The sequence below is a fragment of the Oculina patagonica genome, chromosome 4 (genome assembly GCF_052425735.1).
Source record: "Oculina patagonica isolate OP01 chromosome 4, crgOcupat, whole genome shotgun sequence".
Classification (NCBI taxonomy): Eukaryota; Metazoa; Cnidaria; class Anthozoa; order Scleractinia; family Oculinidae; genus Oculina; species Oculina patagonica.
In genome coordinates, this window is record NC_135761.1 from 14,391,278 (window position 1) to 14,514,654 (window position 123,377).

At 39.2% G+C, this 123,377-nt stretch overlaps 5 protein-coding genes and 2 long non-coding RNA genes across 9 annotated transcripts; 3 read left to right on the plus strand and 4 right to left on the minus strand.

Moving 5' to 3' along the window:
- The first annotated feature begins 877 nt into the window (after positions 1 to 877).
- LOC144649631 (transmembrane prolyl 4-hydroxylase-like) lies at positions 878 to 18,312 on the plus strand. The gene is made up of 11 exons (XM_078509163.1): positions 878 to 1,158; positions 2,035 to 2,116; positions 2,867 to 3,001; positions 3,208 to 3,281; positions 3,702 to 3,763; positions 3,854 to 3,888; positions 4,012 to 4,177; positions 4,498 to 4,555; positions 5,080 to 5,213; positions 6,091 to 6,181; positions 17,695 to 18,312. The coding sequence occupies exons 1-11, from the start codon at positions 970 to 972 to the stop codon at positions 17,974 to 17,976; spliced, it is 1,308 nt and encodes a 435-aa protein (XP_078365289.1). The 5' UTR covers positions 878 to 969; the 3' UTR covers positions 17,977 to 18,312.
- Positions 7,495 to 15,813, plus strand: LOC144649675 (uncharacterized). The gene is made up of 3 exons (XR_013569922.1): positions 7,495 to 7,703; positions 12,758 to 12,829; positions 15,225 to 15,813. It is a non-coding gene; the product is annotated as an uncharacterized LOC144649675 (long non-coding RNA).
- An 84-nt stretch (positions 18,313 to 18,396) lies between the features above and the next one.
- LOC144649669 (uncharacterized) lies at positions 18,397 to 44,507 on the minus strand. 2 transcript variants are annotated; one of them, XR_013569920.1, is made up of 2 exons: positions 44,323 to 44,507; positions 18,397 to 19,036 (listed from the first exon to the last, which is right to left on the minus strand). It is a non-coding gene; the product is annotated as an uncharacterized LOC144649669 (long non-coding RNA). The 2 variants fall into 2 exon arrangements; XR_013569921.1 differs by lacking the exon at positions 18,397 to 19,036 and adding an exon at positions 19,189 to 19,239.
- A 7,774-nt stretch (positions 44,508 to 52,281) lies between these two features.
- On the plus strand, positions 52,282 to 78,094 carry LOC144649618 (putative ATP-dependent RNA helicase DDX27). The gene is made up of 23 exons (XM_078509144.1): positions 52,282 to 52,395; positions 52,467 to 52,613; positions 52,815 to 52,874; positions 56,706 to 56,826; positions 59,145 to 59,209; positions 59,345 to 59,440; positions 59,961 to 60,066; positions 61,009 to 61,121; positions 65,105 to 65,165; positions 66,200 to 66,350; positions 67,168 to 67,267; positions 67,759 to 67,900; positions 69,120 to 69,256; positions 70,035 to 70,133; positions 70,696 to 70,778; positions 71,749 to 71,843; positions 72,357 to 72,442; positions 73,131 to 73,251; positions 73,347 to 73,429; positions 74,054 to 74,171; positions 74,311 to 74,422; positions 74,972 to 75,034; positions 77,849 to 78,094. The coding sequence occupies exons 1-23, from the start codon at positions 52,303 to 52,305 to the stop codon at positions 77,862 to 77,864; spliced, it is 2,268 nt and encodes a 755-aa protein (XP_078365270.1). The 5' UTR covers positions 52,282 to 52,302; the 3' UTR covers positions 77,865 to 78,094.
- LOC144649645 (calretinin-like) lies at positions 78,085 to 86,092 on the minus strand. The gene is made up of 11 exons (XM_078509194.1): positions 85,939 to 86,092; positions 85,062 to 85,129; positions 83,883 to 83,972; positions 83,491 to 83,574; positions 83,182 to 83,238; positions 82,973 to 83,050; positions 81,913 to 81,968; positions 81,415 to 81,454; positions 81,271 to 81,327; positions 80,643 to 80,714; positions 78,085 to 79,008 (listed from the first exon to the last, which is right to left on the minus strand). Exons 1-11 carry the CDS (start codon positions 86,045 to 86,047, stop codon positions 78,739 to 78,741), a joined length of 981 nt encoding a protein of 326 aa, XP_078365320.1. The 5' UTR covers positions 86,048 to 86,092; the 3' UTR covers positions 78,085 to 78,738.
- Positions 86,093 to 96,079: 9,987 nt separating this feature from the next.
- On the minus strand, positions 96,080 to 105,073 carry LOC144649655 (calretinin-like). The gene is made up of 11 exons (XM_078509208.1): positions 104,868 to 105,073; positions 104,069 to 104,136; positions 101,842 to 101,934; positions 101,362 to 101,445; positions 101,028 to 101,084; positions 100,284 to 100,361; positions 99,203 to 99,258; positions 98,597 to 98,636; positions 98,450 to 98,506; positions 97,780 to 97,851; positions 96,080 to 96,420 (listed from the first exon to the last, which is right to left on the minus strand). Exons 1-11 carry the CDS (start codon positions 104,974 to 104,976, stop codon positions 96,262 to 96,264), a joined length of 873 nt encoding a protein of 290 aa, XP_078365334.1. The 5' UTR covers positions 104,977 to 105,073; the 3' UTR covers positions 96,080 to 96,261.
- Positions 105,074 to 106,746: 1,673 nt separating this feature from the next.
- On the minus strand, positions 106,747 to 118,333 carry LOC144649657 (calretinin-like). 2 transcript variants are annotated; one of them, XM_078509214.1, is made up of 12 exons: positions 118,318 to 118,333; positions 117,835 to 117,954; positions 113,807 to 113,880; positions 112,758 to 112,850; positions 111,711 to 111,794; positions 111,121 to 111,177; positions 110,472 to 110,549; positions 110,004 to 110,059; positions 109,009 to 109,048; positions 108,852 to 108,902; positions 108,086 to 108,157; positions 106,747 to 106,972 (listed from the first exon to the last, which is right to left on the minus strand). In XM_078509214.1, the coding sequence occupies exons 2-12, from the start codon at positions 117,938 to 117,940 to the stop codon at positions 106,850 to 106,852; spliced, it is 834 nt and encodes a 277-aa protein (XP_078365340.1). In that variant the 5' UTR covers positions 117,941 to 117,954; positions 118,318 to 118,333; the 3' UTR covers positions 106,747 to 106,849. The 2 variants fall into 2 exon arrangements, with proteins under 2 accessions (XP_078365340.1, XP_078365339.1); XM_078509213.1 differs by lacking the exon at positions 118,318 to 118,333 and adding an exon at positions 118,085 to 118,241.
- Positions 118,334 to 123,377: the final 5,044 nt, after the last annotated feature.

Sequence of the window (123,377 nt, forward strand, 5' to 3'; positions counted from 1 at the left end):
TCGTCGGCACTGTAGAGTGTAGAAACTTTCCGTGAATGAGAGGGGTAGACTATCGAACATAATCCCGCAGTATTCTGTCTCCCCAATCCCATACACTACTGGGTAGAGAGAGTCACTATGTAAGACGAGGGGTAGACGCTGTTACGGTTCTTCGCACTAATCCCAACTAACCGAACGCCTAGAACAGGCTAATCGCATCAGTGGTAGTGTGTTTCTCAAGCGCACAAGAACACAACGATGTCCCGACCTAAGCTCAGATTCTGACTTCGGAGTTCAGTTGCACTAACCGGCATAAGGCAACAGTTACTATGGACAATTTAAATAGCGTGACCTAGAAAAGTTGAACGAAAGTTCTGAAACGTTTCTGCATCCGGAAAGCTATAGCAAAATCTCAAACCTTATGATTACACAGCTAACTTTCATTCACATATTTTTAATATGAACAGAGGTTCCCTTCACACAAAGTTTCAGACCTATACAACTAAAAATGGCTTTGTGGGCCTGAAAAGTTTCCAGACCTTTCGAGAAACGGGCCCTTTGTTAATTGTTAAAACTTGGATATAAAAATTGTGGCTGACACTGATTAAAAAATTTTAAGGTAAAACGTTTTGCACTTCAGTGACCTTCGTCAGTTAATTAATCAGGTTATTGTTGTTGCCATGGAAACCAATTTCAAACGCACGTGGTTGTAGCTAACAACCTGCTCTAATAAACAAAGACTTACTTTTTTACCACGAGACAGATATCAAACAGGGATTGGACGGTTCGAAGTCTGTTTTGTTCAAAAATAGAAGAAACCACCAAACATTTTACTTGGACCCCATGCATTATTGATACGCTTTTTGTAAACTTTTCATTTGAGTCAGATATTAAAATTAAAAGTGAAACTTCTCAACTTCCACTCTACACTGTGAGAAGTAGCAAAGCCGGTTAACTTCTTCTATAAAGAAACAAACTTCAAGAAGAAACATGCGAGCGACTTTACCTGTTATAATTTTGATTTTTACAACTTTTCAACGCGGATTAACAAACGAAGACAGCGCCAATCAAGATGGAGATTTAGGAAGCTCGTGTAACTCGGGTCATTGTTCCGTTGAAGACGAAGGGCCGTGCCAGGATGATGGGCAACAGAAGTTATACCGCTGGGACCCCGTAAAGGTTTGTCACTTAAGTTAAAATAACTTAGTAAAGTTGGTGTTTATTTTATTTCATCGACGGTCCTTTTCTTGACACGGACTTCGAAAACGAAACTTACCTGCCTAGCTTTTTCGAAATCTTCTCCTTGCTGGTCTATATACGCTAAAGATATAGAATTTTATAAAAGATACGATCAGTAATATACACCGATTTGCCTAGATTGGTTGTTTTCGTAATTCTCTATATTCCTATCAGAGGCAACTGTTAGACCCTGTCAACTTTTCATGCACGACTGAAATAACAATAACAATGTTACAGTTGACGGGCAAGAACTTGCTGGCCGCCTGCGGACAAATCTGCATCTAGTCTCTTCAATCCTTTAAAAAGATCTCTCCCATCTCCTCGTGGGAAGCAAGAGTATATGATCGCAGGTTATTCCCTTATTGTTCGTTCCGCTTAGAAATGTGGACGGACACTCGGGCCAGGGGGGCTTAATTTGGTCACTGAGTATTCAAAAAGACTACTCCAGTTTCTCGACTCTTCCTTTTTTCATTGTTTGCTCTTTGATTTGTTCCTCTTTGCGCTGGGTAAAGATACGTTCATTTTTGGTTTTCCAAAAGTCCTAGTCAGAATAATCTGCGATCGTTCGCGATCTCCGAGAGACGTGCACAAGATCACGTCTGACCGCGAAGCACTGGTAAAGATTTCGTGATTCTAAAAATAGGTCAAGGCGGGTTAACCGGAATTCCTTCTTTTAGTTGATCTTGTCTTGTACATCTTGTTGTGAATCAGCTTTAAGTTAGTAACTTTGACTGTAAAAACCTCCTAGAATTTGATATACTTGACGGTTAAAATCGCGTAATCCCACTGTAACATGCATTCTGTTCATGTTGTTAGGTTGGGTACAAACGCAAGCTGAGACTTGAAGGAGAAAAGGTGTACACAATGATCACTAGGGCTATACAGCCAGCGTTATTTGGTAAATAAATATAATTTAATTTAATATATCATCCACTTGACCAATAGGACAGAATGTTTTTTACAAGTTATACGATTCCATGGTTATGTTAGGCTCGCAGTTTGTTCTCAACTTTTGCAGGTCTCGTTTGCATGTTTTAAAGTTGTTTAACGCCAGTCCCAGTTTTACGCATTTTATTAGTTACCATAGTTTGCGATTAAACAACTTATCAGAGCTAATTTACTGTATAATAACCTTTATACCATCTGTTACATTTGTATGGAGTTATGACATGGGGTCATCGAAAAGTCATTTAAACTTTCTCTGGCCTTTCAAGCATATATTCTTGCTTGGTCGCGAGTTAACGTATTATACACTGTGTTATCAACTTGATACTATCTGTTACATTTGCATTTCCTTTTAATGACAGTAGGGTCAGATCCAGGTTTTTTTTTTAAAGCGGGCTGCCTGTTTACAAATATTTTGTTTACTGATTTATTTAAGCTCCAGTTTTTTATTGGGCAGGGGGTGGATGTTAGCAAATATCTCAAATATACTTTCGCTACAAACATCAACCACTTTTTACAAAGTGTTTATTTTCATTTTTCTGGTGGATTAAGGGGGGTGGCTCGCCACCCAGTCCACCCCTCACAGTATCCCTGTGACAGAATCCTCCAAACAAGGGAGTGTGAAATCCAAACAAGAGAAGCTGCTCCTTTTCTGATATTTACATGTCAAAGTAATGGAGATGATTTGTCTATTTAAATCCAGAAATCCCGGACTTCTTGTCATCTGAAGAAGCTGATCACATTGTTGATGTAGCTTATGGTGTTGGTTTCTCTAAAAGTGATATTCATTTGGACCCAGTGGCTAAAAACCATGCACAGACATTAAGATCAACCGAAGGTAAGCAACGTTCTTTAATCAGTAGAACTATTTTACCATGTTTCTGTTTGATTTACAATGTTTGTTTCCTCATTTGTACAGTATCATTAGATGAAGAGCTGCTGCGGCAATGCCACTGCAAATTCCCACATATTTTTTCGCTATTTGCGTTCACTGAACAACTTTATAAAAACATAAGAAAACACGTTTTCTTTATTCTTTAAAAGGTCACTCTAACAGCTCAGCGGGTTATTTTCTGAACTGGGATTTCGACCGAGATTACCAAATTACAAAAGACGAGGTGAGTCTGGTACCCATTTACCATACGTCATTCTGTCTGCTCCTTGTAGCCAATCAGTGGACGAAAAGTTGAAGAACCAACACAACTCCAAAGTAAAACAGTTAATCATAAAACGCGCAGGAAATTGAGGTCTTGGCCTAGATTGGTCGAGGAAGGAAACATTTTCATTTATTTTCGATCTGATTTGCTTGCATGCTACACGAATTTCTTGTACCAATCAGAACGTTTGGCAAAGTTTACACATGGATCGAGTCATGCACTACATTTGACCAAATACGATAAAACTCACATACCGGAGTAAACCGCAATCAAAACACGAGGCAGTTGAAAACAAAAACACGGAAAGTTGTCGTGATTGGTTCGACGGCGAGTTCTTTAACCAATGACGTAAACATAGGTCCATTTTCTTGGTTTTTACAGGTCATAACGTTTGCCCAAAAGTTTAAATATCTTTACCTGTCAATGGAGGAAGTAGACGAGATGTAAGTCTCCATTACTTCGCTTGTTATTTATTTTATTAAAATTTAGTTTTGATATCTTACTAGTAACATTAATGGTTCCTTTTTTTGCAGGATAAAAAATTTGGAACTTAAAGAATTTGACGATGGTAGGCTCTTGCACATAGCATTTTTTTCTGTAAGGTGGCTGCGTTTTGCCTGTTATGGATGTCGACATTTTATTGTTTTGTTCAAACGCACTTCCTTGTTCATGTAACTTGTGTTCACAACAGGTATTGTAGAGTACCCAGAGTGGAGATCATTCAAGACGCACGCTATTGACATGTACATGAACGACATGAAAGAGAAGCACCCTCACCATAGAGACCGCTTTAGTGACCAGGTCTGGCTCTTCCAAAACGCCGACGCGGACGATATTTTAAAAAGACTCAGAGAAAGGTACGGTTTAGCATTCTTTGACATTTACTGCAGTGGGTTCCTGGTTGCTGTTTGCGCTTGGCAACGCATCTTGTATCCCGATTACGTACCATTTAGATGTCTTTCTTTGTTTGTTCCATTCATCTCCCCTCAAGAGTCGAGATCTCCTCGGAAAAATGAAATCAGTATATGAAAGGCTACACACTGTGACCGAGATTATTACTTAGCGCTTGTGTCATAACTCGACCAAGAATACAAGGATCCATATATTACAGTACGGATCGGTTAAACTGATCACACTGACAACGGTGTTTGCTAACTTCTGTTTGTGTTTTGTTCAGAGTTTACAAGCTTACTCGACTTCAAAAAGGAATAGTTTATGGAGGCGAGCCACTGCAGGTATATTAGATAGCAGCTGAAATGTGTTACTTTTCTGCAAAACAGGGGTTGACGCAATCAGTCAGTCCGTTCTAAGCCTTCAATCTCCCATACTCAGCAAATTCGTTCCCCATAAAGCCCTAAAAGAAAAAGAGATATGTTTCACTCCTGACGCTACCTTTCCTTGCAGTTTTTTATTTTCCTTATTTCCTGTGAATTGTTTAAGCCACATTTAATCAGTTAGCGAACACAAGCTACTCGGTCAAAAAAATTCCGTGCTTTCACAACAGGAGTAGAATCACTTCTTTTCACACATTCTCACTCATTGACAAAACTGTTCCTAGCAGTAGGCAGGAAGTTTGTCACATTTGAACCTAGTTGTTTCGCTTAGCTCCCACGAGTCCTCTGTAGCCCAACGGTAGAGCATCCACACATACATCGATACGTCTGATAAATTCTTGCAAATCAATTTTTTTTTGGCAAGTTTATCACACTTACGAGCTTAAACATACATGTTGTCTTTTAAAACATCTTGTTTTTATTAGGTTGTGAAATATGGTGCCCATGGCCATTATCACGCCCACTACGACAGTTCTAGAAAGTCTGATTACCCGGATGGAACCAAATGCTGTCACTATGATCTCTCGAGTGCACGTTTGGCTAAATGCAGAATCTGCAGGTATGTAACTACCCTTTGAAGCGACTAGGACTGGAGTACTGCTACCCTCCCCCTGGAAGGGAAGCTTTATTACATGAAATTTTCGCGACACTTTAATTTCGCGATTCCAAAAAAATCGCGAATTTAAAGTGACGCGAACAATAAGTGTCGCGAACATAACATGACGCGAAAATTAAGTGACTCACATCGTGTCAATAATTAAGAAAAAATAAGTTTTAGTGCCACTGAAGGAAGGAATTATCAATCTAAATGGGTGTTGTCGTCAATTGACTCAAGAACAATAACCCATGCACGTACAAGCATAACCTACTTGTAGACATTTAAAACTGCTCTGTTGTAGCTATTGCCGAGAGTTAGTCCCACCCTTGCTTTTTTGTTAATTTCGACGTTATTTTTTCATTAATGAAGTCGTTTTTAAAGCAAATGTAAATTGTGTCTTACTCAAAAACGCGAAATTAAAGTGATTCAAAATACAGCATTTTCGCAAAATTTACGTGTCGCGAAAATTTCATGTAATAGCTCAGCATTCCGTCACGTTGCCACGTTTAAAGCCATTACCCTTTACACTCCAGGGAGGGGAGATGTACTATGGTCGTCTTGCACCAAGACACAACACAGAAACCAAGCCAGTGATCAAAAATAGATACTCCCGATTCGATATTCAACCCACTTACCGTTAGATCACTGCGCTGGGCCTAGAAAGTTGCAGCCTTTTGTACTTTTTTTGTCAGGTTTTTCCATTTACCTTCTTGAAAATTGGTACTGTAACTGTCAAAACTTCTTCCCTACCAATATTTATGCTTAAAGTACTGCTTGTTGCAAGTTTCTAAACATGACTTTCAGAGGAATGTTTTTTACGTGTATTTATTATCCGTAGGTACATCACCATTCTTTACTACCTGAACGATGTAGAGGAAGGAGGAGAAACTGCTTTTCCTGTGGCAGATATGAAAGATTTTAATGAAACAGTGAGTGCGGTCCTTATTTTGAATACGCTTCAAAGATGCATCGAGTGATTGCCGAGTACATACTCTAAGGCCCTTTACACGACCCGATCACATGCTACAAAACACTGCGTGAAATGAATAATTTCGTGGAATTTACGGGGCCGTGATATTTCACTACACCAGAGGTGTCATGGAGTGGAACGCGACGTGTCAGGAAACGTGGCGTGTCGGAGAGTGTCATGTTCCTGACACCCGCGACAAGGCGTGTCAGGACAAATCATGGCCTGGGTACGATTCGTATGTCGTGTCAAGGAATGTCAGGGCTCTCACACTTAACAGCACGTTAATAATTTTTTGTCGATTTTGACTGATGATGTGGACAGTTTTATAATTCTTTCCGCCGCAACTAAACCTCACACGGAAACTGGAATCCGGCTGTTGAAGCTTGTGCGCATTCATAGATTTAATGTCAACAAGGCGTGCAGGACATATGATCGATTCCTTTAGTTATACAGGGTGCCAAAATAATGATCATGAAAGGACCACTTGTACAAACAGCAGCGAAGTGAAGCCGGATAAAACGATAAACTAAATGCAAGGTCCGATCAGCCTTGCATTTAGTTTATCTTAAGTTGTACGACTCTCGAGCTCATACTTCAGTTCATTATCCCTCAGCGAGTAGTGAGTCTTACAGTTCTTTTCCATTTTCACTCAGCTTTTCTCATTACGTCAATGAGATCAATTTTACGAATCTTTACCCTCTTTTGCTTAACGCTTAAGATTCTTTACGCATCTTAACGATTCTTAACTTATCGCGTAAAGGTATTCTTTTACGCGCCATTAGATATTGCGTAAAGGTATTCTTTACGTATCTGTACGATTCTTTAGGTATCAGAAACTCGTCTTTACGATTGTTTACGGATCGCGGAAGGATCGAGAAGGATGTTGATTATGCCGCAAGTTCATTTTAAAATTCATAACGGCGGTTTATTCAACTTTCAGTCGATAATCAACCAAATGTTTTACTGAATCTGAGAAATGTATATATTGTTTCTCAAGTTTGTTTGTTTGTTTTTTTAACTTGAAAAAGTATTATTTTATGGTTTTCTTAAACTGGAGGCCTCATCTGGGACTCATAATTTGACTCAAACTTTTCTTCGTTTTGCAAATTGCATACCAGTCTCTGCCATGTGAATACGCAAGCCATTTGTTTTTATTAAACGGATTTGTGTAAATTTGTTCGAAACGTTTTCTTTTGCTTTCATCGGAGATATGAGCTTGTAAGTCTTGCAATGCGGTTGGATTTCAGTTAGATGCTTCATGTATGGGTGGAATTTGATGAAACATCGACGAAGAAAACTCGACTGATCGATTTCATGCATCCATCGAGGTTGTCAACTGCTTCGTGCTACAAGGATTCCGATAACGACTGATCTACATCCTAACTCACCAGGCGATGGTTAGTTTTTGTTCGTGAACTTATTACAAACTCAAAGACTTAGACAACCAACTTTGGATTGCTGAGAAGTTTCTACACGTACAGGTAAACTAAAGTCTTGTTTTCTTTGTCACTATATGCATCTATTAATTAAGCTTATAATCCTACATTGACATGTAAGCTTAAGCTTCATGTCGTTTGTCTGAATTTGCTGGTTGGAAAGCAAACGAAATCCCTTTTTATTGGATATTTACAGCTACCTCTTCATACTTGTATTGAAGCTAGCAAATTTCATAGATTAAGAAATGAATAAGAACTCAAGGTGGTGAAACTAAAACTTCTTCTGTATTAAAAGCCAGCATGCATTCATACACGGTATGTGACATTTGCAGAATGCAGTCTGTAGACTTGCAGAGTTTTGTCCCGGTTAGCCTACAGAGCACGAATAGCACTTCAGTTAGCCTGTTTACGGTTAAATGTACAGCATGTAGCTTTCAATAATGGTAATGGTAACAAAATATGTTTTCTTACCCTTGTAAAAATTTTACCGCGATCGCGCGGCGATTCACGCCGCGAATCGCGGCGCGTTTTTGGCCGCCGCGATTGGCGCGATTGCGCCGCGATTGAGCTTGGATCGCGCCGCGATCGGCTTGGATCGCGCCGCGATTCGTGCCGCGATTCGCGCCGCGTTTTTGGCCGCCGCGATTGGCGCGATCGCGCCGCGATTGAGCTTGGATCGCGCCGCGATCGGCTTGGATCGCGCCGCGTTTTTGGCCGCCGCGATTCTCGCATCGCGGCGCGATGGGTCGGGAATCGCGCCGCGATTTGGCTTGAATCGCACCGCGATCGCGCCTAAATCTATAAATTTAAAAACAATTATCTTGGCGTTTTGCATACCGACAAAACAAACACACAGACTGTATCGAAACAACATCATTTATTTACAGAAGCTTACAGAAAAAGACGGCCAGTTTCGCTGCCGAGCACAATTAAATTTCGCAAAGCCGGAGAGCGTGATTGAGTCTTTAGTTTACAAGCAAATAAGTGAACAGTTCTTCTGTAAAATGTGAACAACACATACATAACGGCAACTAACCTTTTACTCGTGCTCAAGCGAAAGAAGATGCAATGATGTGATCTACCAAACGAGCGAACTATCTCTTGCATCTGCGAAGTAGCCGAACCGTCGAAGATGCGCTTTCTTTTCCCCGAAGCTTTTTTCAATAATACAACATTTAAGTCCCAAGCATCAACAGGTACAACTTTGCATTGAATGGTCCTTACCGTCAAAATGTTTTCCTCTTTCCACTGTTCGAGTTTTGCATTTTTTTTATATTCACAGTTTAGCTGTAGTTCAGTCAACAAAGTCCATGACGAAGCGACGAAGCGCTAGCTGTTGAGTTATAAACAAGCAGTCGCTCGAATTAACAAAACAAATTCTAGCAGTTTTCACAGAGACGCTTTTCCCTCAAGTTAGGTCGCTTCTAAACTCTTGTTATTAACAGAAGCAGCTAAAAAAGAACACATTTTTCCAGTTCTGATTGTGAAGAGAAAACATACCAACTTTCTCGAAATAAAATTTCTTTTCTGCTTGGGATGGCGTAGCGATTGCGTGTACTATGCACTACGTGACCTAACTCAGCCAATCATAACGCTCAGTTCACGACACCTTGCGGCAAAAGGCGGGAAAGGACTTCGATGTGTGTGGTCTACGATCGTGGTCTACGGGAAGGTAAATATAAAGCTCTAAAAAAAGCTCATTCTGACAGCCTCTTCGGAGCCACAATTAAATTAAATGCCATATAGAGGATTTTTCAATGCAAAAACGCAATTGCAGCGAATTCCTGATTGTATTTGCATTTGAAGAAAATGGCCTACAGAAATTTGTCATTGGATTGCTCAAAGGTATTAAGGCTCCTCAAAGATAAGAAAAGAAAGAAACAAAGTGTTTGAAAAGATTAAAAAACGGACTGTTAAGAAATAAAAATTCTTATCTTTTAATTTATCTTTACTCATTATCACGCGCCGCTTTGTCGCGCCAGTTCCTCTAGACTAAAACTAAATAAAACTTTTCTCGTGGGAATCACGTCCTCACGGCTCACCGTCACGTAATAAAATGTTTTTCGACATTTTAAATCAAACTAGTTTTATAACTACTTTGATTAGTACTTAAAGTTTATTTCATCAATACAAGTCATGATTTGCGTTACGACCACAGCATGGGATTTGTGAGAGTTTCAAAGCATATTGACTTTCTCCCGGTGATCGAGAAGTGAGTTCTCGCCGGGAACACTTCCCGAGATTTATTCCAGCCCCCCAAATCGCGGTGCGGTGGTAATCAATCGCGCCGCGATCGCACTCATCACGCCGCGATCGCGACTATCGCGGCAATCGCGGCGCGATCGCGACATTTGCGGCGCGATTGCAACTATCGCGGCGCGTTCGCGTTCATTTACAATCGCGTCACGCACGATCGCGTCGCGATGACAACAAATCACGGCGCGATCGCGTCAGTCGCGGCGCGGTGCGATCGCGCCGCGATCGCGGTAAAATTTTTACAAGGGTAGTCTGCAGTCTGCATTCTGCAAAAGTTGGACACTGTTCATACAGTCCTAAAAATGCCGTGGTTTTAAGTGGCCTTCACACGACAAACTAAAGTTGGCAAAACTCATGTTTGCAAACTCAAGTTGGTGTGTGTGAACGACACAACAACAGTTGGCAAACTGTTGGTGAGAATAGAGACAAATTCTATTTTGTTGCCAACAGTTGGCCAACTTGTTTGCCGTTGTTGTGTCATTCACACACACTAGCTTGAGTTTGCCAACACGAGTTGGCCAGTAGTTTATCGTGTGAAGGCCGGTTAACATTTACATAATTACAACTTGTGATGAAAACCTGGCATATCCAATCAAACCTAAATTCAATCAAACCCAATCAAACCCCAATCGTTTGATTGGGTTTGGTAATCGAACAAAATCGAACATCTATATACATGTATTTCGCTGTGAGTTTGATTATCGAGCCAATCAAACCTTAAACACAATTAAAGTCAATTCGATTTTGTTCGTAATCCATCTCTTGATATCATAATGAAATCAAACAGGACTAATCATAATGAACCTTTGTTGCATGGAATACAAATGTAAAATTAGGAAAAACGTCCAAATATCGAAATGAATTTCAATGTTCAGTTTTACAACAAGAAAACAAAAAGACGTTTAAATGCTGCAATGTACTTTTAATACACCTTATTCATAAATGGCGGAATGTGCGGAAGAGTTTGGGTTGAGTACATGATTTCAAGCGAGGCGAGTGAGGCTTCGGTTTCGAACCAAAACAAAGAAAAGTATGGCGAATTGAAGTACATGTAGTATTTGATAATTCTTGAAATATCTCGTCGGTTAGAAAGCGATTCTTGGCTGTTGATGTCTACCATTGGAATCCCTGGTTTGTCACAACTGCATATAAAGTCGTATGGATGCGAAGTCAACACAAATCATGGAAAAAGTTTCGTCGGAAAACCACATAGATCTTCTTCCACTGCCTTCTTGTGTACAGTTGTTATCCGTATTTAATATAGTTTCGTTTTAATGGAAGACTTTGTAAGCTGACAAAAAGGCAGAGGCTCTGTTATAGAGACTATAGCGATTTTGCACGTCTCTGGATATGGACAGTAAAAGAAAAATTTTCAACATTGTGCGACTAGCGACTACACAAACAGGTTAAAAATATTTTAGTTCATTCTATTGTCTTACAAACTTTCACCCACTAACATCGGCAGTTGAACCCGAGCATTCAAATGTATACACAATTTGAGAATCACAAATGGATCAGTATATATGGACAAAAAAATCAGCAAGACGATTTGGCATCAAAGAAGTGTTTAAATTCTGAATTCAGCAAATGTATCAGAATATTTAAAATTGCAAGAATCTTACCGCTGTAAAATTCATTTCAAAAGTTTAAAATTTGAAAGCTCGCTCTTTATACATTATTTCCACTTGTCTTGGCTTTACTTATTCTAAAATTCAAGGATTTGTTATGAGTAACGTCTATAAGGAATGGTCAAACGTTGTGATTATATTGAATTAATGCGTTTGGAGGCAAAATACTGAAGAAACCTTGTGTCTTTATATAATCGTGATTTTTGCTTACCATATCGAGAGACTTGTTAATTTTTTTTAACAAGCTCCATGTAGTCTTTTCTTTATCATGTTTCTTTCCTCTGCCTTCTTGCAAGCTTCTCGGATCTTCCATAAAAAGGAAACTTGAAAGTAGTCTGGATTACAATTGTACGCGAGTAGGCAGTGAAGAGACTGAGAGGATCAATGCGGTTTTCTGACGAAATTTTTCCATGATTTGTGTTGAATTCGAAACCATACGTCCATATCTGCAGTTGACAAACCAAAGATTCCAATGGCAGTCATCAAAACCTAAGAATCGCTTTCTTACCGACGAGATATTTCAAGAATAATCAAATACTACCTCAATTCGCCATACTTTCTTTGTTTTGGTTCGAAGCCGAAGCCTCACTCGCCTCACTTTCATGTACTCGACCCAAACTCTTCCGCGTGTTCCGCCATTTATGAATAAGGTGTATGATGTATTGTACAGTGGAACCCCGATATAACCATAATTATGCCAAGGGGGCAGTAAAATTATATCGTTATATCGAGGAATCGTTATATCGGGGTTCCGTCCCATACATTTTACTATTGCCGGGACATAACATATTCATCGTTATATCGGGAATATTGTTATATCGAAGATCGTTATATCGGGGTTCCACTGTATCATGGCACCTGTCTAGTTACACATGTATGGCTATATTGCATTTTGAGCAAAATGTGCTGTTGCAGCCCATGTACAGTGTGATGGCATGTTACTTCCTTGTGCATATCTACTGTCTTGAACCCCCTGCAATTCTAGATTTCGGTACAACCAAAATTCACACATATTTTAATAACTGGCAATCATTAACTGTCTCAGTGAATTTGACTATTACAATGTAGATATACAGTAAGTACTAAATATTGTCCTCCTTAGTAAGATAATTACACGCAATTGTTTTTATTCTGCACTACTGTAAAAACCAAAAAAACATGAAGAATAGATCTTGGGATGACAGTTTAAAACAAATATATATTTCTTTTTTTCAGTGGAATCAACTTAAATCTTCAGATTTCATTAAAAGAGCAGCCAAGTGGAGTTAACAAGAACAGAATATCAAGGTACTTGTGGGTGAAAATGTTGCTGAAGTAAAAGAAAAAACACTTTCTGGTGTTTGATACAATGTACATGTACAGTATATTTACATATTCATTTACTTTAACAACTTGAGCAATCAGTAGTCCAGTTCTGTCCCTCTCCCTGTCATGGAACATTGGGAGGGAGGGTCCAGATTTTAAGCAAGAAAATCTTCTCTTGCTGGTCAAATTTGGTCTGGTTGACAAAAAAAGCAATGTCTGTAAAAAAATTTAGTAAAAAAAGTCTGACATACATGTACATGTATTTAAAGCTGAGAATATTGAGCAATTATAACCGGTATGGTTGGGAAATGTTACAACAATCCAAACCACAGTTCATATTTATATGAGCTTTTCTGTTGAAACAAACCGACATAATTTTGATACCTAAAAATCTTTGGGAGACATGTTTACGCGAGTGTCTCTTCGATCCTCTGTCAATACCTGGAATTTTTCATTCAGATTGAAAACCAAAGGGACTCTCCAACAATAATTTGTATCTCAAAAGTACTAGTGAATCATCAGATAGTTTGTGTTATTGATCAACAAAATCATACAAAGTTGAGTTACATGTACCAGAGAATGACTAAAATTCAGGTTTTGCTGATGGGGGAATATAAAACATATTCGAGTTGACAAATTCTTACCACTAAGCTGTTAGAGTTTCTTTTCAAGCCTGCTGGAGCTTGGATGTCTTCCTTCAGTTATACTTATGAGCTTATGAGGATCATGATTCGTGGCCAATTTGTGAAGAGGAAGGTTTTTTTCGACTTGTAATGCCCCACGCACTAATGAAAAATCTTTATTTTTTAGCCCCTGAGGGCCCTTTGACTTGCTTTCATGCAACTTCCCCTTTCTTCTAGAATTGAAGTATTGACAGACATCTCAAAAAACATGTGCATTAGGGATTAGTGATGTGAAGACAATTGTCCCTGGACCCTCTTCCTACTTTGCATGACAGAAAGAGGGGGCAAGAACTGGACTACATGTAAAAAAACCCAGAGGCATAAATACTGTACTGTTTAGAATTCAAAATTACATGTACACTACTACAATACTTCTGCTCAGGTTGTAATATTTATGATAAAAAAAGGTAAAGTCTGTGTCCGAGCCAAGTGGCCCATACAGCAGGAGCTTATTCTGGTTTCCGTAGCATTAAGCGACTAGGAGTACTGATAATCCCCTCTGGATGGGATGCTAGTCCATCGCAAGGTTACCCCCCAGCAGTAAATTCGCCGGTACTCTGGGTGGAGAGAGGCACTGTGAGATTAAAATGTCTTGTCCAAGAACACAACGCAGCACCCCGGCCAGGGCTCGAAACCAGGCCATTCGACTCCGAGTTGAGCGCGCTAAACTGTAGGCCACCACACCTCTCACAATATTAAAATAATATTCATTATAATGTCACTCAATACCACCTACTGTTCAGTCTTTTTGAACCATTTGCTGTGGGGCCAGGGCCTGGTTGTTTAAAAGGTGAAAAACGCTATCCACCAGACTGCCATTGGTTGTTCAATGGCACAAGTACACCTGTAGGATAACACTATTCACTGGATACTTCATTATCCAGTGGATAGCATACAGTCAGTGATTTGTTTTGTCAGCACTTATCCTTGGGAAAGTCATTTAACCGGCTAATACATGTAGCATTATCCACCTTTTGAACAACTGGGCTCTGATCAAGGAAGTGTTAACAATACAAACTACAATATCCACTTCATTGTAATTAATTAACAATAATCCTGCGAAATCGTGCAGAATATTGCCGAGGCCGAGTCAACTAAAATCAGACGATATTCTGCAAGATTGAGCAGGATAATTGTTTTATTATTCAACAAATTGTCAACGAAGCACATTCTGCAGAAAGAAAAGCTGAAATTACACAGCGCTTTCCAAGAATTTGGACAAATCTTCGCAACCTACACGTACATGTATATCGCAGGATATCTATTATGTTCGGATGACAGATAACATTAACATTTGGACCACATATGGGCAGCGTGCGCATTTGTTGAATAATTGATAGCATTATAGCATTATCCAACCTTTCAACAACTGGGACAAGTGCTACATACATGTACATTGTACACTGTATAAAGGTTGGGGTCATACCGTCAAACTGAAAGGCAGAAATAGGAGAGAGTCCATATTTTTTATTTATTTATTTTTTTGATGATCATTTTTCTAAAAATGACTTGGGGCTTTCAATAAGATTAAAAGTGAAATACAGTATAGTAGCAATATACATGAATTGTAAAAAAAAAAACATCAAGCTGAAAACACTTCATCTATATTGGGAGATGCAGTAGGACAGTACCGGTACTTATTTTAGTGATTCCTCATTACAGTTTTCTAATTGTTTTTCTTTTATATGCAATAGGTGCTACATGATGATAAAAGTCTCAAGAAAATTCCAACAGTATCAGGGATCTGCAGCAATAGCAAGGACATTATTTTGTTCAAAATTTTTTCTGTAACCAAGGCCAGAAACTGCCTCATGAGCAATTTCTTTTATAAAATGACACCGAGATATGAATGGCTAATTATATTTAAAAAAGATTGAGTTGATTTTCGTTGCATTATAATGCAGCACAATTTCTATTGGTTTTAAGCTTCTTTTATGGCTTACTACATGGTACAGTATGCCTTATACAGTGTAGGTACAGGCACATGGCATTAAGCAAATACATGTTACATTGTAATGATTATTTTTTGCACTGTGAATGTAAACTGCATGTACCGGCCGGCACATTTAAGTGTTTTGACTTTAGGTTTACCGGTAATTTGTTTTTGAAATAATTCACATCGCTACTGCTGTATACATGTACTGACCTATGATATAATAGGTACACGTATAGGTAGTTGATGCAATACAAGACAAGCATAACAGAAGTAGTCATCAAACTTTTATAACTACAGTACCCACAGTTTAAGGTTTTTATTTGTAAATAAAGTATTATTTGTTCAGATATCATGCCTACTGTCTTGGTTTACATTATAGTTTTCTTTTTGGGGGATATTAGTTTTATCTTGTGTTTGGGAAGGGAGTTGATACAATGGTTTCCAAAAAGACTGCAATGTCTTGCCTTTTCAAGTTCTATTAAAATTCGCGGGCAGAAAATTCCTTTGTACACGACGTACCGTGGAATTTCCGTCAACTAAAATTTTTGGTACCTAACATACCGTGGAATCTCGGATACCGAAATCCGAGTGACACTTGACGTACCGTGGAAAATCCGGTACCGGATTCTCGAGTGACACGTCTCGTACCGTGAAGTTGTGCTCGAAAACGAACATTTAAATGAAGAGCAAATAGTAATTTCCCATAAGAAGTGAACTAAGTATTCAACTTGATCTACTGTACTCGTATATGGGACGCCATTATTCTCGGCGAATCTGGAAGAATAAGCGAATTTCCGGGCCTTGACACGCCGCGTTTCAGTGACGTGTCTGGACATCGGATTTTCCTTGCCACGGAAAAAGTCCGATTCGGGGAAAATACGACTCCTGACACGCGGTGGACACGTCGCGTGTCATGAACCACGACACCTCCGAGTACGCCCGTATTCCTGAAGAATACGGGTCCGAATCGTGTGATTTCCGGACCACGACACGCGCCTTTTCACACAGTGAAATCAGCCATGCTGGACCACAAAATACTAAATGCGACAGTCCCAGGGGGGTACTCCGGCTTGTAAATGACGGGGATGATCGAATGGAGGCAAAACTCAGGACCCTCCGACATTACCCCAAAAAAATCCCTTGACCAAAAATAACTCCCCCAAAAAATCCTTTGTCAAATTACCCCTAAATTGCAAGGAGGGGCAATAACGTAACACAGAGAACGCTCGTTTTGTTTATTCAACATACCATAAATACGCTAAGGCCGCGCCAAGGCACTTTAGTTCGTTTTTAATACCCAAGAAAATCCCCTATCTAGTCAAGTCACACAAAAAATACTTGCCAAATTTTCCAACCCAAAAAGATCCCGGAATCGAAAATTTCAAACCCAAAAAAATCCTTCGATCATCCCCGTCATTGACAAGCCGGAATACCCCCCCCCCCCCCTGGGGCGACAGTCAGAACAAATCGACTCGCACCAGTCAAGCTTCATCTTCCTTTGTTTTGATGTTCCACTGCGTATCCTGCGGCCCAGCATGGCTGATGTTGTACCACGTAACCAGATCGTGCAAAGGTACATAAACTCTCATCTGCTGTTATTGACTCTCGTGTTCTTTTGTCAAGTTTGGATCAGTTCAAATTGTCCTGAAGGTCGACCAGCCGACGGGTGTTATCAACTTGAATGACAGGCAGATAGCGTCACTTGATTACAGCGTTTTTTTCTTGGGTTTTGGAGCGTGTACTCGTCAATGATTGTGATCCCAATGCTCGCCGACTTCTCGTTTTCTTTATATCTGTCCTTAAAACCTAGGATCAAAATGCTATTAAAAAGTCCTATTTTTGATGACCCATAACCCAAATTGGCAAATTCGTAATCCGATTGGCTGGACCGCAAACTGCTTTCGTTTTTTTTTTCTCAAGATCGAAACCGCCCTTATTTTCTGGACCGTAAACCACCATACGAATACGACACTCAAAAAAAGCTTCAATCGCCAGAGTATAACAAACCCTCCTTCCCTAGTATTGAAAGATCAGCCGCTGGTTTGTGCTAAAACAATTAGTCAACAAGCTCTCAATATCTGTCAACTTTGATAGTTGACTCATGGTTTAACACATCACCAACTGGCATACGGTAGAGGCTTAGAGCTCGCAATCCAGCTGTTAAATAACACACATTTTAGGAATCTCATCTTAGAGTTACTAAACTGACGTTTTTTTATTTGCCACAGAAATTTAGAGACCGTAAAGATGGTGACCGCTTTAATCTGAAGGAATACTGTAAGACTGCTAATATTGTGGTGCCAGCCAAGAAAGGGAAAGCCATTATGTGGTATAACTATGAGCTCGACGGAAATACAGGCTGGATGAGCCACAGGGACGATAGATCATTACATGGGGGATGCGTCGTGAAGAAAGGCATGAAGTACATAGCAAACAACTGGCTTCCAGCTCCAGAGAATGATTCCGCTCATCTTAGAAGCGAATATTTTGTAGACCCAGACGAGGAATAATAATATTTTTTAAATAAACTGTTTTAAAAAAGAACGTGAAGCATTTATTAAAAAAATATTGACCTGATTTTAAAGTTGTCTTATATTAAATTTTCAGTTTTGTTTCGCCCTTTTGAAAAGTTGAATCGTTTTGCGCTTAATGGAATTGATTTTCAAATATGCTGCAAGAAAGTGACGCATTTGTTGCTAAACAGTAACTCATATTTGTAAAAAAATAACCTTTACATTTATAAAGTTAACTTATTTATTCCTCTTTGAGTGACACAGGGAAGCGGACGCGTAATTCTCAGCAAATATTATATAGCGCCAATAAAAGCCATTTATTTCCTAAACAAACCTTGTCTCTTTTTAGTAATAACAAAGACACAGTCATCAACAACAACTTAATTTATTACCATTCGACGCCGATATTTATAAGAATAAAAAAACTTTCAGTTTGTTTTGTTGTTTTATTTGTTTCAATGAAATAACCGAGATTCTATTTTGCTGTTTTGGAACAGTTGTACCAGGACGCGTTTAGTATCGAGGAAGGAACAGCACTCAACGAGCCATCACAGAAGGAGGTTACTCGTCAGTTTTTTCGAGGGTTTCCTCACGCCATATCTTCAAAACTGCAGTTGGATTACCCCCACTGAGTCGTATACAATTACAAATTTTGCCAAACAAGCTCGTCGTATCGAGGAGGTCCTGGCTCGTACCCAGACCCCTATACCATTTTGTTGATTCTGGTTAGAAAACTGCTATTTTCCAGGGGTGAGGGGGGGGGGGGGGGGGAGAGTGTGACAGTCGTGAGTGACACGACAATTACGTCACTCCCATGAGGGAGAGACTGAGTTCGAGTTGAGAACTGGACGCCTCGTGGAGAGTTTCGCGTTTCGAACTCTCTGTTAGTTATCTTAGGTTTTCTGCCCTTTGTAACGTCTACAGCATGTCCACACGCAGTTGGACATGTTTGCCGACAACATCTCCCTCCTCGCCTCTTCCGATTGTGCTTATGCTAGGCCTTGAACTTGATGAAGGATTCACTTTCAATTTACACGGACTCTGTATACACCACAACCTGGAGGATTAATTGTATTATTACAACTAGCACGAGAAACCGTTGACGTAGACTACGAATAGATCGTTTGAAACAAGGGTACCTTTTGGGTGACACACGTTATTGTTTAAGTAAAAATGCGACCAAAATTGCTCTGGTTTACTCCTTTTTTTTTTGCTGTCGTTTCCAGGGCGTTGCCGCTGAAGACCCAATCCAGAGCTTATCTGATTAAGTTCAGTAAATTGAACATTGAGAGGTAGTAAAAAATATATATATTGCCTTAATAGACATGGTACGAAATTATCAAAAGATGGGCCGACACCCAGCCAACTGGTACAGAGACTGAACGTCAAGTGTGTAGAGGCACGAAGTCCACCAAGAGGTCGTACTACACCAGCTGTCTAACAGCTATGAGGACAGTATTTTATGTTGAAAGTAACATTCCATTACACCGTTTTGTTTCAAAACATTGACAGCTTTTTTTGAGATAACAGAATTTTCTAGGATATTTTATCTTTACCTTTTCTGATACATTATTTGCATTATTATTGATAAATATTTTCATTATTTATTATTTACTGTATAATTTATTTAACATTTTCTACATTAATTTGTATTGTATTATACAATACCGCAAGTAATACAAGCCTGCAGTAGACTGCCGTTTACCCGCTTTTATTGAAAACCCTGTATAATAGCAACTGTCACAAAGGTTAATATAGACATGGTAGTACTTCTTTAAGTACTTAAGTACGGTGGCTTGTTAGGGCCATCAAAACTAACAAAGTCTATTGAAACAAAGTGGATTTTGTTAAGCTTAGTTTGTACAAGCATATTTTGAAATGCTTAAGTTCTTATATAATACAAAAATTTCCAGTTTATTACTAAGCGTATCTTTTAGTTCAAACTTATAATTTTGCATTCTTCTAATAGGTTTTAACTTTTTGTCTTTTAAATACGTAGTAGTAGTACAGTTTTGTATTTATGGTATTTTTTGTTGGCCAGTTTTACATTTACTTTTTTAAACTTGTGGATTTTATTGTTATTTATGTTATACTTGAAATGTTTAAAATACTGTAGTTCTTCCCAGCCTCTCAGCAGAGACCCTGGGAAAACCGTTTTACCAGAGGTAGCCCCCTAGTTTTGCTGGATGGCAATCAACCCTGCCAGCCCATACTGAACTGAGCAATAAAATACTGGCTATTGAACTATGGCTTGAATGGGGATCAGTAGAGCTTACTGAGATCCAACAAAATGTCCTTGTCTGGAATTGCTGCTTACAAAAGCATGACTGATCAACTGCCATCTGATAATATTTACATTATATGGCATACCTTAATCTCATAAGATGGATGAGAGAGCCATATCTGTTGCATCAGATGAGAATCTAAGGCACCTTAGCCTAGTTGCCCAAGGAGATATTCTTGCCCTAAAGGCATTCGTTTCTGATCAACTTAGCAAGAGACCTAGTCAAGAAGACTCAAGAGAGCAAAGGAAGAAAATGTTAATTGAAAAACTAGTGTTGGAAACAAAAAAAGTTGGTGGCAGAAATTTAACCACCACCAAGAAAAAAAGGCAAAAGTCTTAGAAGCAGCATCTTTGAAGGTCAAAACCAGAAAGGTCAAGCTTGCTCGGCAACATTTTAGCGAGGAAGCAAAACGCTTTGTCATGGTACGAGAAAGCACAGCAGGAGGCCAACGAGAGAATGCAATATCAACAACAGCTACTCAAGAAATTATGACAATCCTCTGTTTCTTCCAAAAGAAACAGAGGCGATGGCTTCACACTGGGAAATTATATCAACACCAATAAGTTGTCCAAGCCACGACTGTATTTATTATCTTAATGCAAAACAAACCTAACTGGCAGTGGAAAAGACAATCTGCAGGTCCCTCAGTCAGCTTTTACTCCAAACTACTTTGCTTCCACTCCAATACTAGAGGGTCATGATCAGCATCATGTGTAATTATGAGCTCTCGGATAATAGTGATAATGAAGTTTCATTTAAAGGCTTTGGCTCATTGAATGCTTGTCCTTTGCTCCTCGAAGACACTTTGATGAATCCAATTATTACAGAGCTTGATGACAATCAACACACAAGGTAAATGACCAAAATTTCTTTTTGTGCGTGGTCTCTTGAGGAAATGTTAATCTCACTGGTCTTCTGTTTGACTCTTATGTCTAGGAATTATAGATTATAGAAATTATACTTGATCCCGAATATGTAAACAGCTAGCTAATCAAAGAGTAGGCCTAGTTTAGCTTATTCTCTGTGCAAAAAGCTCTTTCAACCACTGTAATTGCACATTTTGACATTTTGTGTACGTTTAGCAGACGAAAACGTAAATTTAACACTAACTACAGCATACAATCATCTTACCCTGTCCGTGTTCGCCATCTTGAAAGCAGCAGCACATGTTTGATGCGCAGAGCCTGGTGCACAGTTATAAGTGTTGATCGACAGTTCTAAGTGTCGATCGACAGTTGCAAGTGTCGATGGCCAGTTAATAACTGTCCATCGACAGTTACTAACTGTTGAGAAAAAAAATAAAGAGGTAGTTTTGATCGCCCTAACAAGCCACTGTACTTAAGCGACTTCTTTAAGTACTTATTTTTTAGTACTTCTTTACGTCTTTACGTTTGTCGGGTCGTGTAGGAATTTGCAAGGGCTGAAGAGTTACTTGGACAGTCATCAGCTAAAATAACTATAAAAACGGATTATTTTTATAAGGAGAAGTTGATTGGCCACGAAGCTCCAGAGCTACAGAGCATAGAGGTCATCCCGCAGAGTAAGAAAAGCGGATAAGAAAACCCAACGCGCCACACCACACCTACAGCAAAATGGAAGACCAACTGATTCTTAAAGCCCGTTATCTATTTCAAATGGAAGTTTTCTTAAAAGAGTACATGTATGTAGAGAATCGTATAACTTTCCATTTGTGCACCCAAACGTTATCTGCAATCCCCCTCCAAACTCTCACAAAATAACTTATAAAGAAGAGATTTTGACAGCAATTGACTTGCTGCTCGATTTTGAAGTACAACCTTTGAAAACAAGTCATCAGAAATGAAATCCTCCATTGGGATATGCACCTTCTTTGATCATACAATTGTAGGGTTAAAAGATTCAACATTTCTAACAGTTGACCAAGTAAAGGATTTGTGTTAAGTGTAACGAAGCTCTTGTAAAATATCTTAAATCTGTCAATTTGGTCAGTGAAGCACAAGTAAGAATTTCGAACAGGATTACTTTGGGGAACACCTTCTTTTCATAGTTACTTTGTCACATTCAGTAGCTTTCCATACATAAACTAATTTCTTTGGCCACCCTGGGTTCAGACGAAATTTACCGATACAGCCACCATCAATAAATAAGGACATGACTGAAAACCCTAATTTAAATATGTTGAGATAAAATGTAATAAATAACAAGCAATAAAAATTCATTGTGTAATTTTATGAGATCCTGTTACATAATTGTGACTAATTTGCTCTAACTGTCAAATTGTTTTACTTAGTACATTTAGGGTATATTGGGCACAGGAAGTTTGGAGTGCTGGCCTTTCCAGAGGTCATTAGGAGGGCAGAGGAGCAGGCTAGGGGTGTCCCAAAATCCCTAGCCTTTAATCTTCTTAACTCTCCAGAAGTCATTAGAAAGACAGAGCAGGCTACGGATGTACCAAAATCTCTAGCCTTTAATCTTCCTAACTCTCCAGAGGTCATAAGCAGGGCAGAGGAGCAGGCTAGGGTTGTCCCAAAATCCCTAGCCTTTAATCTTCCTAACTCTTCAGAGGTCATAAGCAGGGCAGAGGAGCAGGGTAGGGGTGTCCCAAAACCCCTAGCCTTTAATCTTCTTAACTCTCCAGACGTCATTAGAAAGGCAGATGAGCAGGCTGGGGGTGTGCCAAAATCCCTAGCCTTTAATCTTCTTAACTCTCCAGAAGTCATTAGAAAGGCAGAGGAGCAGGCTAGGGGTGTCCCAAAATCCCTAGCCTTTAATCTTCTTAACTCTCCAGAGGTCATTAGAAAGGCAGAGGAGCAGGCTAGGGTTGTCCCAAAATCCCTAGCCTTTAATCTTCTTAACTCTCCAGAAGTCATTAGAAAGGCAGAGGAGCAGGCTGGGGGTGTCCTAAAATCCCTAGCCTTGAATCTTCTTAACTCTCCAGAGGTCATTAGAAAGGCAGAGGAGCAGGCTGGGGGTGTCCCAAAATCCCGAGCCCTTAAATCGTCTCAACTCTCAAGAGGTCATTAGAAAGGCAGAGGAGCAGGCTAGGGTTGTCCCAAAATCCCTAGCCCTTAAATCGTCTCAACTCTCAAGAGGTCATTAGAAAGGCAGAAGAGCAAGCTGGGGGTGTCCCAAAATCCCTAGCCTTTAATCTTCTTAACTCTCCAGAGGTCATAAGCAGGGCAGAGGAGCAGGCTAGGGGTGTCCCAAAATCCCTAGCCTTTAATCTTCTTAACTCTCCAGAAGTCATTAGAAAGGCAGAGGAGCAGGCTAGGGTTGTCCCAAAATCCCTAGCCTTTAATCTTCTTAACTCTCCAGAAGTCATTAGAAAGGCAGAGGAGCAGGCTGGGGGTGTCCCAAAATCCCTAGCCTTTAATCTTCTTAACTCTCCAGAAGTCATTAGAAAGGCAGAGGAGCAGGCTGGGGGTGTCCCAAAATCCCTAGCCTTTAATCTTCTTAACTCTTCAGAGGTCATTAGAAAGACAGAGGAGCAGGCTGGGGGTGTCCCAAAATCCCTAGCCTTTAATCTTCTTAACTCTTCAGAGGTCATTAGAAAGACAGAGGAGCAGGCTGGGGGTGTCCCAAAATCCCTAGCCTTTAATCTTCTCAACTCTCCAGAAGTCATTAGAAAGACAGAGGAGCAGGCTGGAGGTGTCCCAAAATCCCTAGCCTTTAATCGTCTTAACTCTTCAGAGGTCATTAGAAAGACAGAGGAGCAGGCTGGGGGTGTCCCAAAATCCCTAGCCTTTAATCTTCTTAACTCTCCAGAGGTCATTAGAAAGGCAGAGGAGCAGGCTGGGGGTGTCCCAAAATCGCTAGCCTTTAATCTTCTTAAGGTCATTACCCTGAAATAGAACTGAACACAATTTTTTAACCAAACTTCGCCTATTGGTTTATTACTTTAAGGGAACTTAAATTTTGAAATAAAAAAGGGGGGTCACCAGATTCGTTTAGGAGCAGAAAGACCTTGTATATTCCATATAATTCCTTTAAAATTCCTCTTCGAGTACTAGCAAAGTACACGTTTTTAGCGATAATTTATTTTTTAAACACAAGAATTGATCTGTTTTCATTTTACAGAAAGAACTTGATCGCTACACCCAAAATATGAGAAAAAATTGATAGGTCACCAGACTCGTTTACGAGAAAGCGACAATTTACTTCTCTCGCGGACTAAGCCACATAGAAAAAAGCCGCCATTTTGTTTATGTGCGCGCGCTCGCGCGCGCTTATTACGCATAAAATTCTGCGCAGTAAGGATGCGCAATGCAATACAGGGCAATGACCTTAACTCTCCAGAGGTCATTAGAAAGGCAGAGGAGCAGGCTGGGGGTGTCCCAAAATCGCTAGCCTTTAATCTTCTTAACTCTCCAGAGGTCATTAGAAAGGCAGAGGAGCAGGCTGGGGGTGTCCCAAAATCGCTAGCCTTTAATCTTCTTAACTCTCCAGAGGTCATTAGAAAGGCAGAGGAGCAGGCTGGGGGTGTCCCAAAATCGCTAGCCTTTAATCTTCTTAACTCTCCAGAGGTCATTAGAAAGACAAAGGAGCAGGCTAGGTTGTCCCAAAATCTCTAGCCTTTAATCTTCTTAACTCTCCAGAAGTCATTAGGAGGGCAGAGGAGCAGGCTAGGGGTGTCCCAAAATCCTAGCCTTTAATCTTCTTAACTCTCCAGAGGTCATTAGAAAGGCAGAAGAGCAGGCTGGGGGTGTCCCAAAATCCCCAGCCTTTAATCTTCTTAACTCTCCAGAAGTCATTAGAAAGGCAGAGGAGCAGGCTAGGGGTGTCCCAAAATCGATAGCCTTTAATCTTCTTAACTCTCCAGAAGTCATTAGAAAGACAGAGGAGCAGGCTGGGGGTGTCCCAAAATCCCTAGCCTTTAATCTTCTTAACTCTCCAGAGGTCATTAGGAAAGACAGAGGAGCAGGCTGGGGGTGTCCCAAAATCCCTAGCCTTTAATCTTCTTAACTCTCCAGAGGTCATTAGAAAGGCAGAGGAGCAGGCTGGGGGTGTCCCAAAATCCCTAGCCTTTAATCTTCTTAACTCTCCAGAAGTCATTAGAAAGACAGAGGAGCAGGCTGGGGGTGTCCCAAAATCCCTAGCCTTTAATCTTCTTAACTCTCCAGAGGTCATTAGAAAGACAGAGGAGCAGGCTGGGGGTGTCCCAAAATCCCTAGCCTTTAATCTTCTTAACTCTCCAGAGGTCATTAGAAAGACAGAGGAGCAGGCTGGGGGTGTCCCAAAATCCCTAGCCTTTAATCTTCTCAACTCTCCAGAAGTCATTAGAAAGACAGAGGAGCAGGCTGGAGGTGTCCCAAAATCCCTAGCCTTTAATCGTCTTAACTCTTCAGAGGTCATTAAAAAGACAGAGGAGCAGGCTTGGGGTGTCCCAAAATCCCTAGCCTTTAATCTTCTCAACTCTCCAGAAGTCATTAGAAAGACAGAGGAGCAGGCTGGAGGTGTCCCAAAATCCCTAGCCTTTAATCGTCTTAACTCTTCAGAGGTCATTAGAAAGACAGAGGAGCAGGCTGGGGGTGTCCCAAAATCCCTAGCCTTTAATCTTCTTAACTCTCCAGAGGTCATTAGAAAGGCAGAGGAGCAGGCTGGGGGTGTCCCAAAATCGCTAGCCTTTAATCTTCTTAACTCTCCAGAGGTCATTAGAAAGACAGAGGAGCAGGCTGGGGGTGTCCCAAAATCGCTAGCCTTTAATCTTCTTAACTCTCCAGAGGTCATTAGAAAGACAAAGGAGCAGGCTAGGTTGTCCCAAAATCTCTAGCCTTTAATCTTCTTAACTCTCCAGAGGTCATTAGGAGGGCAGAGGAGCAGGCTAGGGGTGTCCCAAAATCCTAGCCTTTAATCTTCTTAACTCTCCAGAGGTCATTAGAAAGGCAGAAGAGCAGGCTGGGGGTGTCCCAAAATCCCCAGCCTTTAATCTTCTTAACTCTCCAGAAGTCATTAGAAAGGCAGAGGAGCAGGCTAGGGGTGTCCCAAAATCGATAGCCTTTAATCTTCTTAACTCTCCAGAAGTCATTAGAAAGGCAGAGGAGCAGGCTGGGGGTGTCCCAAAATCCCTAGCCTTTAATCTTCTTAACTCTCCAGAAGTCATTAGAAAGGCAGAGGAGCAGGCTGGGGGTGTCCCAAAATCCCTAGCCTTTAATCTTCTTAACTCTCCAGAGGTCATTAGAAAGGCAGAGGAGCAGGCTGGGGGTGTCCCAAAATCCCTAGCCTTTAATCTTCTTAACTCTCCAGAAGTCATTAGAAAGGCAGAGGAGCAGGCTGGGGGTGTCCCAAAATCCCTAGCCTTTAATCTTCTTAACTCTCCAGAGGTCATTAGAAAGGCAGAGGAGCAGGCTGGGGGTGTCCCAAAATCCCTAGCCTTTAATCTTCTTAACTCTCCAGAAGTCATTAGAAAGACAGAGGAGCAGGCTGGAGGTGTCCCAAAATCCCTAGCCTTTAATCTTCTTAACTCTTCAGTGGTCATTAGAAAAACAGAGGAGCAGGCTGGGGGTGTCCCAAAATCCCTAGCCTTTAATCTTCTTAACTCTCCAGAAGTCATTAGAAAGGCAGAGGAGCAGGCTAGGGGTGTCCCAAAATCGATAGCCTTTAATCTTCTTAACTCTCCAGAAGTCATTAGAAAGGCAGAGGAGCAGGCTGGGGGTGTCCCAAAATCCCTAGCCTTTAATCTTCTTAACTCTCCAGAAGTCATTAGAAAGACAGAGGAGCAGGCTGGAGGTGTCCCAAAATCCCTAGCCTTTAATCTTCTTAACTCTCCAGAGGTCATTAGAAAGGCAGAGGAGCAGGCTGGGGGTGTCCCAAAATCCCTAGCCTTTAATCTTCTTAACTCTCCAGAAGTCATTAGAAAGGCAGAGGAGCAGGCTGGGGGTGTCCCAAAATCCCTAGCCTTTAATCTTCTTAACTCTCCAGAGGTCATTAGAAAGACAGAGGAGCAGGCTGGGGGTGTCCCAAAATCCCTAGCCTTTAATCTTCTCAACTCTCCAGAAGTCATTAGAAAGACAGAGGAGCAGGCTGGAGGTGTCCCAAAATCCCTAGCCTTTAATCGTCTTAACTCTTCAGAGGTCATTAGAAAGACAGAGGAGCAGGCTGGGGGTGTCCCAAAATCCCTAGCCTTTAATCTTCTTAACTCTTCAGAGGTCATAAGGAGGGCACAGGAGCAGGCTGGGGGTGTCCCAAAATCCCTAGCCTTTAATCTTCTCAACTCTCCAGAAGTCATTAGAAAGACAGAGGAGCAGGCTGGGGGTGTCCCAAAATCCCTAGCCTTTAATCTTCTTAACTCTTCAGTGGTCATTAGAAAAACAGAGGAGCAGGCTGGGGGTGTCCCAAAATCCCTAGCCTTTAATCTTCTTAACTCTCCAGAAGTCATTAGAAAGGCAGAGGAGCAGGCTAGGGGTGTCCCAAAATCGATAGCCTTTAATCTTCTTAACTCTCCAGAAGTCATTAGAAAGGCAGAGGAGCAGGCTGGGGGTGTCCCAAAATCCCTAGCCTTTAATCTTCTTAACTCTCCAGAAGTCATTAGAAAGACAGAGGAGCAGGCTGGAGGTGTCCCAAAATCCCTAGCCTTTAATCTTCTTAACTCTCCAGAGGTCATTAGAAAGGCAGAGGAGCAGGCTGGGGGTGTCCCAAAATCCCTAGCCTTTAATCTTCTTAACTCTCCAGAAGTCATTAGAAAGGCAGAGGAGCAGGCTGGGGGTGTCCCAAAATCCCTAGCCTTTAATCTTCTTAACTCTCCAGAGGTCATTAGAAAGACAGAGGAGCAGGCTGGGGGTGTCCCAAAATCCCTAGCCTTTAATCTTCTCAACTCTCCAGAAGTCATTAGAAAGACAGAGGAGCAGGCTGGAGGTGTCCCAAAATCCCTAGCCTTTAATCGTCTTAACTCTCCAGAGGTCATTAGAAAGACAGAGGAGCAGGCTGGGGGTGTCCCAAAATCCCTAGCCTTTAATCTTCTCAACTCTCCAGAAGTCATTAGAAAGACAGAGGAGCAGGCTGGGGGTGTCCCAAAATCCCTAGCCTTTAATCTTCTTAACTCTTCAGTGGTCATTAGAAAAACAGAGGAGCAGGCTGGGGGTGTCCCAAAATCCCTAGCCTTTAATCTTCTTAACTCTCCAGAGGTCATTAGAAAGGCAGAGGAGCAGGCTAGGGTGTCCCAAAATCCCTTGCCTTTAAGTGGCAGTTTCTCTTAAAGAGGTCCATCGCATTTCGGGTTCGGAAAAAAGTTTTCCCTCAAACTTTGCCCAGTGAACTATCTTAGATTGAAAGTAAATGCAACGACTTTAGTTTTTGGAAATAGGGTTAAAATATATTTTTTAGAGCTCTCAACAGTGAAGGCTGCAAAAGGCCTAATTTTGAGCTTGGCCAGAACGAGAAATTGACGAGCTCGCTGCTCAAAAACAACCAAACGCACCAAATTATTATTATTATTCCTAAGTTAAGTGGTCCTTCAAAGGTTGGAAACGCATGTTAATTTTGATACATTTTGATTTACGGGTCCGTGAAAATTTAAATATCAGCAACCGTTAGATCGCTTTTTGTAAACATGCAAAAGTATGGTGTCTTCGCCGGCCTTTATTTCACGAGTCCAGACCAGACCATTCTAAATTCCAACTGAATCCTACTAAACAGATGTTAAGAAGCATAGAAATATAAAAATACCTTGCACTTTTTATCTTCCTTTGCCAGAGCGACTTCGAAAATTTCGTGCTTATGCGAGTAAGCTCATTTGCATAATGTGTATGAAATACTCGCATAAGCAAAACAAACACATGTGTTTTGTCTTTTTCGAGTGGACTAAGGAGGAGGCACAAAACAACTTTGAACAAGAGCCAATGAATATTCAGCAAAAAATCACTGACAAATGTCATAATTTAAACCATCGAAAATAATTTTTTTGGATTACAAATACTTTTTATCATCTTTTAGTTCATATTTGAAATCTTTTAATTGTAATATCCTAAACATTTTGCATTTCTCATTGTATGATTTAATAATGTTATATGTAGTATTGATAATATAATAAATAACTTTTCCCTTTTGGTAAAAGATCAATGTTTGGAGTGGTAAATTTTAATTTATGCTTTATTCTTAAGTTAATTGAAGCTTATTATAAGTGTTGTATGACATTCTAGTACTAATATTTCACCTAACTAATTTATATCCAGAGATTTTCTCAATCCTGCCCAGAATCCCACCTAAGGTCCTGCCTAAGAATCCTTCTGAAATCCTGGAGCAGATTGATCCTGAAACATTTAACAGGAACATCCTTATCAAATGGCTGCTTCGTTTCATTTGTTACTGGTGGACGCACTGTAACATTATTGACCGTGGAATTGAAATGCTTCTCAAATTCTTCCATGCATTTTGTGCTGTGCTATCGGAGTGAGTATCCTGAATGATTTTTTTTTGCTGCAGCATTCCCTTCAAGCTTATACATGCTAAAAACGTTTTTTGGTCTGCAGAAAGACTGTTTCCAGTAGTTGGTTGTACATGTATGTACATGTTTGTCCAAAGTGCCACTCTCTGTATAATTATGAGTCTGCTAATGGGACAGTAAGCGGCAGGAGACTGTCAAAGAAATGCTCCTATGTGGAGTTTCCAAACCGCAGACACAGAGCTCATCGAAAACCATGCAATAAAGTCCCGTTGAAGGAGGTCAAGCTTCAAGATGGAAACCTAAAACTGTACCCAAAAAAGGTGTACTGTTACAATAGCATCATTGAAACATTAAAACTCTTCCCTCAACTACCCGGTTTTACATTACGGTGTGAACTGTGCAGGAAAGAGAGAGGACAAGCATACCACATTTATTGAGTGATGTGATCCATGGTACTGTCTGGAGAGATTTCAAAGGCCCAGATGGTTCACGCTTTATGAGCCATCAATGAAAACGTGGCCTTTAATGATGAACGTTCATTGGTTTCAGCCATTTAAACATTCCCCATACAGTGTAGGAGTCATTTACCTTGCCTAATGATGAACTTAACTCGTGCGGTGAGATACAAAAGAGAGAACATTATTGTTGTTGGAATTATCCCTGGCTCTTGTGAACCTTTTATTCTCAATCCCCATTTAGTTTCCCTTGTTTCAAAACTGAAAGGGCTGAGGGGAGGAAGGAGTTGAAGATTGTCATTCAGGCTCACCTAGGATACCAGAGAGATTTTTTGCTGCAGCAAGGAAATTGTGTGATTTTTTGGGACATGGTGGCAGAAGAGGCTGCTCAAAATGCAAAAGAGAATACATTCCAGGTAAACATTTTGGCATAAAGATGAACTTTTGGGGATTTGATAATTGTATGTCCTGAATAACTGCATGTAGATGGGATAGATGGAACTGAAGAGATGAATAGAATTAATTGGCAGACGTGGGCACTGACAACATGCTATATAAATGAATTTTTTTAGAAAGATGCCTATTCATAGCTTTAAAATATAACTGGTAATTCCCTTCAAATTTATTTTCAGATTCATTAGCTTTAATATATGGAGATCTTCAAATTTTTAGAAATGAAACATATTTTGTTTTATGTTCATAGAATGGAGCAAAGTTCAACTGGCGTTTGAACCAGCTAGATCCACCAACAAGCGTAAGGAAGGACTCACAGCCGAAGAGGAAAATAACTAAGGCTCTAGAATGGAGCAAAGTTCTACTGGCGTTTGAACCAGCTAGATCCGCCCACAAGCCTAAAGATGGACTTACAGCCCAAGAGGAAAATAACTAAGGCTCAAGAAAAGAATGGTCCCCCAAAAAAGAAAGGAAAGAAAGGAGAAAGGAAGCGCACGAGAAAGCGCACGAGATTCATTGATGGATAAAACGTGAATGTTCATAAATTATGACAATGACAGCACTGAGCAGCAAAAGTTGTGTACTCTTTGTCACACTGCAGGGTGTAACAAGACCAAATACATGTACCATAGCGATCCATGTAAAGGGATTGCATTCTTCGACACTCAATCAAGAATAGCATCCTGAAGTTAGTGCAGAGATAAAGGACCAAGAGAAAGTTTTGAAAGACCTGCAGAAAAGGCAAGAAAAGTTGAAGAAATAATTTGACATATTGAAGGCTGCAAGAGAAAGGACAACAAGTAGTTTCAAGATTGAGGAAGTTAACCAGATCAAAATACATGTATGTCGATAGAAGCGCTTTGGATAAAGATCTTCTGATCCTAAAAAATGCCTTGAGCAACAAGATTCCTCTTGTTGAAAGGATTGATTGGGAACTACCATACCTAATCAAACGGTACAAAAGATCAAACATAGACATTTCTTCAATACAGGAACAACACTGAACTTAATTTATCAGTCTGTTCATGCCACACCAAACTTGAAGGTGGACATTATATTAGCTGTATGAGGTCAACAGTATACACTTACAGACTGGTCCCAAGGGGAACAGTAAATTTTGTTTTCCAAGACTCATGATGCTATTTGAGGTGGGGAAAAGTTGTGTAAGACAAGAAGCAGACGAGTATGAGAATGAGGACCAGTATTTCCTTAAGCAGTAGAAAGAATTTTTAAGTCTAGTGCTACGAATAGGCTAAAGATTGGCAAAGGCAGTAAACCCAAAACAGGGTTTCCAAAATTGCGTAATGGAGAATGCCAGGAACAGTGGACTGCTGTGACCAAGCATTTACATGTGCTGCACTGCCTTTAAGTACCACACAGAAAACAAACATATCAAAGCCAAATATAGTCTTAGAAAAGCGAAAAAGTATATGAGGCAATTGAACACACAGGAGAGTGGTTTTGATTAACCTGAAAGTGTTCTAGTAGTCAAGACAGACCTAAAGACTCAAAACGGATCCAAGTTTTTCAACAAATTGGTTTCACAAACAAAAAAATGTTCCCACTAGAGAATCTCCCATGGGTTTCCCCGATCAGGCGTCTTTTTTTTTTTCTCACTTGAGTTTGAATACAATGTAGCTTGTCATTTTTTTTACCATATCTTTTGTGGAATTCAATGGACTTTAAGCTTCCTTTCAGTGTTGAATGAATACAAAGCACTGAAGGAGATCACTTTGTAAGAAATGCTTTTTGAACTAAACACAGTTTTAAATTTGATGGACTTGTCTTGGAATAAACCCTTAACAGCCCTTTTATTCAGTTTTTCTAGTTTTTTGGAGCTTTAATGTAGTGCCATACATAAGGCAAAAAATTGGTTGTCATCTGATTATTTCGTTGTCTCTTTCATTCCATTGAAGACACAGCACTGGCCAAAATAATTATGTGGGCATCCCCATAGGCCTGCCTGCCCAGATTAAAGCAAACAAATGCTTATTAATTTTACTGTGACAACAAATACTGGTGAGGCTTTCAGTCTTACTAAATTGTTTTAAATATATTATTTAATGAAGTTAAATATATTATTAAACTTAGTTAATGACTAGAAGCTAATTGTGGCTGTTCTGTAGTTGTCTGGCGTTAGCTTGGCCTTAGCATGGCGTTGGCGTGGCTTGGCGTTTACCTATGCATGGCATATACTTATGGTCAAAGCGCTGCGGGCAACTTACGGCGCTCTCGTAGTCAGCGGTTAACTGCTGCGTTTTTATGCGTGTGCCATTGCACATGCTAGTAGTTTTCACTGAGTCGCATAGCTTCACTGAGTTTGGTGCTCGAGGCGTTCTGGCTTATTTCGAATTTTTTTTAGTGTTGTTGTTTAGTTGTTTAGAACTCGATTGTTTCTTGGCAACCTTTTGGCCTGTATTTTCTTCGTTTATTCCACGTTGGGGGAGAATTGTACAAGCATTTGTCCGTCCTCTGCTGGATTGTTTGTCTGTGGTTTTCCCCGCCTTGCAGTATGACCAATACGGGTCCCTCCACGATCTACGTTCAATAGCTTGTCAGCGGGCTTGTTTTCAACCATTTCTCTGTCGGCTTCTTCCTTATCAGCTGCGGATTCAGTGGTAGTTATGGCAGTTTCGTCGGCGACCACGGCTTCAGACGCTATCACTGTCGCTGTGGCTCAGGCGCTGCAAAATTCCTTACCGGTCTTTGTCGCCGCACTTCGGGCAGAAAACCACATCGCTTCGGTGACCAGCGCTGCCCCTCTTTGGTCTAGTGATGCCTACCAACGTTATATCCGGACATTAGCTAACTCTCTTATACAGGTTTCTGGCCAGCTAGCATAGCAGGTATGGGTTTTAACATTAGGGGCCTTTGTTGCTCTCTTGGGGTTGGGTGCCTCAGGTTTGGTCCCCTGGGGGCTGTGGCTTATGGGCCATGAGCCCCCATTATCATTAATCAGATGAGTCCAATAACACTTCAGAACAGTCACCTTCATAAAACAGTGTTACCAACTTTTTTGCTATTTTAAAACAACAGTATCAATAGGCCGGCGACAATTCTCAAGAGGCCATAAACCGTCAGCAGTCCCCCTGTTTAGTGCCACTTTTATTTGCTTCTCTGATGAAGAAGCTATGGCGTGCAAAGGTGGCAATCTCCCAGACTGTTCCAGATCCATCCCTACCTCTACGAGCCTCCCTCAGCCTCAGGAAGGTAAGATAGATCCTCGCAATTTGATTTGTGCCATTCTGGCAAACAAATCACCCCTTGACATGCTAAAATCGGGATGGGGGCCGAAAGCAAACACAAACAAACAGCCAAGGGCAATCAAGGGTCAGCCACACAACAAGCAATCAAGGCTCACCAAACATTGGACCCAGAGGTCACTGTTATTGAACCTAACCCAACAAAAAAAACACTACACAATGTGGCAAAGCCTGGCACTTCGAGTACTGCTGATCATATTGACCACAAAGGAGACGACCGATACAGAAGCATATGCTCCTGATGATATAACCTCAGCTGCATGCTGGTCGGCCAGCAAGGCACTTTATTTTTATCTGGAACTTGTTGCTGGAAAACCTCTTTGTGCCGAGAATACCCCTGCAATTTAGCGGTTAGGGGTTAATAATATTGCCTGGTTTTGGAGAGCTAAAAAGTGCAAAATTTAACAAACAAAATTGACCTCACATTCAACAAATTTGCTATCAAGGTCAAGGGAGACTTCGATCAAGCTCAACAAAAACAATTCACGTTCAAGTGAATTTCATCGTAATGCACCAGCCATGTCTGCTCATGCTTTATTGATAGATGGAGGTCTGTAGCCGGACACCCTTTACGAAAAAGAAAAGCGCCAGCTTCAAAGCAAAAGACACACGTTGTGCCAAAGACAGTGTTCCTTCTTGATGAAAGAAATTCTAACATTGATGACGAGGATGATGATGAAGGTCAGAATGATGAATATGTAATTACAGAAGAAATGATTTTAGTGAAAGGGGAGTTTGATTTGTTAGCTGGTGCTTGATGAACAATCAATTCACCAAGAACTGAAACAGTCAAATTTTCCACAGATTTCAGTGTAAGACTTTGACTTTGTCAAAAGAGAGAGAAACACCATTGTTGCACCTGTGGTAAAAGAAAACCATGCATGGGACTATACACACGTGAAGCATCTTTGTGGTGCTGGTAAGCTTTATGTTAGATTGAATCATAGTTAGTAGAGGGAGACTGGCTAGGGAACTCGGCGAACTTCAAAGAAGTATGTCTTTGTTTATACGAATTCCAACGTCATGTGGCATTGACCCCGTACACAACATTTCAAGATGGTGTCCGAATAGTAGTGCAAGTGTTGCACGAGTTTCAAAGTCTTTCTATCGTGTTCTTATCCATTTTTGGTCTCGCTCAGTTTATAGATTTGAATAAAAGTAGCTTATGAGTAGTTTTGCGGGATGCCAGGCGAAAAATTGTGCGGTGTTTGGTTGTGGAATCGTACTGGAGAACAAAAGGTCTTGGGATATTCAAGCTTCCACTTTCGAAAGATGAAGAGCACAACCTGATGACATAGAGATATGTACTAAGTAGCCAAATAAATAGCAACAGCATACAATATTATTGAACTGAAATCTTGCTTTTCCACTGATGGAGGGCTGAGCCCGAAACGTATGGAACTTTGAATTGTTTTAAAGGCACTTTTTACTCATTTAGTGAGAACTTTTTTTTACTTTGTACTTTTACAAGTGCCATTCAGCACAAGGAAATTTATTTTTCCTCTTATTGTTGATTACCATATTATTATGCGGTGTTTTATGAAATTCGTGTGTAGTGGTTTCCGTTGCTGTGAGCTGTTGTATTCAAAGATTCATTCTTATAGCTTCTGTTTGAAAACTAGTTGTAAACTAGCAGTTAAAAATATATGTTTAGCAGTGACTTTTTTTATCAGCTGTGGAAATTATCAAAAAAAAAAAAAAAGTTATCAATGTCACACAATGTCTGTCGGTTTTTGATGTGCGTGACAATATTGATGCTTTTGCTTTTGAATGGAATCCTGATTTTTCCCTCTAACTACCTTTAGTTGAATCTGCAGAGATGACCAAAAAGAAAGTTAAGTTTGGGGCACTTCCGACGGAAAACATGCCAAAGAAAACCCATGAAACTCCAAGCCTCCTCAGCGACTTGCAAGAGAAATCGTGAAAGAGGTTCCTACTTCAGCCAACAATAAGGAATATTATAAAGGGCAAGAGGATCAAAGGTTTAAAAACCATCAGCGAGTGGATAGTGGAGAAATGCAGTGACAGATTTGTTTTGTGAAAGATGAAGGACTGTTTTCAGCTGCCTGAATTCGAGCTGATATTTGACAGTCTGGGATACACTATCTCAGTTTATGGATGGTTATTACCAGAAGATCATGAACTCTATACAAGAAGCCTAAGGTCAATAAACAATGTGACAGTCTATGATTTAATTAGAGATATAGGGTGCCAACTAATTTGCCCTGGAGTGTACCCCAAAGAATTAACTGGAGACACAATTCGGCATGTCACCCCAAAGGTTGTGGATCCCTTGTACAGTGATGACGAGAGTGGTTTTGATGTGTTCCCAAAGAAACAGTTCTGCGGCCTTCTGATGCAATTACTCTGCAGCCCAAATCAGACCTCTGCAATTTTGTATGGAATATTCACATGTCAGTAACCTCAAAGAAGAGAAGCAGAGGAGGCTTAGAACCAGTGATGTAAGGCACGTGTAGTACTGCATGAGACGTAAGTTCACTGCAGACAAAGATGAATTTACTAAGAGAGTAGAATGAAGAAGAAATTACAAAATTTATGTGTAGATATAATAAGAGATGACTTCATTAATAATGGTGAATCTCATCTGTGAACATTGAACTTTTTTGGCAGAACAGTGCAACTTGTCAGATATCACCCCATGATCATAGTTTTGTTTATCATTGGCTCTACCGGTGTCTCGGAAGGCAAGACGGAACAGGGAGGCGTAGCGAGTACATGTAGGGCCTAGTAGTGATGGGGGGGACAGATAGCACTAGAAAGAATCAGCCAAATGTTGGGTTTTGTGTAGGACTTTTTCGGGACCCTAACGACCCCTCACAAGGAGGGAGTCTATGCACATTTATATGTTCCACCACACGTGTTTTCTTCTCAGACGCACCACAGGAAGGTAGAGTTTTGCTCACAGTTTGTCACGATCAGGAGAATGCAATCAGGTCTCAGGAGGCACAGTGACAATCCTGACATCCACGGGTACAATGCCAACACCCTCAGAATTCAGAGGACAGTTTCCTGTCACAGTGGAAACACACGAAGCCGAAAAGACAAACACAGAGCATGGGAACAAATCACTGATGAACCGTTGCCATGCAAGAAAAAAAACAAAACTTTGACTGTACTTTAACCTTGAGTTAGCTATAGTATTGGCAGTTGATTGCAAAACAAGCTCCTTCAAACAAAAAGGGACAATTAACAGACCTAATGTAAATAATGTTTTTCTGTTTTTAAATATAGCAATTAAAGTGGAACAAACAGTAAATAGCATTTCTTCGAAGTTAGATGATCATCTCAGACATATTTTTTTCTTAAGCAGAGAGGTGCAAACAAAACCCATGAAACATACAACAAAATGAAAATTACCCTCTACTGGGTGAATTATTTGGGAGAGCATAAAATTTCTAACCCAGTAATATTACCGGTAGTCATAATATACTGAACCCACAAATCTAAATGTTTCATGCATTGAAACATGAATTACATGTATAATTTATGGCTGACACAAGCTTTAGTGACTCCCAAACTTTTCTTCTCATATTTCATGTAAAATACATAAATATGTGGTCAACCTTTATAGAGACTGGGGACTAGCCCAGTCGTGTCATGTCGTGTCAAGTAGAGACTGGGACTAGCCCAGTCAAACCTCACGTGTGGTTATTTGTAGTTGTTCATCATTCGGATTTGTTATGCTCGAATAAATCGTCATTTAACATGCAAGGAAATGGATGAACTCTTATTTATAAAACATGCCTGTATTCAAAGCTCCTATCAAGTAAACACTAGACAAGGTCACGTGAGGTCACATTAATACAGGTTTACCTGTAATTAATCAATACTGGAGCTTTTTACAGTGAAACCCAGAAAGCTTTGCACAATAGAACTGTTTCTGGATTGTTTTCTGTTTCACAAGGCTCAGATCCAATCCGATGTGAAATGAAGAGGCAGGACTTAGCAACACTAGACAAGCCAGACCAAAGAAACCGTGCACCAAACAGCCCGGACCACTCATCACAAGCCCTGCAGAAAGATGCTACCCAGTAACAGTAATTTTGCAAGCTGAATTTATCATCACTTTTTATTGTCTGTTAGTTTGATGGTGCAGGCCTTATTCATGACTCTAACAGTTCCTTCATACACTGTAATATGAAATCTATTTAACAATTAGACTTTGAGGCCGAGTTTTCTATGAGCAAATAGTCAACTCGGCTACGCCTCGTTGACTATCGCTCATAGAAAACGAGGGCGAGTAGTCTAATTGTTTTAGTAGAAACTCTAAAGGATTGCAATCCAAAACCTACAATATTGTGCACTTTGAAGACAAAAATCAAGAAAAATTTACCGCTTAAAGAGCTACTCGCGCGCGCGACTGTTTTCTATCGGCGAATAGAAATCAGTGGGAGAACCAATCAGATTCGCGGATTTCCAATAGAACACAGCCGAGTTTCTACTAAAAGTTGTTATAATGCGATTCCTTTTTATAAATGTTTTTCTTTTGTTCCATTCATCCAATGAATTAGCTTATTAGCTTGTTATATTATAATGTTGTTTTGATGTCATAATCATGTTCTTTGCATTTCATTGATGTGACTAATTATTAAGTGATTATTATTATATCAATCACACCTTTTTATTATCTTACTCAGAATAGAACTATAGTTTATATTTTTATATAAACAATTGCAGTTCACGTAAATTAGCACAGTGGTTGCACAAGTTACTTTCTTTAAAAATAGCAGCTAGTTACATCATGTTAAATTATGTTGTTTGGTAGAATACACACTTCAAGACATTGTTTACGTTTTTCGTATTATATTGTATGAAAAGAATCACAAAACACTTGCAGTATTGCAACCCTCCAAGTTAACTTTTTTCTTTAGTGGCCATTTGGCCACTGACTGTTCAGGTTTGGTCACCAGTAAAAAAATTTAGTCGCCAAAATATATGCATTAGTTAATAATTAATTAATAAACAGATTAATTAATAATTAATTAATAATTAATAATAATCTTATTATCTAAAAAATTGAAGGAGTAAGGTGAAAGAAGTACGTAATGTTGATTCAAGTACATGCTTTTATTGCAACAGTTGATCATCATATGAGAATAGCTTCTGATCATAATGAAAAAGTACATATTAGCCTCAGTGTTGTGAGTTGATCACAGTTCTCATTCAGTCATTTTAAATTGATTGGCTTTTGCTTTCGATAAATTTTTACAATTAAACAATGTAAATGTACATGCCTTCAAATAGTTCCATTGATTTACAAGATTCAAGTTATTTCTTTGTGGAGATTAACTAGGTCTTCCTTAATTCCGTAGCTCAATGTAGACATAGCAACTGCTAAGAGTAAACTCAAGCTCTCCTGTTAGTCGACCGACTCTTCAACACTGACGCACAAAGCTGGTGTATTTTACCGCCATTTTCCCCGCGAAAATATTTGATGAAAATTAAGATTAAAAAAGTCACTTCACAAAGCACAGAAATATTTTATATATAATTTGTAATTCACACAAAATAAATACATATCAAACGACCCAGATTATATCAAGTTAAAATAAAAGATATCCTCAGTTGCAGCTGAATGGCGGAAAGTGTTCTATTGTTTATCTTGGCGGTATCAAATTTTTCCTAAGCCCGTGAAGTGAAAACTATTTTTATTGCATCGCTTATGATCATTTTAAATGTTCAACCAAGTTTTCTGCTTGAATAAGCAAAGTCAGCAAACAACATAAAACTTCATCTGGAAATTAAAAAGACTGCGTATTAAAATGGACAGAAAAGTTAACGCTTAATTTGTTTGTCGTTGTAAATTTAATTTGCGAACGGAATGCAAAAACAGAATGCGAAAAAAAAATTCACAAGTTTGAAGGCAATCACTATAGTTCTTATCGATGAAATATCCTACAATTAACCCAGGTTCGTTCACACAAGTCAAATTTATTTACTTGAACTACGAGCCGCTTTTCATCGCGGTTTTTTTATTTAAAGAATAAATATTACCGCACATGTTTTGATTAGATTTCTAGTGCTTGTCTTACATTTGCTTTAACAAAATACGTTTCTCCAATACATCTGGATGTTTCTTAAATATATTGTGGTCGAGCTTTCCAAGCTTTTGCTTTTCCTCTTCTTTCCTAAGGCAAATGTTCAGATTGCGTGCGTTGTCTCATGCCTCAAGGTAAGATTTTCACGTGCCAAAGTTCAGTTGAGTGGAACGAATTTCGTCGCATCGCATCCCAATCTCAAGTGAATGCAATTCCTTTATTTTTCGTGAAACATTTCATTTTATTCAGTCTCCATTTCTATAGGTAAAAATCCCATTACAATTAGCTTTACAAAATGAATTCTTAACGCTCAGCGCGAATTTTTTTCGCTCCAGAAGACAGTTCGCTCAAGCTCCTGACGCATAGGTCACGTAAAATTTAGTCACCGAGCTGGCGACTTGCGTTCTAATTTAGTCGCCAGCGCCAAAATTTTAGTCGCCATGGCGACTAAAATGGTCGCAACTTGGAGGGTTGTATTGAATAAATAAAGTTTACATTAATAATTTTAACAATGCATATGACACTCTCTCAGCTCAGTATTATGTAAGGAGGGGGGGGGGGGGGGGGCGACGATCATTTATCACTCTCATGTTCATTCATTGTCATGAAAATTTCAAATCCACTTGGCTTCCAGGGACAACAAGGTGCTGCCCCTGAACCTTGTAGGGGGACTAGGCAGTCCCAGGCAGCCCCCACACCCCTCACCTGTAATGAGGCCTCTGGGCTTGGTTGCATAAAGATTACATGTAAATGGGATTTTTTGCAACCATTCTCTGTGTTCCTGAAGGTCTTTTTGCGCACTTTTATTCCTCGAATAAACCTGAACTGTCCATATATTCATAATAACCTGTTCCATTATTATTTCTTCCAAAGGTACAAAATCATGTAAAGGCTTGCCACACCACAACAGCCAGTATAATTACTTGTTACCTGGTTTTTGGTAAACTGCTGTGCTCTAGCAGCACCTGGGTGCCACAGGCCACATACTTTTGCCATTAGGTGACTTTTACAACTTTACTATCATGATTGCTTTTTGGAGCTGGCCGGCACCCTAAAATTCCTTACAGCAGAGCCTTTGGGCACCTTGTGATTATTCTAAGAGCACAACTTTGCTTAAAAGTTTGATCCAATCACCTGGCTGAACAACAAGCCTGAGTGGTATTATTCAACCCTTTTCACTATGGGGACTCAGCTCAAATACCAAACACCAAACACCAAATAGAAGATTCAACATACGGAAAACAAGTGATGTTATTGTCTGAACAGTTCCTGTAGCATCATAATCTTTCCCCAATGTCATCACTGTATAGCCCATTACCACTCAAAAGTAAGTTGACAGTCCCTCACATCTCGATCATTGCATCTCGAAACTTGTTTCGCAAAAATATCAAGGCAGTCAAAAAGCCAACAACTTGCAAACATGGTCAGTCAGCAAACCAACAGATTTTAACACAGGCAGTAAACAAGCCAGCAAATTTTAAATACAGGCAAAAAATAATACAGGCAGTCAGCAAGCCCCCATATTTTTGACACTGGAAGTCAAGAAGCCAACAAAATTTTGAAAACAGTCTAAAAGCCAGCAGCAAGCCAACAAAATATTGAATGCAAACACAGCTAGTAAACAGGCCAACATATTTTAAATACAGGCAACAATTCAACAAACTTCAAACACGGGTTGTCAACAAGCCAAGAATTTGCAACATAGGCTGCCAACAAGCCAACCAAAAGAAACTCAAATCAACAGAATTCTAACAAAGGGCTAGAAACACAAAGACTACAACACAAGTCCTCCAACAAATTGAATAAACTTAAACCAAACAGACTGCTCTTAAAATAAATGGCATGTAATGCATGCAGAAGCAATGACGTTTCACAAAGGGTCTAACATAATCTTGGGGAAATTTGTTAAAAACTTAACGTTAATAAAAATAGCTGACACCTTGTGCATGACAAAGCAAGGCTGTGTTCTAAGGAAATTTTCAAGAGGGCCGGGTGCCCGGCCGGGCGAGCAGTTTTATTTTTCGGTCGCCCGAGACCAAATGTTTCTCGCCTGAGGCGACCGTGCACCGCTAGAGCACAGCCTTGGACAAAGACTGTTATCCAATTGCAGTGTACATTTTTAAAACCTAAGAAGCAGTGTTGGTGATTGTATTAACAGCATAGAGCGGTTTTCACTTGACTGTCAAAAGTAAATTGCGTTTGCTTTGGTTTTGCATTGCTACGCTTAGTGATTGGCTCAAAAATCTCGCGCCACTTTCTCAGCCAATCAGAACTAAACCAAAACCAATCGTGACTCCCTCGCGCATGATTTCCCGCGCTTTGTTCCGGCTACATGTATTTGCTTCGAGTTTTGATTGGCTCACTGGATTGTCTGTGTCCTTTGTGATTGGCCAGAGTAATTACTTTGGTTTTGGTTTTACGACACTCAATTGAAAACTGCTCTAGTTAGAAACTGATGAAAAATAAATAAATATTTTTAGCAGTAACTGTTATGAATTTACAGGCCAAGGATGCAAAGTTAATGATACATTTCTTCATAGATTTGCTCAATTGAATAACAGCAATATTTTATTTCATTTTGACTTCTTTTTTAAGATTTCTCTATGTTTTCTCAACAAAGATTGCGTTAAGCTGGCGACACACTAGCCGATTTTATTCGCTGCGCCAATATCTGACATGCTAGATATCGGCAATTTTATATGCCGGTCGCGGCGATCAGCGAAAATCGCAATGGCTCACCCGGCACACTTGGCACACAAATCGCCAAGTGTGTCGCCGGCTTTATATTGGAGCGTGACATTGATGAATGACATGCGATATGCGCGAGCTAGCTTTTAAAAGCTGTGAGAAAGGTCAAACCAGGCTCACAGCGGCCCTAAATATTGTAACTGAAGAATAAGGTCACGTGAATCTGACGTACACGCCTCACTAATAGTCATGTGATTTTCCGTTCGCTCTTGTTGTTCGAGTAGTTTTGTGCAATGTGTGTGTGTTAGGGTTTATATTAAATCGATGTGGAACCTAAAAAGCCTCTGAATCCTTCTACAAAACCAGCAAAAATGTCCTATAGCATTGTTTTCTCTCACACACGTCATCGCTTAAAAATTGGCAATAACAATTTTTAGGACAGTCTTAAGTTAATAAGACAACAAAATCAGGGAAGCTTACAGCAACTTTACACTCAAAAGGTTTGATTAGCAAAATGGCTTATATGAATTGAAATGTGATGGATGTAATTTGTAAATAATATACCGTATTTTCTCGATTAAACGCCCCCGGCGTTTATTTCAAACTAGGCCCAATAGGGCCGGCTTTTTTTTGATTTTAGGAGTTTTTTTAGGCCCTATGTTTCTAAGAAATGATTTTTATTCATTATTTTTTTAAGCTTTATAATTAGACATTATTTTTAAAGCATATAAAACCTTTAATAATTGTTTAAGGGGTTTATTTTCAAATAGCTTGGAGACCCGGCGTTTATTCGGGGCCCGGCGTTTAATTGAGAAAATACGGTATTTGTATGTACATAACCTACTTATTTATTTATTATTTGATTATTGGTAATTATCATTGTAAATGACCTCATGACATAAGCCTAGGGCTGCCTTAAAGTTTGTATGTATATACAGGGCTCATAATAGCGACCAGTCAACGGACAATGTCCGGTCAAGATGAAGCTAGATGACGAATTGACTGGACAAAGTTTTGATTTGCCTGTCATTTTGACCAGTCACATACATGGCTTTATAAATAATAACTGATGACCAGAAAAAAATCAATAACATTTTTGATACAAATTTATATGTTAAGCATCAGTTAACGTAAATGCGAATGACTTATTAATTGACTTTTTTAGCCAAATCAGTGAAGAAATATCGTGTCTTTCTATGCCACGCAAACAAAGACAATCTAATGAAATTGCTATTTTCAATAGGGACGTTCCATTTTTTATCCGCACCCCCCTAAGGATGACAGGAATCCGCACCCTCAATTTTTTGTCGGTGCCCTTTGAAAAATGAAATCCGAAGGGTTGATTGTTTGTCGGCACCTTTGAAAAAAATTTCCGAACGGTCCAAATTTTGTCGGCTTCTTTGAAGAAAAAATCCGAACCCCACTTAGCAAAAACCCGCCATCCTTAGGGGGGGGGGGGTGCGGATAAAAAATGGAATGTCCCATATTTTGACCAGTCAGAAACGACAGGTGACCCAGCTAAAATCTGTTAATCCAAAAATTATTTTGAGCCTTGATATATGTATGCATGCATGCACTAATCACAGGTTTTAAACGTATATTATTAAGAAATAAAAGTCCTTTTATGAGGTCAAACGGTTGAAGGTAGAAGACATTTTGGATGGACTCCACAAGTCCACAAGTCCACAAGTCCCAAAGTCAAGATGGCGGTCCCCTCACTTGTCTCAAAGTTAAGTTAATTGCTTAAACTGGACAAATTTTGTAAAATTAAACGAAACTTACCTCAAGTTGAAGTTTGACTGAAATCCTACGAAGCCATTGGTCTGGAAATTTGAATGCAACAAGTTTCTCGCAGTTTTCAGGCCGACTGTTCTGGAATATTTCCTTGACCTCGTTTTCACTCCGTCTCTGCTCCGTTTCAAAGCACATCTCTTATTTTTGACTTCAGTCGAGGGCCAGTTTCGTCATACTCGTGTCCAAGTGTCCAATTTCCCAGCATAAGAGTCTAGTAGTTTTGCTGGTCGTAGCTTTGACAACCGTAGGCGGCGAAGGCTTCGCCAGGCCAATGAACTCGCCACGTGAACCATGTTTTCGTTCAAAGAATTGATTACACCCCACAGTGGGTTGCTATCGCGTGTAGACTTATCAAGAAGCTCCTCTTCAAGGTTCTCAGTTGAATATTCCTTCGTTTATTCGTCGAGGTTTCATGGCCAGACTCGCTTGCAAAGTGAACGGCTGAACGCTCCAGTTTCGCGCGCATATCTCTCACGTGACTCCTTAGCGGTATTGACCAATGATCTCCAATGATCAAGGAAGTATGATTGCAAACAAACACAACAAAAGAACAATAAAACAGAAACAATTTCCACACACAGACAATCAATATTTACAGCAAAGCTTATTGCAATAATTAGTGAATAGTACGTCACTGGCAGTGATCATAAGACGATAACGTCACTCCGTCCACAGGCGGCCCAAGCTCACAATTAGAGGAGTTAAAATATTTAACATAGTTCTCTTTTGTAACCGTACGCGAAACGTGACTCTCGACCGGCAGCATATGGAGGTGTTGTGTTACAACGGTTCTCATTTATAAAGGTTTGTATGGGGAGAATACGCTTTCGAATTTATAGCTAAATATAATGAGATTTTGACAATAAAATCAATTTACCTCAATGTCCTGTCGTTATGTCTGTTGTTATCTCGGTTCTCAGGCCGATCCGAGGCGTTTTAAGCGAGTTATGCAATTTTCATAACTCGCTTAAAACGCCTCGGATCGGCCTGAGAACCGAGATAACAACAGACATAACGACAGGACATTGAGGTAAGTTGATTTTATTGTCAAAATCTCATTATATTTAGCTATAAATTCGAAAGCGTATTCTCCCATACAAACCTTTATAAATGAGAACCGTTGTAACACAACACCTCCATATGCTGCCGGTCGAGAGTCACGTTTCGCGTACGGTTACAAAAGAGAACTAATATTTTAACTCCTCTAATTGTGAGCTTGGGCCGCCTGTGGTCAAGTCATCGTACTGTACGGAAGGCAGTCATGTCGTAGGACTCGAAGATCAAAGTCACAAAAAAGCAGAGCCCTCCAGTCTTCCGACAAGATCCCACCCAAACACACACCACACACCAAAAAAGCCCAGCAATAAAGCTTTCGAACAAAATCAGTCCAAGCCTTAATATCTTGTTTATTGTAGATATATTTTTTTACAGTGAGTAAGTTTTAAGACTATCGCATAAATTTCCTAGCTGGACCATAACTGATCATATCTAGGAGTCTACTGACATACAATCAAATTGAAACGGACCGGAATATGTCACACAGTCCAGTTTACGGGTTCTTGGTCGATAATCAACAGTTATCATATAAATTCTTGTTCTTAGGCCATCGTAACTTAATTAATTAAAAATATATAACAAAAAGCGGTGATAAACATGGTAAAACAACGCATTTTTTACTGATATTAACTTTTGGTATGCTCGCCGCCGGCAACACATCTCCAATACACTTTCAAAAGTAACCGCTACAAGTTTTTGACAACTTTATTTTTGTAAGATGACAAACAGTTGAATTTTTAAATCTTAAAATACGAGCGAATTTTGAATAGAAAATGCCTTTCCTCGCTTCAATCGTTTATTTCTTTTTTTCCGGTAACGTTTCCGGGTCGAATTATGGCTCGGAAGCCTTACTGAAAAAGAAAAAGAAACAAACGACTTAAGCGAGGTAAGTTATTTTTAATTAAAATTTGTCCGTATTCAACTATTTTCCCTCATGCAAATCCTTATATTTAGACTGTTACTTAACGCGGACGCAAGTCGAGCTTGGGCTATCTTTGGTTAATCTCATCACAGGTAACCAAAGCGTACTATGAGAGTTTGTATGGAGGACTATAAAGAAGGCTTGTATGGATTTGAAATAAAGTTGAGAAAAATATCCCTTTTTACCGGTGAAAAGTTATAATGAAACTTTAAACCTTACCTGGTGTCACGTTTTTGTAAAGCACTAGAAATACAAAAACGTGACACCAGGTAAGGTTTAAGGTTTCATTATAACTTTTCACCGGTAAAAAGAGATATTTTTCTCAACTTTATTTCAAATCCATACAAGCTCTTATAGTACATCCACACAAACTCTCATAGTACGCTTTGGTTACCTGTGATCTCATTATACCGTTTATCAGTCCACTGTGTAAGGGCATGCGACATCTGAACATTTACCCATGACACACTTTAGCATTAAATATTAATTTATCTCTACTACTTTAAAAATTCTTGACAAGTCACATTGTGGGGAAAGCGGTGACGATCCTCTGCTCTTTTAAGTCAAAGATCACAGTCACAAATAAGCACAGACCTCCAGTTTTTCCGTGAACCCCAATTGGTGCACCAAACTTTTTTTTCACCACGTACCGCTTCGCATCCAGTCTATGCGGTGTTAAAATATCTGGGTTATTACAAGTCTCTTGGACTAATCGCCACACGGAAGCTTCCTCAGAAGACAGAAAATAACTTTTTCCCTGTTTTGCTGGGGACATATGATTTAGCTTGATGTGGTTTTTCACCTCAGTGCTCAAAGAACTCCCGGCTAGACTCGCTAGTTTCACGCCGTTCAACTGTGGTTCTTGATCTTGAAGCAGTTCCATGCTCTTACTTTACAAATTTTTAACCGCTTACCAGTAATCAAAATGTACCTTTCGTTTGCTAAGTATCCACTTGCATCTAAAGCACAGAGCCGACTCGAAACTAGCAAACGAATGCTATCCGTGTCTTTTTAAAAACTCAGATGGGACGTCAGAAGGCATGAGAAGGGCTAGAATTAATATGTTTTACTCCGTTTTCCCACATTTAAGAGCGAATTTTTCTCGTGACCGAGTGAGAGGTGGTACAAAATTTTAAACAAGCCTACCCTCAATTTTTTTTCAGAGATACCTTATGGTGAGTCGATCAACGTGCTATGATTTTTTCTTTAAGAGCTATCTTTGTTTGGCAGAAAAAAAATAAAAAAATGTCACGCCTGCCGACTGCCATGAAATGGTCGAATTTCATACCACGATTAAGAGCATAAGAATGATGCTGCTCACAAGCGCAAAATAAAGCAGACTTCTCTCGATTTTGTGTATTTGTTAAGGAGGCATTTACAAATGATTTGAGTCTAAGAACAGTATTGCAAAGATCGATTTGAATATTTAGAGCCTGTTTAAAAATTACAAAAATTTGATTGCTTAAAAATCTCATTTTGGAGCATTTTTTCAAAGAACTCTTTTCCTATGCGGTATAACTCAGAATCACTTAAGACTTGGGTTTTAATAAGCGGAAATGATGTTCTTTTTAATGGTATAAAAATCAGCCTTGGGCTTTTAATTGCTACGAAGAACTTCCCCTTTTAATTTGGACGAAATCACAACACCGACTTGTCAACAACCGCAAATAATCGAATAAGGCTCGAATTACGCTTTCCCTTCTCAAAGCCAAAATTCCGACAAAATCTTATTAGTAAACACCCTATTTGATCCAAAACTCAATATTTAGCTTACCTGGCGTAACAATTCGTTGAAGATTGCTTTGTATCCTACTTTTGTTTCAAATACGTTACCAGCACTCGAACGGTGTTTACCAAATCACAGTATTCAGAGAATTTCAAATCAGCAATAACTTTGCCAGAAGGTCCTTGAAAAAAAAACCACCGCATTCCGGTCTTCACAGTTCCAACCACATTTAGTGAAAACGGCCAATTCATAGAAGAAACTTGCTTCACAGTTTAAAAACCGCGTTTTGGCCGTTGTTTTTGCAGAAGATCAACTAGAGCGAAAATGGCGGCTTGACATCTGTCACGCAATGATATGTCACTTGAGGGGAGGTTACCCATTGAATTAAATTTGGTGGGCTATGTACTTTGAGAAATACCGTAAACTTTCGGTTATAATCCTTGGATTTATACAACTTCGTAAGCGGTTTTGGTGGGGCTTAATATAAACATAATGGCACATAAACGGGGTAATAAAAAGTCTAAAAACCCTTTCAAAAAAGTCACGGCATATGTAGATGAAAGTACGTTTTCACGTTAAAAAAAAACACACACACAAAGATACTATAGAAAAAAAATTATTAAACCTGAAACGGGGAAGGTCACTGAGTAACTGTTGCCGTTGTTGTTGCATTTTTAACGGAGTACTGCAGCTGTATTTTTGGTTGTTTTGTTTTTTCGAAGTAACTTTTATTTTTTTATTTTTTGGTTTTATTTTGGGGAGGGGTTTTAACGTCAAGGTCTGGCACGGATTAAAGAAAGGGGTCACATATTTTTTGTTTTAACAAAGTGGAAATAGCATTTTTAAATATCAGAGATTCTATTTAAAAATCAGAAAGGAAAAATAAACTAGATTAGGTGCAGCTCTAACAATATAATGAGCGTCGCGCCATAGTTTCCAAAGCAAACAAGAACTGATAATTTATTTTGTTGATTCGTGCTTTTAATAAGTAGAGAATTTTACAGAGTATAGAATGGAAATCAATTACTCTTTTCAAAGATTAGTTGGGGGATACTGCCTCCAAGATATGCGAAGTCGAGCTGCGGAAAGAAGTTCTGTTATACTCCCTCTGCGTTCATATCATTTTAGCGCGGCATCAATCTTCAATGTACCTTTGAATATTTCGGACATTACTATCTGCCCAGCTCATCGGTTTTCTCTGGGCAATGGATGGAGAAGAGGTTCGCAACGGTGCCGCGTTCCCGCAGAATTATTGAGGCATGCCAAAAAAAGGGAAATCACGCAAGTCTGCCCGCGGAATCAACACCCGGGGGGACTGTATGAAACGGACGGGGATGCTCGTCAGAAATTTTGAAAAGAACCCCTAAAAGAGAACAATCTGAGTGTGGCTCTAGCTTTTCTTGACCCCTAGACGCCTCCAAAAAACTAAAAATAGAATTGCTATTTGTATATTTCTGCGTGTATAACCCTGAACGAGACCATTTTGGCTGAAAATATTGCTTTTTTTTCGCGGAAGACCCTAAGTGAGACCAAATATCAAAAATTTATACCCCCGTCACTTTCATAGGTGAGTCCCCCCCGGAAATCAACAAAGCGCTTTTGAGAACGATCTTTCGACGTACGGGCATATTTGTCCCTGCTGGGTCTGGTAAGTCTGCGATTTTTGTTAATTTTCTATAGAAAGTACAGTCGAACCTCGATTATCCAGATTTCCGATTGTCCGGAATTCCAATTTTTCATGAATATTATATTTAAGACCAAACTCTTTCAAAATTTAAATGCCACTTTCTTCCTCCACAAACTATGTAATTATAATCGGAATCGTAAATTACCCAATAAGTGAAGCTTCGAAGGATAGAAACTGTGACGCCTCGAGTGCGCTATGTTCATGAATGAGCGTTATCGTCATCGAATTCGAGCTAGAAGGGGTTTATTGTAAGTCAGTTCTCAGTCCGTTTAATATTGTGGTTATATAAAATGCGATATTATTAAGTTTAAAAAGGAGAAACCTAACACAGTGTGATTTGTTCTTTTTCTCTGTTTTAGTCTGATAAATTCTGGTAACGGTGGTGACGGATATATATAAAATCGAGCTTAGCGCCGTCTGATAACACATGTCGATTATGTAACGTTTTCCTGACGTAATAATATGCTGAAACAGCACCGCATTCGAGTGAATGCTAGCCTGCGCGGCAGGCGTAAAAAGGGGAGGGAAAAAGACGGGGAAGAGGGAACGCCTGCCTTAAGAACCCCCTACGTTTTTTTCCCTCTTTCTCTCCCTCTTCTCAGCTCCCCCTCCCCCCCCCCCCCACCCCCCCCCTTTCCGACGCCTGCTATGCAGGCCTATGTGAATGCAGTCGAACATTATTGCGATCCCGTTAAAAGTGTGCGGGACGTTCCTAGTTATCTCGTACTGATAAGTTGATCAGCCCCCCAAAGTAAAATGAATAAAAGTAAAAACGTTTATGACAGACTCCTCTGTGTATTGGAAGCGGGAAGGGTGAACTCCCATATTATGGTTAAGTTACGGATTTTGGTCACACATATAGGGTGTTCAGGACGTGGCAGGCTGCCTGTCAGTTTAACCAAAAAGGTTCCGTTTTGAGCTGCACTCAAAGTAAAACATACTCTCGTGATTTGTTGGCAGTCTTCAGATCATTGATAAGACAGAAATGGTATCCGGCTCCGGGGTCAAATTAAAAAGCTTTTACCACGCCCAGATGGGGTTCCGTATAATAGTATAATAATTTTAACAGGAATAAAAAGCCTGTACAAATTACCGTACCGTTGGTGCTAGATGCAGTGCTTTTTCAAGTCTGTACATCTTGATTATTTTGTATTGAATAAATAAAAGGGAAAATGGAGTTCAAAAAGCGGCTTTTTTATGACCGAGTGAGAGGTTGCACATGTGGACGAACAAGAGAGCATGAGAAAACTTTTAAAACGTGAATTCGAGTTATCGGGAGTCGACTGTATCTAAATGGCAGTTGAAAAATGCAGACTTTGAAGGGATCCCCCTGTAAAGTACCCACCCACCCCCCGGGAGTTCGTGACTCATTGCGTGACAAATACGAGGGTTCACGAGCAATGACATGTAACCGTTCTTTGAATTTCACAACATCTCATTTGAGGCTTAAAACGTCGTTAAGTGAATCTGTTCATCGTGTTATCAAGTCCCTTGCACGAATGGCTGTATGGAACCTGAAATGTGGTTAAAATTGTCAAGAAATACCATGTTTACGAGGGCCTTTGCTAATATCGACTGATTGTATCATAAGCAACATAGCCGCTTGCCCGTGCAATTTGCCGGTAAAAGAATGTCAAGAATGAAGAAAAACAATGTTTTACCACTGCTTTTGCAAGGTAAGAGTAAAATATTAATAAATAAACTCGTGTGTAGCTAAATGATAAGATTGTGTTCGAATTTTTGCTATATTAAGAGAAAGTGTACTGCGTAATTCGATTATTTGCTTTGTTTACATAAGTCACTGTCGAGCGATTTCTTCGAAGTAGGACGGTCTATTTCTTGGATAAAATCAAAAGCCCAGAGCAAATTTTTATATAATTAAAAAGTACATCATTTCTACTTATCTAAGCCAAAGTTTCAGGCGAATCCGAGTTATACCGCATAGCAAAAGTACTTCGTGAAAAACGTCTCCAAAATGAAATCTGTAAACAATGAGAAAATGGCGATTTTTAAACGCCTGCCTGGATTTCACAGTTCAGTTGATTATCCTTATTTTAGACTCATAACATTCGTCAATGCCTCCTGTACAAATATACAAACTTGAGAAAAGTCATCTTCAATTTACGCTTTTGATGAGCTAAGTTCTTGTGACCATGTTCGTCGCTCTTGTTTCGGCCATTTTATGTCGCCGGGCACTCGTTACAGTGTCTGAATATTTTCTCGAAAATAAAAATAGATTTAAACGAAAAAAATACACCACGTTTATCGACTTACCATAAGGTATCTCTAAGCCAAAAATGAAGGTAGATGACTTTGGAAGTTTGTACCGCATATTTTTGTTTTCACGCGGTCTACAAAAAAATTCGCTCTTAAGAGAAATTATTCATTTCGTAAAGGTAAAGACTGACAGACAGAAGGATGTTATTGACATCTTAGCCAATCACGGGATATGAATTTGTTTACTTTGCCCCAAACGCTCCTCCTACGACTGGGGACGAGTCAAACACCAGGAGGGATACTTCTATTTCGACCACTGGCAGTCACCGCTGACCTTTTGTACAGCGGTACAAATCCAACATGGCGTCTCTTCCTTTCGTTGGAACTCTAGATTCAGATGACGATGTGGACCAGTTAGATAACGAAAGTGATAGCGAAGAAGAACTAGATAAGGTATATGGCCATTAAACTAATACACAGTCTAATATTATACCCGTTCCTTACTGATTTCTACTGGTCCGCAGCCTGCCAAGAAAGCAAAAACTAAAAAGAAAGGCAGATCGCTGTTTGAGGATGACTTTCAGTTCTCTTCTGGAGAACCGGAAGGCAGTTTTCAAGACCCGTGGAATCTCGACGCAGCTATCAAGTTTGCAAAGCAAAAACAAGAATCGGTGAGTTGATACATTAAGCCGGGAAGAGCTTGTTGGAGTCATCTTTCTGTTAAATTTAATTTCGCTAGCTGTATGTTATGTTTACAGTGAGCACGTGGTTGCCTTATCACGAGCTAGATGTACTGTTCTGAGATGTTATTTGCTTAATCAAATTATGCTAAATCATTGAACAATAATGGAGGGTTTTGTATTTATTTTCAGAACGTTAATTCGTCAAGTCTTCAGGATAAAATAACAAAGAGAAGAGAAGCAAGGAGGAAGGTATGAATGTTCTTCCAGTTACCGCGGTGCAGGGAGGGGGGCTCAAAATTTTTAGGAAAAGTAAAGACTATCATGAGGAGACTCTCTAAAGCTCCCCACTTCAAGTCACTAGTCAGCCCCCACAGTAAGAAAATTTGCTCCACAGTCCCTGTCTTCCAACACCATCCATACTCTTAGGGGAAAGATTTCCGCAGAGGACCCTACATTAATTATGCATATAAATATTCCATATAATCCTCCACACACGAACGGCAGTCATGAACAGAACGAGAGTTACAAAATTGTATGCATAATTAATGTAGGGTACTCTGCGGAAATCTTGCCCTCTTTAATATTAAATGCAATCTGACCATGTCACACTCAGTCAAGCCCTGTCGAACAATCAGATGTTCAATTTGTGTTTGATTGTTCAAAATATTTGTGAGAGTTCTAGTTAGGTGCCCAGGAGTCCAAAATGTGACACCCACGGGCATTTTTGTCTGATTTTTGGCAACATAGCCATTTGTACTAAATCGAGTACGCTGATTTCGAAAATCAATGTTGCCAAGCTTAATTCTCGCGTTAAGATGATGTTTTGATGCATTTAATTATGACGTCATGGTCCAAATAAGGAATTTTCTTTCCTTTAGCTATTTTAAGCATAATTCATCCAGAAGTTCGTTCAAAACATTATTAGTATACTGTAAAATGATTTTAAGAATTTTCTGATAGTTTTTATATCGTTTCTATGAATATCAAGCCGTCTTGTGGGAATTGACCACGCCCTCTCATAAAAAATCACTTTATCACGGGTATAGTGTTAACATTTTGTTTAAAAATGAATGCGATTCTTGTATTAATAAAAAGTAGTAATTGAATTGCTCCACAAACATCAGCGATGTTTGACATACACCATAACGACTGCTTTTATCCACAAAGAGAGTGGGAAGAAGGGATGGAAGACAAACTTTCGTGACGCTGTTTGCAAGAATAATCCACCTCTATTTGCCAGCCTTTATGAAGTTAAAAGTGCTGCAACTAGCCGCAAAAAGGGAAAGACTTTAAATTTGCATGGAAACCAGAGTATTCTATGTTGTCTAGTCACAGTGTATTAAGGCAGGCGCGAGATAAACATGCAAGCCATATTGTAGCATCTGAGGTATAATGCCGGTGCCACTGTTCCTCGCAGAAATGAACCCCACAAGTGTGAAACAAGTCAATTTTAGAAGGCGTTCTCAGAAGAAAAGGTCAAGTGCCTAGAGTCAGTTTGTTCTTCGATGGCTTCGCCCTGGTGGCAGCATACTAATTATGGTGGCAGCTATTGGCAAACCAAAAAATGCAAATGCTTTCGGTGGGTTTGCGAAATGTTACGTAAACACTGTTTTACGGAAAGGTCCTGGATACCAGAGGATTGATGTGTTACTCGATGGGAGGCACTCCATAAAAGCAACGACAACAAGTCGACGCTCCGAGAACACGGCGCGGCCTGTGAGCAGAGTCATTGAAGTACGTAAGAGAGGTTCAGTTGCGGCCGATGAAGTGGCGAGCATTTTTGGCACTAGGAAACAACAATGCACGGATTCTCTCAGATGAACTTATCTCGCAGGCACTGATTCTGCAATCGTAGTATATCTGATGGTTTTTCATACGAAGTGGATTCTGCTCAGATTCTGGCCTAGATGTAGCCTTTTTGAGATCCAACCAAGAGGAAGCCGATAAGAAGTTTGTTCGTTATGCAGTCAGTCATAGCGGGCATGTCGACCACATAATAGTTTCCACTCGAGGCACAGACTTGCTGTTACTTCTCCTGGCACATCGATCGCGCTAAGCTCCCGTCAACAGTGTGGATATGGGCAGGAACTTCAGAGAATCTAACGTAAATAACTTTAGAGGATGTCTGAGCAAATCTTTCTAATAACTCGTCAAGTTCATTGTTACCATCTCACACCATCACCGGCTGTAACAGCACCTCTTTCATCTGTGGAGAGTTATCACAGAAAAATTTGTTCTTCTCTTCTCGGTCGGCGAAGATGTCCTCAAAGCTGACACCACTACCTCCGCAGAAAACGTTTATTTGTTGAATGTATGAAATCCGATCTGACCACTGGCTATATATGTGCCTCTTCGCTATAAATTTAGATAAACGCATGCCATGTGCACTGGGCTGTGTGGATGCACCAAGACCGACGCTAATTGCTATATCAACCTGCGCTAAAGCGCTTTAAAGAAACTTGTTTAAAAAGCAATATTAGTTCAGTCTTTTTAAAAAAGTTCAGAAGATATATTAAAAATATTTACCGATACTGATTAAAAATATTATAGACAGATTTAAACCTGAAAGCAAGGAGCAATGTTATGATCATTTTAAATTCGTTAACTTTACATGCGTTCAACCAAAGTCTTTATCATTGTGAAATAAGTTAGATTCAGCAATATACAAGACAATCAATAAAGTTTTATCTCTAACTAAAACAACGATGATATATTACAACATTAACTATAATGTTATTTTCATTTAGTTTACCACAAAACTTAAACGAAATGCTGAAACAAGTGAAACTCTATATATGAAAATTGTAATGGCGTCTCTTGATGCTCGCTAGCTCTTAGCTTCAGCGTGGCACGACGACCATATTTTTCTTTCTTATTGCAACTATAGCGATTTGTTAATACAAATATCGCATTTGTTCTTTGACAAAATAACAAAACTACACCCGTGATAAGGTTCCCGCGATATGGTGAATTTTGTTTAAGAGGGCGTGGTCAATTGTCACTGAAGGGCTTGATTTTCACAGAAACAGCGTAAAAACTCTCAGAAAATTCTTGAAATCATTTTTAAAGCACACTAACAATGCTTTAATTGAATTTCTGGATGTATTATGCTTAAAATAGCTAAAGGAAAGAAAATTCCTTATTTGGACCATGACGTCATAATTAAATGCATCAAAACATCATCTTAACGTGAGAATTAAGCTTGGCAACATTGATTTTCGAAATCAGCGTACTCGATTTAGTACAAATGGCTATGTTGCCAAAAATCAGACAAAAATGCCCGTGGGTGTCACATTTTGGACTCCTGGGCACCTGACTATTCTGTTGTGTTGATTTTCGAACTCAATCGAACCTAACCCTGTAAGTGGGTTTGATTTTAAAAGTTCATCCACTTTAATAGTTCTATTGGTAATACCCTGCCTGATAATACGTTTACTGTAAAGGTCTCCACACACATGGGGACATGTGGCAGGGACATGTGGCAGGGACATGTCACAGGGACATGTCGCAGGGACATGTTGCAGTGGCATGTAGCAGTGACAAAATCATGTGTTGTTCAAACTAAGGGGATATACAGCTGGGACAATCACATGTAGCAGCAACAAAATCACAATGCATACACGCAAGAAAAAAGTAGCAGAGACATGTTCTAGGGACATGTCGCAGTGACACGTCCCTCGTGTGTGCTGATTATTTTTGGCTGCCCAACACGAACTTTGAAGCTGTTTTGTTCCTGCGACATGTTGCACGGAGTTCAACTACAAAATGTTGTAAAAATCTGTGTTGCACGTGCCAAAAAGTAACAGCACACAGGAGGGGATGTGTCGCTGCGACATGTCCCTGGGGCATGCCCCTGCTACAGTTATTTGTGTGTGTACACATTTTGATTTTGTTGCTGTTGTACCTGCTTCACGTCTCTGCTACATGCCCCCTCAGTGTGAACAACATCTGATGATTTTGTCACTGCTACATGTTGCTGCGACATATCCCTACGTCTTGTCCCCGTGTGTGCGGCGACCTTAATATTTATGTATTTTTGCTTTAACAATGATGACATTTTTTTAACACCTACTTTTGTAGAAGAAATCTGATAAGGAAAATGACCAGAAGTCAGCTGAGGCTGAAGAGGAAGAAATATGTAAAACTGAGGACGAAGATGAAAAGCTGGACTCAGCAAAAGAAGATGACATAGCGAACAATGGTTAGTTGTCAACAAAATTTTTGCAAAGTTTGCTCTAACAGAGTTTGCTTCAGGCTGGTGTTTACATTTTGTACATGTGGTAACTCTGGTTGGCCATCTGGGAAATCCTTTAGTGTATCGAGAGGTGCAGTGGCATGAGCAGGAGGGCATTTTGCGTGCGCATGCGTGCAACCGCTGTACAAAGACCGCGTGATCTTGGGAATAAAAATGGCGCGGAAGATTCAAACTTTGTTTTTTTATACTGTTTATCGTCACATAATTTAATATCGACGTAAATTTCGCTAAGAAAAAGTGTTTTGTGTGTAGCAAGGCTCTTATAAAGCAGATTTTCTGGCCTGCTTCGGGATCGTTGTTGCAAATAATGGGAAAATATGTGGGACAGGTAGGAAAGCCTTCACCGACAAAAATCAAACAGGCCGTAAAAAGAGGAAAACATTTATCCGTGTGCTGGAGTGTGATATATTAGGATCAAAACTTCACATCAAATCAATTGCTGTAATACAGGCAGAGTGCGAGCAATATTATAGCTTGTCGGGAGATTTTTTGCCTAAAGGGACGGCCACCAAAGAAAAGGGTTTTCCCTGAGGGGAAAGACATGTTTGGGTGTTCTGCACATGATAATGCAGCTCACTGATGACTCTAAAGCAAAGCCAACTTGCCCTCGAATGGCCAACAAGGTTTCCTGGAACAAGAACTGCAGTTCTTTACATCACATTTAGGCGACACAGAAGTAAGACACATGTTAAAACAGTCGTTATAACAGAACGAACATCAATCTTAAAGAAATAAACGTTGAATGAAAAATTGAAAATAACATTGTTTATAGTAAAAATTATTTCTTAAGACATTTTATACAGCAGTTATTAGAACGTTTCTGAAAAATATATATATCGCTTGTTCGTTTCATGCTATTTTTTGACTGGTGATCAAGGCTAGATTTTGATAAAGGAGCCAAAAATGTACTAATTAACATAGTAAAATGTAAACAAATAGTCTACCAGCAAAGAATTACCATAACACTTTAAAATTAAGACCGATCGCAGTAATTCTTTTCTTGTTCAACAGAATAATTGTGGTATCATTGAAATGTGAAGTTATTTTGACCAATGCTCACGTTTAAGGAAATAATCACAAACGATAGTTTCTCTGTTAGGATAAACCAGCGAGAACGTACGTTAAAGAAAGCTAAAAATTTCCACAATTGACCATTTTTTAACGCTACCTTCGCAGCATTAGACGATAGTTTAAGTATTTCAGGCTCCATATATCATCGGTAGACGCTGGAGATCAAGGCTAGATTTTGAGATTTTTGCATTGTGAGAACGACTAAATTGTAGTTTTATGACAAATCTGAACAAAATCATGACCACTCGCTCAAACCCGGGATACTTGATTATAACATCGTATAGTTAAAACTGCTGTTTTATACTTTAGTACTAAGTAGCCGTAGCGCTTTGTCCGTTTAGATCTTCCGGCTATTAAAAACATGGGCAAGGTATTTAGGTTCTCGACATTCGGTCGCCATTTTGTCCACGTGCAATGTTTAATACACATAGCCAAAGTCGATCAGATAAACAGCACGCCGACACCAAACTTTGCTTGTTGTTGTCAGAAGATAAAGCAAGGACTCTTAGTATTGTATACAGCAAGTAAAACTTAAAACACGTTTCATTTTGAGCTAGAAATTAGGCCATAAATTGTGGAAAATATGTAAACAATCGATAGCAGAACTTCTCTGTCGTGCGCACTAGTCCATATCGACGCATGCGCACGCAAAATGCCCTCCTGCTAGTGGCATGATGGTTAGTGCGCTGGTACCGCTGGTCTCCGGATCAAGTGGTCTGGGTTTGAGCTCTGGCCAGGGTCACTGTGTTGTGTTCTTTGGCAAGACACTTTAAATACTTTCACAGTGCATCTCTCCACCCAGGGATCTAGTGAATTTAGTGCTAGGTGAGGGTCACCCTGTGATGGACTAGCATCCCATCCAGTCGGTAGTAGTAAGACTCTAGTCACTTCATGCTACGGAAACCAGGATTACATGTATATGTTGTGGTTCAATTTTATATTTGGTTTCAAATTTTTCAAACCAGTTTAATTTTTATTTTTCATTGTCTTATGTTCATTATCATAACTGAAAACAAAGGGAGATAAAAATCAAACTGGTTTGAAAATTTTTAAACCAAAGATAAAATTAAACCACAACATATATAACCTTTGGCTTGATGGGCCACTAGGCTCAAATGCAGTCTTAACCTTTAATGTTTCTAATGAACTGTCTAATAATGAAATGTTTTCGTTTGTTTGTTTGTTTCGTGCAGCAAACCCCATCTTACCTTCTGATGAACAAGAAAGCAGTTCTGAGGATGATGATGTCACTGACAAGGTTCAGTTAGAATTGTTTTAATTTTGTTTGTGACTTGCAGTTATAGTAATCATTCAGTTCTTTTTAAAATATTGTCATATTTTTTATTGTAGAGCCCTTTACATAATTTCAATATTATGTTTGTTTTGGTTACAGATAACAGAAAAGAAGAAGAAATTCTTTGAAGAACCTCCTCCACAAGTGATGCATCAAACTTTCACTACAATGAACCTATCAAGACCTTTACTCAAGGTACATGTATTGTTCGACAACAAATGATTGTGAAGTGCATTGAACGCTAGTTACCTCTACATTTGTGACAGTAAACATACATTCATGTATAAACTGGAGGTACATTGTGTATAATTATGTAATTTTGACAGTTAAGTCTGTTATATTATTAAAAGTTTTGGATATTTTTTCTTTGCTCTTACTGGTTCTTCTGTATCTTTTGATATACCTGTAGTACACTGTACATTGTGCTGTGATTGGTCAATTTTATTGGATGCCGACTTGTTTTCTACCTTCTCATGCATAATTTTTTTGACTAAAAGTGTTTTCTTTCTACAGAGTGAGAGAAAAATTTAGTACACTGTATAAAAACATTTAAATAACTTTGTTCTCGTATGGTAAGAGATACAAAATGTACAATTCCTCATCCTTCATCTAGATTTCCGTCATGCCCCAATCACTTCCCTGCAAGCATAATGTGCACATACAGTCTGTACTTATTTTATGTTCTCAAGTTTGTGTCCTTTGTTTGTTTCAAAAGGCAATAAATGAATTGGGATTCAGCCATCCCACTCCAATCCAGGCTTCCACTGTTCCTGTAGCTCTGATGGGTAAAGACATCTGTGCATGTGCTGCGACAGGAACAGGTCTGTAAATTCACAGTCTATACAAGTCATGTACATGTACATGAGGAACGGGGATGGTGCAGTGGTGAGAGCACTCAACTCCCACCAATGTTTTATTTTTATTTATTTACATGACTGTAATGTACAGTATACACAGCAGTACTGTAGCTATTTGAATAATTTCAACACATTAAATTAGAAATAAGGTACTACATGTAGATATTTAAAACTTGTTATTCTTTGTGGCTTTTGGGGGTTTGTTCTGCAGTTGTCGTGTTCTTGGATGCATCAGTATTTTTTTCAAAAACAAAAGAATACCACAAGATGAAAATGTTTTTGCTAATGATAAATGCTTCAAGATGAAAATGCACTTTACAGTGCCAACAGTCCATCAACATACAGAAAAGGTATAATTATTCTAGCATTCAGGCAGTTTTGTGCAACGACTAGAACAGATTGAAAACATTCCACAAAGTACTTGTAAGGTAAAGCCTGCTGTCGAGCCAAGTGGCTCATCAGGCCGGAGCTTATCCTGGTTTCTGTAGCATTAACGGCTAGGAGTATTGCTACTCCCCCCTGGATGGGATGCTAGTCCATCGCAGGGTTACCCCCCAGCAGTAAATTCACCAGTACCCATTGATACACCTGGCTAGAGAGAGGCACTATGAGAGTAAAGTGTTTTGCCTAAGAACCCAAAACAATGACCCCGGCCAGGCCTCGAACCCGGACCGCTCGATCCGGAGTCCGGCGCACTAACCATTAGGCAATCGCGCCTCCCACAAAGTACCTGTACATGTATTATATTTGTTAAATGAAAAAATACATGTTCAAGTACATTTGAGTAATATTTTAATGAAACTTTTGTGTATGCATGCAATCTTAAACAACTGGCGTAAAAAAATAAATAATATTATTTTGTGTGGATCAAACTTAGCATTGGTACTGTTTCTACATAACTTGTAGGTAAGACAGCTGCATATATGCTTCCGATATTGGAGCGACTTATTTACCGACCACAACAGGCTTCAGTAACAAGAGTTCTTATTCTAACTCCCACCAGAGAACTTGCTATTCAGGTAATGATTGTATAATACAAATAATTGCATAACTAACAGTCATGTCATTTATATGTTACAGGTCAAAATTAGCTTTAGGTCAAATTTTTCTACCTAGGTTAATAGTCGAAACTCCTTGTTTTTTGTATTTCTTGGAGCTCTGTTTGAGCAAAATGGAGCTGCACTAAGAGGCATTTTGTCAAACAAAAGCCACTACGAAGAAACAAGGAGTTTCGAGTATTAAATTTTCCTGCCAAACTTCAGGCTGAGCTCTTTGACGTCACACATACATTACCAGCTCCAAGATGGCGGCGTCCAGTTGTCGAGTTCTGGATAAGATTTCGTAGGGTAATGGCCATTCTGGAGTGAACTTCTCCTTTAAGGTATCAGTGTACTCCAAATGACCATCATGCGTTGGAGCTGCCTTACCGTCTGGTAATTTATGCAAACTCCAGCAAAGTATATATTTTCTCTACGGAGATATATGTATTTTTAGTAAAAATATTAATGTTATCCAAAAAGAGCGTGTTTTTTCCAGAAGTACCGAGGCTCATAAATCGGGTTCGTTTCCGGACAAATTTGAGTGGGAAAAAGCGATTCGCATCGCTATGTGTTCTTCACACATTTCTCTAAGAAACTGTGTCGGGGAATATTGATTACTTGTCTGGTTTGTTTTTGACGCGTAGTTAAACTTTCAGAGTGTAAGCAACAACTATTCTCTGCGTTAAAACAGCCATAACTTTTGAAAGAGGAAAAAAGTTAAAATTCGCCGACACAGTTTTGTTGCTCAATTATCGGGCAACATTCTTGCCAAATTTCAGCGAAAATTGTTGAAACCCCATTGAAAACGACCTTAAAATGTGCACCTCTCTCTTCGAAAATTTGTTTACGAGATACGAAAGAAAATGTATTTTGGGGCGTACTTCCGCTTTAATGAGATTAATTACACAAGAAGGTGATCACATGTTGAGCGATAGAATGAAAGTTTATTTGACTTTAACAATAGAACTTGTTCAAAGCATTGTCAAATGTTGCTTCTGGCCGGAAACAGTCTGTTGCATAATTTTATTTCTACCGCTCGCTTTATAACAATTTTCGTCTCACTGCAACAGTTTTAGAAATGTTAAATCTAAAACAACAAAAACGTGGAGTCGCAAGCATCCTAAAGGTCCTAAAGTAAGCCGAGGAACTGGTCATGATGCCGGGTCGTGGCGTTACCTCTTCAAGCGGCGAAAAATAATTCGCTGTCGCTATCTACTAGTGCATCTGCCAAATCTTTAGTCTTTTCCTGTTGTTGCAGCATTTTTTGAACGTGAGAAAGGAATGGGAAAATGTTTCTTCTTTCACCTCCGAAAAACTTTTGCCAGCGCAAACCATCCTAAACATCTCGTCGAAAACCAAGAACTGTGATAATCACGCAACGGTAGATCGCCACGCTTCTTTAGACAACCTGTTGACAGCTATCAATATCAAATAATTAATGGCAAGAAAAGTTTTTCGTTCATAACTTTGTGTAGAGTCAATCTTTTTCCGTGCTCTTTTTTTTAAATGAAAGGTCTTAGTGAGATCTACCCGAAAATACCAAAATATATTTTTCTTTAAAATGGTTAATTTTGGGGTACACTGATACCTTAATACATGTAAGTAGAAAATTAACACTTCCCCTCCCTCACTTTCTCTGAACCCCCCTTTTCACCATCCTTACTTACCCTCCCCTTCCATGTGCTGTTTAACAACCCCACCAAGTAGTATCATCTAATTCTTTTTTGTTTTTACTAACCTGCACTGGATTTGAACTCTCGGCCTTCAGATTTGCTGTCCGACCCCTTATCCACTTCGCCGCATAGGAAATGTTGGGTGACCCACTATTTTTTTAAAAATATATGACTCCAATCGAAACCCTAATACCCAAATAATTACCATAAATTTTACCTAGGTTGGAAAAAATAACCTAGGTTAAAAAAAATTAACCTGAATTTAAATTTGACTTGTAACATATGTGATTCCAGGAAATAGCCATACATGTATCTCTCCCAGAGAAGGAGTTTTGGTTTCAACTCACTTCTCCCTCCTTCTTAAAATATAAGTTTAGCTTCATGACATTGCCCAAAAAAACTCAAAAACTGTAGGTTTTAAAACCACCTTTGCCTTGTGGTCGGTATGGATGTTTCTTGGAACTATACAGTAAACTGCTCATACGTAATAAGAACATTTTTTAAAAATATAGATTACTTCATAGAAAGTGCGACGTACGGATTTTCATTCACGAGTTGCAAAACTTTGGAAAAACGAACGAGTGAGCGAAGCGAACAAGTGAGTTTTCCAAAGTTTTGCAACGAGTGAATAAAAATCCGTACAAAGCACTTTCTATGCTGTAATTTGTTTATTATATATATAACGAGAATTCAAGCATTGTAAAGTTTACGCGATTTTTCATGTTAAGTAATACATAAATCTTTGACATATTACAGTTTGACCTAGCGGGAGGAAAAACAAAGCAGGCAAATGCACATCGCTTTTCAAGCGAAACCACTTTTAATCAAATAAGAAAAATTACTGCCGACAAAATCTTCTGCAAAAACTTTATTTAATTAAACACATTGCGTTACTTTTTGAAAGCAAAAGTTTTGGTAACGCATCGAGGAAGCGTCGCCACAAGCGAATCAACTAAACACGCAGGCGAATTTTCAACAAAATTGCGATATTACACACAAGGAGTCGGTTAATTAGGCAATAATTGCGACGCAAATCCACATTCAAAAATGCAATCTACTTTACCATGGTGTTCCCGAGGGTGCTAGTGCTTGAATATTCTTAGAAAGTCCGCGAATGTGTTGTAAGTTTTGAAGAAATTCTTGTCTTCGCTTTCACTTATCGACACTTCGCTTGTCTTCGCTCCGCCTTTGAAGAATGATTTTTATCGTTATAATCTCATTACCGTATTCTTTCGGTTTTGCTTAGCGAGTTCCTGTTTGCTTGCCTTTCCATAAAGTACTCTAAAGACAAAGTTTTTTAAAGGAACAAACCGTGTAGCCATATTTTCAAAGCATAAACTGCCGTAGGGAACAAACTTGCCGCTCGCTGTTTGCTCAACCTCGTTGGAAACCATTTGAGTTCTCGTGCTTTGATTGGTTGGGTCGTTCCACTCTAGATGCTGATTGGTTATATTTTTCACATGTGAAAAAAGCTATACGCGAAGCTGATTGGACGTATCGCTTTTCTCACATGTGAAATATAGCAAATATAGAAATCTATTTGGGAGATTTATTGCCCAAAATTCTCGCTATATATGTGATAAATACTATTATGAATTGCAGAAAATAATACAATTAACTTTGTAGAAAATTAAATTGTGGTTCAAAGACCATGCAAGATGCTGGTAAATTAGGAGAAAGCACTGAAAATTACATTCCAAAGAATTCAATTGCATGCACATTGGTCTTGAAAGGGAGAAATGTTGACTTTAAAGAAAATAAATTTTATATAATATGTTTTGGACTGTAATCATTTAGAGTGCCTACTAGAACAATAAGTAGGTAGGTTAAGTCTGCATTTGAGCCTTGTGGCCCATCAGGCCAGAACTTATCCCAGTTTTTGTAGCATGAAGTGACTAGGAGTATTTCTACTCCCCCCTGGATGGGATGCTAGTCCATCTCAGGTTTACACCCCTCCAAGCATTAAATTCACTGGTAACCATTTATACACCTGGGTGGAGAGAGGTACTGTGAGAGTAAAGTGTCTTGCCCAAGAATACAGCACAATGACACCAGCCAGGGCTCAAACCCATACTGCTCAATACAGAGTCAAGCGCACTTACTATAATGCCACGGCACTTCTCACTTTTTTGTACTGGCCTTCATTTTATATGTCAGGGTGATATTCATCTAGGCTGTGTTTTGCTGACTTTTCACTCACATGGTGACACATTCATGCTTTGATTGACAGAATTACTCTGAGCATACATGTATTCAAGCTTTTAAAAGTGACATTCCTTTTCTTTGCAGGTTCATTCTGTAACCAAAACATTGTCCAAGCACACCAACATTCAAGTATGCCTGGCTACAGGTTAGTTTTTGTACTTACACTAGAAGTTGACCTTATGATTTAATTTGCAAATTTGTTGAGCACGGAGGTGTAGAATAATTATTAGTTTTTAGTCAAATTCAAGGATAAGAACAAGATATACATATTCATGTACATCAGTAAGTTGAGCAGAGATTTGTTGGCCTGCCCATGAAAAACACTCTTAAATTCTTATCAGTCTGCACTTCGGCCTTAGCTTGTGGCCCATCAGGGTGGAGTTTATCCCAGTTAGAATTAGCAACTTCTTCTTTTACTTTTCCCTGGGTTGGATGCTAGCTAGTCCCCAGGGGGGTACTCTGGCTTGTAAATGACGGGGATGATCGAAGGATTTTTTTGGGTTTGAAATTTTCGATTCTGGGATTTTTTTGGGTAAGAAGATTTAGCAAGTATTTTTTTGGGTGACTTGATTCAAATAGGGGATCTTTAAGGGTATTAATAACAAACTAAAGTGCTTTTGCACGGCCTTGGCGTATTTATGGTATGATGAATTATCAAACGCGAGTGTTATTGCCCCTCCTGGCAATTTTAGGGGTAATTTGACAAGGGATTTTTTTAGGGGTAATTTTTGGTCCAGGGATTTTTTTGGGTAATGTCGGAAGACTAAGGGATTTTTTTGGGTCCTGAGTTTTGCCTTCATTCGATCAACCCCGTCATTTACAAGTCAGAATACCCCCCCCTGGGAGCTAGTCCATTGCAAGGCTACACACAAAATTCTATTCACCAATACCCATTTTTGCTATGGGTAGAGAGACTTTGAGAACACAACACAGCTTGAACCTGGACCACTCGATCAAGAGGCCAACAAATGTGGCTTTTCATACTTTCAAATGCATCTTCAAAATGACTAATTCATTTCATAGCCCACTTTTTTTAAATAATGGCTTCAGAACTCCAACGGCATTGTATTTCTAGTGCCATGCATTTACTAAAAGAAAGCTCTATTGGTGTCTTGAACTAACTTAAATAATGTACATGTTATCCTTGACATTGTTTTTGTGATTTCAAAATGTATCCAGGGGGGTTAGATGGGAAGAGTCAAGAAGCAGCATTACGTAAAGGACCAGACATTGTGATTGCTACTCCTGGCAGACTTGTGGATCACTTGCATAACACTCCATCATTCAGCCTGCAAACTGTGGAGATCATCGTCCTTGATGAGGCTGACAGGTAGAAACAAAATTAATTACATTGATAAAGTGAAACTTAAAAGGATTTGTTGTGGATTGTGATTAATGAAGTCACGTCTGTACCTGCATGGACTTAGTGGTCCATACTGCCGGTAAAAAAATTCATAAGAGTATTGCAACATCTACTGAATGGAATGTTATTCCATAACAAGTTAATTCCACCCAGCATTATGTCCAGTTACTTTATGCTTTTTTACATCTTTATAACACAGACCCCTCAATAAGATGAACACCTGGCATTGGTCTCATCCCTGCTGTTTTTCAGTCATTTCACTTTTACTAAACTCCCTAAGAGATGGACCTCTCTAAGACAGACAGTTGGAGCCAGTCCCAATGGTGTCTGTCTTAGAGAGACTTTACTGTCGCCTGCTAGGACCAGCGCAAAAGCAGGATAAGCATGAAGGAAGGAAACATACAAAAAAAAATACTATAATAATTATACCCTTTTTGCTGTACCCTACTTACTGTACATGTACATGCAAAACCAGACATCATCATTTGGAGTTTCTTTTCCACAGTCTGAGATTGCTATTTCCGTCTTAAGTAGCCACTCCTTTTGCTTTTCCTTTGGTGTAGTACTGAGTATAGTATTATTTGCTTTCAAGATCATGCTTGTTCTGTACATGTATATTTTAATATAATATATTGTTTTTGTGCATACATGAATACATAATTTGTGCAGTCATTTGAGTGGATCAAAATTAAGATAGAGAAGATTGATTACTGAGATCTGATTGTTGAAATAATTAAAATAAAAGAATATTATGTATTTAATTTTTTTTAATTAATATCTGCAGAATGTTAGATGAGAACTTTAAAGACCAGATGGAGGAAATTGTTAAGCTCAGTCCACGTGGAAGACAAACAATGCTGTTTTCAGCAACAATGACAGATGAGGTAAAATGATTAATGTAACTTAAAAGTTATCTATTTATTTTGATTTTGAAACAATAAAATTACATAAATTCACATGCTTTTGTAGTTATTTGCACATGCCTCTGACAACAGAAACAATATATTGAAAATATTTTTTTTTTTTTTTTTTTTTTTTTTTTTTTTTTTTTTTTTTTTTTAAAAAAAAATCCTGAAACAATCAATATACTGTGCCTGGATGTTCTTCTTTAAGGTCATGATTGTGGCCAGGAGAATAGTACGTCTGGACAGCATTTGGCCAATTTTGTTTTTTTGTCAATGCAATGCAATGATACGTTATTTACACATCAACCATTGCATGAAGCAAAAACTCAAAATCGTTGAAACCTATTAAGACCCTCAACTAAGTTTCAGTATTGTTTACACAGGTTGATCTCAGCAAACTGTAGCTATTTTGAAAATTAAAAGAGCTGTTTATACTGGTAATAAATTTTTCGTTTTTGTTTTATTTTTAGGTTGAAGAACTTGTGAGTCTTTCATTGAACCAACCAGTCAGACTGTTTGTGGATAATAACACTGATGTGGCCCAGAACTTAAGACAGGAGTTTGTAAGGATCAGAAGTAACAGAGAAGAGGATCGCTTGGCTATAATCACAGGTACTGCATTGAAGATAAACTGTCGTAATTAAATATTTCATCTTGTGCATACGATCGTCTGGATTAGGGTAATACTAGAAAGGGCTGTGGCTGGAGACTTGAACACCATCTTCTGGAAACCAGAGAATATTGAATTTTTTTTAATTATTGCAATTTTTCTTGGACAATTATGTACAAGGATGAAAGCGACAAAGAGGTTTGTAGAACCCATGTGAAGCAATTTTAGGGTAATACTGGAAAGGGCTGTGGCTGGAGACTTGAACACCATCTTCTGGAAACCAAAGAATATTTTATTTTTTTTTAATTATTGCAATTTTTCTTGGACAATTATGTACAAGGGTGAAAGTGACAAGGAGGTTTGTAGAACCCATGTGAAGCACCAACCCTACAGGCAGACTACAATCACCAGCAAACCCCCTACTCTATGCGGGTCCTTTAACGTCCCCTTCTGTGATAGAGAAGATGCAGGAGATGGGACCTACGGTTTATCATCCTTATCTGAGAAGACTAGAATGTCTAACCAGTATTTTAAAGACCCTTAGTGTTGGTCTGGTCTGGGGCTTGAACCCGAGACCTCCCTCACAGCAGTCTGGCCCTCTACCAACTGAGCCAACCAGTCGACGGTTTTTCCTTACTCAGAAAATGCTATTTATTTGTAGAAATAAATAATTTTATGCCGCTTTTGACGTATGCATCTACCAACTTCCGGTCTGCGGATTACTTCCGGCCATACGGGATATTCTTTATGTGTCCTTATATCTGATAGAATCGGGGCAAGCGTGGTGAATTCTCTTTCGTTACATGTCTTAAACAAGCGACGACAATTTAACACACACATGGTACTTCGAATGAGTAGTCTTTAATTAAGAAGGAGCAAGGATGCATAAATGACTTCCGCTCATGCTGTCATAATATCAGTCATCTGGTTGATCATTCATAAATTATACTAGGTGGATAACTACAGTAAATGCACATGTATGCAGCTCAGTTCAAATAATTTACAATGGAAGAACGCATGTGATCAGGAGTAAGAACACCTGGTTTATGCATGAATCACGAGTCCCTTCATTCCTAACACTGATCAGTATCTAAATGTAAATTCTCAAAATGTCAGCTGGTACAGTTTCACATATTGAGAATTTAGAAAATGTGGAATTGAAAATAAATCTTGTGAGATGGTGGAATTTACATGTGCTTGTTATTACTCCTTTCCTTGCAGCGCTGTGCAGTAGAACCTTCAGTGAACATTGCCTGATATTTCTGCAAACTAAGAACGCAGCTCACAGACTAAGAATCATCTTAGGTCTTTTGGGATTGAATGTCGATGAGCTCCATGGAAACTTGACGCAACTACAGGTGCGTGTGTGGCATTTCCTTCAGGTTACTTAATAATAATAATAATGATTAATAATAAATTATAATTATGCCGCCAAGTTCACTAGCCTGGACGGCAAAGGTGGCATGGCTTGGTTGCCAAACCTTGAGATGCTATATTTACCGCCTTGTGTGGTAAATATAGTGTCATAAACCGAGCTTCTCGATCAATCAGAATGTTCCATTTTTGAATTCACCTTTGGAATTTATACTGATAAATTTTATTATCCATCTTTCGAACAACTGGGGCCTGATGATGTATCAATAACAGCAAAGTAAAGTGTCGCTAATTTATGACCATTTATAGCTAGAAGGGTCTCACTTCTTATCAAAAAAAGTGTGGAAATACCACCAAAGAAGCCTGTGTAGCTGGTGGCTTCATTGGCACACGATAGCAAAGTACATGTACGCAAACGGCTAATGTGGTTTGCATCCCCACCTTTCTATATTTTTGCGGCTTGTGGCGTTTTTATCCCACGCCAACGAAACTGCTGGCTACATAGGCTTACGCCAAAAATATACTTAAAAAACCCCTAAGGTCGATAGTTTCTTGTGATCAAGAGCGATTGTTTTGTCACTATGAGAGAAGCCCCCAGCTTGTGATACAATTGGATAATACGAGTTTTATTATCAGGCAGATTTGCCAGACACCACTTGTTTTTGTGTTTTTGTTGCATTGGTATGGTTAACATTGGCCGGTTAAAAAATATACGCTTTAACTCCCTCTTGTTTTATTATTCTTGTTCCTGTTATAATTTAGAGACTCGAGGCTTTGAGGAAATTCAAAGCTGGTGAAGTTGACATTCTTGTAGCCACAGATTTAGCGTCTAGAGGACTGGATATTCTTGGAGTGAAAACCGTAAGTGTTAGCTGGGAGACACCTTTTTTTCAGTTCAACAGAGAGAGTTTCTGTGCGCGGGGGGGGGGGGAAAAAATAATGCTCAAACGTAAAACTGGATACGTTGTGGGTTAAATTTATTCATGGTTGGAATTTTTTAAACCACTTTGATTTTTTATTTTTTATTTTCCCTTCATTCAGATAACAATAATCAATATAAGACAAAGAAAACTAAAAATCAAACCGGTTTGAAAAATTTTGAACCAAAGAATTTTTTTTAACCACAGCAGATATAAGGTTTATCTCACTCGATAAACGCTATTAAGATGTTCAAGGATGTCACATCTCATTTTCATATTTCAATCTTTTAACTCATTGACTCCGAAACGCGGGGTTAAAACAGTGCGCTAAGGGACCATGGCCTCACTTCCACACTCCAAGGTCCTATTTATCGAGTTGTACAAGTTGAGTTACTTTTATTACTGAAAATAAATCATTTTGTAAAACAGCACTGTTTTGTTTGCTGCTTACTTCACTCAAGTACAAAAGTACACTGTGACCAATAAACAACTTCTTTACACAGGTTATCAATGTCAGTCTTCCACCGACGCTAAAGCAGTACATTCACAGAGTAGGAAGAACGGCTCGGGCAGGGCGCAGTGGAAGGTACGTGTCTATGTTTTGTCTTCATCAAACGCTACAAGCAGACTAGAATGCGTACAGTCGGTTTTTGTTCCAAAAATGCTACGCGCGACCGGGAGAGTTGAAATCATGCAAATGAGGGAAAAACGAGGAAGAAATGGGGGGAGGCATGGGGCGCCCGTTTTATGGGGCAACCGCTCTTCTCGGGACTCGTGGCTTCGCCTCTCGCTACTCGTTTGCATTCCCGTTTTCGCTTCGCGCGCTAGGAAAAGAAAGAGACTGCTCGCATTCTACAAGCAGACAAGCATACTCATTGATTTCAAGAACCTGCTCCTTTTACTGCATGGGGAAACCAGAAGTGGCTAATGTTCCCTAATGTGACCGTACATGTACAACTGTAGCCTGTAAGCAGGTTCTCTTGGTTGTCTTTTCGCAACTCGCCGCTTCCCCGCTCGCACAAAACCCAAACAAGATAGTCTGCTCACTTGCTAGTTCCAATGCGATGACCAAGTACTATTTCCAACACTGAGTCAGGCAATTTTGGGAGACAAGATTTCTTACAGAAAAGTTAAATACACATGTTCGTGTTAGTCAGGCCGAATTCAAGAGTTTAATTTGTGTTTCACTCATACTTGAGCAAGAGAGTATATTTCGAGGCAGCTCAGTTAGTATCCGAATGGCATTTGAGAAGTTGTCCGCGTTTCATCTAGCCTGCGTTGCATGCGCAGGTGTAGTTTTTTCGAGCGTGCTCGAAAAAATTACACCGCCGCCTGCTACTCAGGCAACGTTTCTTCTTTCTCCTAGCCTCAATTAATGCCACTTTCTCGAGTCCTGCCTTTTTTTCCTTTCCCATTTCGTTTACTTATTTAATTTTCACAATCTAAAAAAATCCCAGTTCAGTTTCTCTCAAGCTTCACAAAGAAAACATTGTGAAGCAGCAAGATGTTATTGAGCAAACAGTCGTTTACTTAATTGCGTTCATTCCCATTTGCAGATCTGTGTCACTAGTCGGAGAGAAAGAAAGAAAATTGCTGAAAGAGATTGTAAAATTAGCAAAGACTCCAGTAAAAAGTAGAATAGTCCCTTCAGGTGAGAAGTCAATAGGATTATTAATATTCATTTTGTCCAGTTAACGTGTAGTGTAGTCCAATCCCTGAACTCTCCCTTCCCTGCCTTATATTGGAGCTGAATCCAGGCGCGTTTCTAAAAGTGTTTCCATATATGGTTGTACCCCGTCCGTTTTATTGGCGAAATGGCGCATGCGCATGCAAGTCATCCTGGACTCGACCCTGGACTATCTCTTCTTGGGTTCAGCCCCTGTATAGGGCGGGAAAGGGAGACTTCAGGGGTTGGACTACACGTACGTGTAACATTTATGTAGCCTTCATTTCTTTCACAGCTAGAAAGTAGGGCGTATCTCTAGGTTTTTGTATTTGTTTTTTAATTTCTTGTTCTCTGTTAAATTCGTGCACTTTTAAGTATGTTTAATTTTTTGAGAGTAGTAGAAGTAGTAGTTGCTTTATTAAAAACACGTGATAGGTGGGGGGGATTAAAGTCGTTCTTGGATATCATCTTAAAGAATTCTTTATTTTTACTACCCAGAGGTGATTGATAAGTATAAAAGTAAGATTCAAGGACTCGAGAAGGACTTGAGGGAAATTCTGAAACAAGAAGGCGAAGAAAAAGAGGTATGTATACATAGCTTAGGCATGGCTCATTTTTCTGTCCGTACGCAACAAATGCCGAGTTAACGATAGCCTGTTCCAGGCGTTCGGTTAGGGAGCCTCTCCCCAGCTAACTAAACGCCTGGAACTTCACCTTCACCTGTCCCCTGGCGCCAAGATTGGCATAGGGCCTCCACATGTTCTCTCCAACGATTCCTGTCTTGCGCTGCCGTGCGCACCTCTCTCCAGGACTGCCATCCTGCCTTGGACCTCTCCTTTTCTACTGTGCGCCGCCAGGTTGTTTTTGGCCTGCCTCTCTTTCTCTTTCCCTCTGGGGATAGAGACCTGACAAAGGACAGCCCCTGGTCCTCTAGGTTGGGGGTTGGGCGTTAGGCTAATCACCTAACCTCGTAAAAAAAATGAATGATTACGGAAACCTTACACACTAGAGAAAATCTACCGAATCTAGGGGGCCGAGTGGCGCACAACATGCCGCTCCAGAGCGAAAGCCGCATGTAAACTCTGGAGCAGAGGACGCCAATAAAAAAGAAAAAGAAAAAAAGAAAAAAAAAGAAAGAAAGAAAAACAGCCTGGAACGGGGTACGTTAAAGATCGATCAACATGTAATGTTACCTCAGTGTGCTAGCGTTTACCCGAAAAGTTTTCAACTACAAACGCCTTGTGAACTCAGTTTGCTTCATTTCCTCTTTAGCTGAGAATCTCAGAGATGGAGATGAATAAAGCACGGAACCTTATTGAACACGAAGAAGAAATTTTCTCCAGGCCTCCTCGGGTGTGGTTTCAGAACAAAGCAGACCTAAAGAGGAAGTCTGGTAACTACATAGAGTTCGAATTGGGCTCTTTGTTTTGTGGTTTTAACTTAGTGTGACATCTGCGTCTTCTTATGTAATGTTGTTTTTCTTTACAGACAAAGCAGCAAACGGACCAACCAGCAAAAAGTCTAAAACGGATAACAAGAAAGGAAAGAATACAGCCAACGCAAATGAAGATGTAAGCTTGGCGTTGTAGAGTTCTGTTCTTTGCCTGTGTGATTACCGATGCGGGGAAACTAAATGGCCAAAAAAGGCAGTAAATCGAAAGTAAATTAGCACGTCGTAAAGCGCCAGAAAGACACGGTGCAACACGCCAAGGGTTTACCCTATTTCATTGCTTTGACATGGTGTGGTTGATGCGGGGGCCTTAATGCGGCTTAATGGAAAGAGCACAATGTTTGTCGTGCTCTGGATCCTGAGGTCCAGGATGAACCTGGTCGGGGTCTGAGAAAATTGCTAAGAAGTCGGAGCAATATTTCTACTCACTTCATGCCACCGAACCAGTAGTGTTAAAAAAGCGATTTTCCCTGAATTCCACTTCTTCTCCACTTTACTTCTGGGTTTGAGTGTACATCCCTTCCTCTTTCTTCTTCTCCCCCGGAAATAGAAACCCCAAAACAAATTTTCTAAAACGCAAACTTTTATTTACAGAGGCAACCTGATTTTTTTTTTCAGGCTTGCTTTTTTCAACTGCTTAAGTTGAGTACATTACTGCGATGATCCTTCATTTGCTTAAAATGTATATCCGCAGTACAAATATATGAATTTCATATATTCATTTCATATGATATTGTTTTGTTAGGAAGAGGATAAGAAGAATCGAAAAGAGATGGAATTCATTGCACGAGAGGTCAAGAGATCGAAGAAAAAGAAACGCTTACACGCTTTTCCACCGGACAAACCCGACGCCAACCCAAAAGGTTTGAATAGTCGTCAGTTCTTTTCATTTTACATGTATGTTATATCACGCACTGGTTGTCAAATACATTTTTGCCGTGCTAATTCTAGTTCCTGACAAAAGCTGTATTATCACAATGAACCCTTTTTCTGTTTTCAAAGGAAAAGCTTCAAAAACGAAAAGTGCTGGTAGCGGTGGTGGTTCACGCCTCAAGGCATTTGACAAAGAACTCACGGACACAAGCAAAAAGGCACTGAAAACGTTTAGACAGAGGTTTGCTACTTTCAAAAGAAATCTATCTTTGCGTAAGCCTGATTCTTAGACGGTCTGAGGTGACATGAGAGCGAGCGACTAAGAACAGTCTAGAGTCAGATTGTCATATCGCTGTCCTTGTGATTGGCGCTGGGTGGGGTCCTATTTTATACCTTCCAGGTCTGTAGTAGGGATCCAATTTTGACCTTCTAGTATGAGATGGGGTCTTTGAAAGGGGAAAATTATGTCAAATTTGTATTTTTTTTTCTCTTGATTTAAATCAGGTCGTTTTGAAACGTGCGAAAATAATCATGGGAACGTTTAAAGATGAAAACATTTTATTCACTTCTGGCCTGAGATGGGGTATACAATTTAACTCTTTAGTCTGAGATGGGGTAGCAAGTTTGCGCTTTATTTTGGTCTGACACGGGGAAGAGGTTTCAAGACCCGAGAGGAGCACCCCATCCAAACTTTTCCAATTACCCCTGGGAGACCAACGTTTTATCCGTAGCACGTTTCCACGGATGTTAAATTAACCATTCTTTTTTTGTCTTTTTTCTTATCACTTAGCTCGAGACCCGATGATTCGAAAAAGGTTAAGAAAATGCCAGGAAGATTCAAGTCCAAGAAAAGGTACGTTTATCTTGTAGCGTGTTTTGCTTTATAATACTCGTATGGAAGTGATAAGTTGCCGAGAGTAAATCGAATGGCAGGATACATGAAAGGAAAGCTTCCCAAATGTTTATGACGGGCAGTGCATGTCACGAGTCATATCGGGCGAGCTGAGGAGAACGTTCTGTGCAAAAAATGCTGACTGATAATGGATAATCGCACTCTTCATGTTCACTGACTGTGGCTTGTGGAACAGGTCAAATGAAGACGCAAAAACCCAACCGTACATAGAAGTGAGGTTATTTTCCAAAATTAAAATACTTTGTTGGATACGACTTTTACCTAGCTTCAAGCTACAGCTAAGTGCTTGTTCGTAGTGACGTACCAGCAGCCAGCCGCTATTTGGCTGCAGTATGTAAAAATAGGGCCCCAATGGGTCCATGTGTTTTGCTGCTAGAGCAAAGTCTTAGGGAACATGTTGATGAAAGACAAGTGAGTCGAGATTGAAATCCAACGTCTTTTATTGTCTGTCACTTGTGTGCAGGTTAATAATTGCACTATATTGTAGTCACTTTGTGTTAATTCAATCCTGATAATTTTACTGATCAATGTTATGTTGAAATCAAAGACAGCAAACATAATTTAATTACTAGTAAGTTAACGTAATGTCTGACATGATTGTCTCTTTGATAAAAAACAGTAACTCTTAACATTATAAAAAAATCTCAATGAACTCAATGTGATTCTTTTAGTGGCGTTATCTCACTGGTTACCGTTAGTTGTATTTGGAATCATTGTCACAATGGTAGCGTTTTAACAACAACGAAAAAGACAGAATCTATTGACCTTATAAGAACTCAATGTGATATATTTATTAGTGACAAGACAGTGGTTCTTTAACCACTTTCACCCAAATTAAACACTGGAACAACTAACTCTTAACAAACTTGTTGTGTCACCCTGAGTTAAATATGCAAAATTCAGAAATTATAAATAATCGCACGCGCACCGGCGTACAACAACAGAAAGACGGCGTTGAACGTAACGCAAAGTTCATTTTGAAAGCGAAAGTTTACAAATAATTATTATCATTCGTCAGTCATCCCTTCACGCATGAACACTCGTCGAATTTCAGTGTCTTCACAACAAGATCGGAAGATCGATAAGGACCAATTTTTGATTCTGCGAAAGTTCGTTTTCTTAAAGTTTTAGAAATTTGTGAAGTTGGAGGATTCACTGAGGACTGCGTAGCCGAAGATGCAGTGGCTCGCTGGACATCAAATTCTATTTTTCACGGCGTTTAATTAATCTTCACAAAATAAACATGTGGCGCCAGCGCGTCTGGCAGTCAAAAATTCATTTTTCAAAAAACTTTCCCTTTCCAGCTATTTTAGCGGGGCTTATACTATAGTACCTACCTGTCAGTCGTAGAAAAGCTGAAATTTAAGGATGAACTGTTTATTAAATGAAGACCGTATTATTTTTTAATAACTAGTAAACAAACTGGTCGCCACGCATTTAAACACGAACTGACGAATGTTGCATCTGATGCAGTGAATCTGGTGAATGAGAACTTCCTTTAATATTTCTTTGTTTTCGACGGTGTGCACCACTGAATAAGTTTCTTTCCCATTGTGATGTTACTAGTATTAATTCGTTTCTAGCTGTCTTTTATATAGCTCGAATACAGCTACAATTAGCGGTGCAGCCTACCAGCATGGTATATTCCTTTCCAGCTGTCTTTGCGTGACAAGTTACACGTTCATACATTTTATTTTAAAATATGAAGTTCAGAGTTAATACAGTACTAGTATGCTGTAGACAGTGTAGACAAGGTGAGGGTAAGTTTATTTTCAAAGCGAAAGTTTACAAACTGTGCACTAACCGGTCCTTTGGAGAAAATATTTATGACCTTCGGCGAGGTTCCAAGTCTTCGCTCTTTTCGTAAATGATGAAAACTGCAGAATAATTTTCTCATAAAACTGGAGTGGTCGCGCCACAGTTTGTTTTCTTTCCCAATGCGATATACTTTTAAATCGGTTTTCTGTTTTCCAACGTGTCCAACGTGGTTTGCGTTCGAATACTTTGGCCCGTAACTTCGAATGCGATCAGCGCTACGGTTCATTGGTTTCGATTTTGTTTGTTCATGGATTTGATTGACATCGGTAGTTCAGATTTCTCCTCTGTTACGGCACTTACACCTTACACCTTACGGCACAAACTTCAGCTCTCAATGTGTTTTGCTTGCAGCCATTGCGGCTGCAGCAAAACACAAAAAACCTCTCGTTGATCAAAGGGCTGAAATTCTTTACAGTGACCTTCAGCGGCAGTATTTCGATTTAGAACTCTATTAAGGACGGACCATTATTTTCTTGGAGGGGGGGGGGGGGGATGAAAAATTTTCCTTTGCAAACTTTTTTTTTTAGTTTATGCACCTCTGCAAACATTTTTTTTCGAAATTCTAACTATTTTTTGTTATACGTATCGTGTTTGCAAACAATTTATTTTGTCTTTTTAGGCCCTGCGAACAATTTTTTTCAATATTTTTCATCCCTCCCCCTCCAAAAAAATAATGGTCAGTCCCTTAGATAGTGACGCTTTGAGGACAATAGCAAATTTATAATGCCTCCCCCCCTCCGATGACTGTCTTGGTTTTCTTTCTGAACTCTCTTAGAACCAACGGTTAAGGAGGATTTTTAGTACGAAAATGTGCCTAATGACTAGCTGAGCGTTTGTATACCGTTGGAGCTAGTGGTGTGTCTTTGGTCCTGCATATTGGAAAAGGTTGGACTGTGGCAATGCTCGTACTCAGTCTTCTTTCTCCATTTGTTTTAGGTATAAGAGAAGATGACCCACAAACACATGCAAGACTCGCGAATAATTTTTTTAGTACTTTTACTTAAGGCCACAGAATCACTGAAGAAATATTTAAGATAACAATTCATCGCTGTTGAAGGGGATATGCTTAGAAAATAATTATAATAATAATAATAATAATAATAATAAAAAAGCAACTTTTATACCCTCAGTTGTTACTAACTTTAATAAAGTGAATACCACGAAAGGTGATGTCTCTTTGAAGCAATTTAGTTTTAATATTTCTTTCTCTATTAGAACATGAACAGGCGGTTTTTAAGGCGAAGGAAGTAATGGCGACGTTTTAAAATGTTCTGAGTAAAATGAATTTCGCATGTGCAAATAAAACACAGCTTCGCGTTAATAAATGCAGTGTAATTTAAATTTTAATTTGTCCTAATTTAGTACTGTCCGTTCTTTTTACCGTTATGCCAACACGTTTCTTCAACCACGGCGGTTTTAACTGAAAAATATCATTACTAGGACGGCAATAGACTGTTCACAGCCCCCTAATTTTCCGTGAAGTCGTAGAGATCGATCGTGGAGTTCGAAGGGCCGCCATCTTGGTTCCTGATTGGAGCGAATACCGGGGAGAGTACAAAAAGCCCGTGGATAGGGATGCTGGGTGTTTATAGCGTAGTGGTGGGGGAGCGCATCCTTATCCCTACCCACGGGCATTTTGTACTCTCCCCAGTTTTCCCTCGCGTTCAGGAACCAAGATGGCGGCCTATCGAACTCAACGATCGATTTCTACGACTTCACGGAAAAATAGGGGGCTGTGAACCGTCCAGAGTGGCACGCCTTACAGTTGAGACACGGTCACGAGGGTTTATACATTAAAACTTTCTGAATTTAAAATCTCTCTTAAATCACAGCAGCCAGCAACACCCTGTAGATCCTTCATGGGACCCGCTGTCGTCCTGTTTCTTAGCTTGTTCTTGTTGATCTGCTTCTTTCTCGGCTCGTCTCTCGGCTTCTCTTCCTTCCACGTCGACCTTGATGTCTTGAACCTTGCGTGACTGTGCCACAGAGAAGAACAGACCCAGTTCCTCTTTCTGTACCGCGTCATCGCCGTCACGGTCAGCAAACCTCATGATCATGTCACGCTGGTCACTGATGGTTTTCATGTCCGGTGGCTCCTATAAAATAGATCGTTTTCGACGTTATTAGGTACCAAAACCCAAAACTAAAGGTACAACAAAGTTTGTTTCCACATCAGGCATAAAAGGTTCTAAAATTATATCTGTTTACAACTTTTCAGCTCAGTAGCGTCCTTTGCTTGGAAACCAGTGCAAATTAAATTTCAGAGTTATGGCGGTGCGTGACATACAGTCACGATCGTGTTTGTCAAAATATACACATCTATCTTGTGATTTTTAGCCATTTGAGAAGATAAAGCTTTTGGGCGCTTATTAACTTCTCCCATCTTCAGGGTGGGCGCTTTTTCGAGATGGGCGCTTATTTGAGGCTGGGTGCTTAATCAAATACCGTAACTACGGTACTATCTCAGAAGGGAGAGAAGGCGTACTCCCTACAGTCAACTGTACGGGAAGGCTTCACCTGAAAGTAGTCTGACTCTGTGTACAGCCGTATCCCTCCCTCCAACAAAAGGGAGCTTTAGCAAACCGCGACGGCAACGTGAACGAGAACGTCACCAAAGAAAAGACTTAATGAGCCAAAAAATAGCTCTGCACTTGCGTTTTAAATCCTGACACATTTCTTGGCCGTTCTCTGCGAAACAACAACGTGAAATGACCAAGTTTTGCGTATATTGGAGAACGTGAACAGTGACAGATAAATTTCCGTATTTCTTTCTGGGAATGAACTCTTTCTTTACATATTCAGCTGGAGCTAGTTTCTAAACCAATAGATACGCTGAAAACCTCTGGATAATCGCGAGATTCTAGCGTAAAATATAAATTCATTTTGCACCAGGCGTTGTCCTCGGCCTTCCACGATGGTGTCTATACCTTGTCGATGGTGTGGTAGCTTGCGCGCCTTTAGGACCTCTGGAGCTATGCCAGCGGAGGCCTTGTGCCTTCGGCAGGTTCAACCATGCTGGACAGGTCTAGGGTGATGGGTCAGACAAAAATAGACACCCTGGCCCTCCAGGTTGGGGGTTGGGCGTAGGGCTGACAACCCTACCCCGTAAAAAAAATAAATTGTTACAGAAACCAACACCAGAAACCAAAGCTGTAGCAACAGGAACAACGCAATTGGACCAATGACAGGTGTTGGCCAAACCCAGCTGGGAGCCATCATCTCGAGAGCCGAGTTTCTGTCACCAAAGATAAAGATCAGAGTTGGCTGCTGGAACGTACGCACCATGTATCAGACCGGCAAGCTGGCCCAAATTAGACCTGGCGGCGGACAGTTGGAAAAGAGATGCGGAAAAGCGGACTCAGCTGGGGAGAGCTGAGAAAGAATGCAAAGAACAGGCAGCAGTGGCGGAATCTGGTAACGGCCTTATGTGCCCAAGGGCACGAAGAGGATTGAGTGAGTGAGTGAGTTGTCCTCGGCGTCGCCGTCGTCATTGCTAAAGCTCCCTAAAATCGGGAAGGGGAGGGGGACGCTGTACACAGGTTACCTGGAGTTATATAAACTGGTAGGGATTTGTCATTTTACGTATATAAAAAGATAGGTTAAAAGCCCTTTCCAAATATCTCGAACAGTGTTTTAAGGGCTTACTCAAGTGAAAAATTAAGAAAAGAGGTGGAGCCTCCCTGTATCAGTATATATATAAAACATTTCTTAAGGAAAATGCAATTTTCACCTTGTTATTCTTGATGTACAAATCTCTTATAAGAGCATCAAGCTCCGCGCCGCCAATGCTTCCATTGTGATCCTGTGTGGGAAAACAAAAACAACGATGATTAAATCATATTTAAAATTTCAGGGCGTAGCCAGTCTAAACATGGTTCGCACGGGTCATGGAAAACCTGGAAATTCATGGAGTTTTAGAATGTCATTTTCCAGGCCTGGAAAGTCATGGAAATGATTGATTGTACAAAATAAATTTATAGGCAGTTATTTTTTGTGAAGAAAAGGGTAAAAACGTACCCGGAACCAAGATAATGTTAAAAATTTCCAAGACAAAATTAATGGACAAATTTAGGTCATGGAAAGTCATGTTTTTTAAAAGTTCAAAAGAGTACGAACCCTACTAAAGGAAGCGCAAGGAAACTTGGGAACAGAAAACAAACAAATGAACAAGCAAAACCTGCGAAAAGTTTTCTTGAACAATTTCTCTAACTTGTTCCCTTACTCGTGCGCGTCTAAGGCCTATTTACCAGCAAATAAATCAAAATAGTGCAGTTTAATCAAACATATGACATATTCATTATACATGTCAGTAAAACCTGTTATCGGACAAAGCACCAACTTACGTAACGTTTACGTACCTGATCGTAGTGATACCAGATTTTCTCAAATTCGTCTCTTGTGAGGTTTTGTCTGATCTGTTTGTACAGAGTACACATGTGTCAGATAGGCCCCAGTGTGATCAAAACTACAAACCGATGACAGGATTTATAAAGTCATTTTACCTGGAATTTAGAGAGGAAGTTCTCTTCCACGGGCAGAAGTCTGTTAAGAGAAAAATGACGAATAATCGTTAATGATGAATGGTAATCGAAGCAGGCCAATTTTGTATCGCAAGTACTAATAAGCGCTTGATTCATTTGCTGTTTGTTTGTTTGTTATTTTCTTTCGCCGGTCTAAACGCTCCTATCCATGGTGGGATTACTAAAGAACTCATCGGAAAGGTTTCATCTGATTTCATAGATTTTTTTCTCAATTCTTAACTTGACTAACCTGCATAGCTGGCGGGAAATGCTGGCGGGATTTCTCGCGCGTGCCGTGCCTTTACGAGAGCGGCTATACCCGGATCAGTACAAGTCCCGCTAGCTACGCAGGCTATTTTGTACTTGCCTGCGGTAATTTGGCTGTTCCAATAGATTAACGTGCATGCATGCAGTTATCCACTTAGAAGCAAAGAACACAATCTTTGATAAGGTTATAGTGTTAAAAATTTGAATACTAACTTGGCCATTTCTGATAACTCTATTTCTCCATCTTTGTTCTTGTCAAATGATTCCAGCTGATGTAGAGAAATATGGCAGATTTTTTCAGATTTTTATTATTATTCCACACTATTTACAACAATTAAACAATATTAACACTATAGAAGCTAGTTTATATCTTTACCTAAAAACACCAAGAAAACCATTACCGACTTAAAATACTGAAATATTACTTTCTCGATAGTTATCTAAATTTCCTGCCAGGGAGATCTGCTGGTTAGTATGTTGCTTGTAGGGCATTTCAGTTGAATGTTTTGAAACGGGATTGAAAAGTTTCACGTGCAGTTTGGTGGTACAGTTTTATTTTTGTTGCCGCTAACAGGAAATAAACACCAGTTAAAATCTAGAGGAGACGATGTAGTGACTGTTGTATGTTGTAATAGTCTTTGTTTTTTTTTTTTTTTTTTTGCGTATAAAAAATCGTTTTGGTTTGCATCTGCCATCGCTTTTCCACTCCCATTCTAGCTGCACGTAACATTAAACACGCAAATCTACAGTTAGTGAAAGGTCGCTCTCAGCTTTGATAATCTTTACCTTTTGTAATCTATATTGTATTTCATATACGCCCCTTGGAAAAGCGTAGTAGACGAAAACTTGTTAATATATGCTGGTTTCGTGGTAAATACGGGGCTTTGTCGGGCCAAAGCGACCCTTGTCTTTCAGCGACCTGTCATTTTTGCTCGTCTGCATGAAACAAATTTGGTCTCCCTTTAAGTCCTCCACCCAAAGGTTATAAACCTGCACGACTTCCTTTTACTGTGCATGCCTTTAATTAGTGTTATGCTCGCGATCTATGCTCGCTAGTATTTTCCGCGCGCTGTTTCGGCTGTCTGCCTTTGGTGTAACATAAAATTAGTTTGAAATAGAAAAAGTTCTTTTTTATCTTTGTAGAGTTGAGAGTCGGAGAGAAATCAAAATTGCTGTAGGACCGGACTTATGTTTTTCTCTGTCTCGTAAACGCCCATTCGTGTAAACCACAAACACGGAAAAAGTTACATGATTTTTTAATGTAATTACTTACTGCTCCATTGACGTATTCTTCAATTCTTTGTGGACTGACGTGTGGATTGTTAACAGTCATTAAGTCTTTAAAGAAACCCTGTAACAAATGAAGAGAAACAAAACAACGTATTTTCTTGGTCATCAGTAAGTTTGAATATAACTTGAATGTTATTAACCGTTATAATAAAAGTTAACACCAACGAAGAAAGGTAAATTTATTTAACAAACCCTCAAGTGTTTTTTCTCCAGATATCCCTCACGATAAACGTCATAATGATTCCAGATCTGAAATGAAACCGAGTTGTTAACTGTATTGAATATAGCAAAGATCATGTATCCGAGGCCTCGATAAAGAGAGTACACTTTTTACTTGCAAACTAACCTGCAATGCTGGCGAGAATTTGTGCGGGAAATTTGTGCGCTAATTTTACAGTAGAGTAGCGAAGCCGCGAAGGGAATTGGCAGTAGGAAATGTTTACTTCACATGACTACACTGACTACCAGTAAAATATTTACTTTTGTGCATAGAGTCCCTACCTTCATAAATTCAACGCTGGAAATTTTAGACTCTCGGTGAAACTGAAGGAGAAAGTTCTGCTCCGTTGGTAGGATTTGCGCTAACTGAAACCAAACAAGACATAAAGAGACTCAATTTAACAAATCGACCATACTTTTCCATGATCCACACTCTTATTGACCGTAGAAACGATGTCATAAAATGCCCAAAACGCAAGTAGAACCACGTTGTTCTACTGCAGAAGATTTACCGGCAAAGTCACACTTGTGTGTGTCAGCTCGAAAGATCGCAGTTTTTCCACTGGACGGCAACAAATGTGGGCTCCTGCTATCGACCAATCACATATTGTATAAAAACGTTGTATAAAACGTTCTTTGACGTGAACTACAAAGTTTTGATAGCCTTTACTAACCTCGTTGATTTCCAGACGGCCATCATAGTTTTTGTCGTATCTCTCTAAAATAAGTTCCCGCATCTCCCTAACTTTGTCTTTAGCCAAACCCTGCCACAAAAAAAAAAAAAACATCGTTTTTTACAAAACGAGATTTCCAATTGTAAGCATGGGAATTTAAACTTCCCGCTTCCCTTACCTTCTACTCCCAGCTCCAGCCACTTTCTTAATGGCTTCACTTCTTTGTGTTGTTTCAAATGCAAATTAAAGCCATAGATTTTTTTCTACCCATTTCCCGCCACTTCAGTGGGAATACCGCTATCCACCCTTTTCTCTCGCGCCTCTTGTACTCCTCCCCTTCCCTCCCCTGTCACGCGTTATTGTCACGCATTACAGTCTGATTATCTTACGCCATTGACTAACGTTGCGTGCAGTCACAGATTACATCTTCTTGTTTTTTTTTATCTATCCCTAAAAATCTCGATTATGCGATAATGAATATATCATTTATGTCCTTGACCCCTCATTAAACTGCTGTTTTTAAGCCCAGGGGTTGTGCGATATTCGTTCCCATTGACTGTAAAACTGGTCAAAACTGTGAAGACCCTGTGAAGATCTCTTTTTCTTTAATCGATTGCATTTGTGAAATTTTTATTTTTGCTTTGTTGTTATTTAAGTAAAATCAGTGTTCAATGACCACCCTTTCCATAGGTGGTCTGTCTGTTTATGGTTAATAAATTAATGGTAAATTTTCCATTCAGTATCCCTCAACGGGTAAAACAATCTAATATTTGCATTTTCAATATTATGAAAAATATATATTTTAGACAGCAAATTTACGAATTAACCTCGCCCAAAAAATCCACACCATTTCAAAAATGATTCGCCACAGTAATATCATCCTTTCAAAGATTATATTTCTTTCCGTTCCGTGCCATACGGAAAAATAATTACTTTGATTCATTATGCACCGATGAATAATATTTCTCGTTTCGACAATGGCCTTCGAATAAATAATTCATTCTAAACACGTCTTATTATCATCTAAAATGATGAACTTTCTGCGGCTGGAAGCCTTCGATACGGATATGTTTCTGCCATAATCACTGGATCCTTGACAGGGAATATTTAAACTATGGATTAAGTAATACACACCCCCGTCACGTCCGCGATCGCCAAAAAAAATAATTTAATACTTACATGATATCTTGCTTCGAAAAGTTCCTGAAGGAAGGGATCAAGTTCTCTCGATTCGATGTAACCATTGCCTGAAATTAAAATAAAAAATAAACCTTTTCAAGACTGCTTTTGAAATTGACAAGCTGGTATAAACGAAATCAACACATTGAATGACCCCAGTGTCGAAAACAAATCGTCGCATATTGTTTCATACATGAATTGACGTATATTTAACAGTGAAAGCCCTATTTAACCCGAGTTTTTAAATGCACTAGATTTTTGATTCTCTAAATGCTACTGGAAGAATTTTAAGCATAATTTTTTTACAAAAAAAATTTGATGTTTTTCTTTGCATTCAAAATCCGAAAAAGCCAAAATAAATAGTCGAAAATCCACCCGGCTAAAAACACCAGCGGTGACATATGCAAATTTTGAACTATCGGGAGTCAATAAACATAAAGTAAGGTTTCAAGACTATTTCATTGTTACCTCGGAGGAATTGAATGTGTTTCTTTGTATGTACCGGTCTTTGTGACAATATGAACCGATATTTTATACTTTTGTAGCAATCGGAAAGAGAGATTATTATAAATATCCATGAAAGGATGGAAGTCTATGGGAGACTGATCCTCGTCAAGATATTTAACTGTTTTTACCCTCCAAGACACAAAATATCGAACGGAGTTTTTCCTTATAGTTTACGATGTTGCGTAGCTACATAAAGCTAACACGATGTACCGAAATGATATCAACAACTTCCCAACGAATCCATCAAAGAGTAAAAACTTTTTTTTTTCAGACAACATAGATCTGTTAAAACGAATCCACATTAAGATATATTTCTAACGCAGCTGCTGCTTAAGGCAAAAAATAAATGCAGATATCAAACACAGCTCACCGTCTTTGTCGTATTTTCTAAAAACTTCTATAAATTCAGTGGATGTTAGCTGAGTTTTGCCGTGGAACTTGGTGACAAACGGCTTCATGCCGGACTTAGAGGTAGCCATCTTGCGTGAGCTAACCCTTCGGCGAACAGTAGCGCCGGCTACTAGACAAGGCAGCTTTTTAATGCTAATGTAAACAAACACCACTTGACCAGCTGACCGCGACAAAAGATCGCCAAATTTGAACAAATCATTTGTTTTCGCCGCTGTTATTGGATGAACTCGAGGTGCCTGTTAAAAGCTCAATATCAAACACTTTTTTGCGGTTTTTATGGTGAAAGGAGAAAGAATATACGTGTTGTACATGTCATCATGCTGAGTTATAAAATATTTTAAAATAGTACTTTTTTTATACTTCGCTGCTTTGGTCTAGCCTGCAGAACAGGCGGTTTATTTTTTGCGGGGTTATTGCAAGGTCGCGCGAAGCTTCACGCTCGCCCCCACGCGACCCCCAAAATAAAAACTCGCACTTCGCGCTTCGACCCGCAAAATAAACCGCCTGTTGTGCAGGCGGTTTATAAAATATAAAAAAAAAATATAAAAAAAAAAATGCTCGCGAAGCCAAATAATGCTAAAAAAGTGCTAGCACTTTCGGTAAGTGCCTACTTGTAGGTCACGCCACACCATCTAGCACTTAATTGTCATAGTCTATAAGATTCGAACTTTGGTCGGACACCGTACCTCACCGATTTCGCTGAAATTTGGCATGCAGTCTTGTTTTAGGGTCCTAACTACCAAATGGATATTAAAAAGTTTCAATTCTTTTTATTTTGGAAAATATCGAGAAGGCCGATTTGAAGCGTCCGTGACGGCTCGCCAACATGGCGGATCGAAGGTGTTCTTGTTAGTTCGACACTGAACCTGCCGTCACAGTTTCTCGATCATACTTGGCATAGTTATAAAGAACTATCTTTCTTCTTTCTATATATCAAAATAGATTTGGCAAATGTTGAGTTTGGATGATCAACGGCCAAGAAGTTCGAAGGTATGTTAACGATGTTTTGAACAGTCTCAAATTTACTACAAAATGAAAGGCTAATAACTCCACTGTTATCTCGATTTAGAAGTAGCCATTTACCATGAACAAAGCTTGTTCATTGGTGAATTGATTCCATTAATAAAAAAATTGGGGAAATGTAACCGTTAAGAATAAAAAATTATGGAACCTCTAGTAAATTGGCCATTTCAGCGCCAATTCAGCGGATCAGCTCATTTAACAGCAAATAATCGGCCGGAAACATGAAAGGGTTACAGTCGTTTATAATAAGCAGTTTCCATGTATTCTTTGCTTATCTGAAACAAATACATGATCTTTGCCAAAGATATGGCGATTTTTGAGCGTACGATCGTTTCTCCAAATTTTTATGTCGGCAACTTTATTTTATTTGTTGTCAAGATTATACGCTGTTGTTATTCAATATTCGTTTCACAAGAACTTCTGTTGCTCGCATTTCCCATATCACTGTTTAAGAAATTGCCCATTCCGTAACAGGGTCATTCTTACTTTTTCTTTAAAAATTACTAGGAAAGCAAGAATGTCATAGAACGGTTTTATACTAGTGAAAATACCTGTCAGACAAAAATTCAACTGTTTGTGTTATCTGGCTGTTTTCACAAATATGCAAATTTAGGAATTCTTAAAGTGCCTATCTTTAACTATTTCACGCTTAAAGATTCCTCTAAATCTTTTCGCCTACCTTTAGGACAAACGAAGTTTTGTGTCTCCAAGCAGAATGCTCGTTATCAGCAATGAAAGTCGAAGAGATACAGAAGCTCGAGTAAAATTCTAACTGCTGTGAAATGAACATCGTTTGAGCTTGACGTGTATTTGTAGATTGCGCTCGGGAGAAACATGAAAGGGTTACAGTCGTTTATAATAAGCAGTTTTCAGGTATTCTTTGCTTATCTTAAACAAATACATGATCTTTGCCAAAGATATGGCGATTTTTGAGCGTACGATCGTTTCTCCAAATTTTTATGTCGGCAACTTTATTTTATTTGTTGTCGAGATTATACGCTGTTGTTATTCAAGTATTCGTTTCACAAGAACTTCTGTTGCTCGCATTTCCCATATCACTGTTTAAGAAATTGCCCATTCCGTAACAGGGTCATTCTTACTTTTTCTTTAAAAATTACTAGGAAAGCAAGAATGCCATAGAACGGTTTTATACTAGTGAAAATACCTGTCAGACATAACTTCAACTGTTTGTGTTATCTGGCTGTTTTCACAAATATGCAAATTTAGGAATTCTTAAAGTGCCTATCTTTAACTATTTCACGCTTAAAGATTCCTCTAAATCTTTTCGCCTACCTTTTGGCCAAACGAAGTTTTGTGTCTCCAGGCAGAATGCTCGTTATCAGCAATGAAAGTCGAAGAGATACAGAAGCTCGAGTAAAATTCTAACTGCTGTGAAATGAACATCGTTTGAGCTTGACGTGTATTTATAGATTGCGCTCGAGCTCCGTTAATTAAGTTTATTCATTTGGCGATCAGATAAAAATCAATGAATGATCAGAGTTATTAAAGTCCATTTCTAAGCACGAGAGACACGGAAGTTTGTTTCAGAAGCATTTATGCATAGAAATACCGGTTTATTTTTGAGAGGTAAATCTGCATTTATAATAGCTGGGAGTTTGGGGTGTTTTTTGGTGCTGTTTTTTTTTTTTTGAGGGGGCTCGGGGGGGGGGGGGGGGGAAGGGGGGTGTGGAAGTGGTGCCTTCGTATCCTCTTTTGTTCTTTTACACAGTGGCCTGAATTTGGAACAGTTCGGGGAATGGATTATCAATTACTCTTCGTTATGCCATGTCACCCCTTAATGTGGGAGCGCCGCGCCTCAATTCACGATAAAAAATTTATGGCCGCCCGGTCCATTTATGTAGTTCTCCGCCAGGTCTCTCAATAGGCAGGTTACGAGCCTAGTGGCCCATCCGGCCGGAGCTCATACCGGTTTCCGCAACGTGAAGCGACAACGAGTATTTTTTACTCCACCCGGATGGGATGCTATTCCATCGCAGGGTTACCTCCCTTCCCGAAAAGCTAAAGATTGACTGGCAATCATTTTTTAACCTGGGTAAGGAAAGGGACTCTGGGAGTTGAGAGGCTTTCCAAAGAACTTAACGCATTGTCCCCCAAAAGCTCTATCCAGGACTGTTTGGTCCAGAGTCCAGCGCAGTGACCATTATTAGGCCATCACGCTCCCCAACCGTGAAAGAAAGTACAAAAATCTGCTTGTATAAGCCCTGGGGTTGTACAGTTTGGTACGAAATGTGGGCTTTTAAATGTGTTAATTAAGTTTATTCATTTGGCGATCAGATAAAAATCAATGAATGATCAGAGTTATTAAAGTCCATTTCTAAGCACGAGAGACACGGAAGTTTGTTTCAGAAGCATTTATGCATAGAAATACCGGTTTATTATTGACTGACGCGCTTAAAAAATACTCGGCTTCTAGCGGTAAATCTGCATTTATAATAGCTGGGAGTTAGGGTTTTTTTTTTTGGTGTTGTTGTAGGAAGGCGGGGGGAGGGGGTGGAAGTGGTGCCTCCGAATCCTCTTTAGATCTCTGACACAGTGGTCTGAATGTTGAACAAAAGAGCTCATCTGTTAATAAGCATAATGCGAGCTGATTTTGAAATGAACATGACTTTACGTTTGTGTGATCAGTAATTATCGTGTTCGAAGAAGGCGTGGCTTACTCGCGGCAAGAACAACATAACAGTGTAGCTAACACATTTTCCTCATTGATTTGAAATGAATTTCGAATCAATTCTTTAAAGTTAAAAGATACAAATGTTTTTCGTCCAGATTTTTACAAAAAAAGCAGGTGAGAACTTGGCTGTTTTTGTTATCTCGGACTTTTTTTTTTATTAAAGTCGAACCTCTCGAGCTCCATAAGGACACCTCTCGTGATGCGTCATGACTAACATCACGTATGTCCTTATCGCCGACCTAGCTAGGTGAAGAAAGGGACTACCGTAATTACTCGAATAAGCGCCGCGGCGCTTATTAAATTTTTTACGCCTCCAGTGCGGCACTTATTCGAGGGCGGCGCTTATTAAAAAGTTTGACGCCACAAAGAATCTAATCCTTTACATTTATTAAAATAGGGTCCCCTGATTGCCAAAAGTCGTCTCTTGCTGAAGATTGTACTGAAGAATGTTCAATAGAAAAACTGAGCGGTAAAACAAGCACTTTGAACTGCAGAACGTCGCTTTTGATGGAAAGAAATGTCCAAGTTTGTTTAAGAGTTGCTTTGTAGTTCTGTTTCTAGTTAAACAGATTTCCTTGAATAAGCGCCGCATCGGGACTGCGGCGCCGGGGGCGGCGCTTATTCGAGGGCGGCGCTTATTCGGGGGCAGCGCTTATTCGAGTAGATACGGTATGATAGTACAGAGGCTTTCCGAAGAACTCAACGCAATATCCCGCCAAAGCTCGAACCGGGATTTAAAAATCTCAAAAAAGTGTTAATATGAATTGTAAATCCACTCATAGCGGTCTGGCCTTACTAAAACCTGGAGAGAGAAAAGACAGTGGGCAGATAAATAAAAGCTGTTCGAGAGTACGCTGTTGAGCAGATTCTGTGAAATTCCCCTTTTTATCATTTTCTCTCATAAGCCCTCCCAATTCAAGGCCCATATATTTCTTCCAAGTCAACTGTCAAAGTTTAAGGCCACTTTTTTTCCTACCAGGTTACCGTCTTGAGAGTTTTAAATTTTATTAAATCTTGGTGACACTGTCCCTTTAATTCATTAATGTAATTCAAATCAGTTTATAAAAACGTTTTTCAGAAAACAAGAAGTTTTTTTAATTTCGCTTTAAGCCACCGCACCCCAACCACGGATATAAGACCTACCACATTTAAAAGCCCACATTTCGTACCAAACTGTACAACCCCAGGGCTTATACAAGCAGATTTTTGCACTTTCTTACACGGTTGGGGAGCGTGATGGCCTAACAATGGTCACTGCGCTGGACTCTGGACCAAACAGTCCTGGATAGAGCTTTTGGCGGACAATGCGTTAAGTTCTTTGGAAAGCCTCTCAACTCCCAGAGTCCCTTTCCTTACCCAGGTTAAAAAATGATTACCAGTCAATCTTTAGCTTTTCGGGAAGGGAGGTAACCCTGCGATGGAATAGCATCCCATCCGGGTGGAGTAAAAAATGCTCGTTGTCGCTTCACGTTGCGGAAACCGGTATGAGCTCCGGCCGGATGGGCCACTAGGCTCGTAACCTGCCTATTGAGAGACCTGGCGGAGAACTACATAAATGGACCGGGCGGCCATAAATTTTTTATCGTGAATTGAGGCGCGGCGCTCCCACATTAAGGGGTGACATGGCATAACGAAGAGTAATTGATAATCAATTCCCCGAACTGTTCCAAATTCAGGCCACTGTGTAAAAGAACAAAAGAGGATACGAAGGCACCACTTCCACACCCCCTCCCCCCCCCCCCCGAGCCCCCTCAAAAAAAACACTACACCAAAAAACACCCCAAACTCCCAGCTATTATAAATGCAGATTTCCCGCTCAAAAATAAACCGGTATTTCTATGCATAAATGCTTCTGAAACAAACTTCCGTGTCTCTCGTGCTTAGAAATGGACTTTAATAACTCTGATCATTCATTGATTTTTATCTGATCGCCAAATGAATAAACTTAATTAACGGAGCTCGAGCGCAATCTATAAATACACGTCAAGCTCAAACGATGTTCATTTCACAGCAGTTAGAATTTTACTCGAGCTTCTGTATCTCTTCGACTTTCATTGCTGATAACGAGCATTCTGCCTGGAGACACAAAACTTCGTTTGGCCAAAAGGTAGGCGAAAAGATTTAGAGGAATCTTTAAGCGTGAAATAGTTAAAGATAGGCACTTTAAGAATTCCTAAATTTGCATATTTGTGAAAACAGCCAGATAACACAAACAGTTGAAGTTATGTCTGACAGGTATTTTCACTAGTATAAAACCGTTCTATGGCATTCTTGCTTTCCTAGTAATTTTTAAAGAAAAAGTAAGAATGACCCTGTTACGGAATGGGCAATTTCTTAAACAGTGATTTGGGAAATGCGAGCAATTTACAGAAGTTCTTGTGAAACGAATACCTGAATAACAACAGCGTATAATCTCGACAACAAATAAAATAAAGTTGCCGACATAAAAATTTGGAGAAACGATCGTACGCTCAAAAATCGCCATATCTTTGGCAAAGATCATGTATTTGTTTAAGATAAGCAAAGAATACCTGAAAACTGCTTATTATAAACGACTGTAATCCTTTCATGTTTCTCCCCATTATTTGCTGTTAATGAGCAATCTATAAATACACGTCAAGCTCAAACGATGTTCATTTCACAGCAGTTAGAACTTTACTCGAGCTTCTTTATCTCTTCGACTTTCATTGCTGATAACGAGCATTCTGCTTGGAGACACAAAACTTCGTTTGTCCTAAAGGTAGGCGAAAGGAATCTTTAAGCGTGAAATAGTTAAAGACAGGCACTTTAAGAATGCCTAAATTTGCATATTTGTGAAAACAGCCAGATAACACAAACAGTTGAAGTTATGTCTGACAGGTATTTTCACTAGTATAAAACCGTTCTATGGCATTCTTGCTTTCCTAGTAATTTTTAAAGAAAAAGTAAGAATGACCCTGTTACGGAATGGGCAATTTCTTAAACAGTGATATGGGTGAATGCGAGCAACAGAAGTTCTTGTGAAACGAATACTTGAATAACAACAGCGTATAATCTCGACAACAAATAAAATAAAGTTGCCGACATAAAAATTTGGAGAAACGATCGTACGCTCAAAAATCGCCATATCTTTGGCAAAGATTATGTATTTGTTTAAGATAAGCAAAGAATACCTGAAAACTGCTTATTATAAACGACTGTAACCCTTTCATGTTTCTCCCGATTATTTGCTGTTAAATGAGCTGATCCGCTGAATTGGCGCTGAAATGGCCAATTTACTAGAGGTTCCATAATTTTTTATTCTTAACGGTTACATTTCCCCAATTTTTTTATTAATGGAATTAATTCACCAATGAACAAGCTTTGTTCATGGTAAATGGCTTGTTCTAAATCGAGATAACAGTGGAGTTATAAGCCTTTCATTTTGTAGTAAATTTGAGACTGTTCAAAACATCGTTAACATACCTTCGAACTTCTTGGCCGTTGATCATCCAAACTCAACATTTGCCAAATCTATTTTGATATATAGAAAGAAGAAAGATAGTTCTTTATAACTATGCCAAGTATGATCGAGAAACTGTGACGGCAGGTTCAGTGTCGAACTAACAAGAACACCTTCGATCCGCCATGTTGGCGGGCCGTCACGGACGCTTCAAATCGACCTTCTCGATATTTTCCAAAATAAAAAGAATTGAAACTTTTTAATATCCATTTGGTAGTTAGGACCCTAAAACAAGACTGCATGCCAAATTTCAGCGAAATCGGCGAGGTACGGTGTCCGCGAACTTTAAAAAAAGCTCGAAAATTATGGAGTATTACACTTAAGTTGCTACTTCATGAATTGTCTTTCTTTTAGTACAGCCTGCGGGTAGGTTGGCGAAGCCTGATAAAACTGCTTTCCCAGTTCTACAAAATAAGCATTGTTTTGGCTTGCTGCATAGGGATGAAGGAGAGGGAGTCACGAAGCGTTGCTGAACGATCAAACCTTTATCCAAAGTCATAATGGATGAACCGGGCAATCGAGAAAACATTGCTTATCATGAGGCAAAATGTTGGTTTGTGACGAGCATTTAGTTTGAACGTTTTGCCGGAGTTTTCCTTGGAGAGGTCGTTGGCACTGTTATGCATATGCACCTGAAGCCTCGGGAGCCTGGAGCCAAGTGAAGTAAAGTGAAATAAAGTAAATAGTCCGGCGGCTTAGCTCGAAATTTTAGCTGAATTGTGCACTTTTTGATACAAGCATGAAACTTGGCACAATGAAAGTGGTCACCAACAGAAGTTTTTTCAGATATAGTGCCAAGTCCGAAAACCACCGGTTTCCATGGAAACCGTAATTTATTAAAATCAATGAAATTTCGTGAAATATTTGTTTGTCTATCAACTTTATTGGTCTCAAAATTTACAAAAATAATTAAAAAAAAGAAAAGGACCAAAAAGGAATTGCGATAACACGATAATAATGTTACCCATGCGAGGCGCAACCGTAAAAACTAGTAAGAATGGTGATAAAAATCTTAATTTTTTAAAAAAATACAACAAATCTAATTAATTACTTATAGTTAAAAATCATGGTTAAAAATCTAATTGATTACTTATAGCTATAGTTAGAAAACAAGATGCAGATAATATTAGACACAAAAATTAAGAGCGGTGGCAAGGGCAGTTACTGAATAGGAACCAGGTGCAGGGCATGTCAATATCATAGGTAGTGTCCAGTAAAGTAAAATAAGTGGCGCGCAGAAAATATTTAGATAAACTTAGGCTAGAAAATTTGTCGTGAGGGGCGAGATTACAGATAGTTTTCCGAGGTTTTACAATTCTATTGAAAAAAGAAGCTTGAAAAGTTGCGGTTTTACAGTAAGCAGGTTTAAGTACGAGGGTGGGGTTCTTAGAGCGGGACCGGCCATACGTGACAAAAGTAACATATCGATTAATATTTAGGTCAGTGTATCCAGAAATACAGTTATAGAGAAATAAAAGAACTCTCAGTTCCCTGTCATATGTTAGTGGTAGCAAGCGAAGAGTCAGCAGTCATTGTTTGTAGGACAGATCTCGCCGATTCTAGTTCTTAGTATCCAGCGAGTGGCGCGCCTCTGGACTCTTTCTAGGATCGTTCTCAAATTGAAATTAGCAGGAGTAGCTGGTTTATAGACAAATACTATTATGTCAGTTAGTGATCCAAGTCGCACGTACAAAATTTAGAATGAAATGCTGTAATTTAGACTGTTCACATCCCTATATTTTCCTATTTTTCTTCTGTTAGCGAACGGTTCACCGATCGCGAGAGACCTGGACGCTAGCGCAAAACGAAAGACGCAAGGGAGCAGAGGGCGGGGAATAAAAAATCGTTTCTATGCAATAATTTCCAACTAAATTATTGGAATAAAACAGATGGTAAAAAATACCAATTGTAAGCCTAATTTAAAGCATTCATATCTGTATTTATGAATAAAAATCTCCAATGAAAGGTTTATTAAAGTACAGAAAAAGTACTTCGTGGGGGAGGGGCCTCTCGGCTGAAAGTTTCATTGCTGTTTACTAGCTGAAAATGGGAAATTGGCGTTGGCACTATATCAAGAATTGATTAGTATGCGAATGCTTGTAATCCTGCAAAGTTTGGTGCTTGTATCAAAAATCGCACAATTCAGAAGCTAAGCCGCCGGACTAAAAGCAAAACGAAGTGCGGTGGTAAAGTGAAGGGAAGTGCACATAAGGAAAAGAAAGTTTTTTTTAGTGAAGTGAAGTGTTGTGAGAGACCCAAAATGGGGTGAAGTGAAGTAGAGTGAAGTACCAAACAGTATATATTTGCAAACCGATGATTAAAACATAGGCACGCTAAGCGTGTAGGCGTTATTTTTTCAATTTATGGGGTGGCTTGGGGTGAAACTGGGAGATTGTCCTGTTGGGATGGTTTATGCCATGGGTTGAGCTATTTGTGTATGGCGGCAGTATATATTTGCAAACCGATGATTAAAAAAGCTAGGAATTTATGGATTCATTCTTCTCAAAAAAAAAAAAAAAAAACACGACAATATTGATTGAGCGCGGAGAAGAATTTGGTAATATTAGTAATCATTATTGAAACTAACTCGTCGAGGTTGTGTTATAACCTCACAGGATTATTGGGTATATTGCAGGAAGCTGAGGATTTCAATTATGATCCTTATAAAATTAGGAGAGTTGCGAGATATATAATGCTAAGATATGTTAAAAATGGCATTTTATATTTCATCTAAAAGAGGTTGTACATTTTAAAAGTACGAGTAGGCTGAAATATTTGTAGGCCCTGGTCTACGTCAACAGCTCCTGGGGGCGGGAAGATGAGAGACGCTGGGAACGAGGTTGGCTCTACGTGTCTTTTAACTACTACTAGCTAGTCAAACGCAGGTTTAAGAACGAGTAAAAATTTGCACAATTTTTTGTTTAATATGAAATGTAAGAATTTTAAAAGAGCTGTCGAAATACACACGAAATCACCAAAACGTTGCAAGGAGAAAGTATTTCTTAGTGTCTTGAGCCGCTGTCGTCCTGCTTCTTAGCTTGTTATTGTTGATCTGCTTCTTTCTCGGCTCGTCTCTCGGCTTCTCTTCATTTCACGTCGACCTTGATGTCTTGAACCTTGCGTGACTGTGCCACAGAGAAGAACAGACCCAGTTCTTTCTTCTGTACTGCGTCATCACCGTCACGGTCAGCAAACCTCATGATCATGTCACGCTGCTCACTGATGGTTTTCATGTCCGGTGGCTCCTAAAAAATATATAACAAAGTAACGTAATTGGTATTAAATTATTATAAATTATTATTGTTAACGTCTAGATTCATCACGCAACGCTTCCTCCCCGTGTGAGAAGCGTTGCGTGACGACCCAAATAACGGCATCGAAGGAGACTAAGTAACGTCATGGTCAGAGCTAGAAAATGATCTTAAAATGTTCAAGCTGGTTGTTCGCGATTCGTTTTAGTTTTATAACAGATCTCAATCAACTTTGTCTGTTTTTGGGTTACTATCCCAGAAGGCGTTCTCCCTACAGTGAACTATACCGGAAGGCTCCACCTAAAAGTGGTACATTTATTGAGTGGAGTTATATAAACGGGTAAGGATTTCACGGGGTGGAGTGTATGCAAAAACGATAGGGAAAACTGTCAACAAGGCATTTAAAGGATCTTTCGAAATCTCTCGAACAGTAGTGTTTTAAGGGTTATTCAAGTTAAAAAGTAAGAAAAGAGATGTAGTATCCCTACGGTATGTATGTGAAAGGGTTAAATTTTCTCTCAAAGATTTACGAAAGGGTTTCCTTTCTGTCAAAAGTGGTATAACAAAGGGTAATCTGCCTGATCACTCTATCAAAGACTTGACACTCATTCCTCTTGAACTCCAACCGGGGGTCCCCTGCATCCAAACTGTGTTTGTAAAGGGTAAGCGTTTGTACGTCGCGCTTGAGCCTCCCTGCATAAAACTTTAGGGACTGTTCATTTTTTATGGAGTAGGGGGGCTGGTGGGATTTGAGGGGGGGCCATGCGAAAAAATATGGCTTAAAAGGGGGGGTCAACCAAAAACATATGGTCTGTAAGGGGGGGTCACTGAAAATAATTATAATTTTAGTGTTGAAACGAGGGCTTCTATAATAGTTTAAAACCTTGCCAGAATGCCCAAAATAACATCCTGAGGTTCTTAAAATTCAAATTTTCCCGGGGGAGCATGCCCCCGGACCCCCCTACTTTGTTATATGTCCAAAACGGCATTAACTCAACCCAACAGCTCACTGGCTACAAATGCAGTCAACCCATACTAACAAACGCCATCACGCAATAATAAATCAAAGCCAATGTCAGCTATTTGGAGGATGTAACTTGTCTATTAAGATGACTGGACAACTGATACACTCTTTAGCTTGATAACAAAAAAATTAACTTGAATGTTGCGTATTTCTTTGTAGGGGGGGGGGGGGGGTCATCGAAAAAAATTGGATCTCGAGGGGGGGCCAGGCTAAAATTTCCGATGAAGAAGGGGGGGCCATCATATATAGCAGCGACTATCGATCAAATCCCACCAGCCCCCCCTACTCATTAAAAAATGAACGGTCCCTTAGGAGAATTCAATTTTCACCTTGTGATTCTTGATGTACAAGTCTCTTATAAGAGCATCAAGCTCCGCGCCGCCAATGCGTCCATTGCGATCCTGTGTGGAAAAACAGCAACAACTTCGATGAAATCATATTTAAAAACAAAGTACTCGTTTGTATCTTTCATTTTATTTCTGTCCACGGATCGAATGTATTTCAAAGCAAGCTACCCGAAACTCGTTCATAGAACATTTTCAAGCTAGTGTTGATCGGATCTGCGACATTGAGCTAACTAACCTTGATACCACTCGTGCAAAAGTTTTATTACACTGAAACTGAAATGTCGTATACTGAGTACAAAGACCAAGCACAGTGAGGATTATGTCATCTATCGTCATGTCTTCAGCACGAAAATTGTGGGTTAGATACACTGGACTGGCGCTTGATTGATTGATTCAATTCAACCAGTCAAGCCTGATTTTTCTTTGTTTATGATTTCTCAGTGTGTAGCTCGCCCTTTATGACGGATTTTGTACCATGTGGCCAGTTGTTTTAAAAGATCCAGTGTTGTTTTAAAAGATCCAGAAACGATAGAATTAAAACTGATTTTTTTTTTGCTCATTCGCATGTCTGCCTCGCATGCCTCACATGTCTGCCTCGCATATGTCATGTCCCGCTGGATCGCTGGCTCGCATATTGTATACGCTCACATACCTGATCGTAGTGGTACCAAATTTTCTCAAATTGATCCCTTGTGAGGTTTTGTCTAATCTGTTTGTATAGAGTACACGTGTTAAATATGCTTCAATATTACAGTGTAAATAGACTAAACAAAACCGAGTCAACTGATTACCATTTTACCTGGAATTTCGAGAGGAAATTCTCTTCTACGGGCAGAAGTCTGTTAATAAGGAAAATAGCAAACGATCATTAATGATGGATGATGATCGAAAATGGATGATACATTAAAACTGACAGTAAGGAATATTTGGTCTTATTAAAAACTGGCAATGGTATATTGCAATTCCTGAGTTTTGATTGGTTAACGGGTAATGCTATATGAGCTCATATACCACTGACCACAAATATGGTAGCCGATATGCGTTAACGAGAACAGCTGGGGAGCTCAAATATTTCAATTCTTTCGGCGTTTTTAATAAAAAATTATTCCACTAATGCTTGTTGGATATGAGATAGTTATAGCCAACGAGGCACCACGCGTAGGGCGTGCCGTGCCTTAAGCGAGAGCGGCTATACCGGAAGTAGTCGATTGCGCGTGTTCCGCGAAGGAAGCATAGCACTCGTTCGCGAAGTACCGCCAGCTACGGTGCGTTAAAACAAAATAATTATCACCCAGCTATTTCAATAGATTCCCATGCATGGATACATATATCCACTTACAAGCAAAAGATCAAAACATTTGTAGCTAGTTGACAAGTTTACAGTTATAGAAATTTTAATACTTACTTGGCCATTTCAGATAACTCTATTTCTCCATCTTTGTTCTTGTCAAACGATTCCAACTGAAAAAACAGAGGAAAATATTTATAGTAGCTTGTCTTAAAACGGGATTGAAAAGCCAAGTGGACGACATCCACCCCCCCCCCCCCCAAATGTAGTAATATATGTTGGTTATGTGATAAACATGGGGTGTTGACTCGGAAGGGGGGGGGGGGGTATTCCGGATTTGAAGTGACGGGGATGATCGAATGGGTGCAAAAAATCAAGACCCCCCAAAATCCTTAGGGCTTTTAACAAAACCCCTAAAAATCCCAAGACCAAAAATTAACCCCCCCCCCCCAAAAAAAAAAAAAAATCAACAGCAAAACACGTTTTTTTGTACAAACTTTGTTTGCAGAACAACACATCCAAGGCACTATTATGAATGTTTAGACTGTATTTAATACCCACAAAATACTTGCAAATTTTTCTACCCAAAAAAATCCCAGAGTGGCGACAATTACAAACCGACAAAAATCCTTCGATCATCCTCGTGTCTTGAAGGTGTTGACAGGTCAGCGCAACCCTTGTCTTTCAGATCAGAGACCTTGAGTTTTTGCTCCAAATAAATATGGTCTCCATCTAAAGTCCTCTTCACAAAAAAGGGTTTCTAGCTCAACCTCAGGAGATCGTGAATGGCAGTCCTTTTACTGAACATGCATTCATTAGTGAGGGGCCCGAAGGAGTAAAATGGGAACTGCGACTGGGCAAATCAATGGGAAAAAGGGATAGGTCACGGGAGGAAACCACAAACAAATAAACAAAGAACAGAAATGGAGGGGAAAAGAAAGGCGGGAAATGGGAACCCCCAGCCCCCCCCCCCCGCCCCCCGCCTCAGTACCCCATAGCGGCGAGGCCCAGTTGCTGTGCTGGAAAATAAATTCAAAATAGAAAATTTATTATTATTTTTGTAGGGTTAAGTAAATCAATCGTGAGAAACTGAGAGAACTCAAAACTGCTATCCCAACAACCGGGCTTATGTTTTTCTGTGTCTCCTAAACGCGCTTCCACTAAAAAGGCTACCTAATATTTCAACATCATGACTTACTGCTGCATTGACGTATTTTTCAATACTTTGTGGACTGACGTGTGGGTTATTAACAGTCAATAAGTCTTTAAAGAAACCCTGTAACAAATGAAGAGAAACAAAACCACGGTTTTCCTTTGTAACTAGTGAGTTTGAATGTATAAAGACTATAAAGCATGTGATCACAGATTCCAACTAACATATTCCGTGCATTTTGAACAAGACAAACTAAAACTACTTAGTTATGATTGTACACCGACTTGCAAGAAACTGAAAACTATATCATGTCGTTGAAGGGTATCTCAAACGTTTTTCTTAAACTTTATCATACATACTTTCAGCCTTAATACAAATACCTTTGCTCGATTCAGATTTGCCAATCTGAAAGTACAACGGGAATAACTTGAGGGTCAGAGAATCCGGCGAGGGTTCAAGACCTGGGTGGGGCGCTCCGTTGTGTTCTTGGGCAAGACAATTTACTCTCACAGTGCCTTTCTCCACCCAGGTGTATATAAATGGGTACCAGCAAATTTACCGGCTGGGGAGTAACCCTGCGATGGACTAGTATCCCATCAAGGTTGGGGGGGGGGGGAGTAGCAATACTCCTAGTCGCTTAATGCTACGGAAACCGGGATAAGCTCCGGCTGTATGGGCCACTAGGCTCGGACACAGAATTAACCATAGGATCCGCAAATGTGATAAATTAATAAACTGTTATAATAATAGTTTACACTAATGAAGAAAGGTAAACTTAATATAACAAACCCTCAAGTGTTTTTTGTCCAGATATCCCTCACGATCGTCGTCATAATGATTCCAGATCTGAAGTGAAACAGAGTTGTCATGAGTTGTTAACTGTAGCAAAGATCACGTATCTGAGGCATCGATAAATATTAACAGAGTAAACCGTTTTACTTGCAAGCCAACCTGAGAAGCTGGCGGGAATTTGTGTGCGAATGCTTTAAATCGGTGGCCCAGCCGCTAATATTTTACACTAGAGCAGCGAAGCCGCGGAGGGAATGGGCAGCAGGAAATATTGACTACTCACGTGACTACAACAACCAGTGAAAGATTTACTATTGTGCACAGAGGTCCCTACCTTCATAAAGTCGACGCTAGATATTTTAGACTCTCGGTGGAACTGAAGGAGAAAGTTCTGCTCCGTTGGTAGGATTTGTGCTACCTGACACCAAACACAAGAAATAAAGACTCAATTTAACAAATCGACCATACTTTCTCCATTGAAAACACTTTCTGACTGATCGTAGAACAGACGTCATGCCTAAAACGCAAGTCAAACGATGCGGCAATGGTTTTAAACATTATTAAATACTAAAACAACGAAGATTTACCGGTGATTTATAATCAGTGCGAAGATACGCGCGTGTGCAGTTATGATCTCCATGTGTCAGCTCATACGATCGCAGTTTTTCCACTGGAGGCCGACGAATGCCTGTGGAAAACTGTTTCGCTAAAAGCTATCCGATAGATATTCGGCAGCTATAGACCAATAGGTTATAAAAACGTTGTAAACGTTCTTGACGAGAACTTTAAAGTTAATAAATAAGACTTTACTAACCTCGTAAATTTCCAGTCGGCCGTCATAGTTTTTGTCGTATCTCTCTAAAATGAGTTCTCGCATCTCCTTAGCTTTGTCTTTTACTGCCAAACCCTGCCACAAAGAGAACATCGATTTATTACAAAACAACATTTCCTTGTTGTCGGGGGAATTTGAACTTCCCGCTGTCCGTACCTCCTACGGCCCATTTCCGGTCACTTTCTTCCTGGTTCCCGCCTCTTTGTGTTGTTTCAAATGCAAATTATAATAATGCGATTTTTTTTTTTATTTCTACCCGTTCCCGCCACTTTGGGAATACCACTTCCCACCATTTCCCTCACGCCTCTCGTACCCCTCCCCTGCCACGCGTTATTGTCACGCATTACAATATGTATATCCTTCATCATTGACTAACGCTGCGTGCAGTCACAGATTACATCTTCCTCGAATTTTTTTCATCTATCGCTGTTTTTTTTTTTTTAATTTTTACGCGCGCTTATTAAACTACGCTGACAAGAGCGAGCTGACAGTGCTCCAGAAGTAAAAAGAATGTAGACTGTCCACAGCCTCTCGATTTTTCAACGCAAAAAACAAACGAAGCGAGCGCGTGGGAGGAAGGGGGCCCCGCCCCCCCCCCCCCCCACCCTCTTGCTTCTTCCGTATTGCGCTGGCGTCCAGTTCTTTCGCCGTTTTCACCGCGCGCTCATCGATCGAAAAAACACGAAAAAATAGAGGTCTGTTGACAGTCTAAAAAAATGCACCTGTTTGTCTTTTTGAATGAATAATCAACTACCTAAATAATTGAAAGCTTTTCCTAAAGAAATATAAATTCAAAGGTTAAAGAGTAATGGCAACCTCACACGCATCGCTGATGCTTCCGTGGGGTAAACTAAATCGAACAACCAACTACCCAAAACGCATCACGTGGTACAAAATCGGACGACGGGTATCAGCGAATATACCCTGTCCGATTTGATATCCGTCGCCTGATTTTGTAGGAAAGAAGCTTCGTTTCTCGGCCAACTGTTCATTTTTCGTCAATCTTTCAGCCTCGGGCATTATCCTCCAATATACCTGCCGCCTGAAGGGGTTTATTTACTAACTATCCCGATAATGCGATATTGAATATACCGTTGATGTCCCTGAGCCCTCATAAAACTGCTGCTTTTAAGCCCAGGATTTGTGCGTGAGTCGTTACCATTGACTGTAAACCTGGTCAAAACTTGTAGATCTCTTTTTCTTTAATCGATTGCATTTGTGAAAGTTTTTTTTTTTTTTTGCTTTTTTGTTATTTTAGTAAAATCCGTGTTCAATGATCACCCTCCATAGGTGGTCTGTCTGTTTAATATGCAAAAACAACACACACACATACACTTTATTTAAAAGTTGTCTACTATTAAAATAGATACAATTAAACAGAACCAACGATACTTAGTTTCAAGCGTAATGCAGTTTTCTTCTTCATTTTAATTTAATTTTTCACCAGTCTGCATACTTGTGCATTGGTGGATATTGGTATATATGTTAATGGTAATTTTCTATTCAGTATCCATCAACAAGTAAAACAATCTAATATTTGCATTTTCAATAATGGAAAAATAAATTTAGACAAGGGGTCTTACATAATTTTGAGGAAATTTGTCAAAAACTAACCAACTGTACGTAGCTTACAATTTTTAAACCTAAGAAGCAATGTATAGTCTAATATATAGTCTTTCATTCTTACAGCAAGGAAGTATGAAACTGAGAGATTGTATGGAAAGGCGGGTAACCCATCTAGGTGGGTTACCTCACCTACCCGGGGTCCCCCACCTCCAAGTAAACAGGCGGCGATTTCTTGTGAAGTAAAACTTGAATTCTGTTCGATTGCGCTAAACAAAATTAAAAGAAAAAAATATCCTGCCGATTGTGTGGCGATATATGATTCACCACAGTAATATTATCCTTTCAAACCTGGGTTCGAAAGGTCATATTTCTTTCCGTTCCGTGCCATAAGGAAAAATATTAACTTTGACTCATTTTGCATCGATGAATAATTTCTCATTTCGACAATGGCTTCCGGATAAATAATTCATTCTAAACACGTCTTATTATCATTTAAAATGATGAACTTTCTGCGGCTGGAAGTCTTTGATACGGATATGTTTCTGCCATAATTACTGCATCCTTGACAGGGAATATTTAAACTATGGATTAAGTACTCCACACGCACGTCTGCGATCGCTAAAAAAATATTTTTTATACTTACATGATATTTTGCTTCGAATAGTTCTAGCAGGAAAGGATCAAGTTCTCTCGCTTCGATGTAACCATTGCCTGAAATTATAATAAAAAATAAACCTTTTCGAGAATGCTTTTGAAAAGCTGGGAACGAAATCATCTTCGACACACAATGAATGAATGACCCAATGCTGAAAACAAATCAGTCGCATATTGTTTCATACATGAATTGACGTATATTAAACAGTGAAAGCCCTTTTAACCCAAGCTTTAAATGCACTAGATTTGTGATTGATTAAATGCTACTGGAAGGATTTCTCGCAGTAATTTATTTTTAAAATTTCAACGTTTTTGTCTTTACATGTGCAGGTGAAGTACTGTAAGGTTTCAAGACTATTTTATTGTTGATACCAAGGTAGAATTGAAGACATTGAATGTGCTTCTTTGTATGTACCGGTCTTTGTAACAATATGAACCGATATTTTATACTTTTGTAGCAATCGGGAAAGAGGTTATTATAAATATCCCTGAAAGGCTGGAAGTCTATGGGAGACTGATCCTCGTCAAGATATTGTACTGTATTTACCCTCCAAGACACCAAATATCGAACGGAGTTTTTCGTAATAGTTTACGATGTTGGGTAGCTACTTAAAGGTAACACGATGTAACGAAATGATATTAACAACTTCCAAGCGAATCCTTCGAGGAGTAAAACCGTTTTTATCCAGACAACATAGATCTGCTAAACGAATTCACATTAAGATATATTTCTAACGCAGCTGCTGCTCAAGGCAAAAAAATATATGCAGATATCAAACACAGCTCACCGTCTTTGTCGTATTTTCGAAAAATTTCCATAAACTCAGTGGACGTTAGCTGAGTTTTGCCGTGGAACTTGGTGAGAAACGGCTTCATGCCGGACTTAGAAGCAGCCATCTTGCGTCTCTTGCGTGAGCTAACCCTCCGGTCCAGTGCAGCCTACAGACACGGCCCCTTTAATGCTAATGTAAACAAACACCACTTGACCAGCTGACCGCCATCCAAGAATCGCCAAATTTGAACAAATCATTTGTTTTCGCTGCTGTTATTGGATGAACTCGATCAGTTAAAAGCTCAATAACAAGCTCAATATTTCGCGGTTTTATGGTGAAATGAAAAAGAACATACGTGTTGTTTATGTTATCGTGCCTTGATTTTTAAAAAAAATTTTTGAGATGGGAAAACTTTTTCTTCGCCGCTTTAGATCAGGAGAGAGAGATCAAGAGGGAAGTGATAACTCCGCAAATTTAAATGGTCATATTTAAATGATTTTTCTTTTGAAGTAGATGTACTTTCTATTAATTCCACTAAACTTTAAATCGTCTTGAAATACTTGCGATTCCCTTTTTGCAGCGTCTTTCCCTGCTTCTTCTAAGCCCAAATTTACGAAAAATCATACTATAAAATTTTCATAATGTTCATAAAAAGAAGTAATTTTCACAACAAATTATATTTCGCGATACTCGTTTTTCACAAATTTGTAGAATTTTTATAACATTTTCAGAAATATTAAAGCCACTTTCTTTTTTTGCGACAACATGATTGAATTTTTGCAGTTTTAAAAACAACATCGCGTTATTAATATATATATATGTAGAATTTATCAAAACAGGTCAAGGATTTTTTCTCCTTCTTTGATTTTTATTTTTCTATTTTTTTTTTATAAAAATTAGTTTCTTTTTTTTTTTTTTTTTTTTTTTTTTTTTTTTCTTTTTTTTTTTTTTTTTTTTTTTTTTTTTTTTTTTTTTTTTTTTTTTTTTTTTTTTTTTTTTTTTTTGTTTTTTTTTTTTTTTTTTTTTTTTTTTTTTTTTTTTTTTTTTTTTTTATATATAAACCATAGAAATCTGACATCGCGAAAATTTTGGTGTAATTAGGTGCTCAAGTTAATCACGATTTTTTTTTTCCCGCCTCGGCAATCAGACCGCACTTCCCCGGGTTAGCGGTCTATCTAGCATTTAGTCACTACTTAATGAAATTTCTTTTTTTGTTTTCAAACTCGCGCGTACTGCAGGTTCCAACTCGTCTCCAATCGTCTTTTGAGTCCGTCTTGTGTCTAGGAAGACCGGATGAAACTGAACATGTTCACGGAGGAAATCATGCTCGCGTCTTGCAAATTTCGCATAAGTGACGATTGGGCACGAGTCAGCTGCAGGCTGGAACTGCATGCCTACGAAAAGGTTGGCGAACTCTGAAAAAGAATCGTTTCCCAGGCGCCTATTGGCCGGTCGGTCAAGGCGGTAAGACGGGAAAACAGGGAGCGCGGGACGGGTTGATGGTTCGTCCGCATCAATCCCACAACGTCAAGCGAACCTTCCACGACCAAGGAAGGGACAGTGAAAGGGCGTTGAGCAATGTTGCTGAACGATCAAACCTCACTGAATCAAAAGTTATAGTGGATGAACTGGTCAATATTATCAAACATTGCTAATATGACAAAATGTTGGTTTATAAGTTATGAACTATGATGATTATTTAGTCTGAACGTTTGGCCCGAGTTTTGGCCCAAGATTCAGGGGAGATTTTAGATTTAATTCTCAAGGGGCTATAAAACGCTTGCACGTATTGCGTGCCTATGTTTTAAAGGAAACGAGGGAAGGAGTGAATTTACTTTGCTCACTACAACTCTTTTCCAAGTCGAGAACGAGTTATTCAATAAACGTACACGCATTTTTCCTAAACCACAAGAAAATTTATTGAATTATAAGCTAGTAACAGTGTAAAGCAAAACCCTAAACAGTTTTTTTCTTTTCTTGTAACAATATAACAAGGTCTAGGAAGAGAGCAAAAGTTTTAGTTCGTCCTTTCCTATCTTTCCATCTTTATTAGTGTCACAAGTTTCCATTATCACGGTCTTGAACTTTTTAACTTCGTCGCCGGAGATGTCCGCGTCTCCCTGAAAATATTGGGATCAGAAACATTCCGTTGTTAGGTAAATGGTATGTGATTATTACAATATACTTTGGCAACAAAAACGTCAACGTGCAGTCTTCATATACAAAATATAATATTCACGGTACTTGACAATTGTGGCTTTGACCACCCAGTCAAACACCCAAACTAAACTTCAATTTGCGATTTTTGACATTTTTGGTGTTGATTTTAAAAGGACTGTATCACGGCTGAGTTAAGTTTATTTTACTAAATTTTGCCAAATACTTGCTATGATCAGGGAAACCTAATGTTTGTGAAGAAATTAGCTCTATGGGTCTAAGTCGACAAAACCATAACTTCATAACAATCAAATATGTCTCCAGGGCATTATAATTTAAAGTTACAACAACCAAGACAAACTTTAAAAACTGTTCAGCCTTACAGTATTCAGTTCAAAAACCCTTATGCACGGGGGGGGGAGGGGGGGGGTACTTGGGTAAATTTTTGTTAGGTATGTGCCGCTGGCCTCTCAGAACCCCTACCCCATTAAAGTCATATTCTATGGCAAATTATAGACCCCATCTCAGTCACTTTTGGGTAAATTTAATTTTACGACCCCAACTTAGTCACTTTCTGGGAGCTGTTTGCCAAATATTGAACAACAGCAATAAATACGGTAACATTTTTTTCGGCGAGTATTTCCGTTCATAAATCACAACTTGCCAGAATTTTTGTACTCTCAAAATCCTGGAAAAGTGTGACCCCATTCTAGTCACCCTATAAAAAATGCTTGAAATGGCAACCCCATTATAGTCAGTCCAGTCGTGAAAATGCGACCCCATCCAGCGGCACATCCCCATTAGCCCATTTATAGGAAGTGCCCCCCCCGGGCCCTTATGGCAATCCGTTTTAATCTTCTTCAATTGCTGTCCATCCATTACCTTCATTTGCATTTGTTGTGTTATTGAAACGCTCCTTCACTGTTCTTGTTTTTTTTTAATATCTCACCCAATTTGGTTGCTTTTCCTTTAAAACAAGTAACGTCTCGCCACGAAGACGCGAACCACCGTACATACCATGTTAGAAGTGGCGGTTTACTGGCTTGGTAAGTATTTAGACTGAGGACCATACTAACCCCTTTGTTCTGACTCAAGAGATCAAAGACGAGAGCGTCCAGTTCGTTGTCAACAATAAAGCCATTGCCATCCTAGGAAAAAGAAAAGGAATTGAGGCCAAGGGATATTTCGTGGAATTTGCAATAAAATGCTGCGCTGATACTGTAACAAAATATATTTGCAACCACTACAAGTAAAAGAAAGAATCTTGGACAGTTCATTCTTCGTTGAGTCAAAACTCTCCTTATTGTGCCCAAGTCGTCGATTTTTGAGTTGTGTAATTGGAGGCTGCGTGGTCGAAGGTTTAGTGCGCCGGATTTAATAAGAAATCCCTGGTTTAACCACCGCCAATGAACACAGGAGTCCCAATTTCAATTTGTCGTTGTCTGCACTTTGTGAATAGCCAACAGGTGAGCCTTCTGTCATTTAATCAAGGTGATCTTAATCTAGATTTTACGCTTTATGTAATAGTACTGTGTTGACAAGCAAAGTTCAATTATATTGTTTTTACGTAAACGTCAAAAAACCCCGAGGGAAAGAAGACATTTGGAACAATAATGCGGCAACGTCGAGCAATTGTTCCCTATTTTCTATCTATTTGCATCACTTATCAGTGATTGGCTATGGCTATACTCGTATTCGGATTGGTAACATAGACAAATACATTAATACATTGGGCGCCAAAACATGCACGGATACTTGTCCGCGTATGTTATTTCTTTCCGATAATCGAGCAGTTTTCCTAGAGAATAACTCGAGGAAAACTGTGAGCTCTGTTCTTCTCACCTGGTCATACTTGGACCATACTGCATTGAACTGTTTGTCGTCCGCGTTATCCTAAAAAGGGAGAAAGGAAACGAAAACTTAAACATGGCAACTGATCCGCTATCACCTACGAAAATTTTTATCGTAATCGAGCCTATGAGGTCGAACAAATTGTTACCTTAAATTGTTTCAAAAAGTTTTCCTCCACAGGGAGTATCCTACAAATAAAAAATAATTATAACAATTTAGCAGAGGCAAAAAAAGAATAGCATGAAAACATAAAATTTTTTGCCCCGCACTTCACTTAAAAATTCGCCATTTTATGATTAAAGCAAAATAGCGCGCCATAAAGCGTGGGAAATATCTGTAAACTTGGATATTAAATCAGAGATCATTCCTGTTATTTTTTTTTTACAGAGACCATTATAGGTGAGGAGGTTGTAAGTTGATAACCCTGTCCGTGTAATAACAGCATTTTTTAGGCGACATCCCTAATAATGGTTGCTGGCGCTGTATCCCTTTTCTAAAAATTTCACTTGAGTAACTATAAAATACATAGATAAATCGGCCGTTAGGCGTGTCTTTTCGAGTTTTAAAAGGTCTTTTAAACTTCCTTAATTTTAAACCCTTACCCTTACTTTTACTCCAACTCCGGGGGGGGGGGGTACTCGAAAAAGTTTTGTACGGGGAGGCTCCGCCCGGAGATTCAACCCCTTACCCTTTTATATACCATTTTGAAAGAAAAGGTACCCCTTTTGTATACCTTTTATTGCATAAAGGTACCCCTTTCATATACCTACACGACATCACATTTACCTAAAACGGGAAGATTTCTTGTCATTTTTATGTAGCGCTTAATAAATTAGGACGATACAGCCAAAAGTTGCGCCTGCTCGACATATTTAATGTAAAGGCCTTTTAAAACATCATTATGGCAGATTTCCCTACCCTTTCATATACCTAAATTTGTGAAATCCCTACCCTTTTATATACCTGGAGCCTGAAAAAGGTACCCCTTTTGGGCGGAGCCTCCATGTATAGGCCATTATAGGGTTCCCCCGGGCTCCAACTCGTGATATCCCTAACCTTTTATATACCTCCCACCCTTCTGCGTCCTGCCGAGTTTGTACTAAGTAGTTAGTAGCATTACCGACCTCCAATTCACAGACTTACTTCATCATTTCTGACAAGGATAACTTTCCATCTTTGTTTTTATCAAACAAATCCAGCTGGAAAAGAGAGAACTGATTACATCACACGCTGGGTTAAAATACAGTTCTGTTCCAAGTCATAAGTTGGCGATTGTGTAAAACCGTTTTCGTGGCTTAAGTTGATAATTCTTTGCTTGGTTTAAACAATGGGTATTTGTCGTTTTGTTTTTCTGTTTCTTTCGCTTTCAATTTTCCCTCGCGCCGCCATGTTTGTTTAGCAAAGTTTGATGGAGGATTATGACGTCAGTGCGTGGCTGCACGTTGTAAAAAGACATCATTACGTAGATTAAGATGTATATAAGCGTTCTAATCGCACGATTTTAGCGCGACATTTTCTTTAGTAGAGGGGGAGGGATCTTCTCACGGTCGCTTTAAAAATGCTCATTGAATGTATATTTTGGAAAATCTGGTTCATTTTGAAACAACTTACCATGGCATTTCTATAATCGGTGATTCGTTGCGGGTCCAACGACTGTCCATCTCTTCCAAGCAGGTCCACTAAGAACCCCTAATCGGGAAAAGCAAGTAATCAGTAGAGTAAGTTTTGAATATTATTTTTTCTTGCCTTGTGGAGGACCTTAAACTCGCCAGATAGAATGATATCCTCAAAAGTGGGTTAATATCAGGGGTGCAGAATTACTATGTTTCTTCCCTTGTTCTTAAAGAGGAGCCCTAGGCTCCTTATCCAGAGCCCGCCACTGATTTCTCTCAGTTAGTATATTTAACAAGGCTAGGAGCTCGAGTATTCTATGAGTCCATAGTCAACAGGGCGAGTGTGTAGAAGGTATTCTTAAGGATTGCAGTCAAAAACCTATAATATCATGTATTTTTCACAAATCAAGAATACATTTTTCTTTTAGCAGGGCAATGCACGCGAGATATTGTTCTATTAGCGAATTCAAAACAGTGTTAGAACCCATCAGATCGCGGGTTTCCAATAGAGCAAAAATAAAAAGTATTTGACATCAAGGCAAGGCAAGGCAAGGCAAAACTCGCGAACCCATTTGCGCAACACTCCGCAAGGTGCAAAACATTTTCAATAAAATGAAACAAATATTTTGTTTTGTATTTATCCATACCTCCAGTTCGTCACTTTCAATAAATCCTGAGCGATCTGCATCATAATGTGTCCAGACCTTAAGAAAAGTCAACATAATCATGATTTACAAGGAAGTAATCTCGTACCCAGTTGTTTACTGACGCCTGATGGCACCAGGGCACCAGATGGCGGAGGGGAGAGGGGACTTCTTCCCTGTCAGTTGACCCGTACCTCATTGAGCCCGCAAAACAAGACAATTCCGGAAGGAAAATAGATTGCATGCATTTTAAGACTAAGTCGGCCCAGAGAAGATTTCAAAATGAAATAAAAATCTTCAGCATGGGCTCCTGGCTTCAGACTGATCCTTATGAAAAGAAAAAGAAATAAAAAATAAAATCATCAAAATATGTTAAAAAACAGAAAGGTCACTTAAATATTGCCAAACACATCTAAAAGATTCAAGACTGACGCCAAACTTAGAGATGTTCGAAACCTCTAGCCAAATGACGTTATATCTTTTCTTGAAAATTATCTCTTCGTTCAGCGTTGAATGAAGCAATAAAATATATACACCTTGCCCAATATTTGGCCACGTAAAGTGGATGGCAGTTGTGCGTAGTTTTGACAAACCTTGAAAAAGTCGACGCTAGTCAGCTGCACGGCGTTCTGAAAGTGTGCCAAGAAATTTTCTTCGGTCGGAAGAATCTTTGTCAGCTGTGGAAAGTGTTAATAGGAACAACAGCAATAATATTTAACAGAATATAACAGCACATTATTTGAGCGTAATAAGCATAAATATAAACGATTTTTTTTCTATTTTAGTTAAGAAAATATATCAACCCTCGAGACAGTGTATATGAATAACATTTCAAACACCTCGAATTTCATCACAAAAAATATAGCAGGGTCGTAACCAGGTATATGGGATCAGGGATCACAGCCTTGGGATCAGGGATCACAGCCTCGGGATCGGGATCATGGACCCGGGATCCCGGGGCACAAGTCATGGGATCCGGATCGGCCAATCAGATCGGATCAGAATGGAATCAGGGATCAAATGTTGCCACATTTTAGGGATCAGGAATCAAAATTTAGAGCTAAAATTTGGGATCAGCGATGAAAAAATATACCTGGTTACGACCCTGATATAGCGTTGTGCGAGTGTATTTTTACTCTCTTCTCGGTGTTTGGAAACGAGCTAGCTGTCTCGTGTTCGACATATTACATCCCAAGTAGCCTGCGTAGCAGGCGTCTGGGTAGTTTTTTAGCGCGTATAAAAGAGTGTGCGATCGCGAGAAGGCCGCTAGAGGAAAAATCGATTTTTTTCCTCGCGTGGCCCTCTCGCGCCTTTCGCGTTTCTCCCATGCGCGCGCTAGAAACTAACGGCGCCTGCTACGCAGGCTACATCCCAAGAAGCTGATGTGCTTTTGTATCGTCTCTATCGTTTCGAAGCGCTTTTCACTGCTGTTTTTAAGAAGCCGTTTCACACTTTCCCAAAAATGAGACGAAAACTAGTTGAAAGTGATTACTGTGTGATTGCTTAGCTGAATTTGAAACAAAATAAAAAATAATTCACGGGAAATACTTTATTTAACGCCTGCTGGTTACGTACCGGGATATCTAGAAATATCAAGAATATATAATTTTCACATTCATTTCGCGAGAAAGTGAACGTACCTCTTCTAAATTAATCTTGCCATCAAAGTTGTCATCAAATTTTTGCAAAATTTCCTCCTTCATGTCGGCAATTTCTTTAGCGTCCGGCACATCCTACATCGATAAATTAAAACAGGAATTTAAGGTGGCTAGTAGGATGAGCAGCGCATGTGCCAGCGATACCAACTGCCACCTTTATATCTGCAGATGTTGAAATAATCATAGCAAATGTATGCCAAAATATTGATAAACAAGTTGTGATCAACAGGTTACCCGCAATAACAACAGTATAACCTGACCAAAAGACCCCTTTATCTTAGTTTTAGTGCTCATGTCTTAAAACGAGCTCTGTGACCCCCGTTTTCTTGTTATTGAATAATTAATTATCAGCATCGTTTCTTATCATGAGCAACATATCTCTTTATTGATTGAACGGATAAATGTACCCTAATAGTATTTGAGTAAACTGGAACAAACGTTTTTTTGGCATCCCCAAGTTACATCGTGGAACACTAGAGGAAACATAGTTCTTGCAGCACCGTGAACAGCATGAATGCAATTTCTTTGTGTTTTTGTAGCAGCTGCCATCCCATACTTCCATTTGTCGCTCTTGTAAGTAATTAAAACTCTGTGAGCGGCAGTTCTTAACCGTTTTTTTAAACAGATTAAAGACGACCATCAAAATAGATTGTACATATATATGTTGGATTGGACTGCGAATCCATTGGCGATCCTTTTGGCATCTTTTGTTGGCTCAGGAAGCTCTTTTAACCAGTCTCTATGTTTTAAATTTATTTATGTTTTTGTTTCAATCAAACAACGAATAGCAACACTTTCAAATTTTCTGGTGATAAGTACTGTCATTAGCTACTCGGCTTAACTGTTTGATATGATTTTATAACGCACTTTTGATAAACCTAAATAACAGTTTTTCCTACAACTTTTCCCCGACTCGTGAAACCCTACCCTTTGACATGCCACCAGCCTGACAGAGGTCTTACTTTCGGGCGGGGCCTCTCCTTACAGACCACTAAAAGGAGTAACACTCTTCCCCCGGGACCTCAACGAACCTTTCCACTGTGACCTTCTTTCCAGAGAGCAGCAAGGAAATCGTCCAGTTCTCCAGCTTCAATAAAACCATTTCCTGAAACGTAAACCACAAGGCACAGTCACTGCTGAAGAGTTAAGCCATATAAGAACGCTATTAAGATCATGGCGATATTCCAAAACGTGAACTGAAAGGGACTTAAAAAGACGCTTGTCCCCTGCTGAGTAAGATAATATAAATTTAAGTCGAAATCATGCAGAATCGTTTCCACGGTGAACCAATTTAAGTTCCTATATTTGATATAAAAACTGTATGCATGGCTGTTGTTTGGTTTGTTTTCTGAAAGGTGAATTACAACGCACGGTCATTGAAGGGCTAATGTAAATATAAACGGGTTGTTGCAACATTGACGCATTTTTTTTCACTAATACTATGGTGGACTATATTATAAAACGTCAGCAGTAGGGGCGGGGTGGAAAAACGTTTGTCCCCTGCTGTATAATATGTATAAATTAATGTTTTGGTTCATTTCTACGGTAAACAAAAAAGCTTTATGCATAGCTTTATATCTGCAAAGTTCTCAGGTAAGGGTCACGAGACTCACGTCTTGTATGTACTATATTTTCTGTTTTGTGTACCTTTTCACTCATAAATGATGCTTTATTATGAATTTACATAACTTTTTACCTGGCGGCGATGGATCTAACGCGATTTGATCTCATATATTATTTATCAAACACATTAAAGAAAGCACTTCTCAATTAGTTTTTCAGTGCAACTTTGCCATTAAGTTCTTGGAAACGTCCCAAAGTTAGGGCTTTCCACAAGTTGCTCGGCAACTTTTTGGCAACTTTTCAAGTTTCGAGCAACTTTTTCCCCTCCGAGCAACTTTTTCCCTCTCGAGCAACTTGTTGCATTTTGAGCAATTTCCAGACCGAAGCTCTCCGAAGATTATCCGAGTGTTGTTCAAAGGCAATACGAACGTTTCCGAAGATTTACGAAGTTTGCCGAAGACTTTCGAGGAACATCTGAAGACGTTTCAACTTTCGGCTCATTCTGCATTAAAAAATTCGTCATCAGATATGACGTCATCGATATCTTTTCCCCTAAATATGTTATTTAGATACTTCTTTTGCTGTAAAATTGCATAAAACTGCTTAGAAATCTTACCCTCAAAGGGAAATAAGCATATATTTAGAAAAATTCTTTTGATTAGAAGCAGCGTTTTAGATTTTTTGGAGCAACTTTCGAGCAACTTTTATTATCAGAAGCAACTTTTTTGGATTTTTGGAGCAACTTTTGAGCAACTTTTTGAGAAATTACGGGCAACTTTTTGGGAAATCTCGAGCAACTTGTGGAAAGCCCTACCCAAAGTGCTCAGAATAATTTATGCATATATTATTTATCAAACACATTAAATAAAGCACTTCTCAATTCGCTTTTTAGTCTTTGCCATAAAGTTGTTGGAAACGGCCTAAAGTGTTCTGTAAGTTGTTTTAGCTAACAGTGCGCCTGTCAAACATCACGCTTTGCACCCAAGGCTGTCTCTTAATTCGGTTCGGGGGTCCGAAATTTCTGGTCGAATCTTATACAAATTCGAACAAACCGGTTGACAGACGGGTAATATTCGAACTAAATTTTGCGTACCAAGATTTTTCAACCTCTGGGCCATACTTATTGCTTTTATTCCGAATTGTTAATACATGCATTAAAACGCACCGGCGCCTGTAGGAAATCAGCCAAATTCGTAGCATAAGCCGCTAAATTTACACCGACTTTTTCTTTCATTCCAAAAAGAAAAAAAATATTCCCTGAACAATTTCGGAAACTCCTCACAAATTAGAATCAATGTGTCATAAAATAATAGCACTATTGTTATTGGATAAGTAGTAAATAAGCCATGATCAGTGTTAGTTGTCCTATATTCTGCAGTTTAAGGCTGGTTCTCGTATAATCGGCCCGATCGTTTTTGTCGCCTTTGTCACTTTAAAAGGTTTTCTTGCGATCGGGGCGATTATAATATGAAAACATTACACAGACGTTCGCTAACGTCTGCGGCAATTGGAGCGTTTACGATTGCTTGAATCGACGTGTTTTATCCTTCTAGCTTGTCATTTCCTTCTTCACCGTAAAACTGCAATAACTGAGAAGATATTAGGCCACGAGTTTTGCTCTTCAATTGAAGGCTGCCATTTTGTTGGATCTATAGGGCTAAGTGAAATGATTGATTTTTCGTAGGTCCTAGCTCATACCAGGCTATCGGGAAGATCAAATAAGAACCCCCGATCGCTTCGCTGCCTTCGATCGCCTACGATCGTCTCAGTATGTGCAAACGATAGATGCGATAGAAACGATCGGGGCAATCATATGAGAACCAACCTTTAGCCGTCAAGTTTGTTTTGAAAAGGTAAATAGGTAGAAGCTCTACTGATTTTCGGAAAAGATCTCGTACGTGATAAAGCCTATTTACACAGCTGCCGTTTTGCAGACTGTATGTTATGTAAATTTTGATATTTTTGGAAAATGTTTACCGAGAGTTGCTATAGTTTAAGGTCCAAAACACCTCAGAGACTAACACTCTTTATATCAGGTGCTTATTTAAATTCAAAACTAAGGTCTTCATTTATCTTTATAAAATGCGATAGTTAAATTTTACATTGAAATTTTGTACCAGTTTCGAATTCAAAATGCGCTTGTAAGTCGAAGTATCTTTTTAATGACTGATCCAACACTTCTCTGAAATTTTCGGTGCCCATATTTGCTCAAAGGGGAAATTCTGAGATTATCTTCAGTTCAATTCCAAAGGGAACAATTCTGTTTTACGTCTGATTTATTATTTATGCGAGATGACGGGCGGGGCAGTGAAATGGATCGCTGCCCAAAAGAAAAAAAAAACTACTACTTAATGTTGGTGTCAACTGAAGAGTGGTAGAAATTTGGCATGCTGTAAAGTGTCATGGATTATGTTGAATTAAGCAAACATCTATTGCAAAGATATGGAAGTAAAAACTATTTTTTTTTTTCGACTCCAATTAAAAATTTATGATTTCTCTTTTCATTTTTGAGCAAGAATATGTTATAAACAAACCGCAAAGAACAGATAATATTCCGTTCAGAAAACAATATAAAAAGAATGACATCTTTCCAAAAGATTAACTCTCATGCAGTCGTGCAACACTTCATTGGAGCTTCAATATTTTTAAAGAAACCTTGGCAGGTAGATAAAGCAATCTACAAAATGAATAATTAAAGATTTATGTGTGCAATTCATATTTTTGTCATTTAGATTCTTCTGTGTTGCAAAATATTTTGGAGAATATTTTCATTAGGTGTGGAAAAATTGCGTTCAAATATATGCTAATGATTTAAAGTGTCGCGAAAGCATAAGGAAACAAACCAAATTTGAATTTAAATAAAAATTTCAGGATTTCATAATGCACGTCAGATTTATAGTGATACTTTTCAACATCGCTAAGCAATATTCTGAATCAATGTTCGCTCGTGCATGTTAGTTTGTTTAAGGGATGTACATTTTTTAATACATTTTGTTTTTGTCAAATGCTAAATGCATTTTTCTTTCTTAAAAGCGAGCTCGAGTACAGTAGCAGTGGTCAGTACTTCCTTTCTTTGAGGGCGCTTCTCGAGCGAAATGGAAGCGTTGTCTGATCTGTTAAAAACATATTCTTGTCGAAATATTATAACTGTAACAATTCAGATAGCTAATGCCGACAGCCAAGGAAACAAAAAAACAAGTCGTATTTTTTTTTTCGTGAAAGCGAGCACAGGTAGCGGTACAGTAGCGGTAGAAGTTCATTTCTTTGAGGATGATCCTCGAGTAAAGTGGAAACGTTGTCTGATCTGTTAAAAACATATCCCGGACGAAATATTTTAACTGTAATATTTTAAGACAGCTAACGCCAACGGTCAAAGAAACAAAAACAAGCCGTATTTTTAACAGGTGAAAATGGGGATCAAAAGCCCGATATATGAATTCAAAATTGTTTGTACTGCAAAATAAGGCACAGAAAAGCCTCGTAAACTAAAACCTACCGTCTTTATCGAACTGCTTGAAAATCTTCAGAAAGTCATAGGAAGTCAGCTTGGTTTTTCCTTGGAAATGAGTCACATAAGGTTTGCAACCACTCTCGCTCGCCATCGTCTCGAAGTTCGCTAAAATGAATCGCAAATATTAGCCGTTAGCGTCTTTAAGCGTTGTTGAATAAATTATGCCACGGCGTTCTTTACATGACAGTTCACATAATTGTATTGTATTATTTAGTCATTGCAGGCGTTCGCCAACCTTCTGAGCCAAAGTCGTTTTGAATAATATTGATATTTGTTATTTTTGTGTTTCCTATACAAGGTTAATTGCTTATGATTGAGCTCAACTCATCCTTTCAATTTTTTTGCCGTCGTGTTTCTAGAAACAAAGCAAAAATATCACCATGGCTTTTTTGGCGAGTTCACCCTTGTCGATTGACTAATAACAAGCAATTTAAATTAACATATAGATTGATTTTCCTTTCGACGTACTTTTCCTCGTCCACGTATGAGCTATAACTTACATTATAAGTGATAATTAATACCACAAAACATCAAGTTGGATGACAATTTGCAACCACACGTTTAATCCAAGCGATCCTCCTTTGAATAATCCGACTTAATAGGCTCACCTTTTTGCCAGGTATACACGGAAAATTTAGCGTATTAAAATTACACTAAAAACGTGTTTGAATTTAAATTTGTTTTGCTAAGAAAATACTTAAAGGTTTTACGATATACTCGGTATTTATAGCACCATTTCCGGACGCACTGAACGCGTAAGCCGTCTGCAAGCTTCACCAGGTGTTTTCGTTTTCTTTTTTAACACAAGCAAAATCGAGCCGCTATCAAGCTTGTTTTACGAAAAAAAGCCGACGTCCTCAAGGCTGATTTTTAAAAAATCACATCTTCGACCCTCTTCTTATACTGGGACAAAGTAGTAAACGAGAAAATGGATTCTCGTCATCCAAATGTAATAATATAATTCAATGACCCGCGATCCGCAACCCGCAACCCGCTACCCTAAAAAGCATCCAACTTTTCTTCAAAAATTCGTATTAACTTACGGGGGCTAAATAGTTGAATGTTTAAAATTTCGACTACATTAAATAACATGTTCTTCTTTGAGGGGAGGGAGGTACTTCTTTTCTTTTGAGGTAAAACGGTCTAGTAAGTTCTGTTTTTTCGCTGCCTAGTAACCAATCTCAAAACAATGGTTGGACTGATAAAATCTGAACGGCATGCATCACGTTTTAAGCTCTAGATTCAAGGGTATCTGCATGATATATAGATTTCAAGCCTGTCGGATAGAAGTGTTAAACCTAGGCGACTAATCTGGTTATTCACTAGAATTTTTCATAGCTGTGAAAAAGAAAGCAAAAGCTTTGTATGTTACGCATGAAGTATAAAACCACATCGAATACAAAACTACAGTGCATCCCCAGTAACAACATTTGCGCCATTTTTCATTTATAGTATACTCTTTTGTGTCTTTGTCCTTCAATATGTTACATGTAGCATTTTAATTTTTGTTAGTACTCGGCCCATTTAGTATATTACTCAATTCTGAGTACATTTTTTTGGCCATTTAAGTTAATTTATTGCCAACGAGACAGCCGAGCCAAGAGGCGAGGCTGTCAAGGCGGCAGAATCATAGAGCCGTGTGCGTATGAGTGTATAGGCAGAGAAAATCTTAAGTTATGCGTAAGGGACTTTTTTTTGACCATATTTGGGTGTAAGTAAACCCCATATTTGGGTTGTATTGTTCTTCCCAACTGGTTCCCAGTCTCTCACTCCTTGCTAGAGAGCAAATGACCAAAATGGCGTCCACGCGGCTCGCTGTTAAAATTTTCAATGTGGTCATTCATCCCTTTACCGATAAATACACCTTTAGGGAATTATAAATCGAAAGAGAATACCCTACAGAATATTCGACCGCCGAAAAAATGAACATCAAGGTCTTCAAAGCGATGAAATAATCTTTCAAAGGAGTCCTTTGATTTACGATCGAAGAGAGACATGAAAATCAAAAGCGGACTGTTGACTTCAAATAGAGTTTTCTTGACTTATGAGAATGCTGAAGTCGGGTAAATACTTTCTTTTAGTGTTGATTATGTTTATAGTAATTGTTTGACCGATGATTTATTCCAAATCAAATACCGTTTATATTTTATTTGGCACGCATTTTCGCTCCGCGACAAAGCGACGCTCATTAAAATTACTGCATGTCATACACACAAGAAAGTCAAAAGTTTTTTGCTTCTAACGGCAAATGTAATGTTAACTTGAATAAAATTTTTGTCTCCAAATAATCCTTGACCGTTCAAGTTTTGTTTTCTGTTCAAATTTTTCAAGTTTTGCGTAACTGAACATGACACTTCGCATGCGAGACTGAAATCTGACCCGTGCATTACTGTCTCTGATTACTGAAAATTATTTTTAAAAAAGCATCTTAGCAGTTTTGATTTTGGGATTTAATTTATAAGAAGTTCTTGAAATGCAACTATCCCTTTTGTGGACGGAAACATTTTAACCATCGCGTGTTGTATTTAAAAAACAGTGATTAAACCTCATTTATTGCCTACATTTTGTGACATTTTAACGTTGAAAAGAATTTAAAGATTTGTCAATTGTTATCAATCTGTCAAACCCGTAGCCTGCGTAGCAGACATCTGTGTACGTTTTTTAGTGTGTTTAAAAGAGTGCGCGATCGCGAGAATACGCGCGCTGGAAACTATGAGGCCTGTGTCATTTATGAACACCAGAGAAATAGCACTTTTTTCGCATATTACCTAAAATACAATAGTTCTATCAAAAACCATTCAATATCTGTTCTTATGAACAAACATGAGTATTTCGCTCGTTGGCACTTACCGATAGGTACAACTAGTTTTATGCTGTAAATATTACTATTTTTTCTGGAAAAATAAAGTGGTTAGTGAAGATGAAGTATTCAACATCACACGAGCGTGGGACAAAGAAAAAATCTGAGTCCCCGACGGGAATCGAACCCATGGCGTCCCAGATACCGGTTGGGCGCTCTAACCAACTGAGCTATGAGAGACTCGTTGTGAGCTGGGCCATTTACTAGGTTGATATGTGACACGCGTCCTGCATACTGCTAGGATCAGCAATGTCGAAATCATCAAGTTTTGTAGTAAATAATAAGGATGGTAAATTTTAAGCTCGGTAATAAATAGTGAAGATGAAGTATTCAACATGACACGAGCGTGGGACAAAGAAAAAATCTGAGTCCCCGACGGGAATCGAACCCATGGCCTACCCAGATACCGGTTGGGCGCTCTAACCAACTGAGCTACGAGAGACTCGTTGTGGTTGTTGTTGTTGAAAAATTACGATTCGGAACGTTAACAGTAATCTTCATAACTCGTCGGTTTGTCGAGATATCGGCGCGTGTCGCGGGCCGCGGTTAACTGTTGCGGGTCCACAAAATTGTCGTGGGTCCGAAAACCTGAATTTTTTAGTTTGTTTTCTAGAAGAAAAGATTTTTAGAAAAGATTTTTAATTTTTTTTTAGATTTTTAATTGTAAATAGTAGACTTATTATTTTATGTAAGTGTCACTCGATAATTCAGTTTCTTTTAACTGCAAAAGAGTTTAAATAAACTATTATTATTATTATTATTATTATTATTATTATTATTTTCAAAAGTACACTACCCTAAGATAATAGAATAACAATAACAATAGCTTAAAAGTTAGCGGATAAAAAAATGAACTTTTCTTTTGTTTTTCTGTTTTCCAAAGGTATACTACTCTAACGTTCAAGATAATAAAATAATAACAAAAGCAGTGACAATAGCTTGTTGACATTGCATATGCATTAAAAAATTAATAAAATTAATGTTGGTTCTGGCTGAATTTTAAAACAAATTCGTACATTCGCACCTGTCAACATGTCAGTAACTGCCCGAAAACAACCAAAAGGCTGCCAGGTTTTTTTTTAGCAAAGACCGCTTTCTTAACAGAACCACACAAGAACACTAAGTTAGGGGTGTAATTATTCATAACACTACTTGCATGCATAACACTACTTTAACTCCAGAATGGTTGCTTGAGGGAAGCGGCACCTCTGTTGACAACTCAGGAGGAGTTATGTTGCCCAGCTTTGTTAACAACTGCTTTATTTTTTAAACAAATTGTCATAAAGTGACCTGAGGTACTTCTTAAGTAAAGGGTACGCTTCACGGCACTCCGTAACCTTGCACTTCACTGCAGTATCACGGTGACCAACCGATCCCGACCGTTAAATCCAACTTGTCTGTTAATCTGTCAATCAAAAAGTTACAACTTACAAAGAATGCGACTTTCAGTTTTCTGAAATCATTTTTTCTGTCAATCAAAAGAGGTCACTATTCGGCGTTTCAAAAAAATTGCTTCACTGTATGTTTAATTCCACCCGGCAAAAGCTCCTGGGCCCAAAAGGTTTTTCTGGGCCTGTCCGGGAGTCGAACCGGGACCTCTCTGCACCCAAAGCGAGAATCATGCCACTAGACCAACAGGCCAACAATTAAAAACTCTATTTGATAAAAGCCTTAATGTGCCACTCCTCTCATTAGCTGGTGGTATAACACCTGTTACGTGTCGTCTTGTGGTCAAGCCACATACTATCCAGGGCTGACTGCCAATTTCAGCGATGCAGTTCTAAGAGAAAATAAATTTCATAGCCAATGCAAGTTTCATTCGACCGAATGAAATATGATCAACTTTCGACTGGTTCCATATCCACATCCTGATCGATCGCACGTACTGTTACAACATTGAGCGTAACAATTGCAAAGTATGTCTACTGAAGTTATATGTCACCATGCTATTTCCTTCCCGGGGGGGGGGGGGGGGGGGACTCGCATATGAAAGTGACAGGGATGCTCGTCGTCTCGCTTAGGGGTGTAAATTTCGGTTTTTTGGTCTCGCTTAGGGTGTTCTGGGCAAAACGCCAATATATGCCAATATTTTAAGCCATAATGGTCTCGTTTAGGGTTCCACGCGAAGAAATATACAAATATAAATTCCATTCTTAGTTTTAGGGGTCAAGAAAAGCTTGAGCCACACCCAGATTGGTCTCCTTTAGGGGTTCTTTTCAAATTTTCCGACGAGCATCCCCGTCCGTTTCATATAGGAGTCCCCCCCGGGCTTTCCTTCTGAAGGAAGGACTGGCTGGCTTGTGCGATGAACTGTAATCAGATCCCAGCTCCCAAGCACTTCAGTAAAAATACACAAGTATTCTGTATGACATTTTCTACACGTAGTGATTACTACAGCTGGGCTGGATATTAAATAGATTTAGCCAAGCCTAAAAGCGGAGCTCCCAATTTACTGACCAAGACAGAAAAAATAGAGCACTTGAGCCCGCGATCCAATGGAAACCATTATTTGGTAAGGTAAACTTAAAAAAAAAACATTCGACCTCGATGAGTTCTATATGTGAGCCCGCGATATGGTCATGTGATACTGGTCAGCGGATACCTTGTTTTGAAATCTGTCAATTGACCATGACATGGATGTTCAATATCAAAGATGTAAGCTGGCGTT

Bases quoted from the DNA above. Each gene is read 5' to 3' on its own strand.
- LOC144649631 (XM_078509163.1), top strand. From the start codon at position 970: ATGCGAGCGACTTTACCTGTTATAATTTTGATTTTTACAACTTTTCAA. The intron at 3,282-3,701 runs GTGAGTCTGGTA...TGGTTTTTACAG, and splicing joins ACCAAATTACAAAAGACGAG to GTCATAACGTTTGCCCAAAA. The intron at 5,214-6,090 runs GTATGTAACTAC...TATTATCCGTAG, and splicing joins GCTAAATGCAGAATCTGCAG to GTACATCACCATTCTTTACT.
- LOC144649618 (XM_078509144.1), top strand. From the start codon at position 52,303: ATGGCGTCTCTTCCTTTCGTTGGAACTCTAGATTCAGATGACGATGTG. The intron at 56,827-59,144 runs GTTAGTTGTCAA...TGTTTCGTGCAG, and splicing joins AGATGACATAGCGAACAATG to CAAACCCCATCTTACCTTCT. The intron at 71,844-72,356 runs GTGAGAAGTCAA...TTTACTACCCAG, and splicing joins AAGTAGAATAGTCCCTTCAG to AGGTGATTGATAAGTATAAA.
- LOC144649645 (XM_078509194.1), bottom strand. From the start codon at position 86,047: ATGGCTACCTCTAAGTCCGGCATGAAGCCGTTTGTCACCAAGTTCCAC. The intron at 83,051-83,181 runs GTTTGTTAAATA...CATTTGTTACAG, and splicing joins TGGAGAAAAAACACTTGAGG to GGTTTCTTTAAAGACTTAAT. The intron at 81,969-82,972 runs GTAAGTAATTAC...TCTCTACATCAG, and splicing joins AAGAATACGTCAATGGAGCA to CTGGAATCATTTGACAAGAA.
- LOC144649655 (XM_078509208.1), bottom strand. From the start codon at position 104,976: ATGGCTGCTTCTAAGTCCGGCATGAAGCCGTTTCTCACCAAGTTCCAC. The intron at 101,446-101,841 runs GTTAGTAAAGTC...GTTTGGTGTCAG, and splicing joins GCCGACTGGAAATTTACGAG to GTAGCACAAATCCTACCAAC. The intron at 96,421-97,779 runs GTGAAAATTGAA...TATATTTTTTAG, and splicing joins TGTACATCAAGAATCACAAG to GAGCCACCGGACATGAAAAC.
- LOC144649657 (XM_078509214.1), bottom strand. From the start codon at position 117,940: ATGGCGAGCGAGAGTGGTTGCAAACCTTATGTGACTCATTTCCAAGGA. The intron at 108,903-109,008 runs GTAACAATTTGT...CTCCCTTTTTAG, and splicing joins ACTTTTTGAAACAATTTAAG to GATAACGCGGACGACAAACA. The intron at 106,973-108,085 runs GTTAGTATGGTC...CAATATTTTCAG, and splicing joins TCTTGAGTCAGAACAAAGGG to GGAGACGCGGACATCTCCGG.